The sequence below is a fragment of the Epinephelus fuscoguttatus genome, linkage group LG14, assembly GCF_011397635.1.
Source record: "Epinephelus fuscoguttatus linkage group LG14, E.fuscoguttatus.final_Chr_v1".
NCBI classification, from domain to species: domain Eukaryota; kingdom Metazoa; phylum Chordata; class Actinopteri; order Perciformes; family Serranidae; genus Epinephelus; species Epinephelus fuscoguttatus.
Window position 1 is genome coordinate 41,093,472 of NC_064765.1, and position 144,179 is coordinate 41,237,650.

Consider the following 144,179-nt stretch of genomic DNA (forward strand, 5'->3'; position numbering starts at 1 on the left):
ACTCCTAATTTCTCCATGCACTGTAGTTCCTCAACTACTCTGTCCCTGAGTGCTACAGGTATCCTCCTGGGAGCATGCACAACTGGTGTGATAGTGTGGTCAATCTGTATATGGTGCTGACCAGGTAAGCATCCTAGTCCGTTGAAGAGTTCATCATAGTTCTTAAGAATATCATTTTCCTTTCCAACATCATGCACTCTTTTCACTCAGCCAAGTTTTAAACAAGTGTCTCCTCCCAATACAGCTGGAACATCTTGTTGTGTGATTTCAAACTCAATTTTGTGCTTTTGGCCTTTGCACTCACATGTTAGCGCTCTTTAGCCCAGTTGTGTTACCTTTTGTCCAAAGAAAGCAACCAGTTTGCTTTTACTCGCCCTGAGGTTGCCTCTAACATCAAGTGCATTGAGTGTTTTAACAGACATTGCATTGCAGTCTGCGCCTGTGTCCAGTTTGAAAGTCACAATTTTCTGATTTATCCTGAAATTCTCAGTCCATTTTCCTTCCTCATTTTCTGCCTCTGCTGACTCCATCGTCCTGATGCGTTTTTCATGCTCCATACTGACTGTGCCGATAAACATGTCAGTTTCATTCTCACTTGCATGCACTTTCTTTCCATATTGGTACCGCTGACTCCGTGATCTACACATCTTGGCAAAGTGATTTTTCTTGTGGCATGTTTTACACGTTTGGCCAATTGCAGGACATTTATTTATCCATGTTTAAAGCCACATCTGCTGCAACTTGACTCCTTTTGTTCAAGTTTCCCTGTGCTGGCTTTGGCTTTGTTGTCTTTTGGTCTGACTGTTCTTATTCTGTTCAGTTCAACTTCCTCTGTCAGTGCTTTAACTTGACTAGTGGTGATTTCACTTGCACAAAAGATATCAATAGCCTTATCAAGTGTCAGATCTGCTTCTCTTAACAGTCTGCCTCTCACTTGGTCGTTAGTTATGCCACACACTATCCTGTCTCGTACCAGGGAATCATGTAATTCTCCAAATTCACAGTCCTTGGCTTTGTTCTTCAAATCCATGACATCAATCAATGAACTCTGACTGTTTCTGTGCTCATTTGAAAATCATGTGCTGTATATAAGGTAAGTTTTTCCTGGGCTCACAATAGTCCTGAAACTTCCTTTTCAGCACGTTTATTTTGTCTCTCTCGTTGTCCTCAAAGACGAAAGTATTACTCACTTTAATCGCCTCCTCTCCCGCGACATGAAGAAATGTTGCACACTGCACCTTCTTGGATTTTTCAGCGATGCCACTCGCAGTACAGAAGAGCTCGAAGCGCTGTATCCAGCTTCTCCAATTTTTGGCAAGATTGCCTTGCAGACTCAGTTGCAGTGGAGGTTGAAACTACGCCATACTCTTCTTCCGCTTTACCTTCTGACACCATGTTATATTGATAAGGCTTGACACCCGAGCTTCATTGTGAGCATAACTTTTACTGGTTCAGTCATAAACTTAGAGCCGCACGGTGACATGCCAGAACAACAACCACACGTTTTTACTTCCGTATTACATATATCAGCAGCTACGGATACCTGTAAGGCACAAACACCTATTACATTACACCCTCCATCTCTTGAACACCTGACTGAGGTTTACTCTTGTTTTTCCTCTTCTTATACCACTCTCCTTTTTGCTCTTCTTTGCCTCCTCAGACAGAGGAGCTCGTTTTCTGTTGCAAGGCCGTTTTTCACTTGTTTCCAAACTTTGTCTGTCTGCCATTGTGCTCGTGACTCAACTATCTCATGCCCAACTCCTCATAAGGACCAGCTCCAGTCCCTGATTGGCTGACCAACCAACTTCGCAATACATGATGCGTTTCCTGCTGTAAAGCAGATTTTTTCTGCGAAATTTGGCCCCCGATGGCAGAAGCTTATTGCAAAGATTGCAGAGCTACTAAGTAACCTATGTAAATGCTGATAGTCTGATTTTACTGTGGCCACTACCCTGTGCAACCCACATTATTTTCATAATGATATGTTAAGGAAAATATGCTATATGTTGCCTCTTTAAATAAATGTTGTTGTAAGCTACTGTCATTACTGTCTGTCCTGCATCTCTCTCTGTCGCTGTCTCATTTTGTCTCATGGATAAATGTAAATTTATAATGTTGATCTGTTCTGTATGACTATTGCACATCTGTCCATCCTGGAAGAGGGATCCCTCCTCAGTTGCTCTTCCTGAGGTTTCTGCCATTTTTTCCCCCGTTAAATGGGGAAGAAGGACAGAGGGATGTTGTATGCTGTGAAGCCCTCGGAGGCAAATTGTGATTTGTGATATTGGGCTTTATAAATAAAACTGAATTGCGACAAATGCTGGTTGAAGAATGGGATGCCATCCCACAGCAGCATGTGACCAGTCTGGTTACCAGCATGACGAAGAGGTGCCAGGCTGTTGTGGCTGTGTATGGTTCTTCCACACGCTATTGAGGCTCATGTTTCTTAAATGAATAGATTGTTAAATTGCCAACATGTCTTGTTTCTTCAGACTTCAATCATCAAGTCCACCAAACAACTCCAAACAAGAGTCAACAGCAAAAAAAAGCTGTTTGGCATTGGCAGAGAATGTTTGCCAAATTTTTCATGGATGCAACCCATATACACAGCTCTGCTGCTCATCCCACAAATGCATGTTCTTTACAAATGTGGCACCATTTAAAAGGGAAATTAACAGGCTTTCCAATGGTATAAGATTTATTGCCAAGAAGCATTGTTACAACAAAGGAATAATCTACCAAACACAAATTTCCTTACATTTGTGCTTTGTTTATATATGGTCTTTTTCAGTTAGAATGAATCTGTGTGATATGATGTCATGAGCAAATACAGTGGGGTCAGAGGCGTAAGTATAAACAGTGCAGGCAGGGCAATTGCACTGGGGCCCACGGTGTGAGGGGGCCCATAGAGAGAGTGGACCCTCCAACTATATGTTAACCCTATGAGCGAACAACGCAAAGTGCGTCCAAATTCACACCTGTTCTCTATGAATTTTCTCCGCAACCATTCATCACAGTGAGAAGCCACTCATGTCCCGTGAAACAGCGGAACCGCAGCTTCTGACAAGACCGAGCACGAGCAAGACGCGAATAGACACGAATTTGTGTCAGCGGTGCGAATGACGCAAATGGCGCGACGCGAATGACGCGAATGGCACGACGCAAATGGAGCGAACACGCAAAATTCGCGTCATTCGCCTCTTCACGTAAGTTCAAAATATTGAACTCGAGCGAAATATTCGCTTGATGCTGTCTCGGGGCAGCCTATCAGCGTTGAGATTTTCCTGTCGTCACCGACGTCACTGACGTGATGCTGTCCCGCCTGCGCCTGCCCCTGCCCCGCGTTGTTCCGAAAATGGAGGACAAGCTAATAATAGCTGTTTGTGGCCACTCTGAGCTTTATGACGTTACCTCCCCAAAGTATAAGCTTCGGACCAAGAAAGACCTGGCATGGAGGAAAGTGAGTGAGGAGGTCAGTCTGCCTGGTAAGTTTTGAAAATTGATTCCAACTATCGGCTGTACTTTTCTATCAACAAAGTTAGCACTAGCATTAGCCCCAGTTAGCACAACCGATGTAACTTGCTTTCCAGCCGGCATACTTGTCTGATTTACTAGCACCTAAACAATTCATGTTTACGTGTGTTTCTTGTCAGAGGAGATATGCCGCCGCAAGTGGAAGGGGCTGAGAGATACTTATTTGAAAGAAAAGACAAAGGAAAGAGAAAGAAAGAGTGGATTGGCAGGGACAGGAGGAAAGCGGTGGAAGTACTCTGCGGTCCTTTCCTTCCTCGACCCCTTTGTCACCCCGAAAGAGACCAGTGGAAACATGCGGGTGGGGTTCGAGGAAGAAGACCGGACCGCGGAGTACACACAGGATGAGGGGCCAGTGAAGGAACAGGGCTCAAATGCTACAGCAGCAGAAGCAGCAGCAGAGCCATCCGATGTTGACATGGGAGGTTGGTTGACAAGACACACACACAGCAAGGGAAACTCATGCAGAGAATTGTTTTTGTATAGATGGATAACTACTTTTTTTTTATCTCACTGCATTAAAAAGTTGTGGGAAATTCAAAGGCTACATATTATAATGGCTGGAACTGTATGCTGTATTAATATGGTTGCATTTGGAAAATGGTTTGTGTGCTGTATATGTATATGACACTGAAAGCTAGACAGTTCATATCTCTGCTAAACAAAAAAAACAATGTGCCTTTGTTTTATTGTCACTACAGACATGCCTGATCATTCAGCTGACAGCAGTGAAGCAGAGTCAGCTCCTGCTGCTGCTGCTGTTGCTGCTCCTGCTGCTGCTGCTGATGCTGCATCCACAGCAATCCAACCACCCAGAGGTATGTACATGGCAAAAGTTGGATTGCATTTTTTGTGGTCTGAGTGTAATTTATGCATGCATGTTATTAAGTATTACAACTATTGTATTTATTGCCCTTCATGTTGGAGATTTGAGATTTATTTTTTTATTTTTTGTAAACTGGACAGTATATATTAATGTACATTTACAGGACTTGACTAACCCTATATTTCAATTTCCATTTTCATATAGCGAGGAAGAGGACCAACAGTGTAGAAAGGTTTCTTTTTTCACACAATGAGTTTTTTAGGAGATGTAGTTTACCTTGACATGTTTCGACTGTCACTGCAGTCTTCTTCAGAAGCGTCATCTGACGTGCGTCATGACGTGTCTTTATTAGCTGGTAGTATCCCAGAGGTGTGACCAGCCTGGCAAATCCAATTGCCAGGCTGATCACGCCCCCCGCCGCCCAGTGTTCTTTGTAGGAGAGTCCCAGGTGTGTGACAGCATGAAAGCCCCCTCATCCCGGTTGATGGTGTACCTGGCCTGCCTCCTGATCTCTATAGCCTCCTTGATCCCGCGTTTGAACTTGTTGCTTTCCGATCCGAGGATTTTTGCATTGTCCCAGTCCATGATGTGATTATTTCTTTTGCAGTGATCTGATATGGCTGATTTTAGGTTCACCTGCTCTGCTTTCTCTTTTTGTGATCTTGTAAGACGTCCTGTTGTTTCCTTTTCGCATTCTTTTTTATGTTCTGTTTTTCTGGTATTAAAGCTTCTTCCTGTTTCTCCTACATATGTTTTTTCACATGTTTTGCATGAGATTTCGTATATAATGTTGCATTTTTTGTCTGTGTTGATCCTGTCTTTTGGGTGAACTAAGAGCTGGCGGAGCTTTGTGTGAGGTTTTACTATTGCTTAAATTTTGTGATTTTTCATAGTCCTCTGTATGCGCTCGCTGATCCCCCAATGTACGGTATGGTCACCGGGCGGCGGGGGGCGTGACCAGCCTGGCAATCAGATTTGCCAGGCTGGTCACACCTCCGGGATACTACCAGCTAATAAAGACACATCATGATGCACATCAGATGACGCTTCTGAAGAAGACTGCAGTGACAGTCGGAACATGTCAAGGTAAACTACATCTCCTAAAAAACTCATTGTCTGAAAAAAGAAACCTTTCTACACTGAATCTAATTTGAGTAGACAAAATGAACCTATTTACACCAAGAGGACCAACAAGCGGAGTGACAGGACGGAAAGTGACAGGCGGCCAGAAATTGAGGTGCTTCTTGTTGCTGCTCTGAGGAGGCTGCAAGAACCTGCTTCACCTCCCCCTTCAGATGATGAGCTTTTCCTGAGAAGCCTGGTTCCTGCGCTGCAAAGATTGTCACCCCAGCAGAAGGAATTTGTAAAATTTCAAATACATAAACTTATTTATGAGTCAAGTACTCTTATCTTAAATTTGGAACCTGTTGAATAGGCTGCTGGGGTGACAATCTGACAATCTGTGACAATCAAAACCTATCACAGTGATGTCTGCTTTTATTGCAGTGTAGACATGCAAAATTAAAGCTGTATTACTACACATTAATAAAATATCATGGATAAAAACAAAAGCAGACACAATGTTCTCTATTATATAAATAGATGACACAGACACAGGTACATATTTATTTTGGTGCTAATATTCAATGCAGGAATTGTGCTCTTTAGTAATGTGTGGGTGGCTCTTAAAAGAGCTGTTTTATGTGCTTGTGCACTACACGGTGTCTTGCCATGGCACAGCTCCCTCTGCAGAGAAGAAGGATGTGAAGGTCTCCCTAACCCTGATGGCCTCTCTTGCTGAGTTGTTGGCAGCAATTCTGCCCAGACCTGGCAGTGGCTCCACTTCTCCGACAACTGGGATGCTTGCCCTCACTGCCGGTGTCTGGGTTGTCCTCCGCAGGAAGTTATGGAGAATGCAGGTAGCCTTCACACACTTCTCTGCCACATCTGGATGGACCTCAATGGGACGCCTGTATATGGAGTTTTATCCCTATCTTTATTCAAGAGAGTGGTCTATCAATTTGAGAGCATTATTTATTGATTTCATGTTCAAAAACCCTGCCCTCGCACTCAAATAGCCTCTGCTTGCGCTTGGATCTACTCTGTTTCTGCTCAAACTGTGTGCTCGCACTCAGATACCATGTTGCTTGCACTCAGATACCATGTTGCACGCCCACAGATACCATTTGCATGCACAGATTTCCTGCTCGAGCTTCAGCTTTTCTCTTCGCACTCAAACTGTTTCTGTGCGCTTGTGGAATTTCTGCTCTCAGATTTCTGCCCTGCACTTGGATTTTTTGTGGAACAACCCTGTCAAAATCCCCCAACCAATAGAATGCCAGATTTACTGTTGACCAATGAAATCCCTGCCTCCTTGTGGGCACGCTCGCCTTAGTTTTACAGCGTCCCGGCCGGGCGGGTACTCTTTAACCGGGTTCATCCACTCCCACCCTCCAGGGAAAGCCCTGTAAATTACATGTTCTTCTCTTGCTTTCTTTACCACTTTTGGAATAAAGGGACTGTTCATTTACACACGTGTGCCATATATACAGTATATGATATCTTTAAATAGGGCGGCACGGTGGTGTGGTGGTTAGCACTCTCGCCTCACAGCAAGAGGGTTGCAGGTTCGATCCCGGGCGTGGGAGCCCTTCTGTGCGGAGTTTGCATGTTCTCCCCGTGTCAGCGTGGGTTCTCTCCGGGCACTCCAGCTTCCTCCCACAGTCCAAAGACATGCAGATTTGGGGACTAGGTTAATTGGAGACTCTAAATTGTCCGTAGGTGTGAATGTGAGCGTGAATGGTTGTTTGTCTCTATGTGTCAGCCCTGCGATAGTCTGGCGACCTGTCCAGGGTGTACCCTGCCTCTCGCCCGATGTAGCTGGGATAGGCTCCAGCCCCCCCGCGACCCTCAAGAGGATGAAGAAGATGAAAGATATCTTTAAATTTAATACTCTTTAGTCCCAGCTCATCAAATGTCTCTGTTACATCGGCTTTGGGTCGGCCCAGTGCCGTAGAATATACCCGCCCACATACAGAAGTCGCCACAGAGGGCAGATTTTCATCTCCGCGGACCGCGGTGTTTGTTTGGAACTGAGCTCGCGGGACACAGCATCTCATTGCAGTTGGTTTCAGGTAAGCTAACTGGAATAAATTGGCAGAAAATAGCTTTGTTGTTTATTCTGTGACCGTTAAAAGAGGTTCCTGGTGAGTGGTGAGGCACGACTGGGTGTATATAGCACAGGTCCCCACCAGCTAATGATATCTTTGGTTAACTGTTAGCTAGTTTAGCTCATGTTAGCTAGCAGGCTACAACTATGGTGTTTTCATTTTATTTTCCCTAGCTGACATTATCCGCTCATCTGGTTATCGTGAGCACTCGTTTTGGGTTAAAGTGGAAGTGCCCGGAGCTGCCACCTGTGGTCCCAGGCAGGGCTCGAGACTTGGGATCCGACACTGTGTATCCTAGAACGGGTGCTCAATTGTGGGTGAGAGGAACGGAGAGGACCACGGAGGTCAAATAGTGAAATTTAAGGATGTCTTCGGTATGTTGTTAATGTGATTTTATGGGCAATTTATCAGTTGAGGTCTCCTCCTCTGCAAAGCAAACTGACCCGGTGGCTACAGGTAATAGTGCAGTTTTGAAACCACTGTTTTTTCGAGATGAAGGACTTTCAATAATGTTGTTGTAAGCTACTGTCATTGCCTGCATCTCTCTCTCTCTCTCTCTCTTTCTCTCTCTGTCTCATTGTGTCATACGGATTACTGTTAATTTATTATGCTGATCTGTTCTGTACGACATCTATTGCACGTCTGTCCATCCTGGAAGAGAGATCCCTCCTCAGTTGCTCTTCCTGAGGTTTCTACCGTTTTTTTTCCCCCGTTAAAGGGTTTTTTTGGGGGAGTTTTTCTTTATCCACTGCGAGGGTCATAAGGACAGAGGGATGTCGTATGCTGTAAAGCCCTGTGAGGCAAATTGTGATTTGTGATATTGGGCTTTATAAATAAAATTGATTGATTGATTGATTGATTGTTGAGCTGCTGTTAACAGTTAATGGAGTTAACGCCGGATCCCATTATTTAACCGTTTCAACAATAAATTAAGGAGAGTGACAGACCCAAAGCCTTCAATCTGGCTAAAATACAGCTGAAATGCTAACAAAAACAAATAAAAAATACAGTGGTGAAGTTGGGATTTGTTTCTTGAAGTTATGTGCTCATCATCTTTTCTGTGTCTTGCAGGCTGCCAGGAGAAGTGGACTGGCCACACGACTGACACGAGAAATATGGTAACAGTCAAGCTAGTTTTGAATGTTAGCATTAATTTCTCATATTGAATGGTGAAATAGCCTATTTGTAGTTTGAAAAGTCCGACCTAAATGAATAATGGTCATAGATAACGAAGCATATGAATACGTTTGAACGTCGTGTGGTGGTCATTTTCGATTAAAGGCTGATGTCTCAGCAACGTCTTGGCAATGAGCAAACGCTCTCCCTGCTATGTGTTAACGATCTAAACTTGATACATCGGGCCAACATCGGCCAGGTGTGCTATCTGGGGTGAGTGCTGATATAGAGTATAACATCACTGGGACTTGTAACAGTAAAATCACTCCGCTCACAGGTGTTATAAATATAAATACAACCGTTAATTAACCAACTGTAACACTCGCTACATTGACGCAAACTGACTGACGCAAACTGACACTAGCGTTACACCAAGAAGATGGATATTTTCCCCAAAATTACATTTGAATTAAATTATGAGTGGTCAGGAGAGGATGAGGAAAAGGAAAGCCAGGACTCTTCTGTGCAGACCTCCAGGTGTGTTTGAATCCGGCCGTCTGTCTGGCAACAGACTGGGGGAAACTGTTTTTTTTTTTTTCCGCGGAGCTACATAACATAATTAAATCATTTATCTCATCACCTTTTGTTAACATTTCCTTACTCAGCATTGCTGTTTAAGCTGTTGTTGAACTATTGTATAAAAGCAATATCACATGAGAGGTTGTGACGTTGTACTGTATATCGTCACACGGCTGTAATTGTCTGCGGCCTCGTGCCACAGTGCCCATGACCGAATCACAGCCGTGACAATATACAGTATCACTCCCTCTCATGAGATATTGCTTAATTAAATATATATGTATATATAGGATCTATATGTATATGTAAGGGATAATGGTGAGCCGGTGACTGTTGAAAAATAACTCCCGACAGGGGAAGACGGTGGGAATGGATGAACCCGGTTAAAGAGTACCCGCCCGGCCGGGACGCTGTAAAACTAAGGCGAGCGCGCCCACAAGAAGGCAGGGATCATTTCATTGGTCAACAGTAAATCTGACATTCTATTGGTTGGGGGATTTTGACAGGGTTGTTCCACAAAAAAATCCAAGCGCAGGGCAGAAATCTGAGAGCAGAAATTCCACAAGTGCACAGAAACAGTTTGAGCCCAAGGAGAAAATCGATCTCCACTCCTCTGTGGTGGGCACAGGCATGTATTCCTCCACGAGGCAGTCCCAAATGGCGGTGACCACATCTGGAACTATAGTGGAGACAGTGGAGACCCCGACCCTGAAGCTGTTGGCGATCATCCTGAAGGAATCACCAGTAGCTAGGTATATTTCATATAGCTGAGTTGTGGAGAAACATAGGTGGTTCTCTCCTCTCTCTCTCTCTCTCTCTCTCTCTCTCTCTCGTATCCTATTACTGCATCTAGCTAACCCAGCCATTTTGGATGTCACTAACTCGGCTTCTTCTCCGGAGCCTTTGTGCTCCACTGTCTCTCAGATTAACTCATACCGCAGCGGTGCCTGGACAGCGTGACGTGTGTGGTTGTGCTGCTGCCATGGTCCTGCCAGATGCCTCCTGCTGCTGCTGCCATCATTAGTCATTAGTCATACTTCTTCTGTATTTATCAGGTATTAATACATACTTTCAACATATTGTACCGCAGTAACCAGAACTATAACTATAATATTATTACTTTCATTAATGTTGTTGTAAGATACTGTCATTACCTGCATCTCTCTCTCTCTCTCTCTCTCTCTCTCTCTCTCTGTCATATGGATTACTGTTAATTTATCATGTTGATCTGTTCTGTACGACATCTATTGCACGTCTGTCCGTCCTGGAAGAGGGATCCCTCCTCAGTTGCTCTTCCTGAGGTTTCTACCGTTTTTTTTCCCCGTTAAAGGGGTTTTTTTGGGGGGAGTTTTTCCTTATCCGCTGTGAGGGTCTTAAGGACAGAGGGATGTCGTATGCTGTAAAGCCCTGTGAGGCAAATTGTCATTTGTGATATTGGGCTTTATAAATAAAATTGATTGATTGATTGATTGATATTTTTTGTTAGTAGTAGTTTATTGATATGGCCAGTGAATCTGTGTGTGTGTAGGTGCGGACGTAATTTGAGGGTGGGACACAGGGGACATGTCCCCCGCACTTCCCGTATCTGTGCCCTCTGTCTCCTGCACTTTTTACAGATGTTACAACCGTTCAATTCGTTTTTATCATGTGTTAACATGTTTTTCCGAGCCGTCTTTAAACGCACCATTAGTAGAGTGCGCCAGACGCATACACACGCTGTCATGTTGTGATCAGAATCACTCGCACACAGACGTGAGGTGGGCTGCTGGCTGAGCAGTGCTGCTGTATGTTCAGCAAACCAGCCAGCAAGAAGCAAAAAACCTTGCACAGTTCCTTCCAAACAAACTGTGTAAGTTGAGTAATGCTGTTGCATGTAGATAATGTTAGCTAAATGATGACTAATTAATAAATGCCAATGTATGTAGTTAACAAGAATACTAATGTTATTGTTACCTATTTTAAATACCTTGTTAGCTAGTTTCATGCTAGGAATAAATCCACTCCTCCTTAATAAGAACTTGTGCTCACTATTGCTTTGCACATAATTTTTTTAATCTTTATTGCCACAATATAAAGAGCAGGGTCAGGGAGGAGACAGTGGACCAGAGGCCAGCAAGGATGATCATGCAGGGTCTTCACAGGTGAGGAGAGATTATAACTGACTGAGAGAAAAAATCTATAGCATAAAAGTGACTTTGAGGTTAATTTCCACAGCTATGTCACCACTACTATTCCTAATTCTATTTATGAATTTTGCTTTGCACATTTATTATCTATGTTATTGCAATAGATAGAAGAGGGACAGAGAGAAACCAGGCAGGTATCAGGACAGGGACCTGACAGCAGCACCAATTATCAGCCCAAGGCTTCACAGGTAAGGAGAAATTATAACTGGCTAAAGAAATGTCTATAGGATAAGAGTGACTCTAAGATTAATTTTCACAGCTATTTCAGAACTACTCTTATTTATACTCTAAAATGTTTTTTGTCTGTATTGCAATAGTAATACTACTGCATTATTTGTGTTTTAAAGGCAGCAGGTATAGGTCATGCCATTTTTCTTTATTCTTCTTTCTTTATTTATTTTGTGTCTGCAATCCACCAGCAGCCGTCATATTTGACCACCCTTTTGCATGTTATTATTACTTCATTGCGGTGAATAAAAGAAGAGCTCATTTTGCTTTGATAGGCTACTTTTATTTTATTCATTAATTTCAAACCAAACCAAATAATACCAACAAGCAGATGATTGTGAATCAGCCAACTATAACTGAATCAATAACTTAATTTGGGATTCATGCCATTGTAGTAAACAACATTCATTCAGGTGACATGTGACTTGCCGGATACAGTGAATATTTATTGAAGCAAAAAACTCACTGGAGACAGATGGACAGGCGCTCCGCAGCTGAGACGAACCACCTGTAGTTGGTGTCCTGGCGGGAGATCCTGGCACCGATCCTATCCAACAGGTCATCGAACTGGGCCGTGGTCAGCCTGAAAAAGGCTGGGAGCGGCCGTCGTCCAGGCGCAGCTCCTGGAGAAGATGATGATATTCTCCCAGCTGTGTGCGTCTCCGGAGGATGCCATGGACCCAGACACGTCGGCGCTTGGATTTCCGACAAATCTCGGACTGCCACAGCAGGTACAATGCAGAAATGGTAGTCACCTCAGTCATGGTCGATGAGAGAAAGAAATAGCAGGAATAATAATAATAATTTCATTTTATATATGGCGGTAGCCCCTCCTACGGAAGCCCAAAGGGCCATCTTCCATACCCTCCTCTTCTCTTTGGGCGAATATTCGCAAGTTGTGTACTCTATTACTCGCGCGAATGACTCACGTGAATGTCACGAGTAAAAACAAATATTCCAGTGGTCAAGCATGCATATCATATGAAAGGGCAGGACCAGAGCTTTCGAGTGATATCAAGCACATCATTGTGCTGTCATCCCATCATGCTATGAATACAGATCAATTGTCTACAAAATAAAAACCTGACAAATTTCTTTACAATCCATTATACAGATCTTCACTCCAACTCCAACTCACTTCATGTAGTGAGGAATATCGTATCTTACCACGTCTTAGGCTTACGTGTGTTTCTCCCTGTCTATCCACATTTGTAGTCCAGCTTTCAAGATGCAAATATCTCCACATTGTCCAATCTATGGTTGACACTCCATCAAACTTTGTATGACAAAGTATTTCTGCAATTTGCCTTTTGTTCCAATGATTGAAGCATTCATAAGAAGACCAGCGGACTTCACCTTTGCGCACCCAGACAACTGTAGCCTAATTATGCATGCGTGAAGTAACCTCAGGTCACATTCGGGACAGGTCAGTTCAGTTCAGGTCAGGTCAGGTCAAAGAGCAGCACAGAGCACAGAGAAGTCAAGATCATGTTGAAAAGAAAACATCCAGAATTTTTTTTTACTGCAAACGAAGTGGCAAATATTATCTTGGAGGACATCGTTGCACTTGCTTAACTATTTTTCTATTATCTTAGATGTAAATACTGTATGTTTCAAATAAAACTCATTTTTGACTTGTGAATGAGTCAATGGAATTTCTTGCAATAATGAAAAAATACTGGCAATTATGTCCACCTGGCACAAACCACATGTTTTGGACTACTGTGAAGTGACAGAATGTCCCACCATCATGGTTCTTATATTGCCAGATTCCAGAGAGTGTCCCTCTTCATATGTGGCAGAATATACTTCCAGCTTGCTATGGTGAGATACATGTAAAAATGTAAGAATTTTGTAACACAGATTTTTTTTCCATTGATATAAAAATTACGGTAATATAAAATGCAGGCACATATAGGACATGTAATGATGGCAAATCTGGATAGCTCAGATTTTCCTGAAAAACAAAACAAAACAAGATATAGCCTTTATAATGACTGTGATATGAGCTTAAAAGTAAAGGCAGTAAAAATACCCTAAAAAAGGCCTAGGGTCCAAAGGGTTAAGCAGAAAACAGGCCCTTGTTTTAGGTTGCTACCTTAGAAATATGCCTGTGCTTAAAGAAAAATATTTTCTATTTTCTAAAAAGTGTGATTAAACAAATAAAGTTTGTTATTATTATTATTAATTTTACGCACTTGGTGTTGTCCAACACTTTTCACCACTCATCTACCACAGAAGTAGATTTATCATTTTTAAATTCAGTGGTTCATAGGATCAAATGTAAGGACTTGTAACATCAGGGTTTCATGGTCTTTCCTGGAAGGCTTCACCTCCAGAATAACAGCCAGTGTGTGAAATGCAGGCTGTGAAATAAGGCTAGGGCAGAGTGATACTGGTACTGATAGTGTCATCTCATGTGTTACTTCCTCCTTACTATCTTATTTGGCCTATAATTTATGTTTTCCCCCCCAGTAACCTCCTGTCTGTGTCAAAGCAAAAAAAAGAAATGCTGTCAGTGGTCAGTTCTATCTGATCCTTTTTTTTCTCATTGGCTTTAATGTAAACAGATTCTCAATCAGCCAGGATGAATCCAATCAAGGCAAAGGGGGAGGCGCAACAATCTAGTGTACTTTTCAGGGGAGGTTTATAAAGCCAGAGTTTCTACCATGAAGAGGATATATAGACATAGGAAAGCAAATGTCCCTCCTCCTCCCCTATTTACTTCTTTTTTATTTTTTTTATTATTATTATTATTATTGTTATTATTATTATTATTATTATTATTTCTAGCTTATGGACACCAATGTAGATGGGTGGGAGTACAGTGATTCTTCAAATCAGCACTACTGGTTGATTTATGCTCAAACTTTTCTTCATCCCTTCCTCTCTCCCTTCCATCTCTTCATCCCTCCACCACCAACGCCTGGTGACGGCTCTCCTTCCTCTCTTCTTTCTCCTGTTTCCAAAGCTTAACTTCATTGTCTCAAGCCCCACTCCGCTTTCATCTTAAGACAAAGATTTATGTAAATCTTTGGGCCAGGCATTAATGCGGAGCGCCGTGTGAGAAATAGCATCCCTAAATCGTGGCATTGTTGTTGAAAATGACAAGGCAGGCCCGTTAATCCTACAATGCGATCATCCAAATGTGTCATAATGCCGTGTGTAGGCAGGCAAATCTGAATATCAAAAAGACACCACGCACCTCTTATACGGTGCCTTCAGTACTTCCACAGCTAGCACACTACTTCTCTCTATCTCCCTCTCTCTTTCTCTCTCTCTTTTTAAAGGACTCACCCTGCTTGTCACTTTGCTCTCCTTAAAAAAGGGAACAGAACACATAAGATGCCACAATCTCAAGTTTGTTGCAGAGCAGAAATCACTGTCGCATTTAACTTTCTCTTTATTCTTTTGCTTGTTTTCTCCCACATATGAAAGCTTTGATTCAATCAGATAATAACAAACCACATCTGTGTAATTGTCTAAGAGGCTGCGATTGTGAGTTGAAATAAATCGATGGCTTTGCTTTGTCACCAAGATGTATTTATTTCAGAAACAGCAATACAAGGCTTTGTGGTGGAACAGTCTGCAGATTCAAAGGTAAACAAAGGCTTGAGTGACATCACTACATGTATGGAGCATTCAACTAACAATAAGTTACCTTGTATTCCTTTATTTATGATCTGAAGAGGAGGCAGTGTTGGTTCTTCCTCTTATTTGTGTACAACGCTGCACTCTGGGATCAAACAGCCTAGTAAAAGTCGGATGATGATTCATTTGCAGGGGGGAATTGACAGTGGAAGTGAGGCAGAGACCAAGGAGCATGATAGCTACTTTTTTGGAGGGAACCATGAAACAGGCCTGTCAATCAGTTGGACAGGGACAAGGCTGGTGAATGATACTGTTAATAACCAGCCACGCGGTGGGACTCCTTCCTGATTGGCCATGAAACCGCTGCATTAATGAAACACGCTGGCACTAGGCTTTCTATCCCGTTCCTCCCAGCTATACCTCCTGACATTGTGACACCTCCTCTTCTGACCCCTTCTCTCTTACTCTTCCAAACCCCCTTCAACTCCCTACCTCATTCCTCTGCCATCCAGTCAGGGAGGAGCCCCGGTGGGGGATTTTGTCAGGGAGAATAGCGGCGTTGATCTTGAAGGCTTAAGACCCTACTGTACCTGTCAACAGTGTGGCTTTGGCGCTGACGACCAGCGGCTTAAGTCATTTGAAGTTGCTTCTTTTTATAATGAGGAGGGGAGGAGGCGCAGTGAGTGGTGACAACCAGTCAGAGTCTTGAAATAATTCCATACGTCTGAGTAACCAGAGGTGTCTGTCTGACTTAATCCACCCTCCCCGTCTCTCACACACACACACACACACACACACACACACACACACACACACACACACACACACACGCACACACACACACACACACACACACACTTTTAAGGTAGTGGAAATAAAAGCAGGTTGCAGGGCTAATACTGTAATGAGAAAGTGGTGGCAGAGAGGGGGATGTGCTCATCCCATCACAATGCAGACGTCAGTTGTGCTGTAGCAGTGTGGAGTGAATCTTTGAGTCAAACAAACAAAAATGCATCCTTAAATACAAATAAAAATGATTGCTACTCTGTCATTAAAAATTGTCATCTTTTATGGTAACATAATACTGAACATGACTGGGATCCAAAAGGACATACACAAGGATTGATACTAACAATTATTTTATTTATTAATCTATGGATTAATTATTATCTTGATTAATCCGTCCATTCCAATGGACGTAACTTTTTTTTTTTAGGATATCTAGAGCTTTGATTTCTGTCACCTGACTACACACAAGTGCACAGAATTATTTGATGGGATGTCTGTAAACCAATCAGTGTTCCACATCACCTGAAGTGACCTGCAGAGCCACACCCACTTTTTTTAACAAGCATGGCTGACCGTGACGCAAAGACAAAGCACAAGGCACATTTCAGTCTATTAATCATATTGTTAAAGAACATGATTTTGTTTAAACTGTGTTTGAAGTAATCATGAGATGTTATATTACTTACACATGTCAAAATATCATTTGAAAGATTAATAGCTTTTACTCAGGATCTTTTCAAAAATATCTGTCCATTGGAATGGATGGGGGATCTGAGTGTCACCGGAAAATGAATAGGGGAAATACTGTTTAAACAGGGAAATATTGTTCTGATTTGATTTTCCAATGACACAGTTAGCTAATGCATTTCATTGATTATGTCCACAAAATATTCATCTTCGGAGGTTTTCAACATACTGATTTCTGGAGATACTTGAGAAGTTTAAGAAATATTGAGAGGTGATGATAAATGTAATGCATATATATATATATATATATATATATATATGTATATATATATATATATTCAAAGTGTTTTAAAGCATCACTGTATTCATTGATATGAGTTGACAATTCATGAAAAATAAATAAATAAATAAATAAACTGGTTTTTTGTTGTTTATTGTCATTTTTCCTATTAGGTGTTTTCTGCATTAAGAATCTTCATCCCAAAATATCAAAAAATCAAGATAAAGTATCTTAATCACTTTTTTGCAAATTATATCTGCATTTAGAGTAGAAATTTACCATTGCAGTATTTCTGTGTGTGTGTGTGTGTGTGTGTGTGTGTGTGTGTGTGTGTGTACTGGACCGAAAGCGTGGGTCTGTTGCTTAGGGCTCTGAATTTATACATTGACAGCATCCAAATCTGATCTGATTTCAAAAGAAAAAAAGTGCCACTCTAAAGGTGGATAGGTCCTAATGACAACAGGGATTACGATATTAAGAGGGTTCCCGCATATTTTCAATTGACAAACTGTCCAGACTTTTCCATGACGTTTCAAGGACCAATAATTTTTTTTTTTTTTACTTGCCGCACTTGTCTGGTGTTTGTCAAACATCTCAGATTCGAACCTTATTCAAACATAATGTTAGCAAATTGGCATAAGTAGAGGGAGAGAGGAACCCAGGGCAAAGATGATGAAATGTAGCCTACAAGATGGTAAACAAAACAAACTACGTTAAGTCGACAGCTAGAGAAAATTAATTTGCCTTAATGTTACATTGTGTGGAGGTAGTATGTCCACAGAAGATTATTGTAACATTTTCATTATACACAATGAAATTCCATAACTTTTCTAATGACGACATTAATGCCTTTTTTGATGGCTGGAAAACATAACTGTGAAATTCCATGACTTTTCTAGGTTTTCCATGACCGTGGGAACCCTGGATTTAAAAGAAAGAAGGTGCATGGAGCAAACTGATGCTGCTTTTCTAACTATTAGTCGTACTACTTCATCACACACTGATATATATATCTATTTCCTCTTCCACATAAAACTGTTCCACAACTGATGGTGAGACTTTGTGGGATCCCTATTTCTGTTGAGGTGACTTCAGGAATCAGATGATACAATTACAGAATCACTATAACAATACAGTTTAAATTTACTGTATCACTTCTGAACAAACTGTAAGATATTTTAGTCTGAAAAATACATAGGGATGTTGATTATTATAAATCTCAACAATAAAATCTGAGAATTATAAATTTTCTTCCGAAATCTAGTTAAAGTAGGGGCATCTCCTATGTACGCATATTGTCACAATCCCTGTCTCTCAGTCCTCTCCTGCCACTCTGCTGCAGTGTTTTTCCACTCCCCCTCCCTCTGCTTCACTCCACCTGCCAGCCACGCCCACCTCATCAGCCCAACTCTGCTCACCTGCCTACACAGCTGCAGCTCATCTACCAGCCCTGCATATAAGCCTCTCCAGCACCTTCACTCACTGCCAGATTGTTCTTTAGCATTATGCGAGACTCTCCAGCGTTCTTCTCCTGCCTGATCTCCCGGTGCCAACTCTGCCTGTCCCCGACCTGCTCTCCTCGTCTGCCTCCCGGTAAACTCACCTGCCTTCTGTCCCCGACCTCGTGCTTTGCTTCAGCGTCTCTGGTTTCTGCCTGCTCGTCTGGTCTCGACTCCTCCGCCCGGCCTCGTCTACCCTCCTGCCTGCTCCTCAACGGTGCTTCTGCCTTCGCTTACGGCTCTTCTGGCTACGACCCCCCCACCGGCTCCCGACCTCGCCTCAGCTCACTCCTCGTCGGCTTCTCAGCACGATCAGCCGGCGCTTCAGCCTACAGAGCGTCTGCCTCGCCACCTTTAGCTGCCGTAAGCTTCATCTCTTCCCCTCTCTCCGAAAGAGTTTTGAACTGTGTGGAACCGGGGGCTCTGGAGCTTCCCCTCGGTTCCGTGGCTGATCACGGCCGCTTCTCTTTCCCTCATCTGAGCCTCAGAGACTGTGTGAGGGCAACTTGCCCGAAGAACGAACTTTATTCTGTGTTTATTCTGCCTGCTGCATTCCCTGTTTGCTGTGGTGCTAATAAAAGTCATTACCAACTGTTCCTGCAAGCCTGGTACTGCATTTGGGTCCACAAACACACTCGTTTCAGTACAATCTGGCCAGAAATGGACCCAGCAGACCCTGCTTCACCTCAGTCTCGCCTAGCCCGGGTGGAGGGCATGCTCCAGCAGCATGAGGCTCTGTTAGCCTCCAACGCGGCGGAGGCTCGTCAGTCGGCGTCTGCTCTGGAACGAGCGCTAACCTCGCTAGCCGCCCAGGTGCAACAGATGGCGGCCGCCATGACACAACACGCCGTTCCTGCTGCGGCTCCAGCCCCTCCTGCTCCGACCCCGGGGCCGTCCTCTAGCACTGCACCCGAGCCCCAGGTGGGGGCGCCAGAACGCTACGCAGGGGACCCTGAGGGCTGCAACCCTTTCCTGACAAACTGTTCCATTCTGTTTGCCCTGCAACCTCATACCTTCGCCACAGAGGGGGCTAGAGTCGCCTTCACCATCAACCACCTCACTGGAAGGGCACGTCTGTGGGGAACGGCAGAGTGGGAGAGAGGCACACCAGCCTGCGCCTCTTTCCAGGCCTTCTCAGAGGAGCTTCGTAAGGTTTTTGGTCCTGTTTCCCTGGGTCCTGATGCTACAGGGGGTCTCATGAGTCAGAGGCAGGGGGATCGGACAGTTGCTGACTACGCCATTGACTTCAGGACCCGGGCTCGTCTCAGTGATTGGAACGCTGCCGCCCAATGTGACGCTTTCCTCAACGGGCTGGCTCCGTACATGAAGGATGAGCTGGTTTCGTTCGACCTCCCCAGTTCCCTGGACGGACTCATCGAGTTGACCACGAGGCTGGACAGGCGGATTCAGACAAGGAGGAGGGAACAACGCCATGAGGGAGGGGATCACCGGCCATTTTTCCGTCAACGTCGACTCCCAGCCCCTCCTGTCCCACCTCCTGAACCCATACATGGAGGGGCGGAGCCCATGCAGGTGGGGTGGACCAGCCTAACGCCGGAGGAGCGAGAGCGACGACGCCGGGGAAATCTCTGCCTCTACTGTGGCCAGGCCGGCCATTTTGTTTCCCGGTGTCCAGCAAAAGGGCTCAGCAGTAAAGAGGGCATTCTGCTGAGCCCAGAACTCTGCCCCGACCCAAGACCTCTGTTCCACGTCCAGCTTTTGCTGCCAGGGGTCCCACACCTCGCCACATTCATCGACTCGGGGCGGACGTCAGCCTGATCGACGAGGAGCTCGCCCGCCAGCTGGACCTCATTAGGGTCCCTCCTCATCCCGTGCCAGCCAGCGCCCTGGACGGTCATCTCCTGGGAACTGTCACTCATCAAACCACTCCCATCTCGATGTTTCTGTCCGGCACACATCAAGAGACTATTCAGTTTCACATTCTGAGATCTCCCAACCTTCTCCTGATTCTTGGCTACCCCTGGCTTCGCCGTCATAACCCCCACATAGACTGGTCCACGGGGTCCATCCTGGGATGGAGCCCCTCCTGTCAACAGATCTGCCTCAGACCAGCAGTGGCATCCACGCCACCGGCCAGCTCCCGTTCCACCTCAGACCTCTCCATGGTGCCCCCTGACTACCACGACTTCCGGGAGGTGTTTAGCAAGGCTAGGGCCACCTCTCTGCCCCCTCATCGGCCCTACGACTGTGCCATCTCCTTCCCGGCTCCGTCCCTCCCAAGGGCCGCCTCTACTCCTGTCCGCACCTGAAAGGGAAGCCATGGAGACCTACATAAACGACGCCCTGGCCGGGATCATCCGACCCTCCTCTTCACCTGCCGGAGCGGGGTTCTTCTTCGTCGACAAGAAGGACGGGACATTAAGGCCCTGCATCGACTACAGAGGGCTCAACAACATCACGGTGAAGAAACGCTACCCTCTCCCCCTCATCGCCTCAGCCTTCGAGCTGCTCCAAGGGGCCACCATCTTCACTAAGTTGGACCTCCGCAACGCATACCATCTGGTCCGGATCCGTGAGGGAGACGAGTGGAAGACGGCCTTCAACACCCCTACTGGACATTACGAGTACCTGGTGATGCCTTTCGGCCTCACCAATGCCCCTGCTGTGTTCCAAGCCCTCATCAATGACGTGCTCCGAGACATGCTCAATAAGTTCGTGTTCGTCTACCTAGACGATATTCTCATCTTCTCCCGCTCCAAGCAAGAACACATTCATCACGTCCAGACAGTGTTGCAGCGACTGCTGGAGAACTCCCTGTTCGTCAAGGCGGAGAAGTGCGAGTTCCACGCCCCCTCTGTCTCCTTCCTGGGGTACATCATAGGCCGGGACCGCATGGAGATGGACCCCGTCAAGGTATCAGCTGTCACCTCCTGGCCCATCCCTGATTCACGCAAACAGCTGCAATGATTCCTGGGGTTCGCCAACTTCTATAGGAGGTTCATCCGGGGCTACAGCACGGTGGCAGCACCTCTCACCGCCCTCACCTCCTCCAAGGTCCCTTTCAGGTGGACCTCGGCCGCTGAGGAGGCGTTCCTGCACCTGAAGGGGCGGTTCACCTCAGCCCCCATTCTCCTGATCCCTGACCCCGAGAGACAGTTCGTCGTAGAAGTCGACGCCTCGGATGTGGGGGTGGGGGCCGTCCTCTCCCAACGTGCTGCCAGGGACCAGAAGCTTCACCCCTGCGCCTTTTTCTCCCGGCGTCTGTCCCCAGCTGAAAGAAATTACGACATCGGGAATCGAGAACTGTTGGCGGTGAAGCTGGCACTGGAGGAGTGGCGCCATTGGTTGGAGGGAACCAAGATCCACTTTCTCGTCTGGACTGACCACAAGAATCTGGAGTACATCCGCCGGCCAAGAGGCTGAACTCTCAAGCCCGGTGGGCCCTCTTCTTTGCCAGATTCAACTTCACTCTCCTACCGTCCAGGCTCCGCAACGTCAAACCTGACGCCCTGTCCCGTCAGTTCATGGTCGGGAAGAGGACTCCCAGCCCTGACAACATCCTCCCCACTTCGCCTGATGGCCGCTCTCACCTGGGGTGGAGGAGCGAGTTAGAGCTGCTTTGGAGGACCAGCCCGGGCCCAGCTCCGGCCCCCAAGACCGCCTATTCGTCCCGCAGGAGTTTAGGACGGAGGTTCTGCAGTGGGCCCACGACTCCCGGCTCACCTGCCATCCGGGGATCCTCCGTACCAAGGAGGTCCTACAACGGCGGTTCTGGTGGGCTACTTTGGATGAGGACACCAGAGACTTTGTTAACGCTTGCCCAATCTGCAACCAGAACAAGGCCCCTCGGCAGGCCCCTGCCGGCCACCTGCAACCCCTGCCTGTGCCTCACCGCCCCTGGTCCCACATCTCTTTGGACTTTGTCACTGGACTGCCGCTGTCAGGGGGCCACACTGCCATTTTGACTATTGTGGACCGCTTCAGTAAAATGGCTCATTTCGTGCCCCTGCCCAAGCTTCCATCGGCCAAAGAGACTGCTGAACTGATTCTGCAACACGTGTTCCGGATTCACGGCCTCCCGTCTGATGTGGTCTCCGATCGAGGCCCCAGTTCACCTCTACCTTCTGGAGGGAATTCTGCCGTCTCCTGGGGGCCTCCACCAGCCTGACGTCTGGATTTCATCCCCAGTCTAATGGTCAGTCAGAAAGGATGAATCAAGAAATGGAAACGGCGCTCCGCTGCATGGTCTCCAGGCACCCTGCCTCCTGGTCCTCGCAACTGCTGTGGGTGGAGTACGCCCACAACACCCTCATCAGCTCCGCTACTGGACTCTCCCCTTTCCAGTGCGCTTACGGCTTTCAGCCTCCCCTGTTTTCTGCTCAAGAGAAAGAGACCGTCTGTCCCTCAGTGGAGGCCTTCATCCGCCGCTGCCGCCGGACCTGGACACAGGCCAGGGCTGCACTTCTACGGGCCGCCGACAGATACTCGACAGCCGCCAACCGTCACCGCTCCCAGGCCCCCCCTTATCAGGTGGGACAGAAGGTGTGGCTTTCTACCCGGGACCTGCCTCTGAGGGTGGAGTCGAGGAAGTTGGGCCCCAAATTCATCGGTCCATTCCCCATCGTGAGGGTGATAAACCCAGTGGCTGTTCGACTCAAGTTGCCCCGTTCCATGCGGATTCATCCCACCTTCCATGTCTCCAAGCTAAAGCCGTGTCGGGAGAGCCACCTGCAGCCCGCCTCCCGGCCACCCCCACCGCCTCGCATCATCGATGGGGACCCTGCTTACACGGTGCACCGCTTGCTCCGCTCTCGTCGCCGGGGAAGGGGCCTGCAGTACCTCGTCGACTGGGAGGGGTACGGTCCGGAGGAGCGGTCATGGGTTCCGGCCCGTCAGATCCTGGACGCACGGCTCATCAGGGAGTTCCATCGCCAACACCCTGACCAGCCCTCCAGCATCACCTCGGCACAAGGGGGCCCCAACACTGACCTTCGGTCTCCTCCTGCATCTGAGGCATCTGGGTCTGAGGAGGAGGATGCGGGACCGGCCTCGGAGCATGAAGAGACTGGGACAGAGGCCTCTGAGGAATTTTAGCCCTCCTCCAGGCCCCCGCCACCCACCCGGCTCCTCTGGAACTGTTTGGGACGTCAGGAGCCGTCCCTTGAGGGGGGGGTTCTGTCACAATCCCTGTCTCTCAGTCCTCTCCTGCCACTCTGCTGCAGTGTTTTTCCACTCCCCCTCCCTCTGCTTCACTCTACCTGCCAGCCACGCCCACCTCATCAGCCCAACTCTGCTCACCTGCCTACACAGCTGCAGCTCATCTACCAGCCCTGCATATAAGCCTCTCCAGCACCTTCACTCACTGCCAGATTGTTCTTTAGCATTATGCGAGACTCTCCAGCGTTCTTCTCCTGCCTGATCTCCCGGTGCCAACTCTGCCTGTCCCCGACCTGCTCTCCTCGTCTGCCTCCCGGTAAACTCACCTGCCTTCTGTCCCCGACCTCGTGCTTTGCTTCAGCGTCTCTGGTTTCTGCCTGCTCGTCTGGTCTCGACTCCTCCGCCCAGCCTCGTCTACCCTCCTGCCTGCTCCTCAACGGTGCTTCTGCCTTCGCTGACGGCTCTTCTGGCTACGACCCCCCCCACCGGCTCCCGACCTCGCCTCAGCTCACTCCTCGTCGGCTTCTCAGCACGATCAGCCGGCGCTTCAGCCTACAGAGCGTCTGCCTCGCCACCTTTGGCTGCCGTAAGCTTCATCTCTTCCCCTCTCTCCGAAAGAGTTTTGAACTGTGTGGAACCGGGGGCTCTGGAGCTTCCCCTCGGTTCCGTGGCTGATCACGGCCGCTTCTCTTTCCCTCATCTGAGCCTCAGAGACTGTGTGAGGGCAACTTGCCCGAAGAACGAACTTTATTCTGTGTTTATTCTGCCTGCTGCATTCCCTGTTTGCTGTGGTGCTAATAAAAGTCATTACCAACTGTTCCTGCGAGCCTGGTACTGCATTTGGGTCCACAAACACTCGTTTCACATATACATTTAACCCTCTCTAAACTAACTGATGTTATCATTTTAATTCACGTGTGTGTGTGTGTGTGTGTGTGTGTGCACGCGCATGTGTGTGTGTTTGGAACATAATGGGGTTTTGAACAGGTTAATCATTTGGTCTGAAAAAGAATAATAAACTTTATTTATAATAATAAACTTTATTTATAAAGCACCTTTTATGCAAGAATGCAGCCCAAAATGCTTGAACAAAGCAAGTTAAAACAACATCAATTTGGGGGCGTTGTTGGCTCAGTGGTAGAACAGGCGCCCCATGTACAAGGCTGTTGCAGCAGCGGCCCGGGTTCGACTCCAGCCTGTGGGCCTTTGCTGCATATCATTCCCTCTCTCTCTCCCCCCTCACACTTGTCTGTCCTATCCATTAAAGGCTGAAAATGCCCCAAAAAACAGTGGTATAAATAAATTCAACCTGTATTAACAGCCAAATTAAAAAGATAGGTCTTTAATTTATTTTTAAAAATAGCTAGGGAGTCTGCCATTCTCAAAATGTCCAAGATGATGTCTTCAAATATCTCCTTTTGTCTAACCAACAATCTGAACCCCAGAGGGATTAACTTTCATTACTATGAACATTTAATTTGGAACCAAACCTGAAGATGTGACCACAGAAGTTTTGCCATTGTTGGTTTAAAAAAAAAATTCAAAATTATCAATCATTATCAATCTGATTAATTTCCTTTTAGTAAACTAATCAATTGATTCACCAGTAATAACATCAATGCTTTACTGTGTGTTTCAAATCTCTGAGATTTGTGTTGGGATGTTGTTTTACCTGCAACATAGATCTGTCCATAATTTATCATTTGAGCTATTTTAAAACAAATTATTTGTGTATTCTTTTTATTTTTTTTATTTTTTATTTTTTTTAGCAAGGCTTCACTGCTTGCTTTCTCAGTTTCTCCTCCTCTTATTGATTCTCATTACTTCAGTCTCAGTTTCTTTCTCTTGTCTGGGATAATCCCTCCTGTAGGGGACTTCAAAGTGCAGGCCAGCCAGGGAAAAGCCTTAATTACCCACTTGCCTTGAAACTCAAGCCAAAACACAACTCACCCTAGTCCGTCCGATTCCACACTCCTGCCTGCCTGAGACCAAGTCTGGGTGTCTTTTTCTTTTTTCGTCCGCTGCGAAAATGTAACGATGAAATTAAATCAACATAAGAGAGAAAAATCTTAAATGTTAAAGAAGGTGATGAGAGAGATATTGACCTTATCTTAGGGCGCTAATTTGACTCCAAGTGTATTTTGTTTTACAGCATGCAACACCTACACATGTGATACTAACTTCACTTTTCTGAACTTTTTCTAAAAATATTTTCTCACTCAAACTCAACCATACACCAAAGCTCTGTGTATTCACACTCCATTCTGCATGTTTTCATACTATTATAAAGAACAGTTCAATATAAATCCAAAACCAAAGAAAACATAACACAACATCATTGATAATTAGAATGAAATTAGTTACATTATGCTACATTTACATCTACAATGTAATATTAATAATAATAAATGCATAAACTGCAGCCCATCCCAGGATGGTGTCAGTTTTACTTCCACCTTACTCTATATTCCTTCACAATCACCAACTTTCACCTGAGAGGCCGGTGTGTTGGCAAAATATAACCATGTGCATTGGTTATTGAAGGAAAAAAAAAGTCAATTTGCAGTGTTTTACTGACGTAGTGTGTGTGTGTGTGTGTGTGTGTGTGTGTGTGTGTGTGTGTGTGTGTGTGTGTGTGTGTGTGTTTTAAGAGACTGCATGCAAACTGTACATTTCAGAAGTGTATTTTAAAAATGGACTATGCATGTAACAGGCTGAAGTTGACACACCGTCCCACAACGTCAACAACCAACACACCCAGGGTACCTTGCACATCATATCCTACAATGTGGAAAGTCCACGACCAAATGTCCATAAGTGACGAGGTGGGAGTGAGAATGTGTTGGACATCACAGTCAGCCCTTTACACTCAACATTCACACATGTGGGTAGTTTAAAGTCACCAGAGAACCTAACCTGCATGTCTTTGGACTGTGGGAGTCAGCTGGAGAACCTGGAGAAAACCCATGCTGACATAATAAGAACATGCGAACTCCACACAGAAAGTCGATAAGGCATTCATGCTTTTGTATTTCCTCTCTTAGATTCTAGTTGTTTTCAAGGAAAAGCATCTTGCACCTTCAGCTGGAAGAAAAGGCAGCTGTAGGCAAATACTAGAAGATAAGATTACATTACTCCAGTTTCAGATTGTCTTGACTGGTCACCAATAATTTTAGAGTGATTTAAACATTTTACTGGTTGAAGCACTTCGTGGTTTAGCTCCCAGTTATGTTGCTGATAGTCTGCGACCCCATGACCCAATACGCAGGCATTAGATCCTCAGGCAGACCTCTGCTGGCTGTTCCCACATCCTGGCTCAAGACTAAAGCTGAAGTATAAGATGTAAGGGGAAGTGACACCATCCTGGGATGGGCTGTAAAACACTCTGACTGGAAGATGAATGGTGAAATGCCACATTGCCCCTTCCATTTACAGAATATTCTGGATTTTAGCTCACCTGCCTTCTTTCCTCACCTGGTTCAAGACTTTCATTGAAGTTATCAAGTTGTACATGTCGCAGAATTAACAAGTCCTCCAACCCATACAATCACTTCAAATGTACCTATTGACGACAACCCACAGCAGTGTGTCCTTAATTAGCACCCCTACCAGTGAACACCAGAATAGCTCATAAATGATCATTAAAAGTTGGAGATTTAAACATGTGCGTAATGTTGTGAAATTGTGGCAGTTGCTCCAAAACAGTATGGTTACAGTAGGTTTAGGCAACAAACTCCTTGATTAGGTATAGAAAAAACATCATGTTTTGGTTCACAATAAGTGTTTGTTACTAATGTAATATAATGTGATATATCTCACTTAACATATATCACCTACATCGCATTACTTACTATTTCATACTATTAAAATAACTCATCATTGACACTGATAATTTTTGCTTGGGGCTGGCTGTGGTTGAGGGTGGCTGAGGCTCAGGAGGTGCAGCAGGTTGTTCGATCCCTGGCTCCTCCAGCCCACCTGCTGAAGCATCCCTTGGCAAGATACTGAGCCCCAAATTGCTAACAATGGCTGTTCCATCGGAGTGTGAGTGCATTTAAACTGAGTAGCAGGTGGCAGCAGTGTGTGAATGTGACATGTAGCCTTATGTTAAAGTGCTTTGAGTGGTCAGAAGACTATAGAAAGATGCTGTCCAGGTCCATCCCTTTAAAAAAGAGCTATATGGACATATTTTGCAGGACAGCCTCAGCAGAATGTAACAAACTTCAGTTAACAGTTTTGGTCTGGATGAGTTTGAGTGAGAAATCAGTTTAGTAATTTTGAAAAGTGGTCATTAAATGGATTCTGTGTCAAAGCAATGAAAAGTTAAGTCCACACTTACCTCTGTTGTGCTGACTGTTTGAGGATATTGAGAAAAGTGTGCTATGCTGTAAAAAAAAAAACTGCAATAAAAAAGCCCCACTTCAGCTGACTGAGGACTGATTCTATTTCTTCTGAACCACACTTAATGTTCATAACTTGTCATTTAATAATTGTGGCCACTGAAAAATATTAAGTCACGCTGATTGATAGCAAGGTTCAACATTTTAATAAGTAGCAGCCCCACTTCTCAATCAGTGCAACCAACAAGAGAAAAGACAGCCATTATACTTGTTACGTGTGTTTGCAGTGATTTATATTAGCTGAATAACCGAAGGGTTAGAAATGTTTTCAATGAAGGCATCAGAAGTAGTTCTACACAACCCAGAAAAATATACTTACAGTGGGCCTATACTTAGTACCCACATATATGTTACCTATGTATCTCCATGTATATTCACTCAGCGTACCCATTAACAAGATAACAATAAACTGTGATTTGTTGACGGTCACTGGTCCTAACAATGAAATAAATAAGCTGTGTTGTTGCAGAATTTTTCAGGTATTGTTAATCCAAAATAAGATAGATATACTTACAATGTATGTTAGTATCCTGATAGTGGTGTCATGTCATAAATTATCAGATAAACTAGAAGATGATTATGATGTCTTCAGTGAGGGTTTTGGATTAAATTGTAATGGAAATTGAAATATACTGATACTTGAGATGTGTTGAGTAAACTTTGCCTGGTTTAAACAGGGCAAACCACAGGTGGACTGGCCATCTAGCACATCAGGCAGTTTTCCTTTTGTGCTGACACACCTGTCTGTTTTTTCATTTTTGTCTTACCAGCCACTAATACAGATAGTCTGACCCATTGGTATATTTTCTTAATTGACACTGGACTGGCCCAATCATGTCTTTAAACCTCTCCCCCTTTGGGCTTAGTGCCATCATTAAACAGCATCTACAACAAAAAGTGTGCCGAAAAGGAATAATATTAAATTGCAGGTCAGAAAAATACTTGTAATCCGAACTTTTTACACCCTTTTAGCACCTTGCTGGCTGCTCAGAGTAACTCAGTCTTGTCTCTCCCTCTCCTCTCTTGCTGTGAGCAGGCAGGCAGGAGAGAGTTACTATGGTTACGCAAATCGGCATTGCCAGGTCATTTTATCATGAGCCTATGAAAATGTAAGCCTATGTGAATTTCAGTACAAACATCTTTGTAACACGGATGTTGTCATGCCTTTTGAAATAAATGCAGATCTCTCTATGTGTGTGTATGTATATACCCCCTCAAATGTTTGAAGAAAGCTACACCTGTTATTGATTGTGGTGTGCTGGTCTGGGCTAAAATGCCAGGGCCAACTTTTTGCTGCAGTCCACCCCTGGGGCAAACATATCCAATGAATAAACTGAAGAGTTGGGATTTGGGATTTTTTTCACTGAAGGTTTCATTGTTATATAAGATAAATCGTATGTTTAAAAGGAATTATATCATACTTACAATAAAAATAAATTACCGTTTTAATTGTTAATAAAAGGATAACAATAATCTCTAGTATGCAGTAGAGTCAGTAAAGGAATAACAGTGCATTATGTTGTGTCTAAGTGTACTATCTGATCAATAAAGTGGAGGTTTTAGATTTAATTATAGAAACACCCAAGGAAGTAAAATGTACTGACAGTATTGTGTTAGTATGTACCCTGCCAAGTGAATGTGATGTGCTGATTTGTACTATAAACACTGTAAATGGTCAAAACCATTTTCAAATAAATATTTCTGATTGAATTTTAGAGAGAGCTACATATACGTACAGTGCATGTATATAGGTTTTCTGGTAATCACTGTACCATTCAGAAAATACAGTGTAGTCAAACAGGGTAACAATAAACTGGGATGTATAAAGTGACTTAGACTGGTCAAAACTATCTGAAATATTCAATGGACTCTTTTGCTGTGGATTTAAGTGTTTATTTCAATGCATTTATGTGCTTTCCATGTGCTGCTAAAGCACCAACATGTCATGGTGCGTTGCAATTAAAAAAAAAAAGAAGTAGACAGTGGGAGGCTCAATGTCATGTTTACTATAACCAGCCAATGGTGTCCACTGGCTGCATCTCAGTGACATCATAGAGAACAAGAGTCAGTTCATGTATTTAAATAAAGTGACATCACAAACAGCATTACATCTCTACTCCAAAAGCCCCTCCCTTCAGCATGACTGAACAGTTCATATAAAAAATGACATTTTCTCAACTTTAACTAAATGTGGAATTTATTATTATTATTATTATTATTATTATTATTATTATTATTGTTGTTGCTGTTTTTTTTTTTTGTTTTTTTTTTATACAAACATGAAAATCTAAAGTTAGTTGATAATATGGAAAGTAGACTCAATTTGATTTTGACTGGAGGACCTCATGGGAAAGCCAATAAAATCAGGTTAAAATTAACTATCAGGAAGTGGCTGACAGTAGAGATGCAAACCTGCTTCTTTTAGAGAGGTGCTGCTGGTGGGAACTTCAGTAGCTTTCAGGGTTTTGTTGAAGCACCACCCATCCTCTATACATTTTTTTTTAAAGCACTAAAAGAATGGAATATGGTCAGTTTGTTTTCTTCTTTGATTTGCAGTTGTTCATATGATAGTGGGGTTTGTGGTCAGTGTCAGCAGGAGTAAATGTGTTTGGAGTTAATATGTTTTCAGGATTCTACTAAAATATGCATAAAGCAGAAATTCAAAGTTTGTGAACAATATTTCACATTAATGTCCATCAGTGTGTTTCCACGGTCCCTCTCTGTTCAGTTGTAACAGCTTGTATTTGTGCTCTGTTCTCATGCCGAGAATTATCAAGGGAGGAGGCATGCGCTTGAAAACTGACATGGAGGTCTGCCCCCCCCCCCCCCCAGGACACAGAAGGTTGCCACCAGTGCCAGATAAAAATCACAAACAAACAAAAAGAAAAAAAAGAAACTGTCAACAAAATGAAAACAGTGTATTCATAGAAAACTATGTACAACCAATGGAGTGGCAAAAAAAAAACACTGACTTGTGTTTTTGTCATTGAAAGGTCATCACACAACCTTTTGATCCCCTTCTGTACAATGTGACTCATTACAACAGTACAAATTCATCAGGTTATGTCTCCTGCCCAGTGAGAGGGCAAATAGCTTGTGACATCCTGTGAGTTGTATCTTGTCACTGACATGATGTCACCCTCCCCCCTGCACCTGATATAAGAGCAAGATGTCCCGAGGTACTCAGAGTACTCTATTCACAAAAGGATGCACATAGCCCAGAAGTTAAAAAAGACAAGCTCCTTAGAAAAGACAGTAAGTGCCTACAGATGTATTTCAAAACATCCATAAAGAATAATCGATTCCAGAAGAAGAAAAATAGATAAAAGTCAGGATTCTCAGTGTGTTTTTCTTGAAAAGCAGAACTAATGTCCTGTCATTTCTACGGGAGAAAACTCATCCACCCAACCCTACCCCAACCCCAACAGCCATCCCACCACCAAATCCAAGTTTGTTACAGCTCAGTCATTTTTTAATTTGTTTATTTTTTATTTCATTACACCCAAGGCAGAATAAAAGTTACTAAAACTCAAGACTTTTACAGTTACAGTGACAAAAACAGTTTAAGAGACCCACAATTTAAATTGGACTGCAAAATAAAAAATAAAAAACAATCTTTTTTCTATTTTTGTAAAATGCCCAGGCATTTTCCAATATTACAAATACTGGTATACTTTTACAGTAAACAAGAAAAATGTAATATATATTCATGTATATTTATATATTTACTAAAACCCCGTCACCAAAAAAACAGAAGAAGAAAAAAAACAAAAAAAAAAACCAATATACACATTGCCACTACGGCATTCAGAGAAACTTTAGAAGCAAACCTGGAAAAAAAAATACTCGTTTGTTTAAAACACACATACACACAAATATTATTTTACCCTTGTACTTGTTTCAATACTGTAAACTTATTTTAAGACAGAGTGCACTAAATTCTTTTTTAGTTTCTGCATTTCCTGATTTTTGTTGAGTCTCTTCCTTGACTATTTGTGTGGCTTTGTCCACTCCTGAAATTTTCTGTTGTGGGACAGACTCTTGTCCTCATGAATGGAATTTGATATATATCTATATATAGGTTTGTGCCTTTATATGTACATATGCATACATATATACACACACAGACACACTGATATTGTGCTGGGTACTCCTAAACCTAAACTCAGCATTGTTTCATTTGTACTGATTTATATAGTTCTGTTGAAATGTCAAATTTCAAGTTTAAGATAACACAATTTTACATTTTTCGTCGTCGTCGTCCTCCGCTTATCCAGGTCCGGGTCGCGGGGGCAGCAGCCTCAGCAAGGAATTTTACATTTTTTTCTTGTTCAATTTGATCCTTCATAAAAAGAGTTGCATTTGTCTGAGACATTAAATAGGAAGATCATTATTCAAGGCACACTCATGTCAAATTGAATGGCAGTACAAAAACTGTCACAAATAAATATAATTTTTCAATATTTTTCAGTTTATAGTGCCAGCATTGGGAAAGCCTAGCCTAATAACCCTGGGCACTTCAGCGTCAGGAGATCCCAAGCTCTAGACCCTATAGTACCTTTTTTGTCCAGCTCTGTGTGTGTGTGTGTGTGTGTGTGTGTGTGTGTGTGTGTGTGTGTGTGTGTGTATGTGTGTGTGTGTGTGTGTGTGCGGGTCTGTTGTTCAGAGCTCTGAATTTATACATTGACAGCATCCAAATCTGATCTGATTTCAAAAGAAAAAAGTGCCACTCTAAAGGTGGGTGGGGCCTAATGAAAACAGGGATTATGATATTTACAGGGTTCCCACATATTTTCAATTGACAAACTTTCCAGACTTTTCCATGACGTTTCAAGAACCCATAATAAAGTTGTTGTTTTTTTACTTGCCTCACTTGTCTGGTGTTTTTCAAACATATCGATTTGAACCTTATTCAAACATAATGTTAGCAAACTGGCATAAGTGGAGGGAGAGAGGAACCCAAGGCAAAGATGATGAAACGTACAAGATGGTAAACAAAACAAACTATGTTAAGTTAATGTTACATTGTATGGAGGTAGTATATCCACAAAAGATTATTGTAACATTTTCATTATACACAATGAAATTCCATAACTTTTCCAATGACGACTTTAATGCCTTTTTCAATGACTGGAAAACATAATTGTGAAATTCCATGACTTTTCTAGGTTTTCCATGACCGTGGGAACCCTGGATTTAAAAGAAGGAAGGGGCATGGAGTGAACTGATGCTGCTTTTGTAACTATTAGTCGTACTACTTCAGCACACACTGATATATATATATTTCCTCTTCCACATAAAACTGTCCCACAACTGATGGTGAAACTTTGAGGGATCTCTATTCCTGTTGAGGTGACTTCAGGAATCAGATGATACAATTATAGAATCATTATAACAATACAATTTAAATTTACTGTATCACTTTTGAACAAATTGTAAGATATTTTAGCCTGAAAAATGCATAGGGATGTTGATTATTATAAATCTCAACAATAAAATCTGAGAATTATAAATTTTCCTCCGAAATCTAGTTCTGCTATGTATGCATATACATTTAACCCTCTCTAAACTAAATGATGTGATCATTTTAATTCAAATATAAACAAGTCTAATCACTTTGAAATGAAGATAAAGTTTGGGCATGAGCTTGGTAGGGGGGACCAACACATTCTCATTCCAACCTCGTCACATATCAACGTATGGCCACGGACTTTCCACATCGACATATGACGTGCAAGGTACCATAGGTGCATTGGTTGTTGACTTTCTGGGATGTCAGGTCAAAATCTTGCATGTTACATGCGTTGTCTGTTTTTAAAATACACTTCCATTTTCACAGGAAATGAACAGTTTGCATACAGTCTCTTTCAAAATGAACGCACTACGTTGGTACAACACCTGAAATTAATGTTGTTGTTGTTTTTTAAACAAATGCACATGATTACATTAAGCCAACACACACTTGGTTGGGTTTAGGAAAAAGGAACATGGTTTGACTTTTCAGTCTTACGGGAAGCGAACACCGGCCTCCCGGGTGAAAGTCAGTGGTTGTTGGACCCATCTACCACACCTACCACCCGCCCTACTTGGACTTCTGCTGCCTTAACTTTCATTGCTGTCCTGCCACATTTTCCCCGACTCCGCCAGGCACCATTTAACAATAACAGCGACCAGCCGCATATCATGCCAATGTGAAATGATGGCTTTTTTTAGTCCATGTCTGACACCAGAAGTCACTGACCAAGCACCGGTATTTGACAACTTCAGAGTGAGACTGGGTTGGGGGGGACAGAGGGCAGCACAGGATGCTGTAGAGGACACAACTGTCCCTAATTATTTAAACCTGATAAAATGGAAAAGCTTCTGGAGGCAAATGAATTAATGGGTAAATCAAAAAAGCAGTACAGTTTACCCTGAGATGCCCCTGTGCTAACTCTTTCTCATTCTTCTATTTATCTTTACGTATACTCATATTGCATGGCTTCATGCTCAGTTGACTCCAAATAAATAATATAGCCTAGATCATATGGCTGCATGCAAAAATATAATACATGGAAGTATGAATGTAGGTAAGATGGGGATGGGGGATAGTAAATGAGGGATGGTTGTCGTAGCGTAGTCAGGGCTTGGTACAAACCAGTCAGCAGCTGCCTTATCTAAAATCTGTTTCTTCTGACTGGAATGATGGATTCAGGAGGAGACAGGGTTTTTGAACCTTGGGATCCTCCTAGATTTTGGATTTACTGTCAAATATGACGCTCAGTGCTACATATTCAATTATATTGACATGTTTTAAACTTAGTTCATGCTACAATGCCAAAGGATTGTTGTCCGCGTATCATCATCACACAAAATAGACTAATTCTAGCATTCTCAGTTTCAAATTGAAGATTGAATTCAGCTTCTCTTCAAGAAATCACACATTTAGCTTAATATACAATTTCCTACAAGCAGCGGCCAAAAAAGATTTCTTAAAATGGACTTTTGCCTTCTAAAAAAACTCTCAGGATATCATGTGGGTTTTTCAAAAAAAAAAAAAAAAAACAGCTTAAAACGCAAATTTAAAGTAAAACAATTTTTTAAAAAAAGCCTAAATAATAATGTACCTGCACATGCCAAAATACAAAATACAATAAATAGAGAAATTATTGCACAGTTAAAGGCTCCACATATGTCATAACTCAACTGGCTGATTGTTTAAAAAGGAACCCCAAATGAGGCAGTTTAGACAGCTTCAATTGGTGTTAGGATCAATGTTTTCACTTTTTTTCCTCAGTTGGCAGTTTCTTAAAAACACTAATATAACCCAAAATTAACATTTCAGAAAAAGAGTATCCAGCTACCCCATTTTGTTTATTTTTTAAGTCAAAGTGTGTTGCAGAGTTTGGGAACAGAGAACCTGGTTTAGCTTCTCTCTGCTTGTTCAATTTTGACCTCATTGGTCATCAAATGTTCTCCATGCCACTTTTTCATGTGTTTCTCCAGAGTGCTGTACACGCTGAAGGGCATTTGGCAAATGTCACAGCGGTAGACCTCCTTACCAAGCTGGCCATGTGTCTTCATGTGGCGCGTGAGCTTGGAGCTCTGGGCGCAGGCATAGTTGCACAGCTCACACTTGTAGGGCCTCTCACCAGTGTGACTGCGCCGGTGCACTGTCAGGTTGCTACAGTTCTTGAATACCTTGCCGCAGTATTCACAGGTGTCACACCTTCTGCCATCCTTGGAGCTAGGCCGACCTGGGCCTCCACCCAGATGAGGCGTGCTGCCTCCACTTGCGGTGCCGCTGCGGCCTGACAGGCCTCCATCCAGCAGGTCACCCGGAGGTGTTGAGAACCTTAGGCTGCCATTCTCGGATGAGTGCTCAGAGGAGGTTGCGAAGGGAGATTGTCTGGAGTCAGTGAAGCCTAGGAAAGGGTCTTTGATGAAGTGGCGGGACGCAGCATAGCCCACCAACCACTGAGAGTAGACATTCTCAGAGGGAATGTGGGGTGCTGGAATGTCCAAGTCCTTTTCAATCTTGATGCGTTTATTTGAGGAGTTGGACAGGCTGGGGCTGGTGATAGGGGTTGGCTTACGGGGAAACAGGCCTGAGAAAGAGTCGCCCGAGCCACAGTTCCGGCCGTTAATGGTTGTCCTCTCTTCCTGCTGGTGGTGGTCCATCTCCCCAGCCACTGAATCCTCATCACCAGTGTCCCGCTGGCCTTCCGAGCCCCTCTTGGAGAAGGGCATCCTTTTACGATTGTCAACTATCAAATTATTGTACTGCTGTATAGAGTTGAGCCCCCCACCTTCAACCATCTTCTCAAGAGTTATTGACGACTTCTCCTCTGAGGGTGGTTTAGAACCATTTTCCCTGTTACGGTAGAACTCAGACTCCATGCTGAAGTTGGATTCTGGTCGACTCTCATTCTCCAGTTCCTCTTCTTCCTCCTCTTCATCTTCCTCCTCATTGCCTTCCCCCTGGAAGTCCCCATCACGATTCTTCATGCCTTCACCTGTGCCATCACTGGTGCCTGGCTCTGGGGAGCTTGTGGTGGACAGTCCGTCATCTGAGCGCCCTGTCAGGGATCCAGCCTTGTGCATGTGGGTCTTCATGTGGCGCTTCAGCTTACTTGCCTGAGAGCAAGCATGGTCACACAGCTGGCACTTGTATGGTTTTTCTCCAGTATGGCTGCGCCGATGCACCACCAAGTTGCTCTGGAATTTAAAGGTTTTACCACAGAACTCACAGGATTTGACCTTATTCTGTGTCTGAGGAGGGGTGGTGCTGTTTGGTGGCATCGGCGGTAAGGGGGGGGTACTCAGAAAGGGTGATTTTGGACCGGGCTGGAAGGGGTTGGGGTTAAGCAGTCGGTGCATAGGATTGGCCCTGCTGGGTGACAGTGGTGGTGTGGTGCTGTTGTTGTTCCCTGCCAACTCACGTAACCGCCTGGAGAAGTCCATTGACTGGGACTCCATGGCCATGGGCGTTAGCCGCATCACTCTCTCAAAGGCACTGGGGTGCTGTGAGATGAGGCCCATTTCCTCTGCGCTAAGACGTTCCAGCCGATGGGGGTCGAGGTGGTGACGGGGAGGCGGGCTGACAAATGGAGGTGTGTTGGGGAGGCGGTTCTCTATAAAGCCTGGGGGAGGCTCCCGGAGCAGGGGGCCCGCCATCCTCAGCAGGTGGAAGGGGTTGTTGTCCCCAAGAAAGTTGGTGAGGGGGGACTGCGGGATGGAGTCATTGCCCATAGGTGGAGGCATAGTGATGCGTGGGGTGAGGGCTGTGCTGGAGGGGTTGGACTCCAGGTATATGCGAATGCCATGGGTGTTCTGGGCATGCTGCAGCAGGAACCAGGCGCTGGGGAAGGGCTGCTTACATGAGGTACATATATAACTGGAAGGCTCATCCCTGCCACCTGCAACACACAAAGAGGGAAATACATGATATATTTCAGCTGACAACTGACTCATTTTACTACTCTCTTAAAACTTTAGTCGGCAATGAAAAAGCTCATCTAAAAATGACAAGCATTCTCAAGTCCGAACTGACACATGAATTCCTTTTTAAAGATTATTAGGTCAAAGTAAAATCTACTAATTCCTGAATCAAATGAATCATCAACAATGCTACTTTTAAAATAACAGCTTATTTGCAGTGTGTTAACTTTTCTTGGCCAAAAAGCAGTGAGATTCGCATGTATGCTTTACAGTTGGATATTCTGTCTAATACTCCTCATAGCTGGAAAGGCCTTGGCCTATCATGTTGTCACATAAATACTACATACTTATCACACTTTTGACAAGTGCAAAAGCTGGGAACCCCTCCAAGTAAAAAGTCTGTAATGTTTGCAGAGTTAGAGATGCCAAACACATATTGGTGAAGACCAGGGCCGGACTGGTTTTCCTGGTGGACTGGCCTGGCCTGGCCTGCTAAATGGCCTGCAGGCTGTAGAGCAGGACTGGACTGCACATAGGGAAAACCGGGACTATTCCCGAAGCACTGGCCTGTGATTGGCCTGCTTGTCATTTTTTTCCCAACAGGCAGGCCAGATCAGAGCAATCACAGTGGCACAGTGATGCGAGGAGAGGGGTGAGGTGTGTGAGGTTGAGCGACTTGTCAGTTGTGAAACGACAAGACGTGATTGGTTTGTTTCGGTTTACACCCGCCCCAACAGTCCTACGTTGTAAACAAAGCCAGCCAGATGCTTCTGCAAGTAAGTTACCTAAAAAACACTAGTTCTTCTCAGCATGAGATCAGGGGACCCCCAGGGGTCCTTGAGGCCAGATAAATGATTGATAAATGGACCCGATAGTACATTTGGTAAGGCTCCATTTGTACGTTCTCAGAGAGAGTTAAATTGACACTGAGGATTGGACTTTTACAATTACAGTATAGAAATGTAGGCCCTTGAAATTCAAAAGTTTGAAAATCACTGACCTACGAGCCACATTTTCACTACTTTTGAGATGATTTATTTGTGCAACAAATGGGATATGATCATTTCATTATCCTATATGAATACAAGGGCAAATCAAATAAGAAATTCACTGTTATACTGTATAAACTATAGTGTATGCAAAACAACTATAATTCTATGTTTGCTATGTAAAGGTGGAGGTGATGTTGGTACCAGTCCTGTTGATGCTTCAGAAGGAGAGGCCAGTGCAGGGCAATTGGCAGAAGGTACAGAAAAATGTCTACAGTAGGGCATGTCATTGGTGGTACATAAGATTGAGTTATTTGCATATTCCTTGGGATTACATTACAAGAATGCTATTTATTCATTTTTATCATTAGTTACCAGCCTGAAACAAGTTGCAGACACATGAACACCAGGCACTGGCAGTTAAAATAAATGGCTCTCTCATGTAGTTGTAATAATAGCCTTATTGGCACCACAGCTTTATTCTATAAAGTGTAAGTGAATTCTGCTGTCTGTTGCCTTACTGTTATGTATCCCAGCCCAAACATGAAAGCTATTGTATATTCCAACCTTGGATTTAGGTTGGGTTCATTAGGGTTCCCTGTTATGATAATGTATGAAGACTTAAAAAAAGGAATATACTGTATTGACCATTTGCCAATATACATAGAGGGGTGTTAATTATTTACCTCTTTTACATGGTAATGACAATCTATTTCATATTTTACTTCAAAATATTTGGTGGGTCAATACCTCCACAGATGGGTCATGACCTGAAAAATGTTGGAAGCCCTGTTAAGGTAGGATACGTCTCTATATCTGTCTAAGTTGGCTTGACTTTGTCAATGACTGACGTTACTGAAATAAGTTCACATAAGTTGAAGTTGCTGTTCGCCTATATTTTTACTATTCACTGTTGCATTCAATGTGGTATTGGCATATTATATTGACTTGCAATATAAGCTGGCATCTAAATGGTTTGCTGACAAAATAATACAATCATGTTTTTCACTTGAGCATAATACCATAGCATTATTTCAGGTGTCATGTTGTGACTGTTGTATTGAGGGGTATATTTTGGTGAGAAGTTTCAGTGGTATGTAGGAGAGAAAAGCACTGGACTGGACTGCTGGTGATTAGTTACATGGTGAATACCCATATGTGAAATGGAATAATGCTGTGACTATTGGATTCATACGGAGTGTCCCTGTGACATTGAAGTGAGTGTTGTAGTGACTGTTTTGCTTATATTGGGGTGCATATTTGTTTTGCCTCAGCCAACATGTGCTACTGTGTGTGTGCGTGTGCATGTATGCGTGTGCATGAACGTGCGTGTGTGGGCTGGGTGGCCTGGTTAAATGTGTGACTCCGGCCTGAAAATTTCTCCCAGTCCGGCCCTGTTGAAGACAGATGATGCACAACTTAAAACATTATTGAAGGATGACTAGTCACACACCAGCAAATAAAGGTAGCAGCTCTTCTAGGGAGGAATATTTTTAAAAATCAGGCAAGAGCAAAATCCACCAGTGCATGTGTGTGTGTGTATTTTTGCTTATTGTTTTGCTTATCAAGAGATGTTTTTTCATTGAATTTGAAAAATGAACACACAAACTGTGTACATGTTTTAGTTTTTGAGATATGCTCATTTTTATGAGCAGAGTACAAAGGTGTTTTGATAGTTTCATCTGCAGTAGCAATCTTTCCCCATTGTTATTTTTTTGTATTTCATATCCCTAAAATCTGTACAGCCTAAAAGCTAAAAGGTTATGTGAGTTGATAAACCATAATAATTGATAAAAGTATTGAATATGTATCATAAATTAAAAAACAAAAATACAACAGACATTCCTATCGACCTGCTTCTCTGCTCCTCTGCTGCCAATGCACATTTTGACCATCTTTTGGACTGCTGGACTGCATAACATAATGATGTCATTGCACGCAGACAACATGATGGCACAAAAGACAGAAGTTTTAGTTTTCTGATGCAAAAAAAGCTCTAGCTGTTATAGATTTTAATTTAGATCGATTTCACGAAACAACAATCACCTGCAGCCATGACAGGACAATACTGTGATGTCACCACATGTTTTCACCGTCTTTTAGATTGCTTGTGGCATAAAGTAATGATGTCATCGCATGCAAACAATGTAATGGTTGGAAAGATGGAAGTCTTAGCTTTCTGTTGCAAAAAGAATGAATGCTCTAGCTCTTGTTGTTTTTTATTTTAGAACAATTTTAAAAAGGATCATGAAAACAATAACCCCAAGCAGCAGCCCGCAGGAGCTCTGTTTTCAGAGGGTTAACGACCGCAAATGCATTTTCACTCAATAATGAGGTGGAATTACAGAGAAAGACAGGTAACCCAATACTTAAAGTTGCTTTTGATAAGATACTGGGAGACCAAGCCTCACTCTTTTTTTTTTGTACCTTTATTAACTAATAAATGAAATTCCTTTTATGTATTACACACAGGTTTTCACTATTCAGAAGGGACTTGTTACCACCACAGCACAACCAAACAGGCTGAGGAGCTCTCCTAGAGGAATTATATGCAGACACCCCCTCCACACACACACTCACGCCCACAGATAACGGTAATTGTGCTCTCGTATTTATTAAATGAAAGCTTGTTGTCTTGACCTAGTACACTAATTTCAGATACTCAGTGAAACATATGCTAATTGTTTTACTTATTTGTGTGTGTATATGTGTACATGGTTGTAGCTATTTCTGGCAGCCACACACACACACACACACACACACACACACACACACACACAGACAAACGCATGCATGCACACATAAATACAGAAATGTATGCTGTAAACAAACAAACACTGTTTTCAATGTGTTTGTAGATCTGGTTCTGACAGAATGCACTACTGTGGGAAAAAAAATGTAATTCTGTTGAAGCACACATCTAAGTTGCCACTTTTCTTTCCTTAGGTGCCTGCCTGGAAATGCATGCTTGAAAAAATACACTGATATTTATTGCATAATACAAAATACAAATCAAATCAATTAATCATGCAGTTTTTCAGGGTGTATGCACTATAATTAAATCCCACATGTTTGAATTTTTAAACACCTTCCAACCATGTTTAACAAGATCATTTTGTTTAAATATACATGAAAAGCCCAATAAATGATCTATTAAACAATAATAACCAATCAGTAATATTTCATCTATTTTTCAAAAATCTGCAGAAAAAAAAACAACCATTAACAATTCAAAGCGCAGTAATTCGTTTTTTTTCTGACTCTCTGACTCTGTGTGTGTGTGTGTGTGTGTGTTTGTTAAGAAGGACAGGCGAGAGGCAGAACAGCTGTTCACCTCCAAAGTCCTTTTGAGCCTTTTGACTTAATTATAGTGGACAACACATTCACACACACACACATACACACAAATACACACAGACGATGTAAATAATAGCTCCCCATGCCTCAGCTTTTGTCTGCACCTTCCTCCCTCCATGCTTTCACACACACACACACACACACACACACACACACACACACACACACACACACACAAGCTGTTTTAATGCTGAATCTTGAGTCCCTGAACACATCCACCCTCATTCCCTCTCTGTTTGCTCCACCCATTGATCCATAAGTAAAAACGGGGGGGGGGCATCCTCTGTCTTTCAACTGAACTTCTTGTCTGCTGACAGAAGTCACTGGGGTCCAACAAATAAGCGCGGAGGGGTCTGTGTGAGTATGAGAGTAAGATTTAGATAATGTGTGTTTCTGCACTGAAAAGCCATTTCTCTCCAGCCACAGTGGAAGGAGCAGGTCGTGGTTTTGGTTTGGAGGTGTGTGTGTGTGTGTGTGTGTGTGTGTGTGTGTGTGTAGGCCTCTATGGCTGTGTATGTTTGTGTGTGCGTGCACCCTCCCAGGGGAAGGGAGTCCAACGCAGATGGCAAATAAAGTATGCAGCCCGAGGCGAGAGCACATTATGCTAATTCTAATGTCAGCTGTACTTTAATATACGACTCTATTTAATCACCCCATTATTTCCTATTTCCATATGAAAAAACGAAGGGGGGGGGGGGGTGTCTGCTCATCACTTGATTTGGTAGAATGAACAGACCCATGTTTTATGGAGTGCTGCGTGTGTGTGTGTGTGTGTGTGTGTGTGTGTGTGTTGGGGGTAGAAAATGAGAAAACACACTCCCTCCTTAGCATCCACATTCTGCATAGTTATTTTCTTCCTTTCTCTCCTCTCTCTGTTTCTGTTTTACAAGCACACACGCACAGTTTGAATCATGACCTATTGTATGTGTATTTATAGTAAGTCTGTACATTTGTGTGAGTGTGTGTCTGTGTGTGAGAGGGTTGAGGCCCTTCCTGTAAAGGTTATACCAGTTTGTTATGTGTTCCTCACGTCTAGCTCTCTGTTTTCAGAGATATCAGTGATTTCCCTTACAGACATACAGTAATTCAGTAATTTGTGGGCGGCTGTGGCTCAGAGGTAGAGCGTGTCTTCCACCAATCGAAAGATCAGTGGTTCGATCTCGGGCTCCTCCAGGCTGCATGTCGAAGTATCCTTGAGCAAGATACTGAACTCCAAATTGCTCCCGATGGCTGTTCCATCGGTGTGTGAGTGTGTTAAAACTGAGTAGCAGGTGACACCTTGTATGGTAGCCTCTGCCACCAGTGTATGAATGTGTGTGTGAATGGGTGAACGTGACTCGTAGTGTAAAAAGCGCTTTGAGTGGTCACTAGATGACTAGAAAGGCGCTATACAAATGCAGGTCCATTTACCATTTAATTCCAATGAGTGGAAACAAATTACTACAAATTACTAGTAAACATTTTTACCTGCTAACAGGTAATGTGTTTTGTGTGTAAAAATCCTGTCCTCACTATACTCTGCCAATCAAAGTCGACTTGTCTGAAACTAATTTGTCAAATAAATTAAGTTTAGCGTGATGTGATGTACACTGTAAACCCCAATTCACTCACTTAACTAATAATGTTTTTGGAAACTGCTTGCACTCACAGTCAGCACAATGCTGTAACATAAAAGTTTTGAGTACACCAGGCACAAAATAAATGTGTCACATGACCCTTGTTTGACAGAATTTTATGTCAGTTTACAGAATGTTTTGCTGTTGTTAACCTTTTAATTCATTGTCATATGAACAGAAAAACAATGAGTACACATTTTATTTTTATATAATTGTACTTTGAATAGAACTACATGCGTGTCCACATGACCATAGCTGTCCATGAACATTTGATGCTGAAAGTACAGTACAGGCCAAAAGTTTGGACACACCTTCTCATTCAATGCGTTTTCTTTATTTTCATGACTATTTACATTGTAGATTCTCACTGAAGGCATCAAAACTATGAATGAACACATGTGGAGTTATGTACTTAACAAAAAAAGGTGAAATAACTGAAAACATGTTTTATATTCTAGTTTCTTCAAAATAGCCACCCTTTGCTCTGATTACTGCTTTGCACACTCTTGGCATTCTCTCCATGAGCTTCAAGAGGTAGTCACCTGAAATGGTTTTCCAACAGTCTTGAAGGAGTTCCCAGAGGTGTTTAGCACTTGTTGGCCCCTTTGCCTTCACTCTGCGGTCCAGCTCACCCAAAACCATCTCGATTGGGTTCAGGTCCGGTGACTGTGTCATTGAATGAGAAGGTGTGTCCAAACTTTTGGCCTGTACTGTATGTCAGAGCTTGACTAGTTTAATCTGACACATAATAGCAATGATGGCTTAATGAAAGAGGGAAAAACATAAAAAAGAGAACCTGGAGCTGCACCCAAAAAGAAGGGAGGAAAAGGGAAACACCTCAGCATCCAGACCTCTGACACTGACACCGGTAAGGAATATACCTAAACTAGTAAAGCCTAGTAAAATTAATGTTTTATTCAAATCAGTTCTTCAGCATTGGTGAATGTTACATTTTCATGTTCAGACTGTAATTGGTCATCATTAGCTGTTACTTAAGCAGACTGATTATCTAACTTATAAATAATGACACACTACTCTCCCCTACCTACAAAACTTTACACTTTTAATAATTCAAAGTATTCTATCGGTATCGATATTGGTGATTCTGGCCCTGCATTACTTGGTATCATATTGATGACCAAATTTTGTGGTGTTGCCCAACCCAACTTGTCATAGCAGATAAAGCACAGGTGAAAATCATAACATTAGTGATGGCTTGTTGCCCCAGAACACCATGCTGCTAAGACATCACAATAAAGGTTATGACTAAGGTTGCAACGGTATGAGATTTCCAAGGTACAATAACCGTCTCAGAAAATATTGTGGTTTCACGGTATCACAGTATCACAGTATTACAAAATTATTACGTATTATCAGTCTGAATAACCCAGAAGGGTTATATTTGGCTGAACAAACATTTTATTACTATAATTGGAACTTGAAATCATTATTTTAAATGGATGTATGTGTAAAAAGTTTCCCTTTTGAAAATGACTAAAATATAGTTGAAATTCTCCTTCAAATTGTTGTTTTTTGTTTTTTTTATGCTGTAGATAAGCAAATGGACATGGTATGATGATCGTCAATTTTCATATCACAGCATACCTTAAAACTGGTACACCGCTGCAACTCTATTCACGACTCCTAAGTTCTAGTAATAATATGAATAGACAGCAAGACGGATACAAAATGAAAATAAATAGATCAGACAAAGAAGAAGTAGAACACAACAATGCTAACACAACACACAGCAGCCTGCAGCAAGCTAGCTAGCCAGCACAGCTAACATTACAGTTATGAGAAGCTATTACTGCTTAAATATTTCAAAACATTTTGCTAAAGTATAGATTATACACGTCATGTTAAATAAAGTTGGTTGTAAGCTTTTCTCTTTGAAGATGTTAAAATCAGCAACTATTTTACTAACAAGTCTCGGTGGTTGATTTCTATACAATCCCTTTTTTTCCTTCTTTTGCAGTAACATATAGTATGTGTTCTGTGCCAGTATAGTGAAATTGTATCTTATCATCTACTGAGTATGAGATTACAAGGAAATCTGTTCCTGATCTGATCCAATCCTAATTTAGCCTATGGATTTGGGGATTAGGGTGAAAGCACTAAATACACCTCTACTCATGGTAATTTCTACACTATTTGTTGTGTACAATTTGTGAAATGTGTTAATTTCAAACACAATATTGTATGCTCTGTCTAACTCTTTCCACCTAATATGAATAAAAGTACTGGAAATACAAGAACTTTTACTGTTCTAAAATTGGTTAATTGCACAAATCCATTATAAAAGCTTTTAGCAAGCTATTAGTTTTAAATTGCCAAATCAATTATTTGACATGAGTGGTACAGTCAGCCCACACACATTAATGCTCACACAAGTTTGAATTTTCAGTGAGGTAAGCAATGTCACAAAAATCAAACTCATCTCAACCCTCAAATTAAAAAAAAAAGAAGAAAAATATACAGGAGCTGACGAAATTAAGTAGCAAACATCAGTGTGTCAGTGTGAGACTCCATTCTCACTGACTCTGGTGCTTCAAGCCTGGCCCTTTGCCTGTGTTTTGTTTGGCTCATGTTCTTACACACACACACACACATACACACTTGGCAGCACAACCTGTATGAGAGAAGAAGAAAATGTGTGCTGTCTTGGATATTAAAAGTTGTTCTCCTTTATTGCAATTTTAAAAAACAGTTGATAATTTTATGGACACACACACGTGCGCGCGCGCACACACACGCACGCACGCACGCACGCACGCACACACACACACACACACACACACACACACACACACACACACACACACTTTGCCAGCTGAAGTCATGCAACTGCTGGGAAGGAAATGTGACAACATGTAGTCAGGGTTTAGGGATCTGACATACTACACAATACTACTGTAGCATTCGGATTTGTGTGTGTGTGTGTGTGTGTCCTTCAGCAGCAGCCATATGGAGAATAAACATCCAAACAGAAACAATTACACTGCCTTCTTTCCCTCAGTCACACTTGTTTCTTGCTATTCTGTCCTCTGTGTTGCTCCTTCCTGGGTTTGGTTTCACACTGCATAAAACTCTCATTACTGACTGATTCCAATTTTCACTATGATTCAATTTGCCATAATTACTGTGGCTGCGGCTAATAAAAAAGGGAAGAGAGGGAATGGCTAGAAATCGGTGCGAAGGTCAACTGGCAGTTAGCGGCGTTCATTTTCATCTCAGTGTATTCATCTGGGGCGGCTAATGGCCTAATTCCCCTCCCCCCTCTCCTCAATAAATATTGCTGGAATTACAGGTTAAATAGCTAAATTAAATCAGAGCTATTACAGATGAGGGAGGGAGGAAGAGAGAGACAGAGAGAGAGGATTAGATAGGGAGTCTAATCTGTGCAATTACAGAGGAAGCGCAGATCGCCACAAAGTGTGCATGATGTAGCAAGTGTCAGAGGAGCACCGTCAATTTATTGTGTCAAATTATTACGTACATCATTTTTCTCAGTGCCGTCAGCCAACATGAAGAAAAACAGAGTGCGGACTGTGAAAAGCCAGAGCAGAGTTAAACACTCATCTTTAATTTTTGACTCTGCTTTAACATTCAATTTACAGTTTACTCTTCCCTTCTTTCCAGTCTTCTTTTTGTATCCTCTTAAACTGGAGTTGTTTTTACGTTTAATTCAAGGTCTATTGTTTTTTAATCATAACGACAAACTGCACACTGAATTTCATCACATGCATAATAATAACAATAAAACATCTGACTTTGAGTCACTCATCAGGATTGGGAAATTAATTCACCACTCTTCTCCTGCTGACTCTGTGGCCTGGCTAGTCAAAGTTTTCAAATATAAACAGCGGAGGAAGAATTAAGAATCTGTCGGTAGCCCTGTGTGAAAGACGACTACAGAGGGGGGCAAGGGCGGGGCTTTGAGTTTGAACGATGCTGCGCTTTAGCCAATCACAATGGAGGGGGCAGGGCTGAGACATGCAGGTGTCCCCAGGAAATGTGTACCTACAGAAACAGCAAGTTCCGTGTCCATGGCAACAGCTCCACCCAAAACACTGTCTCGTCAACGTAAAAAAATATTTTTTCCAGCGGATGTCTTAGTTACAACATGATCGAGCTAACTGGAGTAATTTCATGTTGTATCCGACAACAGGAGGCTTTTGACAAATGACGTCCTGATGTTAGCTTGCTGCTGCTGTTAGCTGTCCCTGTCAGCTGCAGCCACTGATGCTTTTTTAGACATCGATTTGATTTCCCAAAACTGAATAAATACCACACATAGCAACACAAAACTGCTATGTGTGGTATTTATTCAGTTTTGGGAAATACCACACATAGCAACACAAAACTGCTTTGCTAGCTCAATTATGTTGTAACTAAGATATCCGCTGGAAAAAGTATTTTTTTCACGGACCATTTATTGAGTTACTGAGTTACTACAGACACCGCTAACGGGACTAACAGCTAACGGTTAGCCCAGCTAATCTACGATAACCATGTTACTAATTACAAAACATGCACACAGAAATAGTAGCGTTTGTTCAATCATTGTGTTTATAGACTTTACAAACATCAGATTAGTCTAAACGGTGATATAGTGATGTGAAAAATGTGATATATATATATATATACATATATATATATATATCCCCGAGGCCCCTGCACTTCCATTAGTCGAAAAACTACAGGCAGTGCCTCCAGAGGTAAAGGAAGAAAAAAAAAAATCTTTTTTTTTTTTTTTGTTAACCGTTGGATTTCCAGATTGGTTTCCAACAGGATATCAGTGACCATACTATACTTTGTTTTACCAAAACTTTATCCTGGAATAGCAGACAGCACCATTCAACCGGGTGACTCTCTATATACCGATCTGACAGAATAAGGAGGAGGTGTGCGCGTTATGGTGAATCAACACATCCTCGCTTCAACCTCGTCACCTATCGACATTTGGTCATGGACTTTCCATGTTGAGATGTTACATGCAAGGTACCCTGGGCACATTGGTTGTTGACATTCTGGGACACCGTGTCAACTTCAGCCTATTACATGCATTGGCTGCGTTTCCCAGATCCAGTTAAGAAGATCTTAGCGCAAGAGCTTCTTAAGAACACACTTAAGTCTTCTGTGAAAGAAAAACACATTTCCCAGATTCACACTTAGCTTAAGAAGATCTTTCACTAAGAGGCAGTTGTAAGATTTAGCTGATCCACTCTTAAGTCTTCTTAGCGACCAAACGCTCACAGATCCAGCTGCATCAGGCAAATTAATATTACACTAAGCAAGGAGATATTAAAACAGTGCGCACCGTATTTTGATCTATTTTATACTTCAGATTTATATTGTTTAGCATTAATTGGTGCAGGGGCAGCTGGCCAATAGAGGGCGATAGAGCCACAAAAGAAAAGAAAGATGATGATAATAAATGTATGATTATCATCAATTCAATCAATCAATTTTATTGATAAAGCCCAATATCACAAATCACAATTTGCCTCACAGGGCTTTACAGCATACGACATCCCTCTGTCCTTAAGACCCTCACAGCGGATAAGGAAAAACTCCCCAAAAAAACCCCTTTAACGGGGAAAAAAAACCCGGTAGAAACCTCAGGAAGAGCAACTGAGGAGGGATCCCTCTGGCAGTATACATACATTCATCATCATTATTGTCATATATACATACAATATATTAATTATTCTGATCATTTTCACTTGAAACAGCTCATCCTGCCTCTGAATATCCAATTAGATGCAGTGTGAAGTTGTGTTCCGACCCTTTGGGGCGATATCAGCCTGGCTGGAAATTGCCCCGAGTCACTCTCATAGACTTTCATGTGAAAGGCTTTTTTTCTAAATGCAGGCACTCCAGTGCAATCTCTATGGGTTCCGGGAGGGCTTGCCCCAACGCGTTTTCGTCATACGTAAACCACCAAGTATCATTCATGTGCTCCTCGGATGGTCTGATTTCCCATGTTGGGAAGTCGTTCTTACTTCATTGTGTGTTCATGAGTGTTTAAGTCGTAATGTGGAGACATCATGGACATTACAAAGAAGGTGTGTTCTATTTTATCACTCAAAAAGTCGTCAGCCGTTTCCACTGAAATATTGCTTTACGGTCGGAAACTCATTTTTCCAATTATTCCGACATCACCTGAGGCAGCGCCACTGCGCTGCAGTCACATTCAAGATCAACATGGCTAACGTTTCCAGCTAACCCAAGAGGCTTTTTAACCATATATAGAAAGGAACGACGCATAGTGCATCCAAATTCACACCCGTTCTTCTCTATGGATTTTCTCCGGGACTGTGTGCCATAGCAAGAAGCCACGCATATCACGTGAAACAGCGGAACCACAGCTTTCCAACAAGACCAAGCACTTGTCGGTAGTCCAGTGTTTTCACAAGGAAAAAAATGATAAAGTTACACTAAAATTATGTATAACAAAGCTTTCATACAGCTTTGCACACACATTACTGTTGGATGGATTACTCGCGAATGCAGGCTCGCACAGAAATGCCACACATATCACATGAAAGCGCAGGATCAGAACTTTCCAGTGATACCACACACATCATTGTGCTGTCATCCCATCACGCTATAAATACAGATCAATTGTCTACAAAATGAAAACCTGACAAATTTCTTTACAATCCATTATACAGATAGGCTTGCGTGTGTTTCTCTCTGTCTATCCACATTTGTAGTCCAGCTTTCAAGATGCAAATATCTCCATTGTCCAGTTGACACTCCATCAAACTTTGTATGACAAGTTTAAGTTTATTTACTTTATTAATCCCCCTGAGGAGAAATTCAATGTTTTCACTCTTGCTTGTCAATTACACACAGGTCCGAAAGACACACACATGCACAAACAGGACCTATACATGCACAAAGTGGAGAGATGTCAGAGTGAGGGGGCTGCCCTTGGTGAGGCGCCCCGAGCAGTTGGGGAGTTCGGTGCCTTGCTCACCCAGGAGGTGAACTGGCCCCTCTCCAGCCACCAGTCCACACTCCATATTTTGGTCCGGACGGGGACTCGAACAGGTGACCCTCCGGTTCCCAACCCAAGTCCCTATGGACTGAGCTACTGCCGTCCCCAAGACCAGCACACTGCACCTTTGCACCCCCCCCCCGTGCCCAAAATATCCCCCAAATATATCACTGAAACTGAAAATCAACAACAAAAAAACATTCAGGTCAGGTCAAAGAGCAGTGATACTATGTGATGTGCAGTGTATTAAGCTGTAGGGTATGCCTGCATTTATTTCTTTCAGAACACAAAAAGAATTTCCACTTAGCTATAATAAAATGTTTTCTGATTAATACTGACAATGACTCAGTGAATACCTTACTCAATTTTATTTGATTAATCGTAAAACAGGTCTCTGTTTACACTCAGAGGTATTTGTGTGACAATTAGTCTGTTGATGACCACAGTGGATTGTTCAGTCATTGTAGAGCCAAATTAATTCAAATTTACCCGTTGAACGGGTCACCTCAGCCACCTCAGTAACAAGTTACGCACTGAAATCAAACTGTAGCCTATATGTAAATGCATTTGTGCATCAGCACTTCAGCCCATTCGACGTGCTGTCAGACCGGGCTGTCCAAAAGTACCAGCTGCCCCGTGCTGAGATACAACGCCTCATCAACTTAGTGTCTCCACACATCCGCACATACATGTCACATTAACTCTTTTTCAACTGTCAACGTGCTGCCTGTGTGTTTTCACAGTTTATACCTGGCGTTTTGTCTGATTCTCAGTGTAGATTTATGTAGTCCAAAAATCTGTCAATTTTGTCCTTCGTGAACTGGTCACGTTAAGATGACCATTAGCAGAGACACAACGGTGATGAATTCAAGTAGGAAACATTGTTGTCAGGATACAATACAGGTCTTTAAGTTCATTTGTACTTTCGTCCGTCTTTCATATTTTTGTTTAAATATAATACATTTCCTCATGATTCTCTTAGCAAGACTACTTCTTATTTAGTTGTAGTCTTGTTTTCACCATGAAAATAGGTCATTAACAAATATTTATCGTCTTAGTTTTTCATTAGAATTATTAGAACACACATACACATGAGCAGCAAGGAATCAGTGCATTATGTAGCAGCGCTGTGTATGACTTATGCGCTGATTAAGTGGTGGGTGATCGATGTGCCTGACATTGATTGATTTAGTTTCAGCAACGCGTGGGCAGCTTCTGTTAAGAGCTTCTTAAAGAGTGATCTTTAGAGCGATCCTAAGAAGGGTATTAAGATCTCATCTGGGAAACACTCTTATCTTAGTGACCCTTCTTAGCTAAGACGTTCTTAACTGTGCTCTTAAGTCTTAAGATCGATCTTAACTGGGAAACACGGCCATTGTCTCTTTTTAAAATACACTTCTGTTTTCACAGGAAATATACAATTTACATACAGTCTTTTTCAAAATAACTGTCAATACAACACCACAACACAGGCATATGGTTCGGTTTAAGAAAAAAGAACAGGGTTGGGCTGTACACTTTCATGGGAAGTGAACAACAGCCTCCTGGGTGAAAGTCGCTGGTTGCTCGACCTATCCAACCCCCCTCCTGCCCTCTCTACTCAGACTTCTGCCACCTTAAGTTTTGTTGTTGACGCGGCCGAGCACCAGTAAACAATAGCCCCTTTTCCACCAACATTTCCAGAACTTTTTGCAACATTTTAAAAGTTTGCTTAAAATTTGTTTTACAGTTGAAGGGAAATACAACTTATGTGTATGATTTAATTATCCCAGCTGTCACATATTAAACAGGGTCAGTTAACACACAAGCTTTAGACAACTGTGGCCCCACATAGAACTGATTACTGGAAACCGCTCCTCTATAAAGGCTCCAGTTTAACATGTGTATGATCTGCAGGTGCTCCACACCCCCTCCAGATACACACACATATACACATGCACCAAGGAATAAATTCTCATCTTGCTTGGCTAATGTCTTGTTCATCATCATAGCATGGCAACAAACACATGCAAATCACATGTGTGCATGTTTCTATTTCTGCAGACACAGTACACAGTCTTACATGTGCATACACTGTACATTCACCCATGCTGCAGCAAGAACTAGAGGAATAGTATTCTTTTATGCTTGTGGACTTAAAGAGTAACTAAACCCTAAAACCATTTTTTTCAGCTGATAATCATTGTTTCTGGTAGTATAGTAGTGTTACTGACTGATCCTGCTCAAAATCTTGACAGTTTAGAGGGACTGTTGAAAATCTACATTTTATTTAAAAAATGCACTATTGAGTGCCCTCTACTGCTTGAAACCTGGTTACTACATTTGAATTTACATTATATTACATTGGAGGCGAATGAGTCTTTTTCGGGGCAAATGACGTCACTAACCGTCCACGCTAAAGCCTGCCCTCCTCCCTTTACTCCTTCTCCCCTTACTATAAAACCATTCTGTCTGCAGTTATCAAACTGATAGCAAGTAGGTTGGATCAGAGCAGAGAGAGTAGTAGAGCAGAGAGAATAGCTAGTAATTTGTCAAACTGTATTGTTAGTATAGTGTATTTTAGTGTAGGTTTACTGTTAGTAGTGTGTTTATAGTATTTAGGTTAGTTGGTCAAGGAGAGACGCCGAGGCTCGGGAGTATATGTGCGGGGCGGCAAGGGAGGGATGTGGAGGGCCGCTGCATAGTGAGAGAGAGCCCAGCCTTGGGGGTATATGTGCGGGGCCGCGAGGGAGGGAAGGGTGGATGGATGCGGTGGGCTGCTGCGCAGTAAGCCCAGGCTCCCAGAGAGGGAGAAATAGAACCAAGTGGGATAAAATAAGTCGAAGTGTGGAGAAGGAGACCGGCTGAGCTCCGGCCACCTTCCTGTGACACAGTTAGAGGGGGATTTTCCAAGCCACCATCGGCACAATGAAAATAAGTCTAAGTCTGGAGGAGAGGGACTGGGTAAAGAGGCCTGACCTCCGGGGAAGCCCTCTCTCCTCTCCCCGCAGCGAGAGAAAATCTTCACTCCGCCCCCTTCCTCAGCCGCTCGCCTGTCTTTTCTGAATTTTTTTAAATCAAGCTGTGGGCGGAGTAATGCCCAGAGAGGGGGGTTTAGTTCCCCTTTAAGAAGTGTTTATTACGTGCATGTGTCTCCTCCTAATGAGATCATTTCAAAAGCAGAGCTCATTTGGCATTGGGTTCCCAGTATTCTTTAAGCAGTCTGTTAGTTTTGAATGAAGTGGTTTGAGAGCAGGATTTAACGTCATCCAACAGGCATTTTAAATTGGCTTTAATAGCTTGCGACTAAAATCACTACAGGACCACACAGCGGCAGCTTTAATTAAATCACCCTAACAGTACGACAATAAAAATCTTGCACTTTTCCTCCAACAGTTAGTATAGGTTTTATCTGCTTCTGAGTCACTGATTCACTACCACTACTTCACAGATCCCGTAGCCTTGGTCAGCCAGACTAAAATTCCTTTTGGGGAAACTGACTCATCTCTGAGCCCAGCTCGCCACAGATGCTGTTGGCTTTACACCAAGAGGCAAACCCCAAACTCTTGCTGCTCTACAGGCTGTTACCGTAAGCATTCATGCCCAAGCTGGGTTCCCATCCAAGTTTTTTTATTTAGATATTTCTTGTGAATTAACGATGTGCTGAAAGTGAAAAGCTGAATGGAAAATTCAGAACTTAAAAAATATTATGCTCATTCAAAATATATATATTTATTTCAATTAAGGAATCTGGGAGAAATTGATTTTTTTTTTTCAGTACAAATCTCCCTGACATTAACACTAAACAGACAGCCAAAATGAACCTAGAACGTCTCTGTTCTAGAGGGAAGACACTTAATTTATACCCTAATCACATTTAGATTTGTAACAATATAAAGCACAAAAGTGCAATGACTGCTTCACAGTTGTATGCCTCCTCACACTAGTGATGTTTCTCTTACAGTTTACATTCCTGTCTGTGAAAACATGAATGCTTTACACACATCTTTCTCCTGGCTGCACAGAAGATCTATACAATTAGTACAGTTTCAAGATTAGTGTCACCAATTCAGTGTGTGACAGTTGTCTCCCCCTCTGTTCCTGAGATATGATGGTGAGTAATAGACAGAAGTGTTTGACCTTTATGATATAAAATGTCATCACCTCATCATTATATCATATTAGATATTTTGTCATTATTAGTGTATGACTTTTTAAGTGATGGCCAAAAACATGTTTTGTGACCTTGACCTTTGACCTTCAACCACCAAATTCTTATCATTTCATTCTTCAGTTCAAATGGACATTTGTGTCAAATTTGAAGAAATTCCCTCAGCGTTCTTGAGATATCATGTTCACAAGAAAGAGATGGATGCAAGGTCACAATGACCTTGACCTTTGACCACTCAAATCTAATCAGTTTATCAGTGAGTCCATGAGGACATTTTGTGCCAAACTTCCCTCAAGGCATTCTAGAGAGATATTAGCCTCTAGTTTCCCGGCGCGGCGCAGGGTGGGACAGGGTGGCGAACTCCATGCAGAGCTAGTTTCAAGCAGTGCAATCCTTATGTACGAAAGTTTGTTTTGGAGTTCCGCAAGGTTCTGTGCTCGGACCAATCCTATTCACTCCATATATGCTTCCTTTAGGTAACATCATTAGAAATCACTCTGTAAATTTCCATTGTTATGCGGATGATACACAGTTGTATTTATCTATGAAGCCAGAAGAAAGTAATCAATTAACTAAACTTCATAATTGCCTTAAAGACATAAAAACCTGGATGAGCACCAATTTCCTGATGTTAAATTCAGACAAAACTGAAGTTATTGTTCTTGGCCCCAAACAACTTAGAGGCTCTTTATATGATGACATAGTTTCTCTAGATGGCATTGCTCTGGCCTCTAGCACTACCGTAAGAAACCTCAGAGTAACATTTGATCAAGATTTGTCTTTTAATTCTCATTTAAAACAAACCTCACGGACTGCATTTTTTCATCTGCATAATATTGCGAAAATTAGGCCTATCCTGACCCGAAAAGATGCAGAAAAATTGGTCCACGCTTTTGTTACCTCAAGGCTGGATTACTGTAACTCTGTATTATCAGGTAGCTCTAGTAAGTCCTTAAAAACTCTCCAGCTGGGCGGTGGCTTGGTGGTAGAGCAGGCGCCCCATGTACAAGGCTGTTGCCGCAGCGACCCGGGTTCGAATCCAGCCTGTGGCCCTTTGCTGCATGTCACTCCCTCTCTCTCCCCCTTTCACACTTGTCTGTCCTATCAATTCAAGGCTTAAAAATGCCCCAGCATCTCAAAAGTTGCTGCTAAAATTGACTCAACGGGTAGAAACAAAGCAAGTGTTGGTATCCAGCAGAGGGGATTGATCTCACCAGGACTAACTCAGATATAAAGGTTAACAGGTAGCATCTAAAGCATGCATTTATTTTTATTTTCCCCTCACTCTGTCCTTTACTCATTCTTTTTTTGTAGTCTACGCTACCTTCTTTCATCCCAGCATGCTTTGAACTTTAGTATTACCACATCTTCTCCACATGTTGCCAAGTCAACAAAGGATTATCATTGTGCAAGGTGTGTGTGTGTTTGTATGTGTGTGTGTGTGTGTGTGTGTGTGTGTGTGTGTGTGTGTGTGTACATATACAAGCCCTGAGAGACAAGGCAAGAAAAGAAAAAGAGGAAGGTAGGAAGAGAAGGTTGGGGTTTGACGTTCTTATGTTATGAATTTTAAAGGAAGGTTTAGCTGATCGCAGCCAAATTAGAATGCTCATCAGAGGAATGGAAGAGCAGCACGAAGAAGAAGAGGTACTCCATCTCACACAACTCGACAAACGAGAAGTCCTTAGTGCTGCAGTCAAAATTAGCGATTGAGATGCAATCCAAAACAAACTGCACACTACAGCGTGTGTGTGTGTGTGCGTGCATTCGTGTGTGTCTATGTCTGTGCCCTGTTCACAAATTAGAGGGATTACGAGAAGAGAGTGCCAGAGCATACCAGCTAATCCCACACGCTGGCCTGCACCACTGCACCTCGGGAGTCTGTGTGTGGAACTGTGTGTGTTCATGTATGTGTGTATGTGAGGGGTGTGGTGGCAGGAAGGACACTGTAGGGGCTTCGTCCTCCCCCAAACACACCCCCTAATCCTGGACACACAGACACACACACACACTAGGCAGGATGCACCTGATACATGTCAGTGTGTGTGTTTTGAAGGGGGTGACAATATTACCAGGCTGTTTGTATGTTTTCCTAAGAAAACGAAAGCACCCAAAATTCATGAAAGGCTGCGATCACGTGATCAATAACAGGAGTAAACAAGGCAGCAGCCCTAAGCACTCCTGTAAGGAGGCAGATTGGAGTGGTGGATGGATCACAAACACAAGATCTTCCTCCAAACTTTCCCTGGAGTCTCATGTTCTTAACCATGTGAACTTTGAGTGAGTCATTTTAAGGCAGGTTTCTCTTTCTAAACCTAGCCTCAGTAACTTTACTTGCCTAAACCTAACCTCTGTAACTTCACCTTAATTACATAACTGTATGTTAAGTATGTAACGTCATCCGTAGGGCATTAATTTGTAGCCTATCATGCAAACTGTTGTGTCTGCATTTTCGTAGGATATCTTGCAACCTGTTCTATGAGGATACGTCAATGTTACAGCTACAGGGGCCTTTGATTCATCTTGATGCATCTTGCCAAATAAGAAATCCTTTCTTTTTTTTCAGCAAATGTGATTCAAATTAACAGCTTACAAGGTGTAACCACAAGTAACAGATGTCAGAGGCTGAGGTCTATTCTGAATGGACCGCAAGTGACTTGCAAACATGTCAAGTTTTTGAAAAAAAACCCACACACTTTCTTTTGAAGCACAGCGAATTTACGGCACAGAGCTTTTGTTTTTAAGTACTATTTCCTGCTTTAGAATGAGTGACCTAAGCCCCATTTCCACTAAGCAGTCCGGTACGATTCAGTTCAGTTTGGTCCACATTTTTCTGTTATCACAGTGAAAAGTTGTGGATGGTACCAATGGAACTGTTCCTTACCAGAGTTGGGTATAACGTGTTACAAAGTAACACGTTAGAGTACTTTGATTAGTTTTTGCAGTAACGAGTAACCTAACGTGTTAGTTTGCTGTTCTAGTAATCAAATACTTAAGTACATTTTCAAACAAGACATCAGTTACTTCTGTTACTTTTACAACGCTGGTCCTTCAGCTCCGAAACAGCAACGGCTGTCGTTTGGTTCTAATAATGGAGATAACGTTAAACCTATCAGTCTGAAAGAAGCCACGGAGCTTGTGGCTCACTACGTGGTCAGAGAAATGCTGCCGTTGTCTACGGTGGAGTCTAAATAGGTGGAGTAGGACTCGCTGATAGACATATTTCAGACTCAGGACTTGCATTATGCCTGGTACACGCCACACACTGGTACTCACCAATTATGTGCGGTCATCTTTCACGGCGTATGTGATGTTATCGGGTTATTCTTGTCCTGTTTTCATTACTTTGACTATTATTTGAGTCACTGCCAGAACTGTGTCTGTTCCATAGACTGTATAAAAATATGTGCCAGCCGACATGTTGTTGTAGTCACCTAAAAGCGTCAGCAGATGGCAGGAGCTAAATTTGAAGCTCCATATGTAAACTATCAAGCTACTGTATCTTCCACAGGAAGTTCTGACAAATATTGAGTTTGAAATGACGGTGCGATATGTTAACTTTACAAAGACAACGAAGCGGATAAAAAGTAAATATATAAACACATAGAGGGATTAATAAATAACGGACCGTCTATAATGTAGTCTGTTTGAAATGAAGCTGGGAGCCTCTGCAGTTGTGGTGAGTAAAAGCCCCACCGCTATTTGTTAATGTTATTACTTTATGTCTGACCGTGAGGATGTACCATTGTTTGCTAGCTTGATGCTAATGACAGTAACGTTAACTCAGCGGGTTGACAAAGTGCCTCTGCTGTTTCACACCATCATTTGCCCTTTTATTCTGTGTGGGAACATCCCTAGAGGAAATATTAAAAATGCTGGGGTGTTGTTGTCATACAGTTGTCTACAGCAGCAGATGGTTCTGTGTTTCTACTGGTCAAAGTGACGGCTGTGATGAGAGAATTGGATCTCAGTGAAGGGCAAGTGGTCCATAACTTTGGAGACAAAAAAAATGTAGCCTTAGCGCCCTGTGGTCCATTGCCCAGTAAGAAATGTAGAGTACTCAAAAGTACTTTAAAAGTGCTTGAGTTACTTTTCTCAGGGAGTGATGTTGGAAGTACTTTTAAAGTAACTGAGTTACTTTACTCAGGGGGTAACGCAGTAAAGTAACTGGTTACTTTTTTAAAAAGTAACACAGTAACGTACTTTGATTACTTTTAAAGTAACCCTTACCCAACACTGTTCCTTACCATCCCCATTTTTGGTCACCCTGCTGTTGGGGTGCCTAGCACACAGATCTGTACTAAAAGGTGGAGCTGTGAACACTTTTGAAGCCTATGTAACCACTGTGGCGAGTTCTACATACCTTAGTAAATTATAACTATAAAATCAAAGGATGTTTTGCTGCCTCTCGCAGCAGCTGTAGACTAAGAAAAATTTACTTTGTATTGTTAATCAATGCATGAGTTGATGACGTGAATCCAACAGCACACCTTAAATTTCAATATGACAACTTTGACCATTCCATGAGTTTTTATTGTCTCTCTTGGATCACAGACACTTTTAGTAATGAGTCGATCTTCAAGCGTTTAAAAATAAATAAATATTAATTCTGACCGAATTATGTGAATTGCATATATTTTAATCCTCACTTAAGAAAAAAGTGCTGTAAAGCATTGTTCCTTTGGGCTACAGCAACATTTAAACCCTGTGCTTGCCTGAGCTACTAAATGCACAAACCCGCTATCCCATGGAGAGAGACACGCACTACAGCCTGTTCTAATTTGTGCTGAAAATATTGGTGTGCAACCTCGTTCTTTGGACAACAAATGAGGTGCAGATATCCCTCTGTGTCACCAGTGATGAGGAAATACAGCGCTGGATGTGCAAGTGCTGGATGGAGCAGTGAGTGACAACAACCCCGCCCACATTTAGGAGTACTGTTTGCGGTGGAAACTCTAAATGGACCTAGGGTCTAGGTACCATGTCTGAAGGGTTACTTTTGGTTCCAAAGGTACCATACTGAAAGTGTTTGGTGGAAACAGGGCTTAATGGACAGCTATTTGACAGAGACAATAAACTAGCTCAATGACATGGCCAAACACTAGTATGATGCTGAATGTATTAAACTGTGTAGACCTTGAACTAATGACTAAGGAGAAATCTGAACCCTGTGGCTGGACCACTTGGGAACCACTGGTCTCAATAAATGCAATAGTGAGAAGTCATATTTTTATTTAAAGAAAACAAAAAAAACAAAACTAAACACACAGCCCGTGTTGATGAAGTCAGCATGGATGAAAACATGTAATTTCTGTTAATGGCAGAATTTATAAGAAGATCCATCCCGTATTGGGCGTCCTGAGGCAGATCTCCAGTGTTCAGTATCCTGCAAGGACAGCTCCTCTGTGGAGACTCAAAGTGTTTTTGTCTTTTGAGGTTTAGTCATTGACATCTTGTCAGGTTGAGAGTTGGCTTGGTCTCTGTAGCCACAATAGAGAAACTCTGCCATGAGCCTGATTTGAGCAGGACAGCGCTCCAACACATTTTTGGATCCCCTTCTCTCTCCTCTACATCGCCCTGTCGCCTGTCCCATCCAAATCCTCTCCCTCCTTCCCTCCCCTTATATAAAGCTTGTCCAAATTGCACACTGCCAAGTAGGAGTCTTCTGGAACACACCACACACTCACATACATGCCAGAGCCCCATCCCAGACTATGATGTAGCAGTGCCCCTTCTGTCTGAAAAAGACATACAGTATCACAACGCTGCCTGACACCAATATTGAGGAGTAAAGATGTCTCTCTTTTTTATTCTCCCTCGCTGTTCCTGCACCTGTCTCACTCCACCATTGAGGCAGACAGGGTTGAGTGTAATTCCGAGTTTGTTAATACAACATTATGCCTTCTAACCAGCTTCACCTTTATAACTTTAAGAGCAAAGTAGAGATCTTTACTTGTAAACGTAACCTTTAGCAGCTATTTAAATACCTTCCTGCCTATAAGAACACAAAATAAAAGAAGACATGTCGGAGTTGACTAACTTCACCTGTGGAGACAGAAGTAGAAAGAAACAGTTTGCTTCGATGAAAAAAGAGGTGAAGCAGAGAGGGGAGAGTGGGGAGATAATGAAGGAGTGTATTCTGGGGTCTGAGTGTTATGGTCAGACTCCACTTGTTTATACAGAAATGGCAGCGAGAAGTAAGAGCAGGGAGGGAGTGTGGGGTGGAGGGGGGCAGGTCGGTGAAGAGATCCAGACCAGATGGAGGTTAGAGGAGGGCATGGATGGAGGGATGATTGGAGGGAGAGATGAGGGAACAGGTCTGTGCTGGAGGTCCTTATAAGGCCTGGATGAGTAGAGCTCTGGAAAGGCAGCAGAGCCAAAGCAAAAATATCTACCTGCAGGGACAGAGGAAGGCCACCCTAGGTTAGTTCAATTTACATTTAAATTTGAGTTTACCACATTTTTTAAAATCATATAATTGTGCATAATACTGTTGGGCCTTTGATAATAATGCATTCTTGACAACTGGGACAAAACCATATTTTGGGGTTTCTGATATTTACTCTTCAATTAGGCTGTGAAAATATAAAAGACTTGTACTCCTGACCATAAAACAATGGCCAACCTCCCGGTGATTTTTTTTTTTTTAAAGTTTATATAGCATGCATAATGGGTGTAAAAGGTGAGATCTGATGGAGTTGATGTCTTACGGAGTTGTTAAAAGATATATATTTATTAATATCACAGCAGTCGCGGTGATTAGCCATTTTATTTTTCAAAGTTGCTAAGAATTTTGCTAATGCTAATTAAAATACTTGTTTTTAAACCATAATTCTCATTTAGTTTTAATTTACAGGGGCTACAGAGATGACCTGTTATGGTTGATACACACCCGATAGCAATATTTTTTAATGCATTCATTAAAAAATAGAAATCTTACCAGTACCTGACCAGCATTCCTGCCTTTTTGGAAACCAGGAAGTGGGACAGGAGATCTTGTGATATAGCTAACCCCCTTTCTGCCTGATTCAATCCTGATTTTGTAGAAATCTGACCGAGTTGACATCTGTGACAAATCTCGGACACAGCTTTAAAAGCTTTATTAAAAAAATGAAATAAAATAAATTAAAGCAAAGATGATTATAACAGTACCTTTTTGCACCGATGTTATCAGTATGTACTGTTAGTTTTAGATTTTGAAGGCTTTTAACATAATTTGTAATTGTTTGATTTTATGAATTCTTGTCTGGGACAAAGATCTTTTCTGGCAGAGAAAATTTATAAGTTAACAAAAATGAAAGAAACAAAAAATGTTTTATAAATCATGTCTTTATAAATCAAATCATATGTATAAATTCTTTAAAAATAATGTTTCACCCCAAAAACAGAATAAGTGTTTTTAAGTTATAATTTCAGCGTTTCTTTGTAGGACATGATTTGTTCCACTTCTCAAGAATAGGTGTGATATTATTATAAATCAACTTATTTGATGGTAAAGTGCACCAAAAAGGGCATAGGCATTAATGTCTCACTGTACAAGAAAACTGTGTGTGCACAACTACAGTAAGCTCAGTGTAGGGTTTCAATGGTGATTTTTTGAGATTTGAGATTTTTTACGGCACAATAACCAAAAGAAATTAAAGCTGCAAGCAGCGTTGGGCAGGACCTTGGACTCCCGCCATTTCCGGCCTCCAGCTCACGTAGACAGTTAAAAACTAACGTTTTAGACGATTTTAGACCCCTCTCCACTCTCCGCTCACAGCTGACAATTTCTCTGCATTTGCTCATGTTACTTTCAGAGGCACTAGCTCACTTCCTGTTGGATTTAGATCAGGGGTGTCAGCTCATGATTTGTAGGTCTTGATGAGATGCCAAGCCAGTTATGGTTTGAACTTTCTACGACATTCCTACGGGCCGCAGTGGCCATTTTAGTGTGCCTAGGTGACGCTAGAGAGCCCATTTTGCCACTTTAGGGGTTTTGTGAAATTGAAGAACGGAGGAGGAGAGAGAGAGAGAGAGAGAGAGAGAGAGAGAAAGAGAGAGAGAGAGAGAGAGAGGCGCAACAGGTAGAGGACAAGACAGGAGGAATGGCTGCTGCAAGGCTGCGTAGCTCTGGAGATTGGTGGTGTACCTGTGAATGCTGTGCCCCAGTGCCCACAGAAGAGGAATGCCTCTGTTGAAAGGAATGGGACTGGTTGCAGCCTTATTTTCAAGGTCTGGATGTGACCGAGGACGAGACACCTCCACCTGGAGTAGTATCCAGCTGGGCTTTATCTAGAGCTGGCGAGATATATTTCGGCCGCGCTTTGGAAAGCAGAGCTAAAGGGTTAAACAAACATGGAACCACACCGGTAAGGTAAGACAACACGTTTACATGTCGTTTTCTATATGTTCTCTGACATTTATCCTAACGATATGAGGTGGTCTTTGTGGAAAAAAAGCTTGTTTAGTGGACTAACTTTGCACTTGAAGATTGCCCGTTGACTTACGTTTTAACAGGTCTGACGTTACTATGCGCCCCGGCTGTATCTAGGCTAACGGTTAACATGCTAACTATTATTTTTATGTCACTACTCACTTGAAAAAAAATTAGGACGATAGGAGACAGGTTGAAATAAACCGAAATTTCCCTTTAAGCCAAAGCATCATTCTATGTATTTGTGTTTGTATTAGTGGTCATTCCCAAAGTTACAGTCACTGATTGTAGCCATATACACTGCCTGTAAAAACCAACATGAGTGACCTGTTTCAGTCTATAGTTTTGAGTACAGTGCAGGGAGTAGTATTGTTGTGAAAGGTCTTCAGACACTTTCACAACAATACTACTACAGGTCTTCTAGCATGTTAATCAGGTGTTCTCACACATGCAACTTCTTATAGTCAGTCCGACAGTCTGGACAGTCTGCACAGTCAGTTATCTGTCCACTGTCAACAAATCTGAACAGTAGAGGAACTGACATTATGTGCAGAGTTAAAAGTGGTCAGCAGCTGTATGTTCACATTAACAGATTCAAAGCACAGTAGCTTATTGGTTATAATGTTTTGGAGCAGGGAAATGCATCTACCACAATAAGTTTGATTACTAGAATGACTTACAGCCAAACCACATTCATTTTTTCAGGTTTCTGTTTTTATAGTCTATAGTTATGCAGTTATATTCTGTATTTATATTCATCTGGGTACAGTTTATTTTCCTAATTATCCTGAGGCATTGTTGGTAGATGGAATATTCTGGACAAAACATAAAAGCCTTTACTTTTTTTCTCCTTAGAGGAGAAGAGAGGTAAGTAGAGGTGCTCCTTAGTCCTCTTGCTGTCTCCACACTAACTGGAAGCAGGCCTGCTCCCATAACCACTACAATCTGTTTTCATTTGCCGAGCCTCATGCCATCACACACACATGTACACACACACGTACACGCACACACACACACACACACACACACACACACACACACACACACACACACACACACACACACACACACAGTGTGAAGCATAGTCTAGCAAGGTTGCCCCATCTCTTAAAGGAGAAATGCACTGGTTTTATTTGTTTGAAACAACATCTCCATTGTCAAGTAAATCAGACAGTAAAGCATGCAGTATATCACCCATACCAAAGTCTGAGGAAGATTACAGATACAGATTACAGGTTATACAGAGTACCAGGATACAGTGCTCATAGTAACACATCCTGCAGCTGTGTTACATGGCAACATGCAGTCATATCCTGCTAAATGCTCAAGTGGCCACAATCTCTGACATTCTGGGACACGCTACACCTAGATGTGACAAGGGCCAATGCTGCACCACATGCTAAGATAAGTCAGAGCATGCTGCAGCTTCCTACAGTATGACTGTAGGACTGCAACACACTACAGTGGCTCCTGTTCTACAAATGTAGATTGTACTAGTACAAGAGCCATTGTTCTATTCATATACTTCCAACATATTGTATCACAATAGCCGTAATTACTATTATAATATTATCACTTAAATTAATGTTGTTTTAAGCTACCCTCATTACTGTCTGTCCTGCATCTCTCTCTGCCTCTCTCTGTCTCTGTCTCTATTTATGTATCATTTTGTCACATGGATTACTGTCAGTTGCTCTTCCTGAGGTTTCTACCGGTTTTTTTTCCCCTGTTAAAAGAGTTTTTTTGGGGAGTTTTTCCTTATCCGTTGTGAGGGTCCTAAGGACAGAGGGATGTTGTATGCTGTAAAGCCCTGTGAGGCAAATTGTAATTTGTGATATTGGGCTTTATAAATAAAATTGATTGAAATTGATTGATTGTAAATTTATTATATTGATATGTTCTGTACAGCATCTTTTGCAAGTCTGTTTGTCCTGGAAGAGGGATCCCTCCTCACTTCCTCTTCCTGAGGTTTCTACCATTTTTTTCCCCATCAAAGGGTTTTTTTGGGCAGTTTTTCCTTATCCGCTATGAGGGTCCAAAGGACAAAGGGATGTCGTATGCTGTAAAGCCCTCTGAGGCAAATTGTGATTTGTGATATTGAGCTTTATAAATAAAACTGATTGACTGATGATTGATTGATAACACGGTGTGTCACACGAGCCATTACGGTTGCAAAAGGGGAGGAGTAAAGTGTTGGACAAAGAGGAACTGTAAAAATTGGAAAAACCTCTTCGTCATTTGAGGACATGCCTCCCCAAGAGGCCGCGTCAGTCTCAGTCAGCTCAGCGGTCAAACAGCAGCCAAACACAACAAAAATGTGAACAGAAAGACCGGAAAGACAGATGATGACTAAGTGTGGGGAAAGAATGCTTTTAACTCATCTCTTAGACATAAGTTGACAACAGAGTATTTTGGCACAAAGAAATGAAGCCTGACTGGTCTGTGGGTTCCTCTCTAACAGCCAGCTTTCACTACAAGAACTTTTTTAGGAGCTGAGGAACTTTGTCTGTATTTCAGCTACGTGTTACACAGTGTTCAGGCATACAGTGATTACATTTCTTTGCCACCACCCCCACCATCATTGCTTTTTTAATCAATTAGTCAGACGATGGACATTTAAGTGTCTGCTCAGTACAGCAGCAGCAGAGTCACTGCACTTATCACATGACAAGAATTAGTAGAGTTGACAGACAAGACAATGGCAAAGGATTTGGTGTCTATTTGTCAATATTTCTGATTTGAACATAATGCTGGAAAGCAACCTGGTAACATTAGTGAGGGAAAGGAGTTGGTTATATGGCTAAGAAGTTGGAGGTGTGCAGCCTGTCGCCTGAAGCTCAGTTCACTGTGGCTGCTCCTGACTGTTCCATGGCTCCCTCCAATATTTCAAACTGATTCGCTATCAACAAAAGCTGAAAATTACCGTTGTCTTCTTTCGTCAAAATATTCTCACTTCCAACTCTCACTTCCTATTGGTGCTTGGTCAGTGGACTTTAACGGCTACACATGACATGTTAGGTAACCTGAGTGCGACTGTTGTTGATGTTCCAGGATGGCGTGTCAAATTGAGGCAAATTAACCTTGCTGCCAGGGGCCTTGCCAGGTATGGGCTTTCGGGGCTTTAGCCCCAAACGTTTTTTCCCTAGCCCCAAACATCAAAAAGCCCCTCTTTTTCTTTTTTTTTCCTTCATTGTGCCCAGAGGCTGTGCCTACACAGCAGCCTCTCAGTGACTAGTGGAGCATACCATTCACAGCTGGTCCCCCCTTTTCCTCTTTGCGTTCGTATCTTCCTAGAGCTTGTTTACATCCATGCTTCATGCATGCTGCATCGCTCGGACAGAGTGTGTAACGGTACCCGTGCAGGGCTCAACAATAAGGATTGCCCGATTGCCCGGGGTAAGTAAAACTCACGGTCAGGCATATAAACTAACAACTCACTTGCCCGATCGGGCAAGTTGCTAAAAATAGTAAAAGTTAATAACTAATTGGTAAAATAAATGTATTTTAAAACGTGCTCTTCTGCTCTGATGCAGCGGTCTCTCTGCCTGAAATCACAGGCACAGCTGTGTAACAATGTCCTGCCCACAGCCCCCATTGATATTATTTTGCGCGACGGATGCTTCATATAATAACATAACAATATACTATTTATGGTGTTACGTCATTGTGTCATTTCTGTCTCTACATGGTCACATGTTAACAATTCTCCTCTGCTCTCTGTATCACGCACGGTGGAGTTTCACCACACACACAGGTGAGCACACTAGAGCAGCTCGGGCCGCATTTTCCCGACCAAACCTGAACCCGAGCCTGGTGCAGTTTGTCAGCTGACAAAGTTATTGTTATGGACAGTGTGCAGTCTAAATAACCATCAACAGACTGCTGTTACGCACAGACAAACACGATGCTCGCACAGCAGCTCAGCACGGCACTCATGCTGAGCTTGTGTTGTGTTCAGGCATTGTCACGTAAATAACAACTTCCAACACTTAAATAGATCATAGCACAAAACAGCAGCATGTCATGTGACCTTTTACTTTTATTATATTCAATAAAATTGTATGTTCCTAAAGCTTGAGACACCTCATATGTAAGCTAGACAGACATTTCACCTGCTCATACTGTGCACACATGTACTGTATGTACTTAGACCTAAAGAGCCCTTCTGGTGCCAGTAGATACATAGAAACATCCCAGCAGGCTGTGCTTTGCAAGCATACAAAAAAGTTTCACGCATGTGAAAATTATTTTCCTGCGTGTGCTTCACCTCCGCTGCTACAACTCCATCCTAGGGGAAACACTGCTGTGTGCCTTTTGTGCAACAGGTGGATGTGGTAGTCTACTAGTAGAGTAGAGAGAGAGCTAAGTAGCGTTGAAGTAGAGTAGAGCAGGGCAGAGAGATGGGAGCAAAATATATTAAAGCCGGTGTTAATACAGCAGAACTGGAGAGAGGGGTGAAAAATAAATAGAGGTGGGCATGGCTCAAGTAGGGCGCAAAATTATAGACAGAGAACGACTGACAAATTTTTCACTTTAAGCCCTGACACTGTCATTTTTGTGTAGGAATGAAGCTACAATACATGACGTATGTTGTTTTAATTAATAAATACAGTGTGAATAAAGATTACATAACATAAAAATAACTGCAGTCTTTGTTATTTGATAGGCGCTTAAATTAAACAATTTTTATAGGGCAAGTAAAAACTGACTTCGGGCAAGTAGATCTCTGACCAGCTTGCCCGACCGGGCAAGTGAAAAAAAACCTTAGCGTTGAACCCTGCTGTGTTGTGTTTACTGGCCACTGGAGTAACATTATAAAAGAAAATGTGTTGATTGCAACGATATAAACCCTTAACATTAGATTTAGTTTTAGTTTATTTATTTAGTTGCAGGTTGCTAACTTTGTTTTGTAAGGTAAGGTAACATTAGCTATCTTGGTAATTACAGTATGCTAGCTATCTCTATCACTGGCTGGATAGACAATGTTAGCTAGTCATTCATCACAATATTAGGAGAGCTGTTTGAGTCTTATGGCATCATGCATAGCAGCTTAAAGGTTTTTTTTGTCATTTTTTCTCCCTCAAAGTATTGCTCATTAACTGTAGTACTGTTGAATCTGATCGTTTTACCACCACTGTTATAATGTTAGTTAGCAAAACACTGGATTTTATTTGTTTTCTGCAGGCAACAATCATGCAGAGGAGCATACATTATTTTTTTAAGCCCAAAGTCCCACAACCTGCCCCTTTTCCTGACTCCAGCCAGGAGGGAAGTGATGGAAGAGGTACAGTATAGTTGGTATAACATCCATCCTTATATGGATGACAGGCTATTTGTTAATGGAAATCAATATTTTAATTGTGTCAGCGTCATCATATCTATGTAGTTCATACAAAGAATTTGAGATTATTTTCTGAGATTGATGGGCCATGATGCTGCAACTATAGTCATAAGATCATTTTAGCTTCTGTGATGGTATTGGATTGATGAACATGGATGCATGTTAGCACATGTAACATATGTTCCTAGTGAAAGCTTAAAGTTTGTTTCATTTTATTTTTCCTCATCAGCATAGCCTAAACAAGACCAAAACCTACACTGCAGCATTAACTCAGCAAATACAGCTCACATTTTTTTCTAGTTCTAAGTTATATCACAACAAAGATTGCATTGTTATTACAAAATTTACCTTAAAATAATGATAAAAAGTAAGCTAGATCAATGTACACTAGAAAACAGAGCAGCGCAGTTTTTGAGCATGAACATTGCACTTAAGTCAAGGGAAAATCAGAAAGGACGAGTTCACTGCAATAATGTAATTTTACTTATCCAAAAATATGTGACTTGTTTTAAGAAGAAAGAAGAAAGCAGAGAAAGATGGGTGGCTATGTAGTTATGTCATCTTGTGTAAAAAGATCAGACCTCAGCTCAAGAGTTCATCTCAAGCAGAGATTATTCTTTCCAGTCCTCGACCTGAATGCTGGAAGAGCTTGGGAGCAGGTTCTCAGGAGTTGGAGAACAACTCATGAGGGCTATATGGGCATGTCACCCCGTCTCAGACTAGTTCCTCTCGGTGGAATTGCTGCAACCCCTAGCCACACATTACAACATCCAACTATCACCGGAGGAGCTCAAGTGTCAAATGTTTCCTTGCCAGGAAAGACAAAAAAGAAATACCCAGTATCACAATTGTCTTCTCCGTCCTGAACAAAGATATGTTCCCCACAATCAAGGCTGTCTTTCAGGTGGCACTGACAATCCCTGTCAGCTGCTGCAGCTGTGAAAGATCTTTCAGTGCCTTATGACGCCTGCATACTTGGCTCAAACATACAATGGGTCAGGAACGGCTCAGTAACTTGGCTGTAATGTCCATTGAAATGGCGCTACTAAATGGTCTGGACCATGGATCAATCACTGATCAATTTGCTCAACAGAAATCAAGATGTTACACTCTGATGCTACCCCATTCACACAAAGTTAAGCAGAAAGAGAGAGAGGAGGAGGTGAGGAGAGAAGCAGAAACATAAACGCGCACAACCCAGCCCCTGATATTCTGTCCTTAGCCCCTGATCTTTCCAAATCCTAAAAACATCCCTGCTTGCTACAGTGCTACACTGTAGTGAACAAACATGAGACCAAATGTAGCAATATTCCACTTTATAATTGATAGTTCATGAGGACGTGTTCACTTAATAAGTTAATAAGTGGCCTTGTGTAATATCTTGGCCAAGAGACTACAGATGATAATAGCCTTTGGCTAATTCTGTCATTTTTATATTATGTGTATATGTATGTATTCATTATTTGGTACCTACCGCAGCAGTAAGCTGAAAACCATTTCCCTCAGTGGAAACAAAGCTCCTATTTATTTTCATTTCGCAGATAAGAAACCATAAATTGTGAAGACAATAAAGCCCCACCACAAAATAGCATTTTAAGTCTTGTGTATAATTTATCCTAGCTTCATATGAGTAGAGGAAATCCCCGCTAGTTGCAAGCAGTGTTGGGTAAGGGTTACTTTAAAAGTAATCAAAGTATGTTACTGCATTACTTTCTAAAAAACTAACCAGTTACTTTACTGCGTTACTCCCTGAGTAAAGTAACTCAGTTACTTTAAAAGTACTTCCAACATCACTCCCTGAGAAAAGTAACTCAAGCACTTTTAAAGTACTTTTGAGTATTCTACATTTCTTATTGGGCAATGGACCACAGGGCGCTAAGCCTACATTTTTTTGTCTCCAAAATTAAACTTATGGACCACTTGCCCTTCACTGAGATCCAATTCTCCCATCACAGCCGTCACTTTGACCAGTAGAAACACAGAACCATCTGCTGCCGTAGACAACTGTATGACAACAACACCCCAGCATTTTTAATATTTCCTCTAGGGATGTTACCACACAGAGTAAAAGGGGAAATGATGGTGTGAAACAGCAGAGGCACTTTGTCAACCCGCTGAGTTAACGTTACTGTCATTAGTATTAAGCTAGCAAACAATGGTACATCCTCACGGTCAGACATAAAGTAATAACATTAACAAATAGCAGCGGGACTTTTACTCACCACAACTGCAGAGGCTCCCAGCTTCATTTGAAACAAACTAAATTATAGACAATCCGTTATTTATTAATCCCTCTGTGTGTTTATATATTTACTTTTTATCCGATCCGTTGTCTTTGTACAGATAACATATCGCACCGTCATTTCAAACTCAACACTTGTTTCAAAAGCCCCTTATAACCTCGGCTGAGAGAATCCCTTCATTTTCTAAATAGACTTTTATTCTGAAACATTTGTCAGAACTTCCTGTGGAAGATACAGTAGCTTGACAGTTTACATGGCGCTTCAAATTTAGCTCCTGCCATCTGCTGACGCTTTTAGGTGACTACAACAACATGTGAGCTGGCACATATTTTTATACAGTCTATGGAACAGACACAGTTCTGGCAGTGACTCAAATAATAGTCAAAGTAATGAAAACAGGACAAGAATAACCCGATAACATCACACACGCTGTGAAAGAGGACCGGGGATAATTGGTGAGTACCAGCGTGTAGAGTGTACCAGGCATAATGCAAGTCCTGAGTCTGAAATATGTCTGTTAGTAAGTCCTACTCCACCTATGTAGACAACGGCAGCATTTCTCCAACCACGTAGCGAGCCACAAGCTCTGTGGCTTCTTTCAGACTGATAGGTTTAACGTTATCTCCGTTATTAGAACCAAACGACAGCCGTTGCTGTTTCGGAGCTGAAGGACCAGCGTTCTAAAAGTAACAGAAGTAACTGATGTCTTGTTTGAAAATGTACTTAAATATTTGATTACTCAACAGCAAACTAACGCGTTAGGTTACTCGTTACTGCAAAAAGTAATCAAAGTACTCTAACGTGTTATACCCAACTCTGGTTGCAAGGCTAATTTATACAATGCAAAATGCCACAGGCTTGTGCTAATAACATTAAGAAGATGTAATTGTGGGAAAATGTGTCCAGCAAGGAGAAGTGTTATGTCTTTGAACCTTGCAAGTTATAATGAAACCGATTTGTGAACTCTCAACTAAACTTTACAGCACTTCAAAGAAACCCCACATGCTGACAAGTGTTTTGGAGGTGTAACTGCAAAGTGACACAGACACACAACGCACAGGTATAAATACCCACACCGACGTAGGCCACATGTGTAGGCGACAGCATAGGCTCTGCATATAGCTGACGCACAAGTATAAATCCACCGTAATACTTAACCCCTAGCTAACTGCTAACTTAGCATTAGCATAAGTAATTAAATGTAGCCCCTCCCTTAGCCTAACCTTAACTGCCCTCTTAGATAGCTAATCACTAACTTAGCAATTTTGTCACAACTTCTGGTTCTGGGCCAAGGGGGCTGATGGTGGACTGACGAGTAGGTAGTGTTATGGTGGTGAGTCATGTGGCCAGAGGGCAGATCACATCGCTGCTCCAGCTGCTGGAATTGGAATCAGAGCTCCTTTAAATTTTTATAAACATTGACTTGTGGTCTTGTCCAAACCCAAGAACAGCTCTTTAATGGGTGAGTACTTTGCTAAATGATTAAAGGGATAGTGCACCCAAAAATGAAAATTCAGCCATTATCTACTCACCCATATGCCGACAGAGGCCATGATGAAGTTTTAGCGTCCTCACATCCCTTCCAAGAACACAAAATTGAAAACACAAAATATCTCCAACATGCTCATCCGTAGTGATCCAAGTGTCCTGAAGCCCCGACACAAAACGCTGAAAAAACGTCACACGAACTCTGTTTTTAGCCTCATTGTAGCCTGTAGCTCTGACTGCTTCTGTGTGCTCCGCGCTCACGTGTGCACACTCAGGGTGATCGGTGATGCACGGTCTCTGAAGAGCAGCAGTCTCGTCAGTACTGATGTCCAGATTCTCAAGTGCAGGCATCTTCAATTCCCAGTCTGAGCAGCAAAGACTTTCCTCCTCCGTTGGCACTGTTTTGCATTTGAAACAACTACACCACCAGGTTTCCAGTGCCCGACTCCGGTATTCTGCGGCTGGCTGAGGCTCATGAGCTGCAATGGCTGCTTCGTCCAGTAGCCTGAGTTCTGCGTCCATATATTCGGGCTAAACAAATACAGCTCAACAAAGAAGTGCTGTTCCTCCTCAATTTCAAAGTCTTCAGACATGTTGGGCTGTCCTTTGCTAAAAGACCGCAGTGCAAATTATCTTTTAGCTCTGTGGTTACTGTTGTCTCTCCCTGCGGTGCACATGTCACGTGATGTAACCACGGGTAACCAAAGTTCATGCTTTCACTGGTCTCGCACAAGCGCGCACACGTGAGCGTGGAGCACAGAGAAGCAGTCAGAGCTACAGGCTACAATGAGGCTAAAAACAGAGTTCAAATGACGTATGACAAAGCCCGAGTATACGGACACGGAACTCAGGCTACTGGACGAAGCAGCTGTCGCAGAATACCAGAGTCGGGCACTGGAAACCTGGTGGTGTAGTTGTTTCAAATGCAAAGCAATGCCAACGGATGAGGAAAGTCTGGGAATTGGCGATGCCTGCACTTGAGAATCTGGACATCAGTACTGACGAGACTGCTGCTCTTCAGAGACCGTGCATCACCGATCACCCTGAGCGCGCACCCTTGAGCGCAGAGCACACAGAAGCAGTCAGAGCTACAGGCTACAGTGAGGCTAAAAACAGAGTTCAAATGACGTTTTTCGAAACAACTTTTTATGTCGGGGCTTCAGGACACTTGGATCACTACGGATGAGCAGTATGGAGATATTTTGTGTTTTCAATTTTGTGTTCTTGGACGTTAGTCTGGGGCGCCGTCAGCCATTAGGTATGCTAGCCGCTGCCCCCGCCGATCTCCACGAGGGATGTGAGGACTCTAAAACTTCACCAGGGCCTCCGTCGGCATATGGGTGAGAAGATAATGGCTGAATTTTCATTTTTGGGTGCACTATCCCTTTAACATTTAAATCACCTAGTCTAAAAATACATACAGTAACAGGAGAAAAACTACAAAAGAACCCAACCTGAAACCTAGACTTAACTGCTTATTGATTTAATGAGCCTATGTAGGCTGCCAAAGAAGGGGGTAAAAAATAACAGACACGATTCAGCAGATCATCACTACTTTGGAAACAAGCTTCAAGACTTGCATATTGCATTTCTGCTGTTGTCACATTACTTTCCACCTCTGCGCATCATTTTTATTGAAACACCACAACAGAAACGTACAAAGAAAACAACACAACATTTCTGTTGTTAAGTGAAGTAGCTTTAAATCCCTATTCAATCTACATTACCTTCAAATTGTGATTCATTAGGAATAAAAGCAACTTGTAGCACATGAGTTTGTTTTCTGGGGCTCCTTGGTGCTTTGGACTATTTGTTTGAGGTGTGTGTTTGTATTGTGGGTAATGGAGGGAGAGGGATAGACTGTAAAAGCAGCATTTCAAACCCCTATATGTCACACATACACACACATACACACACGCAGTGTGGCTAGTGCTAGTGTTGGTCAGAGTTCAGATCCCAGCCTGCTCCACTGCTCAATAGACTCAAGTACTGACCATTTGGGTCAAGGCATTCACTACTGGCTCTGCTCTACTTGTCTGAGTGTTTCTGTGTGTGAGTCCTTTGTCTAGCTGTTGCAGTCAGGCTCACATCAAGCTACCCTGGATGCACTGATCTGATTTCCCTTGCTAGCAAGACTTTTCACTAGACAGGCAGATGGCGTTGCTGTGCTGGCAGCCATGACGGGAGGCCTGCCGAGGGCCGAGGCCTGCTGGCTACTGGTCACATTTTATCCACTGACCAATCGCAGGCAGAGGGAGAAAACATTTCAGATCCCACAGTTGTTGTGAATGCCTTCATGGGTGGCCACGTACTGCAGTTTACCTAAGCATCTTGATGACATAATAATGTGCTGCTGGGCAGGGGGAGCAAAAACAATGGAGAAACCCTCTGGTGATTAAGCAGCCTTAGACAGGGAGAGAGAAAACATGCGTGCCCGCCAACCTGCAATTTCCTCCCAGGTACGCTTTTTATCTACAAGCCTTCAAATGGTGCCAAAGGGGCAGTTAAGGGATCTTGTGGTTGGCCAGGAGTGTAGCTACATGGGCCAAAAATTTAGCTGTGTCAAGCACAAGCAAAAATGTGTGTGCAGACAAGCATTCCCAGTCATAGATAAGGCAATGCATGTGAAGATGTTTGTAGAATTAACAATCACTGTAAGCCTATACTCAGTGTTCACCAATGCAACACGGGTTAAGCTCGTGCTTCATCTTTCCCAGTGCATTAAGTAGAGCAAAAGGAAGAGAGAGGATCTGCCTGTTTCTAATCACAGGGGTTGTACTGCCAGTTGTTGGCCCTCAGCCAGCAACATTTACCCCCAACCTCGCTCTGAATGGCAAATTATCCCAGCAATGGGCAATTGTAGCCTAACCAACAGGTAGAAAATACTGTTCCCACATGGCAAGGCCCCTGATCTACAGACACATGCTGTAACTACCTAAATAACAAAGTAGATATAATTTAAATGCATTATTTGCTTTCCTGGGAAACAGGAAACAGGTTGCTTTCTCAGGAGAAAAAGTGCGCATGTTATTGATTTATTTACAGATGGAAAAAAAAGAGATGGCAGCAGCCCAGCTCCTCCCCAACGGCCCTCTTTTTGTTATCTGTGATGTTGCACAGAGAAATCAATAGAACAACTGTAGCTAGCAAGCTTTGTTTATCTTTTCCTCTAAGTGAATAATTCAGGGGTGTCAGCGGGGGTGAGGCAAAGCTTTGATACAAACAAAAGGGTTTGGTGTTCAGGGGGGAAATCTAACCCCCTCCTTGTCCTGCTCTTCTTCCCTCAAAAGTCTTGAGGAGATGAGAGATGTTAAAAACAGCTACAAATCGGGTTCTGGGTGAAAAGCGGAGACACTGCTGCTCTGGTTTTACTGCACGACCACCAAGAATGTCCCTCATACCAAATAAATAGATGAATATGAACACTGAAGATAGCAACATCTGCTAAATATTGGGTTAAGGGAAAAACCAGTAAAAGTTGGTCAGGCTGCAGTGGTGAAAGGGGTGGTGTTTAATGGTTAAAGAGGTGGTAAAGGGCTTTGAGCAGTGCGATGAGATGCTACAGGATTTCAAGGGGCAGCAAAGGCATCTACTGTGTGCTACAGCTTTGTTTTGAGGACGCTAAGGGGTATGCTAGAAACAGACTAGTATGTGTTAAGTGTCTTCTGAACATGTCTAGGCTAGAGGTGTCTATAGTTGTCTCCATTAATCACACTCAGAGGATGCAAAAACCCTGCCATCACTGAGGGGAGTGTGACTCAATAACCATTCAGTTTGTACAGAAAACACATACAGTGATGACAGTAGTTAGGTAAAGAATGAAATAAGTGGGTGCACTTGTTTTGAAAAGTTGCAAAAGGTCCCCTAGCTGCCATGTATGAAATGTGTCAGTGGAGGGGGTATTTCAAAAGTATTAGCCAATACAAAATACACCGCACTTAAGGCATACTGACTTCTGAGTCTGGGGGGTTTGCAAAGGCTGCTACAGTTGTCTAAGGGGGTTAAATTGGGTGTCCTATGGGCTTTTTAAGGTTAAAGAGAAAGTTCACCCCCCAAATCAAAATTGCATATTTTTCCTCTTACCTGTAATGCTAATTACCAATCTAGATTGTTTTGGTGTGAGTTGCAGAGTGTTGGAGATGTTGGCCATAGAGGTGTCTGCCTTCTCCCCAGTGTAATGGAACTAGATGGCAGCTTGTGGTGCTCAAAGTGTCAAAAAAATACATTTGAAGAACTCAACAGCAATGTCTCTTTCCAGAAATCCACTTACCTTGTTGGAGGCAGTATCATGTAGGAACTATTTTCTTTCTACCAAACTACACCAAACAGCCATGCCACCATGCTGAAGGAAGCATGCTTCTACTCAGGGATGAGAGACTCGTGCTTGTGACAGTGTGGGATGTAAACATTAATGGCATCCTCCTCAGATGAGCTGTGATTTCAGCTTGCTCAGTGGTTAGTAGATGCACGCTTCCTCCTGTGCTGTGATACGGTTGGCAGGTTTAGTCTGGTGGAAAGAAAACAGTCCCTACATGAAACTGCTCACCGCAAGATTATCTTGTGGATTACCTTGACGAACAGGGTCATGATTTCTGCAGAGACATTGCTGTTGAGTTTTTCAAATGTATTTTTTGGTGCTTTGAGCACCACAAGCTGAGTGCCATCTAATTCCATTATATTGGTAGACACCTCTACGACTGATATCTCCAACATTTGATTACTCACACTAAAACAATATACTGAAAAATAAGAAAGGTAAGAGGATTTTGATTTGAGGATGTTTTGTTTTGCTCGTTTTTTTGTTTTGTTTTGTTTTTTTCTCAACAGAAGCCATAGTTGTTTTTTTTTTAAAATATAGCCCTCTACTAAATGGTTGAGATGTTACTTCATGGTAATTGTAAAACAGAAAGAAAAAATCTAAATTACAAACCAGATACTGTTATAATGCTTGTAATATGTTACTATACCAACATATATCAATTTGTGAATTAGTAGTATTGCCAGGACTTGTATTGTTTCCATGTATTTATTTTAGATATTTACCATGACAGTGCTTTAAGAACATCTCAGAAATTGTGAAAAAAAAATCATCAAATATATAATGGAATAACATTAAATACATGGTATTAATATCAGTGAACATTCATCCTTTTTATTTGATGAAAATTGTAAATTTACCATCTTAGCATCACTACCTTTACCATAAAAGGATAATTCAACTGTTTGGCTGAGCATGACTTCAGACAGTAAAAAATCATGGTCATGAAATTATTTCAGCATATGTAAAATGGACTATATTAAATGTATCATTTAACGGTAATGAATGATCAGAGGATTTTTTTAATTTTATTTCTTAGCAAACAGTCAGTTTTAATGATATTAGCTCAGCTTCACTACCTTTTCCTTAAAGGGACAAATTAAGCATTTGTTAGAGCATGTGTTTCTTCAATTATTTGGCCTTTTTTAGACACCTTTGGTGACTTTATATTAAGTCACCAAAAATCTGTTCAGTAAGACCTCTGGAATTTTAACATGTTAAAAAATATGCCTACCTTTGAAAATCCCACCACAGTAGACCTTCATGTCTGTGACTACTGTGTTACTAACTTCCTGTTAAGGCAGACTATTTAAAGACAGAGCAGCATCTAGTGGATTGTTTTAGCACAACATACCTTAACTGAATGGTAGCAATAGCTCAGTCAGGTTGACTCAAAATGTGCTCTACCCTGGTTACAGGATTTTTTAAAGTGTTTTAAGAGATGAGAGCTAAAGCATCCAGACAATGAATTACCAAACCATCTGCTGTTTCCATGACATGACACAAACAGGACAGGTTTAAATTGCTGTTGTGTCATAAGCTTTGACTGTGAGCCGTCCCTCTTGGTGTGCAGCCTGAGTGGTGTTAGTATGTGAAACTGGGGAGACTTAAACCCACCTAAACAAGGGGATCAACATGTATTTGTCAGGCTATGCCACCCTCGGCTGCACGCACATACATACACACATACCCCCAAATGTCAATGACAGGGCAGCAAACGTTTCCAGCAAAGTCGCTAAACCTCGGTGTCCCACCTTCGCCACGGACATACAAAAGCCCTGAGTCCCTTGTAATTGAGGTTTAAATCCTTTCCTAACATCTCTCCATTCCTTGCTCTTCACCAAACATGGATTGCACCGTCACAGGGCCCCTAATCCTTCCCAGTTTAACCAAGTGAGAAATTAGCTTTTGTTAAGTGGTGATTTGGCCGGTGCTAAATGCCAACAGCCCATTGTAGAGGAGAGGGGCAGTAATGAGTCCCCCCTACACAGCAAAAGACCGTGGTTATCCCATCCTGTCCGTGAGGCTGGGCTGGAGCTGATGCTGCCTGCTGTTGTGCAGTGACAATATTGTCAAGTTATTTTTGGTCAAGAGCTCTGTTTAGAGGCATCAACATGTCAGCTTTGCAACAGAGGCCTACTGTATGTACGACTTTTTTGCAGTGTTGTGTGTGTTTTGCAGCATCTAATAGGCAGCCCCCACCCGCCATCTCCAATTCTACAAAATCAAATCTTCTAAGCAGAGTTGAAGTGTAGGCCTTCAGTGTCAGGTTGATAGATGACAAAAGGAACGGCTGCGGATTCAGATCCTGAAAGACGGTGAGAAAGAGCAGGCTGCTCTGGCAGGAGGAGCAAGACAAAGCACAGCGTCTCTGAGACTCAGTGGAGAGAACTCTGTCATAGAAAATCCCTGCGACTCAGTCTCAGTCCGAGCACAATTCAGGAGTTAATTCAGAGAAGTCTGCAATAGCAGGATGTGACTCTGGCGGGCAGGAGATATTTTCAGTCGATAGCATAAAGCAGAAGAAAACCAAAATGCTGTGAGACAGAGAGCTGGCGATTACCAGCATACCAAACATTTTTTATAACCAAACCCGCGCCAGATGACTGTCACGTTTATTCCCCCACTTTGGGGGATACCACAGTTGTACTGAGCATAGAGTTAGACACAGGGAGTTTGATGTCTTTATGTGGAGCACTGTAACTCTTTGCAGCCTAATTCATACAGGACACAGTGTGTAGTCAAGTTCACATTTGTACAAATAGAAGAGCAATGCAATTCAAGATTAAGATTTTTTGTCTCCATTTTTGCTGCACCACTTGATCAATGGACATTGGATATACTGTATCCCATGCTAACCACCCAGTTCTCCTGTTATTTATTCCATTATAAGTGGAACTAATAATAAAATACGCATTCACATAGGTGGGCATGTGTCATAAGTATTAGAGATAAAAAGCAGTAAAACATAGATTTATTCACTGTATATGTAAATATTGTGAAATATTACTTTAACTGCACATGGTATATTTTCTAGATATGTTAGGATATGACACCCACCTTTGTTCTGTTGCTAAATATAAAATACAGAGTATGTTGGAGAAGGCAAGTTGTCGCTTCACAAATATGTGGGGTTACTATAAGAACTGATCGAATGGAGTTCAGACAAGGTGTCTTAGCCTGGTAAGACCAGTCTCTATATCAGTCTGGACTTAGTGCACTTTCAATGTGTGGGAGTACTTACCCTGACAGACAAACTCTTTCAGCCAATTAGCGTAACAAAACACTGGGCAACATCTTCTTTATCACCAATGAAGCCAGTTGATACATTGAGCTTTGCCACATCCTTATTATTAATATTTCTGCAGTAACTTCACTTATTGCTGTGTTTACTCTACTAACGTTAGAGTTAGTGCTTGTTGCTTCAGGAGCCACCATTACTTAATTTTTTAAGATATTTTTGGGGGAATTTTTGTCTTTAATTGATAGGAAAGCTAAGCATGAAGGCGGAGAGAGAGAGGGAATGACATGCAGCAAAGGGCCACACGCTGTAGTCGAACCCAGGCCACTGCGGCAACAGCCTTCTACATGGGGGCGCCTGCTCTATCCACTAAGCCACCAACACCCCGAGGAACCACCATTACTGTTCTGCAAGCTGCGGCCTGCATTTTACATCATCTACTATAATGCAGTCCCTGATTGGCTGCTTACCTTAACAACTACAGTGCAGATCCCTGATTGTCCTCAATTTTTATTTTGATTTCTGAAAAGTCCAGACTGATACAAAGAGCAAAACAGAATGTTGAGCTCATGTCATCAGGATGGTCTTTTACCAGGCTAGAGGTGTCTGTAATTATTCAAAGTACTGCATTAGTCTGCAAACACAAAGCTAGATATGCCTCTGAAGATATTTTAACAAATGACCCCCTTCTTTAATTTAAAGATTATTTTTTGGGGCTTTTGTTGATGGGACAGTAGTAGCGTCGAGAGTAGAGAGGAGATTACATGCAGCATAGGGCTGAACGCTGGAATTGAACAGGTGAGCTACTCAGTGCCCCAATGACCCCACTTCTTACATAAAAACACTGCATCTTTACAAACACAAATTGCAATGTAAACACACATATGCCTGGAAACAATACAACATAAACACATATTTTACAAATTTGCTTAGAGAAAACTTGCACTGTAAACACATACATGCACATTTTCCAAACTGACACAAAAATACAGTTAACACACAGAACTCATGCACACACACGCACGCGCGCGCACACACACACACACACACACACAGGACACTGGAATGCAGCAGACACATTTTCTCTGCAAACACACGCTCCATTCAGAATGTGGGGTGCAGCCTCTCCTGGAGGGCCTGCATCCTGAAATAGCATCAGTGGTGAATCCATATGAATGGAATTTACAATTGCTGGATGCAAAGCTTTGCATCCAGCCATTGTCACTTCCACAAAGCTTACCAGTGAGCGTCCTTTAGCCTTTCTCCTCTGTCTATGCACTTTTACATACTACCTGCTACTACAGCTCCAGGAACACAATAGGAAACAAAGTACACCTAGCACTTTATCACTGATCTGATCTATCTGATGACAGTCTCTCCCATCCACAAGGGGATTATTCACCAGGGAGCCTATAGTTCATTCAGAGATTACACTTCCCTCAGTATCACCATTAAGGCTCTGACGACACTTGAAGTTAATGTTGTTGATATTCTCCTGTGAGGACATGGCAGTTTTGCTAAGTTCTTTAACTAGACTGATTTAATTTTATTCAGTAACGTTTTAAGTGTTTCCTTCTCTTATAAGTCTTTTTAATAGAAGGTCTGTAGATTTATTTCTGCTTTTAAAAATGACACAACAAAGTGATTTTTTATTTTAGGTGTTCACTGTTCCTAAAAACTGCAATACAAGCAAAAGCAATATTCTGACATATAGTATGTAACAATACATTACTGAAAATCTAGCTTTGAAACACACTTGTTCAACAGCATGTCACTCATATGCATTGATAAGGTCATATGTAAATATGTGTATATGTACATAAGATACACCACCCCCATTGGGGCAGTGGTAACTAAAAAATGTGCTGTTTTATGAAGCACTGAGATGGAGCACTCACCAACACCTTGCAGAAAAACACTATGTGCACACCAGCCTTTAATTAACATCTTTTACAACAAGCCCCCTTCACAGGTTAAACATTTGCGGGGCAGAATAGGCCGCTTGAGTTCTAAAATGACAATAATAGCAGAATTTATTGTGGAAAAAGTTGGGACAATGACATTAGCAGCGAGTGTGGGTGTATATTATGAATATTTGGAAAGTAAACAGTTACAATAACATATTTTATGCCAACACACTGGTAAATCTATGGAGGCTTAGTTTGTGTGTATGCTAACAAATTGGTTATCAAAAACAGAAGAACAACAAACAAATTCTGTGTGGGATGTGAATAATTAACCCCAAGAAAATGTTTAATTTCTTCAGAAAACCTGATGGAGACAGCGGCTAGCTTGTGGGTGACGCCAGGACATTGCTCTATACTTCCAGATCAAAATAGTGCATGACAGCTCACAAACTGTCAAAACTCAAAAAATCTTATTTTGCATACATTTTACCAACTCTGTACCACAGTAAGCACAGACAGAGATGTTTTACATTTTTTAAGTTGAAAGAGGAGAAAGAACAAGGTGGTTAGCATGAACAGTGAGGACTACCATTGCTGACCTGGTGAAAAACAAGTGCCACCTACAGAGCCTTCAGGGGAAACACTTCACTCACAGCTGATCAATGGGACATGAAGAACAGAACAGAAACCTCTCATGAGCTCTCACCACTAAAAATGGAGAGAAAACAAACCAAAAAGAGGAATTTTCAGTATTACCACTTTAAAACCTTTAGCCATGACTGTGATTCATGTCCGTCCTGTTGGAAATGTCTTTGCCTTGGCCGGCACCCCGGACTCTCCATGCTGCTAATAGCTTTTGGCTTCTGTTGCTGTGTTCAAATGAATTTGAGACCACCAAGAGAAATACACATATTTTCTCTCCTTTTCACCAGAGCTCTCCACTTTGGATTTTTGTGAATCTAAGAGAAACATATGACACATACATTCAAAAGCCCTGTGCCAAAACCTCAAGCAAAAGGCCAAACAATTATATTAATAAATGCCTGAACTCCAGAGGGACCATGAAGAAAATTTCTAACTGGGATTAGCAGGAGGTTTGTTAAACCTGATCATTCCTAAGGGGAATTCAAATGAGCTAGTCCTTGAGGGAAAAGCTTTAAGTAAACGGAAAGCTTCTACAATCAACCTTCAATCACTTAGATGCCATTTTTATCAAACAAAAAAGCTGATTTTCCAAAGCTATTAAAAATGAACAGAAAAGTAGTCATCATATCTCAGTAGCTGCTAAACCAAGTGGTTTTTAAAAAAGGGTCCAGGAAACCAATTTTTATTTTTTTATTTTTTTACCATGATAAAGGGATGACCTGCCCTACTCTGCTTCTGATTGGCTAATATCCATTTCTTTGTTGGTTGGGTTGGTTTGGTTCAGCATGAGAAGTGAGATTGGTTAGGGCTAGGACATGGATCCTCAACTTGCTTGCCTGGGTGCCACTTTTGCAAAGTGACAGGAGGCCAGGGGCCAGTGAATGAACAAATGTTAGTAATATTTATCAGATAAACTCAATAGGCCTAAACAAGGCAGATCCAGTTGCAGCAGCCCCATACATGTCAGGTGTGCAATGGGTGTTTCTAGGATTTGACTACATTTGGGGCTCAGCCCAGACCCCGGATTCACTGCTTCAAAGTTTTGAAGCTTGAATTGTTGCATCTGTAATCAATGTCCAAATCAGTATTTAAATGCACCATTGTTCTAAACCATTACATCGAAAATCCCATAAATAGTCCATAAATTAAGAAATACAAATTCAACATAATTCATTTTGCATCAACATGAATTATTATTAGTTATTCTGGGACAAGGACATTTAAAGTGTCATAGGCCTAGTTTTGTGACTCAAACTCACATTCATCTAACATTTGTCAGCAGCAGTCAAGCAATACTGAAACTGGGACAGTTTGACCACATGTGACAGGCTTACAGATACGCTGGCAAGATGTGGAAAAAGTCAAACATCTGAAATAGTTTCAAAATCTGCAAAGATGACCCTTTTTTCTAACTAATGTTTCAAAAAATGTACACTCTCATTACCCTCCATTAAACCTCCCAGTATGAATCAATTTATTTTCATTCTTCAAAGAAGAAAACATATTTTTATCAAAAAACACAATTAATTTATAAAATGCTGTGAATGTTATACAGTCTCGATCAAACCCGGCACAGTTTAAGGGAGCTAAGAGCAAACTAAAGTCTCTACTGTTTGAAATGAATAATGAGGGTAAACAATAGATTCACAAATGGCTGGCAGCCAGCCTCTGTGAGTGTGTGTGTGTGTGTGTGTGTGTGTGTGTGTTGTATAACAAAATTAGGAAGGAATTTTACTAAAAAGCCTTTCCTTTTACTTTCAACAAGAGGTTTTATAAAAGTTATGGACAGACACAGTAATTGCCTGTGATTTGAAAAACAATCCACCGCAATCTGCGCCCCCCACCACCCTGTCTTCATCATCTCCACCCTGTCTTCATCCTCATTCACACACATACATAGGGTCTCTTCCACCAATCTCATCCCTGACGCCAGGACATCAATTTTCGCAAGTCGTTGAAAATTACCATGCATGAATGCAAAAAAGGCTGATCAGGAGTAATTAACACGGCTTCATATGCAAATTTTATTAATGCAGAACTACAAAGTCATTATGCAAATGAGGGTTTCATCGAGCCTCTTGACAAATACTCCCAGCTCCAGCCATCTAGCAGCCGGGATGGATGACAAGTCTGTTCTCTCAGTTTAGACTGGAGGGATGCCTGTGTGTTTTAGTCTAGTTAGCGGATTAGCACTGGTTAGCGCTGGTGGCTAGCTGTGTGTGTGTGTGTGTGTGTGTGTGTGTGTGTGTGTGTGTGTGTGTGTGTGTGCGTGCATACATGGGCTAGTCTGTGTGTGTAAACTGTGTGATTAGGGATGTGGCTAATGGCAGCGCGGCAGAGTAATGAACCTGAGATCCAGAGGATGGAGGGATGGGGGGGGCAAGATGATATGAATATGCATGATGCTCACTGGCTTTGATGATTAAAGACAATTTTAATATTTAAATGAGTGCACGCAAAGTGATTAACGCAGCAGAGAAGCGACGAGGCGAAAATCGCAAAAAGGGATTTTGAAAATACTCAGAAGCACATCAGATGCCGATTTGCCTTTGTATGTGCTATTACTGGCAAAAACTCTCTCTCTCTCTCTCTCTCTCTCTCTCTCTCTCTCTCTCTCTATCTCTCTCTCCTTGTGTCTCTGTATGTCTCTTCCCCGCTCTTTCTGGTGTCGTTTTCCAACCTTTATGTCTCGGTTGTCTTGCTCCAAATGTCTGGTTTATGTCCAGGATGCTGGATTTACAGAGGAGAGATAGAGGTTTATTTTAGAAAAAGTGTATGAAGGGAGGAGAGGAAGGACAAAATGAGGTACAAACATATTCACACATGTGTATTCAGCACACAAAGTGCAGGTCTGACTGTGCATTCCCACCAAAAGCTTCATGGTCGCCTGTGGGCGCTATGGTCGCTGACATCGCTCACACTGCCAGCTCCAGCAGGCACTTGTAGCAGCCAAAGGGGCGGGGCCGGACACTGCAGATGTGCCCATCTAGGCTTGAGAATCTCAGTCTGCAGTTGGCTGCTGCTTCAGTGGAGGCGCTGCTCATTTGCATAAAGTTCAGCTTCTCTCAACTTCAACTTGACACTCTGGTCGCTGGCATCGCACCGCTTGCTGCAGCCGACACCCCTGACGCCCTTCGTCGCCAGAGTGCATTGACAATGAATGGCTGCCAGCTGCTGATGATGCTCATGAAGCTTTTGGTGGGAATGCACAGTGAGTTTCACAAGGGATGATTGGAAACGTGGGATGACTATGATCAGTAGTGTAATCTTTAACAACGTATGGGATGGGGGCGGTTACAGGTTTTGTCTCAGTGTGCTCAGTGGCCAGACTGGTTTCAGATCGACATTAGTTTGACACAGTTGTTGGAGGTGTAAGGAAGCAGCAAGCCTTTACCAAAAGAAGGAATATATCTTCCGAAACTCCAAACGTGTCTAATTTACACATTAGCTAGCTACTGGTAAGCATGCATTTCGGAAGTGGAAGATTGTGTGAGCTCAACATGTTAGCTGGGGTGGGACTATGAATGTATTAGGATAAATGCCTTTACATACTCCGCAAGAGCAGAGAAATTTGTTCTCTCTCACAGGGCTGCAAGAAAAGTCATTCTTTTCTTGCAGCCCTGGTTTGGGAATTCTTGCAGCTTGCTGTCGACACATCATCTGGGCAGAACTTTTTTCTTGTGTGGTGTCTAAGAACTATTGTGTGATTGGTCAGAAATTCAAAGTGGGCATGGTTAATGCGGAAAAGTACATGTCAAGTATGCTGCAGTGGAAGGGGCCTATGAGGACTTCCCAGGAGTTCTGCACTTGAGTTTCCCATGAAGTATGAAATGTTCTGGCTAGAAAGAACTTTGTTTTTGTTCTTGCCACCTCGAGAAAAAGAACAAATTTCTCTGTTCTTGCGGAGTATGTACAGGGCTTAATTGGATACAGCACGGATCGTGGGGCCCCGTTCATTCCTATGAAAGTTGCTTAGTGGTGCATGAAGCCAAAATGGTTCAGCTGCTGCATATAAAAATTGTGCAGCCGCTATGAAAATTGGCTTCATTGGCTTTCCTGATAAAATTGATTTAAATTAGTTATTTGATGCCATAAAAAGGGGGTTTGAAGTCATGACTGACAGCTATGTGTGCCAATTGGTGTGCTCGTTATCAAAAGGGCTGCTCCCTATTGGTAGAACAAGAGTAGATGCTGAAACGAAATACTGTGGAGACCGGTGCTGCACACACTCTGGCTCCAAATGGCGTCACCAGCGCAATATGGCAGCAGTTGTATTCATAATATCTGGCTTCATTTTTCCAGTGGAAGTAAATGGCGACACGCTGGAACTGACATGAACAATACTTTTTTTTGCTTAATATGAACTATACAAATCCTTTTTCTGATTTACTGATTCTGTAACTTTCACAAAATCTGGAGTTCACTCAATGCCCTGAGGCCATTAAGTGAATTTCAATACCAGTAGCTTGACATTTGCAAATTACTTTAGCAGCTGACGCTACAAAGCATTACAGATCCATTCAGAGAAGCACCTAAATGGCTATCCTTAGCTCAGGTTACAGTTGGCTCACTGACCACCCCTGCATGGCTCTTGACTAGTAGAAAGCGCTTTACAGACATATCCATCAGATAGTATTTCGCTAGCGCTAGTGTCTGTTCAGCCCTGAGGAGCACTGAAATTATGGTATGGGGCACTAAATTTGATGGATTACTGAGAAGCTTTAATGAGCTAGCACAGCCCGCCAGCACTCCACCTCACCACCCAGCAGCTCGGACCTTAGCCGCTATACCAACTCAATTTCAGCCGGTGCAAAGCCCAGCCCTGGGGTTCACAGTGGGCTGGTGGCCAGCACAGCACAGGGTGTAATCTTTCTACAGGGACCAAAGTTTGCTGATCTGGAATGGATTCAGGGAGATTGAGAGGGCAGTCTGGGATCCGAGCCCCATCGCCTGGGTGCTTGGTCTTGCGCTGTCTAAATCTGACTCAGTGCTAAGTGAAGGTCTGATCAATCTATCTGATCAAAGAATAAGGAAATGAGGCTATGAATCTGAAAAGATGCTGTAGAGCAATGAATAAAATAATCCAATTTCTTTTTTACTTATTAGTGAGTAAAAAATTAACACTGTTCAAGACTAGTACAGCAGGTAGTCTATAGTTTCCTCACTGCCTAATGTATCTGTGTGTCCGTGTGTCCGTCCACATCCATTCAGGCCTATTAAAAAAGCATCAACTGTACTGTGTGAAAATAGACACACACAAATACCCATACCAAAACTAGCCAAAAGCACACAGGATACAGAGGGTGGGCGAGGTACAGAGAAACAGGGAGAGAGAGCAAGCAGCAATACAAACCAGAGTAATTACCACTTCAAAAAGGCCGCCGCTCCATCCGAGAGGCCTCCCAGCTTTATTGAAACAACGCAAAAAAACAAGTGCAGCAGGCACCGTAATGCCTGTAAAGTACAGGCTGTTATATCAAACACACACACATTCACACACAATTCCACAGACAGTGTGCCGCGGCTCTTTGTTAAGTCTTTGTGCAGTTTCATTTAGAAGATAAATAAGCATATGCTAAATATTTTAGGGACATGCCACTGTGCTCAGTCATTATTTATTGAAGATGTGTGCATGTGTGTGTGTGTGTGTGTGTGTGTGTGTGTGTGTGTGTGTGTGTGTCCATGTGCATAATGTTTACATAAGACTCAAGTATGCCCTCTTGAAAATGTTTTATTTTTCATTAGTTGTTTAATTATTCTGCATATCGCATATTTTTAAAAATATTTTTAATTATTCTCTTTTTCTGTCTGATAATCACCTTAAAGCTGTGTGTGTGTGTGTGTGTGTGTGTGTGTGTTAGAGAGAGAGACAGAGAGAGAGAGAGAGAGAGAGAGAGAGAGAGGGACAGAGAGAGAGACAGAGAGAGGGTGAGATAGAGAGACAGAGAGAGGGTGAGATAGGAAAAGGGGAGAGCTCCTTGTCTGTGTGTACAAGCTACCATCTGTGTGTGAAAGACAGAGAGTGAGACAGAGAATGAACTGGAAAACAAAAAAAGTCAGTTGGAGAAAAAAAAAGCAGTTGTGAAAGCAGAGGTAGAGCTAGACAGCTGGCACACACACACACACACACACTCAGCCTGTCAAATGACTCTGTCAGATTAAGAAGGTGTCATCATATTTGAGTTTGTCAAAACTTCACACCCCTTTGTACATGTGTGTGTGCAATCACGTGTGTGTGTGTGTGTGTGTGTGTGTGTGTGTGTGTGTGTGTGTGTGTGTACATGCACATGTGTGTTTGTTCCTCTCCACTCCAACTACACTTAGTTAAATGTCTGAATTAAACCCTAGTTGACAAGGCTTTAAGGGCTGCACAGCACTGTGTCAGGTGGTGTTAGACACTCCTATGTGAATATGAATACACTACGTGGCTCTGTGTGTGTGTGTGTGTGTGTGTGTGTGTGTGTGTGTGTGTGTGTGTGTGTGTGGCTTAAAGGGACATTGTATAACATTTTCAGTTGTTTATTGGCAAAAATCGATGTCTGCATTCATAAATATGTCAGCATTGGTGTATTATTACCTCCACCAATAAGTTATCTGGGGGGTTCCATAACGTTTTGTCATCTTGAGAATACATCCGCCAGCATGGGACATACAGCCCCGCCTTCAGCGTTTTCGTTGTCTGGAGACAGGAGAGGAGCAAGAAGTGCTTTGCTGCTACCCCGGGAAATTTGAAAAAAAATCCCACTCTTTGAGCATAATGCAGGATCATGCATATGCAGCATCATGGGAGACGGAATCCTTGTTGCCAAGAAAGCTCAAAAAGGAATCAAAGAGGCAATGAGACCGGCGAATTCAAAAAACGAGGGTCAACATCGGTGTAGCCAGCTGGAAAGAGCTGCTGAAGGAGAAAGATAATGTAATCATGGCTAACAGCTAACAGCGGCGCTAACAGCGGCTAAAAGTGGCGCTGGCTGATAGCAGCTGTTAGCCACTGTTAGCTGTTAGCGCTGTTAGCAGCACTGGTCGCTAACAGCTGTTAGCCGCACAGTGGTGTGAGGAGTGGGATGAGGTGTGTGAGGTTGAGCCACTTGTCAGTTGTCAAAAGACAAGACGTGATTTGTTTGTTTTGATTTACACCTGCCCCAACAGTCCTACGTTGTAAACATAGCCAGCATGGTAAGGAGGGAGTTCATCAACTCGTGTTGCATGTGTCTGTGTAGGAGCCTAAATGAATACTCCATGAAGTATCGGATGACATGGTTTCATCAGTGTGTAGCTTTTTGGTACACAGCAGCTATCGTTGTTGCAATATGCGTTTGAAACAGTGAGGCGCTACAGTGTGCTATACATTTGAATGCAATATATGCATTCAGCGTTAGATGGGAGAAATTCCTATACACTGTGGCTTTAAAGTAAAAATGATATGTTTCCTTCTCTCTTCTCTAATCCAAGTTGTCAGAATTTCACCTCTGTGGAGTTCTATCTAACCTGAGTGACAGTCACCTGGGTGTTGTGACGGGGGTGTGAGACCAGAGGGTTGCCTATGGAAATCCCCAGAGCTGAAGACAAGGTGCACTTGAGCACGGGAAACTTGACCCTACTGACTTGTAGAAAACGGTGGTTGGAGCCTACTGGGTCATGTGTGGATCTGTGTGAATGTAAAGTGTTGATAGAAAAGAACACAAAGCTCTGGTAGCTTACATTAAGGGAAGTGTTACTATGACTTTCTAGTACTGACTAAGATATACTGTCCTTCCACTAAACACCAGTTTACATGTTGTCTGTTTCACGTAATGCTGAATTTGGAGTTGAAAGCTTTGACTATAGGGTCGCTTCTTAAAAATGAGTCCCCATGCGACAGATTATTTTCTCAAAGCTGGCTTACCAGTCTTTCTGAAGCATGATATTTCTGTTCATGCTAAGGTAAATCTACATTTGTCTCTGCTAAAATGAGTGGAACTCTCTGTCAATACATAAAAGATTCCCAATATTTTCTTATCATTTGACAACTTCAGCTCCTATGAGTGTGTGTAGTATCAAAACAGGTGGAAGACCTTATTTAAGTTAATATTTGAGCAAATGAACTGAAACCAAAAGACATGGATGGTTTTTGTTATGTTTTTGGCAAGAAACAGATTCCACCAGTGGTACAGGGTAGGCATGCATGATCTTGGATTTTTGCCAATATCCAGTATGCCAATACATTCCAACTCATTTTGACTGATTGCCGATGCTGATACTAATATATGCATGTGTGTTTTTCCAGCCAATTGCACAGAATATTAAGTGTCTCCTGGGAGGAGCTAAGTTCCAAAAAGGGGCTGACTTGTGTGGTGTTGTTAGGCCTGAGTGTCCCTGATGTTTTATGAACATCCCTGGACTTTTCAGACCCTTTTAGTGACTTGCTGCTCAAAGTACAGTCAATCGGCAGCTCTTCTGGCAGCAGCACAGTGTCTTTCTCCCTCCTCTCCTCTCTCGCCGAAGCCTACGGACGCAGGAATCAGCGTTGCCAGGTCATTCTGTCATAAGTCTGTTGTATTGTAAGCCTATGTGAAGCTCAGCAAAAAATGGAATATGTGTAAATCCTGTCGAAAGTGTGTGTGTGTGTGTGTGTGTGTGTGTGTGCGTGCGTGCATGCGTGTGTCTGTAGCTACATTACCGCAGGAGGGGATGCAACATGAAGAAAAACACCAAAGCACCAAGGGCGGGTGATATGTCACTAAAATAATATCACCATATTTCAGGATAAATACAGAATAAATGTTATATGTTAGTGTTATTTGTCAGCATTAATGTGATGTTCAAATATTTAATAAAAGCTACAGAAAAATGATCTCTCAGATCTTAAGTTTGTAAACAATATCAGCAATTTAAAGTCAGATTCTGTGTGAAATGTAAAAAGTACGACAAAATAAAATCAACCATAAATAAGTGCACATCTAAACAGTTGCCTGTATATAAAAAAATTATTTTTTCTCCACCTGGACCTGTACACTGCCATTTCTCCTCTGCTCCTGTAAATTGTGTCACTCAGCACTGACAATCAGATTCCCCCCTGCACACGTGCACACACACACACACACACACACACACACACACACACACACAGTGGCCTACTGATGAAAGTGATGGCTATCCTTTATGTCCAGGAGACAGGATCACAAGTGAAGGATGAGGAGGAGAGTGCTGACCATTGTTAGAACAAAATCACACATTTGTAGCACTTCAACTTAATAATATGAGATGAAATAGTACAACATCATGAAAGAAAATAAAAAAAAAAGGTCTTGGACCAGCATTTACAAAGTGAGTTCAGAATACATTGCTTCAAGTCCAGGCTAAATCCAAATAATAATAATAATAATAATAATAATAACAATAATAACAATAATAATAATAAATAAAATAATAATAATATCTACATTTGTAAAATATTACAACCTAAACAGTGACAAGGTTTTGGTAAATGGCACTATTCTATATTTCTATTATTATTCTATTTGGCCATATATTTCCTAACTGTATCATCATGCAAAGAACGTTTAATCGCTGTATCAAAAACATAAACTGGTTTATTAAAGATGTATAGGCCTTGCCTACAGATGTAATGATGCTTTTGAATTTGTCTAAATCAGAATAACTCCTTCCTTAAACTGTCCCTGTGTGTAAAAAATCTGTGCTCCATTTCACATGGAGAACAAATGGAAGTGAAGGGTTGAAAAGAAGAAGTCTGACTCGCTGGGAGCAAGTTATGAACCAGTTGTATTCCAAGCTGACAGTCCAACTCCCTCATCTCTTTTTCCCTCGCTCTCGCTCATCATGCTTTCTTGCTCCCTCCACTATGTCTCTCTCCCTTTTCCTCACCAGCCAGTGAGAGGTGTAGAAATCTATTGAAGGAAGAGCTTGGTCTGACTTACAAAGAGAAAATTCCACCTGCTATATTTCAATCTCCCATCGATTTTGAGCAGGGCTGAGCATGTTCTCTTCAAATTAAACTGTGGCTGGATTAATAAACCCTTCTGTCCTTCCATCGTGTTAATAAGGTGCAAGTTGGCCATATTTCATGTGGAAATTGTGAAAAACGGAGGGTAATTTTGAAACATAAAATGTTATTGCAGCAATATAGTTAACAGTTGCCGCAGTACACGTCCAATTGAGCCGCTAATATGTTTTTGCTTTAATGTGAAAATTATTGCACGTTCCGTTATGAAGAAATATTGTGCAATTACAATTTCAAGCCTTCCAACACTGCACATGTGGAGTTGATTTCACAGGAGGACTACAGTTAGATGCATTGCAAGCATTTAAACACCAGGAAAAAATATACTTATGCACATAAATATAAATAATGACAACCTAATAATGTGACCAATGCAATCAATTAGTGCACACGCTTGAGTGCACTCTGCACACATGCTGGGCTGTTATGTATTAAATGTAAAGCCATAGCGCAGTTACAGACCTAAGTGCCATGCTTACAGAGGTTCAGGTGGCTATGCTGTCTACAGCAGCCTGTGCAGATGCCTAGCAGAGTTGTAACTGCCTGGTAAAATATTGATGAAGTTCAAGCCAAAACACATTGTTTTACAGCGCAGGCCAAACCGCAGGCTGACATGTTCAGAGGAGCTCTGTCCCACTCCGACGCGCTAAATGGAGAAACAGAGTCAAGAGTGTTACCTGTGAGTGCTCTGGGCCAACATTTCCCTTTAAGTTCAGTCTACTGCTGATGATGAATTGATTCATGTTTTTGTCCAAAAGGCAGATTTTACACAAATGTTTGAAATGGAACTGTAACTGGAGCAAACCAGGAGTGCTGCTGAGAAAAGAAATAAATGGACTTCCAGAATTACACAAAAACACCAGCATACAAATAGTCTTAATTATGATAATGATGAGTACTGGCCGAGCTAGAGTGCTAAAAGATATTTAATGCATATATTTGCGTATTTATGGAACAAAAAGTTGTGCATTTGGAGACAGATTTTGGTGAAAATTTTAGAATATTCAAAGCCTTGAAATATCTACAGCTTTTATTAAGGCAGTCATATCACAACATTTACATCATGACTTCTTTATCATAAGTGTCTTAATTCATCTTTAAATGAAAACAAAAAAAAAACAAAATACCAAATTCCCACTCTCACAAAAATACTCATGACAACTCATTACCATTATTCTGTCTTAGATAGTCACAGTTCCTTTACAGGGCTGCTGTTTCAATGCAGTTCTCACATGATGAAAATGACCTGTCACAGATTTTAAAACATTAATAATTGTTCATGAAACATGGTGTTTTATGGATGAAATACACTGGTCTGCTTATTGGTTCAGAGAGTTCAAATAAAACATGGTAAAGCAGCCTTTGGTTTTCCACATGGCTGAAATGAAACTGCTGTATGAGGCCTACACCAAAGCAAACCATCGTCAAGCCAACCGATCATCATTTTTCTTAAATTTGTGGCCATTTACTCTGAAGACAGTGTAACTGCACTGAAATTTGTATTTTTTTGTGTATTAGTGTTTTGTACACTATATTGCTACAACTATTCTCTATACCTGGAAGTAGTGAGTCAAAGGCAATTGGATTTGAAGCTATGAGTATTAGTCAATATAGGCTGGTGATTTAAAAAATTGGGGAGGACAGGAAGACAACCAACCCACGGTATCATTCTCCTTTACCCTAGTTTGCTACTCAGCTATACTTTCTTATGTTCAGCGAAAATATGAAGCAGTAAAATAGGCTTAAAAGAGTTCTTTAAAATGATCAACACTGGATATGGATGGGAATGAGCTTCATATGTGTGTAATGTGTTACCGCAGCCCGTGCAGTAAACCGCCACCCTTACCCCAGTCCCAGGTAAATGGATTGTAGTAGCATGCTGAGCCACTGCACAGTCCCGCTGTGGGATGCCAGCAGAGCTAAGCTTTCCACCCACTCCCCAGCAGCGTCCCGCCCCTGCCCAACCCTGGTCCAAATCCCATGTCGCCATTAGCTTAACAATCTTTCAAGTAACTATTATCACTGCTGGGGCCAGTGTGACGTCTATATTGTATTTCCGGTCCTGGACGTCCTCCTATGAAGCATCATTTTACATGTTTTGGCCAATCACAGATTAGCATGAAAAAAACCACAATACATTAAACTGATATGAGATCAAGCTCTACAGAGGACAGCAGGAGCACCTCCTCCTCTGCCCCCCTCACTCCAATGTCCCCATCACCTCTTCACACAGACTGCCCTTTGCCCGCCTGCCCTGCAGGAGTCACTGTGCAAAGATTTTAATCAGAATTAATCAGAAGAGAGAAAAAAATGATTTCATAAATAATACTGAGATTTTGTTGTGGTTTATTCAATCTCCTATGCCTCAATGAACCATCCTCCTCCAGTATGATTTGCTAACCATCAAGATTTACTGTGTGCCATCATATCCAGACAGCTGTATTAGCTTACAATGTGTTAACAGTTTTTATTTCAGTTGCATCACGTGTCAGCCCAGAGTGATGCTCTTTTTCTATATGCTTTCATCTTTGAGAAGTTTGTATCTAGCTGTTGACTCATGGGTCATTTTAGCACCTGCTGGTTGTTGGTGTGGAGTACTGAGCTGTACATTTCTGGTTCTACAAACAGTGACCTCTAAGATGGCAGGGCAGCTGAGAGGAGTTCTTGTCACAGACTGGGATATTCTGCTCTTCCCCTCTGGCTCTTTCAGCATCTTGACTGGTTTGAGAGATAACTGCTGGTGCTCTTCCCCCCACAGCTGCTCTCCTGCTAAACGTCTTCTTTACCCTTCTGAATGGGGGAGAAACTAGCCTCTTTTTAATCCCTCTTTCTGTTTTTTTCCTTCTCCTTCTCCCCTCGTCATGTTTTTTTCCTCCTTTGCTTATTTGAATTTTAATGAGCTTTTCACCTTTTTAAGCAGATGGCTTAGGCTGGATTTCTCCATGAAAGTCGGGGTGAGTCTCTCTGTCACGTTTTGCACAATTTGTTTCAACTAGCTCAGTCCTTGAGGGGCTTTAGGGCTTTAAGTAGGTAATGTGCCTGTCTCTTCCCTCTTTCTCTTCACTCCCTCTCTCTGTTGTTCTCTCATTTTAATGAAATGAACCTCTCTCTCTCTCTCTCTCTCTTGCTGGAGAGGATGGGGTAAGTCTTAAAGGGATGCCTCAACAAAAGCTAAAAAGGTAAATTTATGTGTGTGTATGTGCAATTGGATATTTGGTCAGGAAAAGTCGTGTGTATTTAAAGGTGAATTATTTCTTTAAAGGGTGTGTGTTCGTCATGCCTACCTGCTGGTGTGTTCTCCTGCTTGGGGCAAATTCCTTTGATGGGTGTCCTCTCTCCCCTCTCACCTCTTCCTGCCTCCTCTTCCTCCTCCGGTGTCACCTGGATGCCGATTTCCACAGGCTCAACCACTTTCCTCAGTTCCCCACGCTGTGTGTGCTGATGAAGGCTCTGTGGAGTTGGCCCCCCCCCCCCTCCTCCTCCTCCTCCTCCCCTATCAGTCATCTTATCGTAGCAGCCATTGGCCAGCAACGGTGTTTGGCACTGCTTCTTTTTGTGCTCAATGAAGAGGAGGATGTCGCCCAGCGGGAAGGTCATCTGGCACTGGCCACAGGTCAGCAGGTCGTGGTCTGCGTGGAGGCCGGGTGGTAGGGCATGGGCCAGACTAGGGTCCAACGAGTGGGGAGGTAGGCCAAGTGGGTGAGAGGGCAGGCGGAGTGGGTGTAGGGATAGAGAGTCGGAGAGCAGACTGCCATCTGGATGCTCAACCTCCGCTGTCCAACAAGAAAAATAGAAAAAGCAGATGTCAGATTATGTAACACCTGGACATTTACAAATTGGACTTATGTTTCACTTTTACATTGTTTTGTGGGATCTCTAGAAATGCGACAGGGAAAAAAACAGGTTTGTATTCCTTGAACAGACCAAAGTATGAGTAGGAAATGACACAGATATCGGCTTTTGAGCAACTCAGTGAAGGAGAAGCAGGATCCATTGCTATACTTTCTTGCTGGCAAGTGTCCTAAGTACCAGGAGCATCTATCAAAAAGCCTCAGTATGCTTGAAATTGGTTGTCTAAAAACATCTGGAAACCCCTCTTCTGTCATCAGAATCTGAGGAGGAATGCATCCATCAATTTTCAGAACTTTTGTAAGTTTTATTTAAATTAATTGTCAGTATATTTTTCCAAGGGAAAAGAGAAGAATTCCAGAAAAGATTATGTGAAGGAAATTCATTTTTTCATGTCAGTGTTCCCCCACCATCTTAGCTTAAAACTAAGAACCCAGCTGACCACCAACATCTTTTGACGTTGATATTTGGTTGAATTTAGGTTGTGATGTCAGGTGACCAAAATCTAATGCCAATGTCAATTTGACGCAGAATACTGACAACAGATGGTGGTTTGGGTGGTTTGGGTGATGGTTTTAGGTTGTTAAATAACCAAATGTCTCATGTCCACGTCATCTTGACACAGAATAACATTACAACCAAAGTTTAACATCCGTCCGACGCAAGAGTCCACCGTCTTTCTGATGTCACATTGATGTCTGATGTCAGCTGGGAAATATCTGCTTGGAATCCCTCACCATAGATCCATATTCAAATGTTTTTTACGTGTCCTGAGCAACATTTTGGGAACCACTAATCCATGTGTTCCAGGAAAATTGTTGATAGAGCTACAGTAGTCCATGTTTATTATTTAGCAAAAACTAGTTAAGTTGATCTGAATACTGATGAAACACTGAGACAGTGATGACAAAAATTCAAGCAACTTTTTTTTATTGAGCAGGTTTGGGTTAGGGTGCCACATGCAAATTAATAGGGGGCAGCATTTCACCTCCAAGCCAACTATTAACAGTAGGGCAAGGGTATGCAAAATTTGGCCAAACTGCTGCAACTCATGCAATATCATGAGATATCAGGAAAATCACAGGATCACGAGATCAAAGGAAATACCATCTTGTCAGGCTTCAAGTAATACGTTTGTGTCTGGACCAGTCAGCATCCTGTGAGGGGCTACGGCAGCTACCACCATGTTTTACATGTGTGTGACTACTTGGTGAGGCAACTGTTCATTCAAAACATCACTAGCCGTTAAAGGGTTTTTTTGGGGGAGTTTTTCCTTATCCACTGTGAGGGTCCTAAGGACGGTGGGATGTCATATGCTGTAAAGCCGTGTGAGGCAAATTGTGATTTGTGATACTGTGATACTTTATAAATAAAACTGATCGACTGATTGACTAGCGGCTCTTTAAACGGTGAGCATGGATGCTGCAGTCGCATCAGCTATATCAGAACAAGAGCTTATGTCTTCACTGAAAGATGAGCAAAGAATGGTACGTAAGGTTTTTCTTGACTGAAAAGATGTTTTTGCTCTGCAGTGATGGTAACGGTGATAGACAGATGGTTCATCCTATTGCCTGCCAAGTACTTTTGAAAATGCCCTTTTTCAAACAGTTTCCAATGACGGCTTCTCAGATGGTTCTGTGTGACAAACCATCTGGCGCATCAGGTTATAAACTCTGAGAGAGTTTAAAATAACACTACAATCTTAAAATCTTCATGTGTGGCAGGTTAAGCAAGACTAGGGCTGGGCAATATATCAATATTATATTGTATTATATTATATATACTATATTATTGTGATATGAGACTACATATCATCTTCATTCATCTTCCTCTTGAGGGTTGCGGGGGGGCTGGAGCCTATCCCAGCTGACATCGGGCGAGAGGCAGGGTACACCCTGGACAGGTCGCCACACTATGACAGGGCTGACACATAGAGACAAACAACCATTCATGCTCACATTCACACCTACGGACTACTTAGAGTTATCAATTAACCTAGTCCCCAATCTGCATGTCTTTGGACTGTGGGAGGAAGCCGGGCTCTCCGGGCCGGAGTACCCGGAGAGAACCCACGCTGACACGGGGAGATCATGCAAACTCCGCACAGAAGGGCTCCCATTCCCGGGATCGAACCGGCAACCCTCTTGCTGTGAGGCGAGAGTGCTAACCACCACACCACCGTGCCACCCTACATATCATCTTAAATTTCAAATATCCTGTCATAAGTGTTGTCTTTTTCTGGTTTAAAATGCTGCATTACAGTAAAGAGGTGAGCTTATCTGATTGTTCTATCAGTTTTATTATTTGCCTTTACCCACTTTGTCATCATATCCACATTACTGATAATTATTTTTCAGGAATCATTGTGTAACTCTTTTGAATGTTGATATCGTATTTGGTAAAAAATATCATATTTGATTTTCTCCATATCCCCCAGCCCTAAGCAAGACCATAGTAGCTAGAAGACAGCTACAATAAAACCATATATCAACACCATTTGGAATGCTGTTCAGTATAATTTGTGTTGGCATTAGTTGCACTGTCTCTCAGCATTTCAACAGTCTGCCTAAAACAATAGATTTTGGACTTCAGGTTTTGGAACTTGGATTATCTGGCTCTGCACAAATTTTGGTAGTTAAGTAGTTAAGGTATATTAGTTGGGCTGTATCCTGGCCTAAAGTGGCTGACCTAACCAGACCTATATCATGGATTTTGGACCTGGAATTGTCTGGTTGTTGGATTGTCAATTACAGAAGTGGAAGTTGAGGGCATAAAAAGTTTGAGGAAAGGAAAAAAATTACTGAACTTTATGTCGCAGGTATCTCAAAACAACAAAAACTCATACTAGACTTGATTTCTTTGTTCTCTCATGTTAGACACTGAACAGACTGGACTCTACAGTGACTGGTATAACAAGACAGGATGAGCCGGGGCTAGCTGGTTAGCATGCACATTTCAGTAGATATCTTTGCAACACAATATGTCAGTGTCTTCTACATAACATCAAAACCGTTACTGCTCCACAGTCTGTTAACAATGTTGATTTTTTTTTTAGGGCTGTGGCGTCGACGTCATCAACTACGGTTCAAACAAAAAAATGGTGGCGTGCAGCAGCAGCAGCAGTGCTATTGCCTATTCAAGTGCTGGAATTTGTTATTTACATGACAACGCAGCAACACAGGCTCCACTCCAATAGTGCCACGCTGCGGATTTGGGCCGGGCTCGGTTATAATTGTCTCACTCAAGTCGGGTTCAGTCAGGAAAATGCAGCCTGAACCACGTTCTAGTGTACTCTCCTGTGTGTGTGTGTGTGTGTGTGTGTGTGTGCGCACACACGTGTTTGTGTGTGTTTGTACGTGCATCGGGGCCAAACGCTGTTTGTGTTACAGAGAGCAGAGGAGAACTGTAAACGTGCGACCATGTGGAGACAGAAATGACATAAGATAAATAACATGAGGCTATTTACTTTGTTTAATAAAAGGGCAAGGTATATACTTGTGCTATAGGAAAGGTAACCTTAAATGACTTTTGTTGTGATCTGAAATTTGGAATAATTTGGGACAGCAAACACAGCTCCAAACAGAGCAGCCCAACTCACAACAGACCTGTTCTAGGTCTGCTTTGAAAACACACATGTGAACCATTCTATACAATCCAATACAGTGGCATTTGTAGGTGGAAAAAAATCATAGGACAACAATTACAGTTTGACGTTATGCAATTTTTCACATTTCGCATCTTGTCTGATGAGCTAGCAGTTAGCCATGTTTCCCTTGAGAACCACTGCACATTAAATCTTAAATGATTTTTAACACAGGTTTGGCTTATAACAATGTCTTGTGGGCACAGAGGAATATAATGTCAAGTTTTTCTTCAAAAGGCAGACGTTCAGATTTTACTGTAGAAAATAATCCACTTCATTCATGGTGACAGCGGTTACTATCTTCGTTAAAAGAAATATTAACTTCTGCCAGCTATGAGGTAATGACCACAGTTGTACTTGGCAAATAGCCAATAAAATTGCAGAGGAGCAACATACATTCTGCCCACACTGCATGAAATTTGTGCCATTAGCTTTCACTGCCAAAGGTTTCAGGCATACATGTTGCTGTTTTCCCACATTTGGACTACTCTTGAGCCAAGCACAATTATTTTAAAATTATTCTATCATCCACCGACCTTAAATTGTAGAATCATGATAATAACCAGCAACAACCAAGGATTTTTTATGACATGTATTAATCCAGCTGCTGCCAGCAGGTAGACCTCTACAAATATATATGCATGTCAGTGGTTCCTGACCTTTTTGGCGGGTGACCCCTTGAAATAAAGCAATGCCCTTAGCACTTAGACCAAAGTTATTTTCTGAGAAAAAAACAAAGAAAAGGTTGAGAAAATGTAATATCAATTTAAAAAGCACACAACTTGCAATAAGTGTGACTCTGCTAGAGGTACCAAACTTATATATTGATTTAAAAAGAGATAGGGCACACACACACACACACACACACACACACACACACATACATATATATATATATATATATATACATATATACATATGTATATATTTGTTTGTTAGGCGAGCTTAAGAGTGAAAGGTGGAGAGATGACATGGGTGCAGCAAAGGGTCAGGGATTATGCACAGTGCACAGGGTGCACACTCTACTGGGTGCCAGTTATAGGAATTTTTTTAAAGAAATTTAAGTCTAATATACAATAAATTGTATCATTCTTGCGCACATTATTTTCAGCATTATCACAAATAGATAGATAGATAGATAGATAGATAGATGAGTAGTATGGAGTAGCAGTATAAAAGTAGGCTCTTACTTTGGTTAAAGCTTACTATTCCATTACTATCATTTTTTTTTTCTGCTACGACTACAGGAAGCAGGTGTGTGTGTGTGTGTGTGTATGTGTGTGTGCGCGCGCGCGCGTGCGCACGCGAGCAGGTGTACAGTGGCTGAGCGTTGTCAGCCCACATCTCCACACACCAACTGCATTGCTCCTTCTGCATTTGTGTATGTGTTACATGTTTTTACTACATTCATCGTCTGTTATATCATGTTTGTACGTGCATGTATACATCCAGGGCACACACACATTGTGTGTGTGTGTGTGCTTGTGTGTGTGTGTGTGTGTGTGTGTGTGTGTGTGTGTGCATGTGCGTGTGCGTGTGTGTATGTGGCTGGCCCGCAGGCTGTAGCCATCTGTCCTACGCTACTGCACTGAACAGCCATTTACAGCAGTGTGTATTTCTCTAGTAATAAACATAAGGGGAAATAAAGCCAGTTAGCTGACCTGGAACAAACACACTCGACAGTTACACTGACCCATGCAAACTTGACTTCATCACAGAGATAAATGGATATCAAAATATGATAAAAGAAATGATAGCCAAACCTCAAATACAAAGCTGACTTCCTGTGTGTGTAAAGACGCACTGATCAACTCAAACAGGGTCTGATTCTTTTGAAACTACAGACATATAATTAGATTGACACTCAAATGCAGAGATGTATATGTGATTATTTCTTATAAATATACTGTAAATACCTACAATATACTTTCACAGCCAGAGCCAGTTTCAGGAGATGTTCAAAGACTGCGTCAAAAAACTAAATGTGCATTTGGTTGTGGTTTCTTCATGCCAATGACACTGTCGACACTGTGTATGCAAATGACAAATGCAAAGGAAGAAGCCTCACTTTGGCCTGATTTACCTAATAAGGCACAGGCGAGGCAGGCAAGAGCGCTAATAGGATTTCAGAACAGAAAAATCAAAGGAAATGGAATATCTAAAAATGAACAGCTCAAAAATAACACAAACCATCTACAGTATCAGAAACCATCTACAGTATCTGCAGTAAGGGGAGTTCAACAGGTATTTGGAGAGCTAAAATATGATGTTTGACTCATGCTGAGGCTATAAAGGTGCTGCTTTGAATTGCTGTCGTCAAGGATAAGTTTTCTGTGCGCAGGCTACCGTCTCTTGGGTTTGGCTTCCTCTAGTCACCACTTATCACTGTAAATGTGTTGTTAATCCATCTAGACCCTTAACACTCTCCACACAACCATCAGATAATATTCACACACACAAATGGGATAGCATATTAGCGGCAAGCTGCTTCTCAAGTATTTGTTTTTCCCTCTCCTCACCAGATTTTTTTAATGATCTTACTTGTTTTTTTTACTAGCATGACTTTCCACATTTCATGTGATGAAAGCCTGTAGATTTCTCCCAGAATGAAAAAGGTTCCGCCAGCAAGGACCAATGACAGCGGTGTGTGTGTGTTTGTGTGTGTGAGAGAGTGAACGGAGTCTGGACTAAAATAAAAGATTTGATAGAAACTATAAAAACTACACTTTACTGCTACTTTTTTTTAATGCTTTTTCCTCAAAGTTTTGTTTGTGGCTGAGACTGCACGGCACATTCACACAAACATCAGAATTGTTGCAAGCTCTCAGCACACACACACAGACGTAACACCAGTCATTCATCACCCTCCAAGCCACAACCACTCCTCAACATTTCCTCAACTGATGGCTACTACATATGCACACAGACATACAAATATACTTACAGTAAGTATGTAAGTCATATAAAAATTATTTTGATTTAAAGGTAAGCACAGCAATAATTACAGTACACAAATCCAAAGTTTGGTGGCAGAGGTGAATTGGCCATCTGGCAGTCTCCCGGTGGGCTGACACAGCTGTCTGTTATTTATCTTATTTATCTTATTTATCTGATAAGCCAGTAATTCAGGTAGTCCAGCCTATTGGTATATTTTCTTAATTGACGGTGGGCTGGCCCAATCACGTTTTTAAGTCCCTCCTCCTTTGGGCTCAGTGCCATCATTAAACATCATCTGCAACAAAAAATGTGCCAAAATGAACAATACAAAATACAATAGAGGCGCAGAGAAATTGCAGGTCAGAAAAATACTTTTAACCTGGATTTTTCACACCCTTTTAGCAAGTTGCCGGTCAGAGTAATTCTCTCTCTCTCTCTCTCTCTCTCTCTCTCTCTCTCTCTCTCACCGTGAGCAGGTGGAGCAGGCAAGAGAGAGTTACTATGGTCGCAAATCGGCATCAATATGTGAGCCTATGTGAAGTTCAACAAAAAAAGATGATAGTCTTTGTAACATGGATGTTGTCATGCCTGTTAATAAATGCAGGTCTGTGTGTGTATGTGTGTTAGGAGGCTGAGTGACACATGTTACAGCAGGAAGAGAACAGAGTATACATAGTTTTTGTTTTTTTCATAAGAAAATTAAGTGAAAATTAAGTGTAAACCTACACCTTGGTATCAAATAATATACATATAGGACTTATGCTTGTGTGATTGAAAGTGGTGGGCCGGTCTGATGCAGGGCCATCTTTTTGTCCCAGTCCGCCCCTGTTTGGCATTACATCTGCATTTACTGCTGTTGCCAGGCAGCCTACTTTTCCGTTAGCGTTGTTCTGGTAACACTTTTTGACTTTGTGCTTCCCCACAGGATATTTTGTTTGTACACCACCTGGCGTTTCAGAGTATGTTGCAACGAACAAGCATAAAGCATAAATGCCTCTCTGCATGCTTGAAGCTCGCACACCATCTATGTTGGCCCACACAACAGTGTCGTGCACTAGTATATACAGAGCTTTACCACCTGAGATTTGCAGGTGGAAATTGTTCTCTGTTTTTGGCAAATATAACTTTTATATTTAGAATTTGAATGCTTTATCATAGTAATTTCTTGGTTTCCAATGGTCTACTGAAATCCCCCAAATGCTTCAAAATAAAACTGCTCACATACAGTATGATGCCGTGCATACATAAGGATAATATTAGAAGAACAGCAAAAACTCTAAACTCAAGCTGATCTGCCACCACAGAGACTGTTAAAGATATGACTTCAGAACACTTTCAGTATAACTGTTCACTGTCAACATGAAGTAGCTTTTTTATCCAAAGTCAGTTTTGATAATCTCACAGTTAAGACTGAGAAATTACAAATGCTCTGGTCACTGTACTGAGTGGTGTTTTGGTGATATTGATTGAGATTATTTGAAAATTTTTAATTTTGCTTTTGGAGCCATTAGTCAGTGTTCCCTTTTATAAAAAATATAGGGACATTGTGTTGGTGTCAGTACTTCCCCTCCACTACCCTGTAATGGCAGCATCGCCATTTTGAGTCTTTGTTTTACATTGTCTCTTCACTTTCTCTTATTTCCTGTCACCTCACTATTGTCAATTTAAAAATAAAGGAAAAAAACACCTGAAAGAGTACTCAGTACATTATTAAACAGAAATTTTACTACTTCTATAGTATCATTCATTGTACTAGAACAGAAGATTTTTGGTGTTCTAGCAACTAAAAAGCCCTAACATTCAAGCAGAAATAGTTGTTACGTTTGAGAATAAATGCTCCATCGTTGTGACAGCCTCCTACTTTCAGATTTGACCTCATTTCAAATGAGAATCTGTTTACCTCAAAGCTAATTCAAGTTCATCACGAGGTAAATCCCCCACTCTTATTGAAGTCAGGATTACTGTGTCAAGCCAATAAGATGTGGGTCAGAGACAAATATGGATATGTTTTTTTTGTCTAAACATTTGTTTCAGTATTTTGTTTCAGTATTAGTTGGAATCACATGAGGTGATACAGGTCAGACCAGTGAAGGGCAATATTATCAAAGCAGTTTACAAAATGTAATTAAACTATAAGAAAAAATCTGATATCTTCAAACCAAACTGATACATGTAAAAAGCAAAATATACACACAATATCTGACAAAAAATAATATATGATATATACAGGAAAAAAATGCAGTTCAGTGTTAAAGCTAGAACTCCACTATGTCAATACACTACAGTGTACACACACACATTTATACTAAATGCTGTAGATGTCAGCCACTGTGATGAAATTAAAGTCCATGGTGTAAATAAAAAGTGTAACAGAGACAGTGAAGTGCAGAGTGTGCAGGTGTTGACAGTTAAGAGGTGAATGTGGTCTTTCAGTGCTGATGTCATCTGATTAACCCACACACACACACACATACGCTGATACTCTGCTACCCTTCTCATTGGCAGAACCAGCACAGCACTGACAGCCTGAGAGCTCCCCCTAGCAGGAAGAGAGAGAGAGAGACATAGAGACAGACTGAAGGGGAAAGAGCGTGAAGATGAAATAGAGAGGCATAGGAAAATGCAGAAGGGTGTGTGTGTGGGGGGGGGGGGGGCAAGCGTGAACAGACAGACAGCAAACCAACACTCTGGTATGCAGGCTATAGCAGTGTGTGTGTGTGTGTGTGTGTGTGTGTGTGTGTGTGTGTGTGTGTGTGTGTGTGTTTACAGCCTGCTGATCACAAAATGGGTTTAGGCATGCTCTTTGGGAACTGGAAGCCATTGTCCTGTGCACACTCATTTACTACCATCTTTTCTTAAAAAACTTATAAAATCAATCAGTGCTTTGTCTTCTTTGTGCAGCACTTTGCATCAAGCACTTTGACTGGCTGTTAAATAGCACAGGAAACAGTAATGTCACAGATAAAATAAGACAACAAATTAGTTTCCCTGATGCAGCCATACATATAAATAAAACTGACACAGTAAAATTGGAATCAGGCGTCTTCTAAAAATCTGATTTTTACAGTTGAGCCCTCAGGCATTTGAAATGATTTAGATTCTTCATCGCTGGTTAAGAAAAACAAACAAACAAACCCTGAAGAGTTCAGTGGAGGTAATTACAAATTAAATCTGTAGTGCCCACAGCATTTAAAAATGATACTGAACATTTTTACAACAGTGTGTCTTTGCAGAAACAGTGTCCTGGTTACACTGTATAATACACAGATCTCTACGACAAAAGTTTGAATAAGGTCTATTTGTTTAGTTTGAATGAAAACTGTCCACAACAAAAAGTGTATTTTTTTTATTTGGGTGAGCCGATCCTTTAAAGCGTTACCAGTGCGGTCTCTAAAACCATAGAGGGCATATATTGAAGATAATAAATAATATGACTATTAGGAATATCATTATGTCTTCATTACAATCAGCTGTGACACTTCATAAGACTCATTTATGACTTTTTTAAAGCACCTAATTTACAGAATGCTTCAGTTCATATAAAAGACAGAGTTACTAGGTTCTCTTTCTCTTTGTGTTTCTCCCTGTAACAAAGACTTAGCCCCAGCAGGGTGCATGGCTATTTGACAAGCCAAAGGGAAACATGCATCTCAAGTGGGCGACTGCAATTTACACGCAGCTCTCTCTCTTCTTGTGTGTGTGTGTGTGTGTGTGTGTGTGTGCGTGTGCGTGTGTGTGTGTGTGTGTGTGTGTGTGTGTGTGCAAATTTGTGAGTGTGTTTGCAGCTACAATGGGAGCTCTCGTCCTGTTTGCGTCTCTTCACACTAAATCAGCCTCTCAGAGGAAAGCTGGGGTTATTTGCAGTGAATGAGAAGCAGAAGGCACGTCTGCACTTTCGGGTGTAAACTGTCTCAGTGTGGTGACACCAAAACACACAACAAATCTGCCTGACAAACAAAAAATATATACATTTTCCCCAATTAATCTTTCCCACATGTGTCTCCGAGGACAGGTGGTTTCATTACATTTATTGAGTACACTGAACAGTTGATTCCAGGTCAGAACCATGAACCTTTTTTATTTCTCTTTTCACATCTGTTCTAATGAAAACAAAGTGAAGCAGATGCATTAGAGAATAATCTGGTAATTGTGCAAAATGGGGATTCAATAGTCCTAATATTTTATTTTTATTTTATTTATTTATTTATTTATTTTAAATACTTTATTAATCCCCCTGAGGGGAAATTCAATTTTTTCACTCTTCCTGTCAATTACACACAGGTCCGAAAGACACACACATGCACAAACAGGACCTATACATGCACAAAGTACACTAAGCACTAAGTGTAAGAATGTTGCATTATGACGGAGGCCTTGCCAAACTGCATTTTAAAAAATAAGCGATTTAACCTCCAGAAAATCTGTCTCACCTTTCCTAATGCTTCTTGTCTGGAAGATATTGAACGACAAAAGAGGTGGAGCAACTCTTGTTCTTCTTCCTCTGAAAACTATAATTCATGCACAGTGTAATATTTTGGACTGTGTGATCTATCGTGTTGTGAAATTCAAATTAAAAAATACTCCAATTAAAACACAGGTCAGATGGATTTTATCACCTGACAGCTTGAGAAGAATTATGTGTATTTTGGTGAGGGGGATTCACATCTGCATTTGCATATGTGTGTGTGTGTGTGTGTGTGTGTGTGTGTGTGTGTGTGTGTGTGTCTGTGTGTTTGTGTGTGTGTGTGTGTGTACTTAAGCATGTTAAATTAGCAAGCATTTCTTACACATAAATTATGGAATGTACAGCACCATGCTGTAGCCTGAATAGTAATAAATCAGTCAGTCAGACAGATAGACAGACAGGTCAGACCTGCTCTGTGGACACAACTACCAAACTACATTTTACACTTCAGACACACACATGAGCACACACAAAGTAAGTTTAAAGCAGCTTGATTACAATACAGACATGAAGCTCTTTTATTAGCCTTCAATGTGGAAAGATGAGAGCACAACGCTCTCATCTTTCCACATTGCTAGACTATCCATCTGTCTGTCTATTAGAATATATATACTGGGCTCTATGCTGCAGAAGCTGATATCACAGCAAAGCATGCAGCGTGCACAATATGACCCATTTCTAAAGGAACCAAATACACATTGCAGGCCTATGTACGAGCTGCCACACACAAGTTGTAGTTGTGTTAAGCAATCAAATCTCTACTTGTCAGGAGATGATTTGACATCTAAGCCACATACATTGTCTTTAGGTGTGTGTGTGCCTCTGTTTATGGCTGTGTGGGTTGGCGGTGCGATGCTGGAAGGCCAGGCCTCACAGCAGAGGAGGGAACCAGGCAGCATGGCCCAGAACCTGAGTAAGGACGCTCAGCGTGCTAAGTCTCTACTGTAAATATGGGTGTTATACGCAACAAGCACCGAAGTGCACAGCGATACACTGTAGTGTAAGAGATCTGATGGAAGGCTTCATACAACTCTCCCCAAATAATCTCAAGCTAGAGGAAAGAAACTAGTAATATTCACCAATGTAACATTGTGATACTGAGCAGCATCTTAAAAGAACTTTATCTCCACTTCCTCCTTGTCCTTTAACTCCACTTCCTCTTTAGACTCATTCATGCAAATCTGTCGATCAGTAACAGTTGCTTTTAGTTGGATTTAGCTCACTAAGTGTCCCTCTCTGATATTTTGTGCTAACAGCAGATAAAGTAGTGCATTAAAGTCTGTTGCTCCTGTCAGGACACATCAGCCTGCACGCTGCAGCCACATCAGCTGAATAACTGATACGAGGCCAGAAAAACATTTCGCTGCCTATAAGTTTAGCGGCCAAAGTGACAGCGTCAAAAAAAAATCTTTGCGTAAAGTAAAGAGGAAGAGCGATGCGTTTCCTCTTCGAGCCATTTGTGTAATTTAAGTTGGACAAAAAAGTGGATCTTATGTTTCTGAAACATCACATTTCCTCACTTCACCTTCCTACAAATAAACGCATTTAAGATCGTATTCATCGTCCACATAAATAGAACGACTTCGTTTTAACGTGTTTTGCCCTTAAACACCGTCACTTAGGCTGCTGTATTCTGCATAAAAGTGCAGTGGGGGAAACTCTGGAATTTTTCGCTGCCAAGGCGTGCAGGGTATTAAATAATCCAAACCGAGCATTAATATTACAAAGTATAAGCTTTGCATCCGTGCAGCAGAAAAACATCATGAGCGAGACTAACTAATTAAAGTGAACACAGAGAGACTGGCACGATGCAGTAATGTGTCTATCAAAGATTCAATAACCTGCAGAGAAAGAAAATAAAGTGGACGTGTTAAAGCGGAGGCACTCTGTGGCGTCGGTACGGTGCAACAAGAGAGAACAATATCATCTGCTTGATTTCTTTGATTTCAACATTTTCTTGTTCGACAGCTGTCTACAATAATTCACTTTAATAGATGTCTGTTAGGTTAAAATTAAGGCATCGACGATTTTCTCAAAGAAAAAAGATGAAAAGAATTTGTTAGAATGAAACACTCCAAATCATAACTGACTTATTTGTGTGTGTTCATCTAATATGAATGTAAGAGAGTTGGTGGTTATGTTATGCGGAAACGATATCCGCTTATGAAAGTACCTAAAGAAAGTATTCACTGATTTAAATTGCTTAAGTTACAAGTGTGTTTTTATTGCCAATTAAAAATTAAGTGTAATTTTGTCCTTAATGACAGCGCTGCTTATAATCTAATTAAAACAAAAAGCGGAAAAATAAAGAAGTCGTGTCTCAATTAACTATAGGACGGATCTCTGACTTCTCCGTGAGGAAAAGTCAAACACGCAGCCAAAGACTTTTCTACTCTCTCTGCTCGATGTGTAAATTTGCTCTTATAATAACTTGCTATTTATAGACCGTAATAATAAATTAAGTAAACTAGGGCCTTTATCTAGCCTATTTTAGTCAGTAAACCAGTAGAGGAAAGAACTGGCTTTTGGGACGCACTTCGAAAAACTTTAAGCTCAAAGTCTGAAAATGTTCATTTTTACGCACCGATCATCCATGTGGAAAAAAATCCACTCAACTTCTTAGAATGACAACGGAGAGGAAAAAGGGTGAAGCTAACTCTATGCTGTGAAATTTTGCAGGTACACTTACATGTTATTTCTCTCTGGGACAGGTGCTGTGGGTTCCCTTGCTTGCGTCGGGACATCGCCGTGGCATTTACACTGGCATTGCCCGGAGAGCGGTGTTGGAAGGGTCGGCTCTCCTGCTGCTCCTGTATACCGGCCGCAAACTGCCCCCAAAACCGACCGCACGCCTGCCACCCCAAACTGACCGCTCTGCACCGGCCCCAGGTGTGGCCCTCGAACTGACCCCTGTGCAATGGATCTCCCTCCAGCGAACAGCGGCTCCTGTGCTCTGCGGTGACCGACCAGGCGCAGCGCTGGGCGGCCGGGCGGTCGGTCGGTCGGTCGGAGTTCGGTGCCAAAGCGGTTGCGCGCCTCCCTTCTGGTGATGAGGGAGGAGGTTAGTCCGGCTCTGCCTTTCACACCATCTGTCAGAGGACAGCGGAGAACGGAGTGGAGTGCAGTGGAGTGGAGGAGCGACGCGGCAAGATGCGAGAGGTCGGCGTTCACCTCCTGATGGACAGTCACTACCTGTGTCCACTCTCCAGCCACCCTGGACACCGCACGTCCCTGTCCGGAGAACGCAGGTGAAATGACGCCAATTAACGTCTGAAAGTGTGTGAAATAGGAATCCAATTTCCTTCTCGGTACTTCTCGGTGTGTCGCTAAGTGGTGGGCACTTCTTGTGTTGCACTGGCAGTGCCAGTTAGGCGGGCAGGTTAGACTTTAACTGTTTAAGTCAAAGCCCAGTGCTGGTTTGAGGACAGACTGCCACCCTCCTTTCTGTTTGTGCTGTCTGCAGAGTCCCGCATCCCCGGACTGTGTGCGGCTCTGTGCGGCTCTGTGCGGCTCTCTGGCTTCTACAATGGGAGAAAACTCAAGTTCAAGTGCGGACGTGACGTTCAATCTGCGGTGAGAAGGGAGAGTGGAGACTGAAGAGCACTGGGGGCGACTAGTGGTGGCTTTCACACACACTGACACACGCGCGCGCGCACACACACACACACACACACACACACACACACACACACACACGGGCATGTGGCGCTCACGGCGGCAGTGGTCAGAGTCGCTCAAGTCATCTCCCGGTGTCCCATGAGTATTGGAACGGGATTAATTTCTGTTCAGTTCTGACCCGAAGGACCTCCGTACCTCGTCCACAGGATGCTGGACATTTTGCATATTTAAAATGCACGCAGGCTTGTGGTGTGAAATTACCGTTCCTTACACACTTTTCCCATTTACTGGATAGCGTGCTAAATTTCTATTGTTTTAACCCCAAATTTGATGAACATTTGACCCTTTTTAAACCACTGTGGTATATGTGCGTTTGCAGACACCTTTTAAACAATAAAGACCTGTCATATCATGCACTACCTTTATAATTCATTTCGTATTTTTGTCATTTAAGTGCGCACAGCATAAATAATCCTAAATTATTTTATGATTTTGATTGACCAACTGATTAAATCCACATCTATGAATATAGATGCTCCATCATCCTTGTAGCTGGCTATATTTTTGTCGGACAGATTCTCACTACTACGTGTTGGTGGCCTGGATTTGCGAACAAATTTATCGATCACATACACATTTCACCCATATTCACTCACATTCAAATATATTAATAATAACCTGTATGTGTGGAGATAGTTTATGAATACACACATAATCCTATCTGAATTATCATATTAGTTAGTAATTGTCATGGCTGTCAGAGAATTATTAATGGATTTAGGTGGTTGTTGAAAGACTGCTGAGTTTTTCATAGGGCAGGTTTATGACCTTATGGTGACCTTAAGGGTAAGTGAAAGATGAAAATGGGAATTAAGGCTTAACAGTGATTTCCAGTTCCAAACATGTGACATCCTACTGACCAAGGGAGTTTCAAAATGAAATTAAAACAGAGCAGGAGAGGAAACTGTGCTACACATGAACACCATCGCACAGCGCATCCTGGTTGGCACAGAGTGTGTGTGTGTGTGTGTGTGTGTGTGTGTGTGTGTGTGTGTGTGTGTGTGTGTGTGTGTGTGTGTGTGTGTGTGTGTGTGTGTGTGCACGCGCACACACATGCTTTTACAGTAAGTGTGTGTTAGTTTGATGATGGATAACGGGTTTGGTGGCAGAAAGCAGAGTTTGTGCTTGCTGCTGCTGACTGCCTCCCCAGTAGCACCTACTCTTTAAAAGAAAGGCAAGTACAGTGGGCTACGTCTGATTTTCATCCTCATACATCCCTTTGGGAGAGGAGAAGGAGACTCAACAGCAAAAGTAAAATTTTGAGACTTAGAGAAACATGTAGGTGTGTGTGTGTGTGTGTGTGTGTGTGTGTGTGTGTGTGCGGGCGGGCAGGCATGAACAGGAAGTGAGTGAGAGTGAATGTCTATGTTGCGGTAGCTGAACAGTGGCATCTCTGTGATGAAACCCCACCAAGCTCAGATTTAGATTAGAGGAACATCAGTGTTTTTTAAAACAGAGGTGTAAACTAGTGGCCAGTCAGCCTTGACTTGAAACTACAGCTGCCAACCCCTTCATCCCTACAGCGCTGCATCTGAGCTTGATTAGCTGCTATCACATTCCAAAACCACTCTTTATTTTTTTTATTCATCATCTGCATTTCTCTGTCTCAGCTTTGTCATTCCATCTCTGTCTTCAACCCTTTGGTTTACAAAAACGGTTTGTGTGTGTGTGTGTGTGTGTGTTGGGGGGTAGTAGGCCTCAGGGTTTTTTTATCCCTCCCTACCTTGCATCTAGACAAGTCTAGTTTGTACCTGAGCCAGGTGTTGTCAGAGCAGCAGATCATCTGGCGAGAACGCCTTTTCCCCATCCCTCATTTGCCCAGCTTTGTGTTTGGACTTTTCGCTACTTTCCATGCATTGCCTAGAGGGCTGCCGCTTCTCTCCTCCGTCCTTCTTTTTTTCCATTTCTTTCGTTCTATATATCTTCACAGGGGCTCATCTCAGCTGCTCGGGCTGTCTCCCAGTAAGCCAAAAGCCTCCCCTTATTTCAGCAGTATACTGTGGGAGGACATAAATAGATTTCCCATGCTCATTTACAAGAAAAAGGAGAGGATGGCAGGTTCGTCCAAATGTCTTTGTCGCACGCATAACAGAACACCCACTTTCATTTGGGAGGCATACATGCAGCACTTTGTCACAATAACAGCCGACAGAGAGCATTATGTTGAAATGTAAATCATTGTCATTTTTAAGGCACGACTCAGTGCCAGTGTTTTTTTTGTTTTGTTTTGTTTTGTTTTTCATGAAGATATGAGATTAAAGCTGCTTTCAGCGACTCCGACAGACGGAGGAAGAGAAGAAGAACTCATATTCAGTCCACACACATAAATCAGGGATGCCTGGAAACACACAATTTCAGGTTCTCACCGTTATCAGTTTGAACCCTGTTAATGTTGCAGCAAGTTGTAAATCATTTCTTATTGATGCCTTTATGTTTTTTAAGATGTACTGTTGCCTTTTCGGAGCATTTTTATATCATCGCAGGCTCCTTAATCCTAACTGTGGTGGAACCATGAGTGTACTCTGTGCCAAGTGACACTCCAGGCCAACATTACTACCCGGATGTGCTCCTTGTCCTTGCAAGCTGATTGGCTCATTAGTCAGATGGACGACAGGTGCATCTTTCCTACTTTCTTATTGGACATTTTTCGAAGGCGATTTCTCACTTAAAGGCCATCAGTGTGAGTTATGGCGGATGGCTCCCGGCATCCTGCCTTTGCCCTTCCTTCATTTGCATATATATATGTGGCTGTTTGTTTTTATGTTAATGCTGAACAACCCCCCACCCCCCATCGCAAATCGTCTGGCTGGGCGGCAAAGTTTTAATTAGTGGGATATGGAGGTGTCCTCCAGAGTTTTAAGATCACTTTCCCAACAACTGTTCACCACTAAACTGCTAATATTGATGTTTACGAGTTCAGACGCATGCTGGGAAATAAAGCAGGATGTGAGGAAAAAATACATCTGCACAATAAGTTCGCTACTTTAAAGAGAAGCATTCCGTAGCTTCTCTTTAAAGTAGCAAACTTATTTTGCAGCCAGGCTGTCAGCCAAAAACAAAATGGTGTTCTGATGCATCTGATAAATACTCCTTTAATTAATTTAGCTACTTTTTTTTCAGAATTGAGCAAATCTCATATGCCGATGAAGTGAAATGCAGCTAAAATCTCTGGAAAATAAAGCAAATAAGTAAAACTTATTTTGTCAAATCGGGAAGAATAGTAATTGAGGTTCAAAGATTATTCTACACTCTAAAAAATGATTCATGGGGTTTGTTGATCATTCTTAAAATAAAGACGTTTTCAGCATTAAAAAAATGTTACATTAAAATGTTTTAAGAAGTTGGCAAATTATTTTAAGAATTAGATCAAAATCAAAAACATTTTTTGACATTTTTGAGTAGAATGAAATTCAAATAAATTAGAATATCTTTAACAAAATAATTTGAGGACTAAACATCGCCACAACTTATGGATAAATATTAAGTTGGTTCAACTTCATTTTCAAGGTCAAAGTAAATCATGTTGGTTGTACTAAACTAATCGAGTTTGACAGATTATAAAAGACTCATAGGATTTACTCAATAATGCCAGATTTGGAACTACAAATTGTTACCCTAATTTTTTTTTTTAATTGAACCAGTGGATATATATATATATATATATATATATATATATATATATATATATATTTTTTTTTTTTTTTATTTATTTTTTTTTTTTTTTACAGTAGACCTTCTAAACAGCACTCCAAGGTTGCTGTTCCAGAGCTTTTGTTCATATCACAGGATCCTCATCAGCAGATAGAGCTTGCCCTGTTGTCATGGAATTGGGGTTCAGATGTATTTTTTTATGGGAACTTTAAGGACTTCTCCTCTCAGAGTTCATTCTTGACCTTGAAAACAGCATTTAGTATCTAATTGAACTCGTGATATGGTGGAACGCTCCAGAGCAACTATAAAGTGGACCTTGTGGTGAGATTATTCTCTCTAAACATAGAACTGAGTTTTTGCCTTCAGTAAAAGTATGCTTAAAACAGAACAACATGCAAAACATTCTTTAGCTGGAACATTATATTTGAAAGTTGTATTGTTGTTTCAAGATGGATCAAAGCTAAAGATATTTGTTCAAGCTTTACCAGCTCCCTTACATTTAAAACACCCTTATTTATTAATAAGCATCTGACAAGTCCTCTTTAATAGCAACCATCAAGTCTGAAGGTCAGCATGATCCATCAAAGGGCTGATTTTATTTTGTATTCACTCATCTGTTATGAAAACCAGAAAACCAGGAGAAGGCAGGTGTTGATGTGATGGGCTCTGCGCTAATTCCCAGCTCAAGTGGTGACCCTCTGTACTCAGACCTGCAATGCAACACCACCCTCTATTGGTTAGCCACTGCCACATGCAAATAACAAGCCCCTCTGTGTCACTGAGTATGTTCCACTGTGTGTGTATGCATGCACCCCTGCATAATTCTATGTGCATGTAGATAAGTGGATTAGCAGACTTTTCTATTCATGGATTCTGAGTCTGTTTGAATGTGTGTGTTACATATGATTGATCACTCCCAGTGTCTTCTCTGCTGCTGTGTGTATCTGTACACACTGCTCCATGCTGTACAGGCTGATTTCAACACTTTACATACCTGTAATACACTTCTCTTTGGGTGTTGTAATGGTTTATGAAAAATAGTATTCAGTGAGGCTTATTATTACAGGTTCTGAATGAAGTGTTAAGTGAATAAAACGCTGCTGTGATAGTCTCTGCATGGGTTGAAGAGCAAGCGTTTGAGGGCTAGAGAAGCGCAGAAGCCCTTAAGCACAATTATGGATATCAAAGTTGAAATTATTCCTTTTAAAGGGAAAATGCTAATCATGGATTTATTTAGAGCAAGTTAGCAGCAGCGCTGAGCTCTCATTACCAACACACACACACACACACACACACACACACACACACACACACACACACAAACATGTGTGCACTCTCACTTCAAGACCTTTTACTCTCTCACACTCTCTTTTTTCTTCCTCTTCTCTTTTCAAAGAGATTTATTTTCAGAATAATTAATTCCTCCACAACTATAGCGGTGGTTAATGTATATGTTGGTCATTATTCAGAGTTTCATATAATGAGGCAGAGAGGGGAAACAAGAAAGGAGGATGTGTTCTCAACTCAAAGTGTAGTGTCCTAATTAGCTTTGCCTTCAGTTAGAGACTATATAAGCAGACCAGCCCTGATACCTTCATGATAGTTTTTATACACTGAGTGAAACCTGGAACCACATTTACAAAATGGAACTGCTAAAAAAAAGGTATTTTGAGACTTAAATTTTAAGGGACAAAGGCCAGTGGAAAAGTTCATGAGTTTGTTCTAAAGCCATCAAATCTAATTACATTTGTAAGAGCAAAGTAAGCAAACTTGAGCTTTGAATCTTTTGTAAGACAGCCCAATGTGTGTTAATGTCTGGTAAGGGTGGTAAAATAATTTGCATTTACTTGACAGTTTAAACTTTTTAAAGAGAATGTGAAGTAGATGTCACGCCATTTCAAATGTTTTGGATGGAGGCAGTATCTTGTGAGGTACAGCTGTGTTACGTGTGCCTGCTGCAGTGGTCGGGTGGTCAAACAGTATTTTGGCACAACCTTTACTCACATACACTGACATTGTAAACTCTTGTCTTTGGACTGAGTGCATACACTTTGTAACAGAGATAACAGGGCGTGTACCTCACAAGATGGTGACCCCGGCCCACAAGGATTGATGTACCTTTACATTCTCTATGAAGGGTCTTATTTTCATTAAATGCAACACAAAACCAAAGACAATTTGAAAAAAAGCAAACAGAACATTAAGCTTAGAAAGATTTAAAGGGAGGGAGAGTAAAGACAAAAACATCACAGGTCAAAGCCATGCATACTACTACTATTACTACAAACTCAGAATGTCTGATTACAATATTTCAAATGTGGGGGAAAAGAGAATCAGAGCAAACGCCATCCCCAAGTCTAAAAAGACCAAATCACGACCTGCTGAAACTCTATGTCCATCCAACAATTAAAATAGCTTATTTTAATATGAACCCTTTGAACTCTGCAATTAAAATGGTCATGCAGTGCTTACACTGGTATTTTTTGCTTATTGCGATGTCAGTTTTTGGAGTATCTTGAAATACTACATAGCTCAAAAATATTTACATCCTAACCCATAAGGTTATGTAAGTCAATAAACCATTCATTCATTCATCTTCTAACCGCTTCATCCTCTTGAGGGTCGCGGGGGGGCTGGAGCCTATCCCAGCTGACATCGGGCGAGAGGCAGGGTACACCCTGGACAGGTCGCCAGACTATCGCAGGGCTGACACATAGAGACAAACAACCATTCACACTCACATTCACACCTACGGACAATTTAGAGTTATCAATTAACCTAGTCCCCAATCTGCATGTCTTTGGACCGTGGGAGGAAGCCGGAGTGCCCGGAGAGAACCCACGCTGACACGGGGAGAACATGCAAACTGCGCACAGAAGGCCTCCCACGCCCGGAATCAAACCGGCAACCCTCTTGCTGTGAGGCGAGAGTGCCAACCACCACACCACCGTGCCGCCCTCAATAAACCATAATAATTGATAAAATAATTGAAACCGTGAATTAAAAAATACAAAAATCTTTCTTTTCTTTAGATTTTACAAAATAAAAATGCAAAACATATTGATCCAAAAGATGTTTTAATGTAGAAACATTATGAAATGATTTATTAACAATCCAGTAAGTTATTTTAACTATTTACATGATTTAGTTTTTGAGTTATGCTCATTTTTATGAGCAGAGCAAAAAGGCTTTGTGACAGATTCATCATTCATTCCTCTGGCACCACCACATGTTTTTGCACCACACATAACATAGCAAAATGACATCATTATGTGCATACATCATGATGGTTATCGAAGCGAATCGTGACCAATATTTAAATTAAAATGCATTTGCAGAGATGCTTTTTCATTTTAAGAATGTGACAGCATTATTTGACTCATAAATAAAATGAATAATCAGTCAACCTATTTGCATTTTAATTTTCTTCTTCAAGACTGCTCATTTTATGCCATAATCAAAAAGAAAACACAGAGGACATTGCTATTTCATTTTTGTGGTCTGTCCCGCAAAATAATGCCCATAATTCGAAAATGAGTTGGCAATCTGAGCGGCGCAGGAGAGTGATGTCAGAAGCCACTCTTCTTCAGCTCCGTGCTGACCGTGCTACCCATCTAATACGGTAGGGGGCGGTGTGCACATTTAATATATGGATGCATCACAGATCATGGCGCTCCCTGAGATTGTGCTTTCTAAACATCGTAATTTCCCAAAACTGAATAAATACCACACATAGCAACACAAAACAGCTTTGCTAGCTCAATCATGTTGTAACTAAGATATCTGCTAGAAAAAATAAATTTTTAATGGACTGATCATTGAGTTACAGACTTAATACGTCTGCTGACTTGACAGTCATTTAAGCTAGTAGCAGGTGCCGTGTCTCTCAGTGTTGCAGCCAATTTAGATTTGTGTATGTTTGTGTGTGTGAATGTGGGTGTGTTTATGGTAGGCACTATGGTTACTAAGGATTACCTGCACAGCTGTGGGCGTAGGTGGTGATCAGTCACATGTAGGTTAGATAGGGGAGTCACAGCTGATCAGTGTCAGGGAATGAGAATCAGGGGAGGCCACACAGTTTTTCAACCATGTCTGCGTGTGTGTTGAGTGAATGGGTTTTCGTTATAATCGTAGTATTTTTGTCCTTTTGCACAAGCTCGTTTTAAGTCGTTTTTACACTCGGCATTTTGTACGTGTCATTAACGTTTTTGTAAGTGTTCAAAGCGTACCATGGGGGACCTCGTTTTTGCACACCAACATGAGTTAAAAAGGGCTTTGGATTCCCTCAACTGGCATTTTTTGTAGTTGGATTGCAGATACACTCAGCTTGAGCTTACACTATACAGTCCAGCAACTTTTCCGGGGGAAACCCTGTCACATTGACACATTAAATAATTTTCATACATACAAAGCTGCCTTGGTTTGATTCTAACCAATAAAATATGGTTGTCAGATATTGAATCTGCTGCATCGTGAAATTAATAAATTATGCACAGCTAAGATTAACTGATATGATATGGAGTACCTATTGCCATCAGTGTGTAATAAGCCTGGAGGCCATAGCTAACAAGCTGCAGTCAACAAAGACCCTTGTAAACTTGTATATGTTTCAATTTACACTACTATTAATTCAGCTTTCAGCATGATCTTGATCATGATAGAAATTAAATTGCATCATGCCATCTTGCTGTTCTGCATTAAATTTTTAAGCAAAAAAAATGATCAAAGGAATTGTTGGACTGTTTAATACTGGACAATTTAATATCAATAAATCATTGCATACATAAGTAATCATCTTAAATATTTAGGCTAATAGAATTTAGATCTGCCCTGTAAAAGTGTGTGTATAGCAAGTGTTTTTTGTGCGAAGATGTTATTACCGCTTGTCATTTTTATCTTTAGCATACTGTTGTTAGCTTACGTTATCTCTACTTTATTTTGTGTGTCAAACATGAAAATATCCAACTACTCTTGTAGTTAACAGATTCTTGGCCAAAACATTGTGATAGATGTCTGACCATAGTCTGCTTAAAGCTGCACTAATCAGTAGGCTACAAGACAAATGAGCAACCAGCTGGGAGCTAAAGAGAGATATTTCTGTCAGGAGTCAGAGGAGACCAAACCAGAACTTAAAAGAGAGTGAATATTGGACTTACATTAATCAGATGGACAGAAAAACGACTCTTAAGTGAATGCTAATGTTGCACTGTATGACTGGATTGGATGTTAACCACAGCAACTTTATAAGATTATAATATGTCAGTGTTGTTTTTTTGGGGGTTGTGTGATGAAAAAATTAATTTATGTATTTCAGAGTTATAACGCAGAAAAAGAAACCACAAGTCATGTGTCAAGTCAAGTCAAGCTTTTAACCCAAAAAGTCAGTGGGAGTAGATTTAAGTTCAAACAAAAAAGGCTGTAGAGAATAGACTGCAGCCCATTCTCATTTCAAACATTTCACGTACCGTCGCTTTGTCAGTGATTTTGACGCCAGACACAGCCCCAAAAGCCACCTTTCACGGTGTTATGATACGCCACTGGTCAGCCAGAAAGCACCTGTCGCCGCAGTATGATAAGCAGACAAGCAGCGTCAGTTCATAACGCAGCTGAACGGCACCTGTAGCAGCAGTGTGATACACCGCTGGACAGTGTTAGGTTGAAATGCTGCTGGTAACAGTGTAACTTTAAGGAGCTGAAAAGTCCCTACAGGGCGGGCAGGAGGGAAGATGGATGGGTCCCGCAAACACTGGACTTTCATGTGAGAGCCCACTGTTGACTTGCCATATTAATGTAGAGCCAGACCATAATATTTTTTTCTAAATCTAACCACATACTTTGTTGCACAAGGTAAATACATGCAATACATAAATACAAGGTGTTTTACGGATTTTGCAAGTTTATTTTGAAAAAGATTGCAGAACCAGTACATTTCCTGTGAAAACAGAAGTGTATTTTGAAAAGACACAGTGCATGTAACAGGCATAAGTTAACACGCCCTCCCAAAATGTCAACAACAAACACAGGAAGATATCTAGTGTGTCATATGTAGGGTCCATGTCATTGGTCCGACATCCCATTAGTCCGACGTCCCGTTGTTCCGATATGTGATTATATTAGGCTATGTTGTATTTGTGTACCATAGAGGATCAGCAAACGCAACAAAAGTAGGCTACTGGTCGAGATACAAGTGTCAGAGAGAGGAGAGAATGAAACACCATAACCTCCTGTTATTAACTCTGGGGTCCGGGTTGTGTGGGGTGCTGAACGGCTCCCAACGGGCGTATTTCTGCCTTGATGGTGTGCCGCGACTGGTTCTGGGTCAGCTGGGAAAGGCTTGAGGCGAAGCAGGCTCACAGTGTATGTGTTTGCCACTTTCTTTTTCATGGTAACCCACACCATGATCTTTTCCTAACCCTAACCAAGTGTTTTCTGTGCCTAAACCAAACCAGACCTTAACCACAAGGCATCATGATGATTTCGGAACAACGGGACTTCGGAACAATGGGTTTAATATGGTCGGAACAATGGGATGTCGGACTAATGGGTTGTCGGAATAATGGGCAGACCCCGCACGTGTAGACATAAACAGCACTGACCAAGCGGCAATCTGTGACGAGTTGGGATGTGTACAGGTTGAGTAAAATGTTCATAAACTCTACAGATCGAGTTTAACAGATTTTATATCCTCATAATCTGATTGCACATTAACTTCAGGGTATTTTTCTTGACATTAACAGCAGAAAAATCTGAACTTTGAATTGAAAGCTACATTAGACACACTTAAAAACATACACAGACAGCTAAAACACTGTTGAGCCCTACTGTGGGAAGCGCTGTGTCGCCTGCAAGCTAAATGAGATTGTCCACCTGGACCAGTTTATGACCCCTGAGCCCAGAGACCACCAGCCACCGACCACTGGGCCAAACACAATTGTTGTGTTGAAGAAAAATGGCAGCCGAGTATGGCTAAATCAGGTTAGCTTGGCAGCCGGATGGTAGGCCTATTTCCATCAGAATCCCTGGAGGAACAGGGAGAGCGAGCAACAAACGAGTGAGGGAATGCACGGCCCAGAACACACACACACACACACACACACACACACATGCAAATGCTGGCATCTGAAAGAGGAACCCAACCCTGCCAAAGCTCTGTATTCACCACAATTAGCTCCGTCCTCAGACGCTCATCCTAAACCCAGTAGTGGTGAGCCAAGTCCAAGCTTTTGTTTTAAAGAAGCTCTCATGTCCTTTTTCCTTTTCCAGTGCTGACATGACTTTTGGCTGTCTCATCCCACACTTTCTCCTTTTGTGGACAAAAAACAATACACTGAATATCTGGGGCCAAATCACACAAACAAGTCTAATCCTATTTTCTGGAAGAGGAGGCTTAATGAGGTTGATTGATGAAAGATGATAGCAGGATTTGATTTGGCTGTCAAAGTGTTATTCCAGGCTATGAGCAGGCCCAAACGCAATACATAACTCATAAAAGCTTTTTCTTTTGAGTCAGTAGATCATGGTGGAACAACAATGATGGTGGAACAACAATGATGCACAAACTCACAGGGATGACAGATTTTCAGGAAATACCCACAGATTTTATTTAGGCGAGGAAAGCCTTGCATATGCACTGCAAAGTTTTGGGATTCAATTAACAAAAATAGGCTTTCTGCATCACAACAATGTTTTATCAGCAAATAAGCAAAGCACACATTTTAACACAGTGGTGTGACAAAGTCAAGGTGAGAGACACAATAAGAGCTTAAGTGATCAATGCTGAATAAAGGAGTAATCAAAATGTTGGACAACACACACACGCACAGCTACTGGTGTTCAGGTGTTATAAGGCTGAACTGAAACTGACTCCTAAGCCGAACCCATCCATCACTCTCTCTCCCTCTCTCTCAGTGCATGCTGGGAGTGAGCGTGTTAAGTACTGCTGTGTGTGTCAGAGGATGCAAGTTTTCATGGACTTGGACAAACTGACATGGTGGCATGCAGTGAAGTTTGCCCTGGCAATCTGTTGTGCAGAGAGGAATGGCTGGTGAAATTGTTAGCTATGATAGAGAAATGTGCCTTTAGGATGAACATTGCTGTTGTAGTCTTTTTGTAATGTGTAGAAAAAGTAAATCAGCTGCTCAAAAACATAACAATGTAATGACTGAGGGCACTTTCACTCTCATGTTGTTGCCAGTGAATCTAGCAAAAAAAGAAGTTAGCATTTCTACTGTGCCCTGCTAATGTACCCTTTGAACTCTGCAATAGAAATGGTCCTCCAGGGCCCACATTGGTATTTTTGCTTATTGTGATGTCATTTTTTGGAGAATCTTCTAATGCTTCATATCCCTAAAATCTGTACAACCTAGGCTAAAAGATCATGTAAGTCAATAAATCATAGTAACTGATAAAAGTATTGAAACTGTCATTTAAATAAAAAAAATGCAAAACATAAAAATGCAAAACTTGTTTTGACATGCTTTTTCATCAGAGTTAAAAATAAAAACAAGAAACTGATCCTAAAGATTTTTAAATGTAGAAACATAAACAAAATATTTCTTCACAGTCCAAAAGTTATCTGAACTATGTACATTATTTAGTTTTTGAGATATGCACTTATGAGCAGTGTGAAAAGGCAGTGTGATAGATTAATCATTCATTCATCTAACACCAGAGAGTGTTTTCGCATGGTTTTGCCCCACGCATAGCGTAGCGTAATGACGTCAGCATAAGCATACAACATGATGACATAAAAGACAGAAGCCTTAGCTTTCAGCTGCAAAAACAATGGATGCTCTATCTATCATGATTTTTATTTTAGACCGATAGACATATACATGCATAGCTATATGCAATAGCAATAGCTATTGTGGTTCTAATTTTAGATCAATACATAAAGGATTATGCAGATGCTGTCCTATGGCCATCTGCAGGATGTCCATTTTTAAAAAACAGTTACAGTTCAAAAACAATATGGGTCCTACTAGAAAAAGAACAGGCCAAACATGCATGCCTCTTAGCTTTAACTCTCTTCACTTCAAAATAAGTCATGACCTTTAGAGGACAAGTTTCTCTGATCTAAAAAAAAAAAGAGCAAAGAGTGTTTTGGGTGTGGAGCGGCGGTGCATTTAGTTTATCTGTGCCTACAGGAGGCCAGATGAAGGCCAGTCAGCAGAGTTTACACTACATTAAAGCCACTGTCTGTCAGGGCTGACAGTGGGTCTTCATCCTTAACTGTTACACAAAATGACACAAAGCCAGATGAGATTACACAAAACTCACCTGAGGCAAACAGAGCAGAGAGCCAACAAGAACATGATCATGTGGGAAGTTTCAGATTAGCAGGATGAGCAGGAAGTAAACACAATAAGTTATTTAGCAGGCATCAGTTGAGAACTTGTTTCAAAGCTGAGACATGGACATGGAGGGAGGAGGTGTGTGCTTAATGATAAATAAGGACTGGTGTGACAATATGAATGTGAGGTGCTGTCCTGTTCCTGCTCACCCTGTGCCACAAGGAGAATATACACTCTGGATCACTGCCATACGCCATTCAGAGGTGGTTGTAGAACAGCACTCCCTGTGTATGGGAGAAGCGACCATGTGGCTGTCTTTTTGGGGTTGAGATATGAAAACATACTTCAACGCATCCCCTTGTGACGTGAGAGATAGAGCCAATCAGAGGATAGGGCATGTTCCAGGACACCTCTGTCAATGTTTTTTTCCCCCCGTTAAAGGGTTTTTTTGGGGGGAGTTTTTCCTTATTCGCTGCGAGGGTCCTAAGGACAGAGGGATGTCGTATGCTGTAAAGCCCTGTGAGGCAAATTGTGATTTGTGATATTGGGCTTTATAAATAAAATTGACTGAATTGAAAATTGAATGTCATCAATGAATTCAATGAGTCTGTGGTGGATTTCATTTGTAAAACAACAGCAGCCACTGTACCCAAAACTACAGTTAAATCATTCCACAACCAGAAGCCATGGATTAACAGAACCATCCCGGATGCCATAAACATACACACTGCAGCCAGTCATTAAACATGGACAATTTTAAAGCAGCAACTGAAGTGAAAGAATATGTAACTTAATGGACTCTGTGCACCAGCTCCGCTACTTCCTGAAAGTAAGTATGCATGAGTATTTCCTGTCCTATACTATTGGATTAAGTGATTAATCAGGTGTGTGCTGGGTGTGCCGCACAGCTGATTAATCACTTAATCCAATAGTATAGGACAATACGAATTAATTTCCAATAGTGACAAGCAATATTTATGTGCTTTACTAAATTTACACAAGCACTACGAGTGGTCAGGAGCAGGAATAGATTTTGTTAGTAGCTACGAAAAGATCGGAGCTACTAAAATATTGATGAATGCGGACATGCACGTAAATTTCACGTAAATTTCCATCTGCGAACAGTTTACACACAAATTCCTTCTGCTCACGTTTCATGAATGAGACCCACTGAGTGCACTCTCTGTTGTTGACAATACTGTCGGTTGCAAGAGTTGGTTTAAGCTCAGTTCACATTACACAACTTTCAAAGTACTTTCCACACTACACAACTTGTCTTGTAACCTGGAGTCTTGAAGTCATTGTAGTTTTCACACTACATGACTGACAAGCAACAAAGGGGTCACACACTATAAGATCCTACACCAGGAGGAATCTCCCATGAATAGGCCCATGTCTTGTGATGCGCGTGTCAACTAGTAGTGCTTACAAATATCATAGGTTATTAAACTTACAGAAACATTACAGATTATTATATATTGTATGCAATAGTCCACCTTCTCTGTCCCTCTCTCTGTCACTCTTTCCAAAGATACCCTATAACAAAAGATACCACATTACAAGCTCTGCCAACGGTATTAACTGGTATATACTTCCAGTCTTCTAAGTGTGTGTGGGTGTCTCTCCACCGCATACCCCCCGCTCATTATGAAGTGTAGTGATGTCGTCAGGATGGATAAAAGCAGATTCAAAAATTACAACCCAAAATACAGTAAAAAATTGTTCCTTAATTCGCTGCTCATTTTATCTGTTTACTTAATGTCTGATATTAACCCAGGAAGAGATCACGTCAGTTGCTGCCAGATCTCTGGAAAGTGTGTTGCTAAAGGAGAAACATGTCTCGATCAAAGTAAATTTTCTCCCTATCTATCAGTCTGAAAATGTCATTTTAGTGTCAGTATGCTTTGAACAGGTGGGGCTTGTGAAAAATGAGTCCAGTATTTACTTCAGTGACTATGAAATGAAAGAATTGGTCCTAATCTGTACTCATGTTTACTTTTCCCATTGGAATGAATAGACTCAGGACTGCCGCTAGTCTCCTAAAGGGGCGGAGCATTGGTGAAACCCACATGACACAGATATACTCATAGACTCAGCATGTTAGATATCTGGAGTGCGTAGCTGGCAACTTCTCGCGTCACATTTTTGAACAGTTAGCGTTCAAGCATCAGTTTTGTGAGTGTGGAGCCAACACTGATTTACGTCTTATCTGGGGCCTCTGGTGGGGAGATCCAAAAAATATTTTAAATTATTTTAAATTAGCGAAAAATCACGGCTTAAGTCATGTAGTGTTAACTAGGCATAACGCAACATGGTTCAAGATCTTCGTCAAAGCTGAGGATGACATTGTTGAAGCTTTGAGGATGCTTTCAGATAATTTTAGAGTAACAGAGAAACAAAAGAAATGCTTGACTAGGTTTGTTTGTGCTTCCTATTACTCAGAAGGAATTGCAATAAGAAACATTCCAGAGCTGAGATAGCACATTTTGACAAATATAAGGCTGAGAGTAACAAGCTACCACCTACAGAGGATGCGTTGAAACAGCTTAATGATAGGGGAACTACATGTGCAAGCTTGAGTTTGGGGTGTGACGGTCCCCTGGTCCATCTCCAGATTCTGTGTATTTCTGTCATTCATTCTTGTTGTCCAATCTGGTTGCAGGTAGCTGATGGGCAGAGATGTAACCCGGTGCTCCCTGCTACTATAAAGCCCTGACTTCCATCCCCGGACTCTCTTTCTTTTCCTTTTTCCCCAGCCTATTTTGTGATTTGACCAGTTTCTGGTTGCTTTCCCTCACTGCTGGTTTACAGTGCACAAATACCCGCCACCAGTACCTGCACAAAGACTAGGGTTGAGCTTAGTCAGGTAGACCTGGGTAGGTAGTGAGCTAGTGGGACACAATTGTTTGTTTGTACCAGTTGGTGCACCGGTTTAGTTTTCACTGCTTGCGTTGGTTTTACACACAGGGTAAGTATGGTGACTGTGGAGGATTTTTTGGCTTCTCCTTCAGAGGAGCTTTTGGATTTGTGCACGAGAGAGCAGTTGATTAAAATAGCGGAGTCATATGGTATTGATGTGGGTGATAAGCGCCAGAAAGAGAGGGTTAAGGTTGTTTTGAGATCGGCTTTGTTGGATGAGAAAGTTTTGACTGAGTGTCCGCCAGTTGTTGCTTCTCCTCCTGTTGCGTCTCCTCGAGTTAACCTGCCATCTCCGCCTGGAGTGACAGCAAGGTTAACTTTTCAGCAGCAGAAGGAGTTGCTCATGTTGCAACTAGACCATGGTAAGTTTAAGTTTAAGGTAGAGCTGGAGAAGGAGTTGGCTTTCTAAAGGTTGCACCAGCAGACAGAGCAGGCCTAGTTAGAAATGGAGCAGTCTAAACTTGCGCTAATTAAGGCAGGTAAGCTTCCAGCTGTCAGTGAGTTAAACAGATCAGCTTTTCTCTCCGAGCATGACTCAGGTAAGTGATGTTCTGGGGAATTTGCAGCTGCCTAAGTTTTTCGAGAGAGAGCCTGAGGTATTTTTTTCATTGTTTGAGCATGTTAGTACTCGGAAAAAAGGTGAAAAGCAGTCCCACCTTAAATTTGCTTGTGATTTGAACGCCCATTTCAATCGTTGGTGTTCTGCTGCAGAGGTGGAGATGGTTAGGTGGTGACTTTGAGGGTTTGTGTGACCTAATTGTGCAATTGGAGCAATTTAAAAATTCTGTTCCTATGCATTTGGTGACTTATATTAGTGAGCAGAAGGCAGAAACCGCTGCTGAGGCGGCAGCTTTGGCTGATGATTATGAGTTGATGCAGCGGGTCAGTTTTGGTGAGCCCTGGGCGGGTTATGGGAACAGGGACAGTGTTGCTGCCGGTGGTATGGAGTCATCTAGCCATAGTGGTAGGACTTTTTCTGGGGAAGGTAGAGGTGGCAGTAATTTGCGTGACCCAGGAATAGTTCTGCCAACAGTCAGTGTTATATGTTGCTCATGATGAGTCTGGTCATTCTGGTCTGAGTAAGACGTATGGTCAGCTGTTGAGACATTTTTTCTGGCCTCGTATGAAGAGGGATGTGTCGGCATTTATTAAAACTTGTCATACATAGGTCCCCTGGCTGCCTCCTGTAAATTTGATTGATTATGTCAATGGTTTTCGACACAGACTTTATGCCGCTGGAGAGTTGGCTAAAGACAATTTGGGTTCCGCGCAGGTTAAAATGAAGCAGTTGTATTACCGTCAGTGCTGAGCACTGTGTTTTTAGTCCTGGTGAAAAAGTGTTGGCTTTGCTCCCTGTTGTAACTTCACCTTTCCTGGCTAAATTCACTGTCCTGCATACAGTGCTCAAAAAGGTCTCAGAGAAGAATTACATCATTTCGACGCCTCAGTGTAGGAAGTCTGATCAGCTGTGCCATGTGAACTTGCTCAAACCGTATTATGCGCCTACTTCTAAGAGGCCAGGTAGTGCATGGCCAGATGTTGTCCAGGCCCATGCGTCCTACGTAGCTGGACCAGGGTTGGTTGAGCCTCCTAACTCACTGGGGTTGGAGGAGGACGGGTTAGAAACAGCCGAACAGGCGTTGCTGCACGGCTGCTTGAAAAACTCTTAAGCGCTTGGTAACTTGAATAAATTGTTGGAGCACTTGTCTGTGGCACAACGAGTGGAGTTGGCACCGCTGATTCAGGATTTTCCCTGTCTGTTTGGTGATATGCATAGCCAGACCCACTTGCTTGAACATGACATTGATGTTGGGGATGCTGATAAAGCAAGTTATTTATTAAGTAAATTTTATCGTGTTAATGCTGACAGACGCACGCATCTGGATGCAGAAGTGAAATACATGTTAGACAATGGCATTACAGAGCCTTGTGCTTCCAGTTGGTCTTCTCCGTGCTTGCTGGCTCCAAAATCAGACGGTACCCCACGTTTCTGTTCTGATTTTCGTAAACTGAATAATGTCACAAAACCCGATTCTTTTCCTCTCCCCAGGATGGATGACGGTATTGACCAGGTGGGCGCGGCGAAATTTGTGACCAAAATTCAACCTGTTGTAAGGGTATTGGCAGGCTCCTCTGTCCCTGCAAGCGTGTGAGCTAGCAGCCTTCATCACACCAACCGGTCTTCATATACAGTTATGCCGTTTGGCCTTTGAAACACACTGGCCACGTTCCAGCTCCTTATGAACTATGTTGTCCGTGGTATGCAGGGCTGCGCAGTGTATTTGGATGACGTGGTAATTTACTCTGACACTTGGGAGGATCACTTAATCCATATCCGGGAGCTGTTCTTCACCTTTAACTGCATTCCCTCATGCTTGATTGTCACGGCTATAAGAGCCAGGTCGTGACAGGGGCCAGACAAGCGTTCCTCTGCAAAAAGTGCACATGGATGATAAAGGCCAGTTGAGACCCACCGCCACTGATGTACTACCAGCTCTTCAGGCCATCACTGAAATGGTGACATGCCACTGCAAAGGAGATTGTTCAACACTATGTTCCTGTAGGTCAGTAAACAATGTAAGAACGATGAGGACTCAAGATTTAAAAACCATGATTAAGATCAAAGTGATACTGAAGATTAGGAATGACATTTTAAGTTGACAAGCAGTCACTAAAACTATAATTATTGCCCCATGGTTGTATGACTCCGCCCACCAGTCCAGTTTCTTTTACAGTTTCTAACTATGTCTGTTAAAACATGGATGCTTCACACACAGAAGATCTACACTATCAGCACAGTTTGAAGATTAGAGTCACTAATTCAGTATCTGACCAAATGTCTCCCCTTCTGTTCCTGAGATATGACACTGAATAATGGGCAGAAAAGTGTTTTATGCAGAACATTCATTTTATATACTTTATTAATCCCCCTGAGGGGAAATTCAGTTTTTTCACTCCATTGTAATTAACACACAGGTCCGAAATACACACACATGCACAAACAGGACCTACACATGCACAAAGTGGAGAGATGTCAGAGTGAGGGGGCTGCCATGGACAGGCGCTCCGAGAGGTTGGGGGGTTCAGTGCCTTGCTCATGGGCACCTCAGCAGTGCCCAGGAGGTGAACTGGCACTTCTCCAGCCACCAGTCCACGCTCCATATTTGATCCGGACGGGGACTTGAACAGGTGACCCTCCGGTTCCCAACCCAAGTCCCTATGGACTGCCGCCCCATTATGATGTCACAGTGAAGTTGACCTTTGACCTTTTGGATACAAAATGATCCTACTTCATCATTTTATCCTATTAGACATTTGTGTAAAATGTTAGCATATGGATTCTTGGGTTTGGCCAAAAACATGTTTTATGAGGTCAAAGTGACCTTGACCTTTGACCTTCGACCATCAAATTCAATTAGTGCATATCCAAGTGACTTTTCTTAGTTTATATGAATATCTCAGTAAACAAAATGTACATTTAGCCATGAAAGTAAACACCTGCAAGGCTTGGAACCTGACTTTTTTTTTTTTTTAAATCACCATTTTTAAAATCCAAAATGGCCGCCATAGAGAGTTTGAAAAAAAGGACACATAAGTTTCCATTTTCTTCATGTTCTAACGATTCCAAAAATGTATAGTTTGTCAGCTCCCCAAAAATGTTGTCAGGGTAGTCTCCAGTAAGTGTAATGTTAGCTAAGGCTAAATAGCTTCTTTTTTTTTGTCTTTACCTGAGGGTCTTCTGTTGCCTGTGACCATTATTTCCCTGTGATTATGGAGCAACTTTTTATCCACCACATATCCAGCCACAATCGTCATCAGTACTTTTCTTGTCTGTTGCTGTCCAGGATTAAAATCCAATTGTGGTTGTTTTACCAGTGTAGTGCTACAGTGCTACGATCTCTGAGGTTGAGGAGGGCTCTCCTTTGGTTGGGTGTATTTCACCCTGAATTTTGTCACGTGACACGCAGGGCTATGTAGTTTAAATAACTCACCGCTGACTTTTGATTTCACATGGGACATGCACAGCAGTCTCCTGAGTGAAAGTCCTGTATTTGATATAATTGCCTTAAAGACATAAAAACTTGGATGAGCACCAATTTCCTGATGTTAAATTCAGACAAAACTGAAGTTATTGTTCTTGGCCCCAAACAACTCAGAGACTCTTTATCTGATGACATAGTTTCTCTAGATGGCATTGCTCTGGCCCCTGCCACTACCGTAAGAAACCTCGGAGTAACATTTGATCAAGATTTGTCTTTTAATTCTCATTTAAAGCAAACCTCACGGACTGCATTTTTTCATCTGCGTAATATTGCGAAAATTAGGCCTATCCTGACCCGAAAAGATGCAGAAAAATTGGTCCACGCTTTTGTTACCTCAAGGCTGGATTATTGTAACTCTCTATTATCAGGTAGCTCTAGTAAGTCCTTAAAAACTCTCCAGCTAATTCAGAATGCAGCAGCACGTGTACTAACAGGAACTAATAAACGCGATCATATCTCTCCTGTTTTAGCTTCTCTGCACTGGCTCCCTGTAAAATCCAGAATTGAATTTAAAATCCTACTGTTAACTTATAAAGCTCTAAATGGTCAAGCTCCATCATATCTTAGAGAGCTCATAGTGCCATATTATCCCACCAGAACACTGCGCCTGAGAACGCAGGGTTACTCGTGGTCCCTAAAGTCTCCAAAGTAGATCAGGAGCCAGAGCCTTTAGCTATCAGGCTCCTCTCCTGTGGAATCATCTTCCTGTTACGGTCCGGGAGGCAGACACCGTCTCCACATTTAAGACTAGACTTAAGACTTTCCTCTTTGATAAAGCTTATAGTTAGGGCTGGCTCAGGCTTGTCCTGTACCAGCCCTTAGTTAGGCTGACTTAGGCCTAGTCTGCCGGAGGACCCTATAATACACCGGGCCCCTTCTCTCCTTCTCTCTCTCTCTCTCGTATCCTATTACTGCATCTAGCTAACCCGGCCATTCTGGATGTCACTAACTCGGCTTCTTCTCCGGAGCCTTTGTGCTCCACTGTCTCTCAGATTAACTCATATCACAGCGGTGCCTGGACAGCGTGACGTGTGTGGTTGTGCTGCTGCCGTGGTCCCGCCAGATGCCTCCTGCTGCTGCTGCCATCATTAGTCATTAGTCATACTTCTTCTGTTATTATACACATATGATTATTGTCACACATGTATACTGCCAGGTATTAATACATACTTTCAACATATTGTACCGCAGTAACCAGAACTATAACTATAATATTATTACTTCCATTAATGTTGTTGTAAGATACTGTCATTACCTGCATATCTCTCTCTCGCTCTCTCTCTCTCTCTCCCTCTCTCTCTCTCTCTCTCTCTCTCTCTCTCTCTCTCTCTCTCTCCCTGTGTCATATGGATTACTGTTAATTTATCATGTTGATCTGTTCTGTACGACATCTATTGCACGTCTGTCCGTCCTGGAAGAGGGATCCCTCCTCAGTTGCTCTTCCTGAGGTTTCCACCGTTTTTTTTCCCCCGTTAAAGGGTTTTTTTTGGGGAGTTTTTCCTTATCCGCTGTGAGGGTCTTAAGGACAGAGGGATGTCGTATGCTGTAAAGCCCTGTGAGGCAAATTGTGATTTGTGATATTGGGCTTTATAAATAAAATTGATTGATTGATTGATTGATTGACCCCCACTAGTCCACCTCGACTTCCTCCACATGGGGAATTTCTTGCTTTTCATACTATGTCAGTTACTCTGAACATCTATTAAATGAGCAGCCTGGTGTGTCTCATAGACACTAAGGTTGCCTCAGTGCGTGGGTCAGACGCCGAGGGCCACTGACCAAATTTCAGTATCTGTTGAGTGGAAGTAAGAGCAGGATGACTAAACAGCTCTAGAAAGTGTTTATTCCTTCACCAGAGATTTCTAAGCCACAAAAGTAGTCATGGGTGAGTTATGATTATGTTTTTTAGAGACTAGTGAATGCAGCAATAGAAACCACCAGGAAACCACAGGACACTTCCAAGAGTTGTTTAATCACATTATTGAAGGACACTTGATAGCATATTCATCTAACCTAGCTTCAGTACACCAAACTCCTGCTCACTCCAAAGAAAACTAATCTTTGGCCGGACACAATAAATGTACTGTTTCAAGCATCAGTTAAATTCAGTTAAAAATTGTTAAACACCCAGTTGGATCAGATCAAGTCTTTATTCTCAGAGAGGACATATTGAAGTCCTCCTCTGCTCAAGGTTCTCTGATTCATCCTCACTTTCAAAATGACGCTAAAATGGGTGCTCCCTCTTAGTTTTTTTGGGTTGTGAGTGCAATAATGGGCAGAGAAGGCTCATGCAGTCGCTGTGATTTGCCAGCGGACAACTGCTGCAAGAGCCTACAGAGATTTGTTAGTGTACAGTTGCTTTCTACGAGAAGCTGTTCAAGAATTCAAGAGTTTTGAGTGTCCCTGTGGAGGCAAATGCAGAGCTGGAGATGGCAGATTTCTGCTGAGGAGCTGCTGCCTGGAGGGGCAAGGCACCAGGGATATACAGCCTACCTGCAGACTTTTGGAAAGCTTTCTGGCCCATAATTGGTGAGGACATATTAACCAATCTCAGAGACAGTCTGAGTGAGGTGCAGCTGGTTCTGAGCTGCAGGAGGGCAGTCCCACTCTTTGTCACAGTGTGGCTTTATGAAGCAACTCTGCTTCGTTAACTGTCCTCCACTGCCCTCTTCTGGACACTGTCAGCTAATGGTACAGGATTTGGTACTTCAATGCGGCTGCTGCTTGGAGGCTATTTCCCATTATGTCCCATTACTGTGATTTATCATTATTATTTGTAATTATTACATTTAATATTAGTTTCGTACAATATTTTACATGAATTACTTCACATTACATGGAATATTGATAGTTTGTAGTGGTGCTGTTTTTATAGTTTTTTTCTTACACTACACTTATTTTACTTTTTTTTATATATTTGTATTTTTAATTGATTTTAGAGCTTTCAACAACAACAACAACAACAACAAAAAACAAAACATATACCCACAACAGAACAGTCTCACTCCAAATCAACAACAGATGCTTCAATACATAAAAAAGAAAGAAAGAAAGAAAGAAAGAAAGAAAGAAAGAAAGAGAAAAAAACAGGGATATGACATGAAATAAATAAATAGCATAGCACATACATATTGAACAAACAGCCTTTACCCATCAGGGACAAACCAGTCAATGTCTCTGTAAGAAGGGATGCAAGGGTTTCCAAAGTTTCCAGTATTGTCTGATTTATGATTGTGATTATCAGTCAGTTTCTCCAGAGGGACAACAGCTGATATCTTTGATATCCACATGCTGACTATAACCACCCTAACAGGATACACTTTTTCGTCAGAAATAATAGAATTATCAAGTCTAGAGATTTGGTATCCATGTCAAAAAGGTTTTTCGAAGTTTAGTTTAACCGGTAAAATGAGGAGAAAAATGTCAACTGTTTACCTGTAACCCCCTGAATCACAAGAACCTCTTTTCAAAATGTCTGGATGTGATCACTTGAACAAAACAAATGGATAAATGTACCTTTGTTCAATTCACATTTATAAAAGAGGTTTGAGGTGTTGGGGAACAATTTATGGAGGCATACTGATGTAAAATATGTCCAGTAGAAAAATAAAAAATTTTGTCCAAATCCAAAATCATTTCAGAAAGTTTACGCTGCACATCTTAAGGCCAGTTCACACCAAAGATTCCAGATGCAATGAAGTGGCTGTTGCACACACACAGTGGTAGTGGTTGTAGCTATCACAGTCAGACATTTCAAAGACAATGCAATACAACGCAAATAAAAGTTAATGTTAGGGCAGGCCTATTGAATTAGCTGCCCGCGGACGTTAGATAAAGTTACCTTTTTCACTCATTTTTGTGATGTCAGGAGGAATATCTATTTTATTGACATGTTAGATTTGTTTCCATTGAGTTGATATGGTGCATTTGTTGTTGAAAACATGACTGTTGCTGCCATGAACTGTATAAAACTATATCCTGTGTATCTGACCTTTGACGAAAACGTCAGCAGGTGAGGTGTATGCATGTGTGTGTGGAGAAGAGAGGGAGATGCAGGTAGAGAGACAGAGTGTGTTATTTGTTACTCTTTATGCCACTTACTATGTTTCTGTGCATTGATAGCTCTTTTTTATTCTGTTTCTACATTATATATATATATATATATATACACATACATATATATATATTTATATGTATGTATATGTACACATCCTGAAATGTGGCCCATCGACATTTTCTAAAATCCAGCCCAGTTGCATTTGTAATTGAGTGACCCTGTGTTAGGGTATCTAACCACAGACACTTGCGTACAAGAAGAATTGAGGGCTCTGCTGATGCATCCATATGCTCTCTGGGATTTGTTGTGCTGTTCAGCTTTACGTTACATTGTAACGTACCCATTGTTGTAGAAACGACAGTGGTTTACATGATGTCGCAAGAGCCAGTCACAGCTCAGTGCCTCGGTGTTGTTGCTGTTTCGCAAGGCCATTTAGTTGCAAATGGGTGCACGTAGTTGCAAGTTGCAAGTCATTTCAAGGGGAATCTTTGGTCTGAAGCAGCCTTTAGACCACGGCCAATGTAAGTTGGGCGGACCGGCTGGTTAGCAGTAGAGGTGCACTTGGCGTGCTCTACCCCCTACACTAGATCACATTTAGAGCAGACTCCAAATGGCATAAATGGTATAAATGGAAAAGGTAGTGAAGTAAAAGGTAGATTACTGGCTTGTTTTTACATGCTGATAGTCTGCAGTAGAACTGTCAGATAACCAATCACGCTCCATCTCCTGTATGCCTGCTTATTCTATCAAAGCAGCTATGATCAATATTTTTTAGAAAAACAATTTATCAAATGTTGATGTAAAAACAATATTTGTTGTGTCTCTGGTAGTGATGAACCCCAGAAAAACTATTAGCCAAATCTGTAGTAATCTCTGCTTTAAAGAGCCTAAAATTGTCATTCAGCATATTGTTTAGCTGTCCAGCTAACTACTTACCAGAGACATGTCTAGGATTTGAGAACATTGGAGGCTTAGCCCAGACCTCTGCAGAGGGGTCCTGGGGAATTTTTTTGAAGAACAAGCTCTATTTTGATTCTTTTTAATGCATCCTAGCACCTTATTTACCTTTAATAACTTTTGTAAACTTTCTAGTTTAATTATGAATTGTGACATAAAAAATATCAGTAGTTCATAGTAATTAGTGTTTAGTAGAAACAGAATACGTTACAACTGCTATCAATAAAATTTAATTGACAAGAGCTGGGAATATAGTTAATTATGGAGCTAAGTACATTTATTCAAGTACAAGTATTAAGGGAATGACAGATTATTGGATCCAGGGCTTTTTATTATTAATAGGCCTGTTCTTTTTAAACAGATATATAGTATAGCCTACAAAATTTAGATCAGGGGCTATTTGTGAATCATTCGGGGCTGAAGCGTCAGATGCCCCAGACTAACAATGCCACTGCTACTTACTCCTGGGCTACCTGCCTGAAGGTGTGTATAACTGATGTCAGCTTGTCTTGAGTAATGACATTTAAAAGCAGAGCGCTGAGCCACAGCTAAGTTCACCTTTTATTTTTGCTGTATATGTTTTTCCACAGCAGGGCAGGTAAAAGAAGTTTACCTGTTGGAGGTGAGCTGTTAGCAGAGGTGCAGTCAGAGCCTGGTGTCTGCAGCTCTTCATCTTACATTTCACTGTGGCTTTTTCTGCTTTTATTCTTCCCCTCTGTGGTATTATTAGACTTGTCTTTATTGAAGAGAAGCCACTAACAAAGTTTGGCTTATTCAGCGATAAACACATTTCATTTCCTATAATTCTTCACAATAAAAGTCCCCCATTATTTTGTTATGTAAAAACTTTTATTGTGAAACATAAAACAAAGGAAATGTTGAGTTTTCGAGCAGCAACTGCACACAACTTCTAATACGGCTAATAGCAAACATGAAACAGTAAAATAAAGCAGAAATCTAAAGTAAAAACAGGATGCAGGAGAGAAACGAAACTCCAAACCACAGAGATTCAGTTAGAAGCTACAAAAGTACTGAGAGCTGAACACACAGAGACTTTAAAAAATGCCTTTCTCTCTGGTCTCCTGCAAGCAGCGGTGAGTCTCGCAAAACACACGCAATTAATAGATTGCAATATATCGCAATATATTTTATCACAATACTCAGCATATTACAGTATCACAGTAATATTGTATCATGACCTAAGTATTGTGATGAACTGTGTTGTGGGTCCCCTGGCGATTCCCACCCCTACTTTCTACTATGGCAATCATTTGGAAGATAAAGCTTGCATGCTATGTCATTCATTTTTCCCCCAAATGCCTGTTTCACAGATGTGATGTTTTTTGTTCCAACTTGCATGTGTGTTTCATTATTGGTAGTATGTGAGGTGTGTCATGGCAGATATCCATTCACACTGATGTCAGATGTGGGTCACTTCAAACATGAATGTGAACAGTTTTGGCAGAAAGATTGGATGCAGGGGTAATAATCAGAACTGCGCATCAAGCCCTGTAATGTAAACGTATGATTAGAGGCACACTCTCGCCCTTTTTACAGATGCACAATACACGATAGGGCTGCTACAAAGTCCCTTCATAAGGCCAATTTTGGTTTTTATACAGAAAAAGAGAAAATTAATTAGCCAATGCCCAAAAAATACCAAAAATGCAAACGAGCAAAAACTTAACAGGAGGACTGTTAATCACAGATTTAAGCTGGGACACATGGAAAGTCGGGTGAATCCTCATTGAACTGGGGAGCCTCATCTTGACAACAGATGGATTGATAAGTTTTCAGTGGAAAATGGACCCGGGTCTCTTTCATGAAATGTCCTTGGATAATAACCAAACTGTCTGACCTTGTTTATATTCTGGAGATGATGTTCGGTGCTGGTCCGCCATACGCTTGTTGTTGCTGGAGGTCCGAAGAAGTGCTGCACCGGTGTCTTTCCAGACCTTACAGCACCGTTGCACTGACAGAACAGCCAACTCACACTCTTGGGAAGGGAACAGAGGAGGTTGACAACCAAAGAGGGGCTTCAAAGGGCGACATACATGTGACAGCACTGATCAATGAATTGTGTGCATACTCAGTCCAGGCTAAGTGGGTGCTCTAGTCAACGGGGTTACAGATGCAGCAACACAGTGTAGCATCGACTCCAGATCTTGGTTAGCCCTCTCATTTTGACCATTTGTTTGAGGGTGGAGGCCAAAGGAGAAGCTAACCTCTCTCTCCAAGGGCTTGACAGAAAGCTCTCAATACCTGAGAGATAGCCTCAATCAAACATGACCTCAACCGGGATAACATGGACACAGAAAACATGATTAACCATAAGTTCAGCAATTTCTTTGGCAGAATGAAGGTAAGGCAAGGCAACAAAATAAATGGGTTTGGAGAAACAGTCAAGTATCGTAAGTATAGTCGTATTACAGCTGGAGGGAGGTATCCTGGTGATGAAATCCAAGGCAATGTGTGACCAAGGGCAACTGAGAACAGGTAGAGGACAGAGCAGGCCAGCTGATGGGCGACGAGAACATTTCCCTTGAGCACAAACAATACAAACTGCAACGTAGGACCGGGTATCTGAGTCCATAGTGGGCCACGGGAAATATCGTTTGAGCAGCGTGAGAGTTTGATTCATCCTAGGATGGCAGGAGAACCGTGAAGCATGAATCGTTACAGGACCTATGAACGGACAGAGTCTGGCACAAACAGACAGTTAGGGGGACCATTTCCTGGATCAGGCTGATCTTTCTGAGCCTCTCTTACAACTGACTCAATCTCCAAAGTTATGGCCCAACAACACAAGTAGCAGGGAATATAGTGTCTGGACTGGGGTTGGTGTCTTCCACAATGTGTTGGTATGAGAGGGCATCTGGTTTCACATTATGGGTGCTAGGACAATAGGTAAGCTTGAAATTGAACCTACTGAAAAACAGGGCCCAGCAAGCTTGGCGGAAGTTCAGTCACTTAGCAGATTGATGGTAGGCAAGATTTTAATGGTAAACCTCCTGTAGAAATTTGTGAAGCCAAAGAATCTCTGAAGCTGTTCCCTGGTGGCGAGTTGTGGCCAATCTGCTACTGCTCTGACTTTTTCCAGGTCCATCTTCAACTGCCCGCTCAATAATGTACCCAAGAAAACTTGCGGTGCTGGAGTACAATTTGCACTTTTCTGCTTTGACAAACAGTTTATTCTCCAGAAGTCGCTACAGAACCTGACAGATATGGGAGACGTGTTCAGACTGGGTCCTGGAAAAAAATCAGAATGTCATCAAGATAGACAAAGACAAAATGATTGAGAAAATGTCAATGCAGGTGCATATGGTCTTGTCCTTCTTAACCACGCAGAAGAAACTGGCACCAAGAAGGGATGAGGATGGGTGGATTATGCCACCTGCCAGAGAATCCTTGATATACTTCTCCATGGACTCTCTTTTGGGCCGAGACAGGTTATACATCCAACTAGAAGGCAAAGGAGCACCAGAGAAGAGATCAGTGGCACAGTTGTAAGGTCTGTGAGGAGGCAGAGAAAGAGCACTCTCTTTACTGAAAACCTCAACGAGGTCATGATAATCAGCAGGAACTGAAGACAAATCTGGAGGCTCAGGACTGGGTAATCCAACAGCACTCTCTGCGGGAGACAAAGCAGACTGCAAACAAGAAGAATGGCAAAATGAGGTCCAACTCACAATCCTCCCAGCTGACCAATCAATGTGGGGGTAATGTCACTTTAACCATGGGTTTCCCAGCAGCAATGTTGTTTTTGGAGCAGAAATAATGTTGAACCTGACAGTTTCTCCGTGATTTCCAGAGAGTACAAAAGTGATGGGTTCAGTTTGTTGGGTGACATGAGCCAGCAATTTTCCATCCAGGGCATTGGCAGTGAGAGGTCTTTCCAAAGGTTCTAGGGCTATTCCGGATTGAGTAGCTACTTCATGGTACATGGTAGCTACTTCATGGCTACTTCATGGTCCAAAAAAGCACCAGAGTCCATAAGGCGAAAAGAGGCAAGGTGAGTTGGTGACAATAGACTGTGGCTTGTATTTGTAAGCGTAACTTGGATGGGGAGGAAGAATTTGTCTGGCCCACCAGTACCCCCACTTCTACCAATGAGCCCTGTCTTTTGGCTGAAGAGGGTAGGTTGCCAGAAAATGTCCAGTTTGGCCACAATAAATGCACTTGCGAGGCCTGATCCTACAAAGACACTCCTCAGGAGACCATAGCACATTGCAGAAGAAAACCTCAGGATTTGTCCATTTGTTCAACAAAAGGATCTGGGCCCCTTGGTGGAGGTGGAGGTGGTGCTCGAGCCGCCGCAGGGGAGTGGGCTGAGGAGGTTGAGCTGGAGAGACTGAGGAAGAGAGAAAATACATAAGTAGAGACACATGATGTGTAAGTTCAGATATTTGATTTACCCTGCTTTGGCTGCTTTCAGATAGTGCTCAGAGATGTTGTTTGTGTTGTCCTAATAATAGTCCATTACTGAAGACTGCTTTCCGTAGACTTGTGGTTTCAGGTTCCCCCTCTTATTTACTATTTTCATTGAACCTCTAGAGGACAATAACAATAACATTAATATCTCCTGCTCATCAGTATTAATATCTCCCCCATGCTGTCAGAGCTGCTCAATCTCAACTACACCACACTTCTCAAAACAATAACTGACAAACTTCTTCGCTGCATCAACCTCCCACTCTCCATATTAGTATACATATTACAATATGAATGTCAGTACTTCCTAAAGTTAATTATCTCCTCACAATGATTCCATCTCAATTCCAGAACAGATACTGTATATTTCCAAATAGTCGCACGATGGCAAATAGCCGCCGGGCACCTAATAGCCGCCAGGGGTTTGACCCCATTTTGCATATTAAACACTAGTCCGATTAAACACTCAAGCGATTATTTCCTCATTCCATTGCCTCATGGCTGTCCCTCCTTGAGGGACCGTTTGCGCTTTTACACACGGGTCGGTGGTGAAGTGGTGCACATGACTCGTGCAATGGACGGACGGATGGACGGACGGACAGACAGCCACGTATCTAAAACAGGTAATACATCTGGCTACATCTTTCCCACATCAAATATCCGTGATCGCCTTGACCCGCGTGCGTAAAAGCGCACACAATTCCGTGTCCTCTCACTGCGGATGCTGTGATTTGATGGCCCAGTACTCATTGTAGCCCACTCTTATAAGACCCAATACTAATAATAATAATAATAATAATAATAAGTTACTGTGGACCTATATGCCATGCCTTTTAATAAAATTACCAGAAGAGTTCACTGAAAAACAGGTAATGTCAGCCTGAATTACTCATGTGCATCCCCGGTGAAAATCGCTGACATGCATGGGGAATACAGCTTCTACAGGCTTGCTATAGCTTACTGTCAGGACCAGAATTCGGGATGGTGGACCGTTGGAATGGCGATATTTCGATGTGGCGGCCTGTAACTGTTGGTTAAATGGCCCATTTGGTTGGTATTCGGATAACTGGGGCTTTACTGCTATAATGCAATAGCACCACCCAGCGGTGAAACCCGTGTACACGAAAAAAATGACCCACTCTAAATGTTTAGAGATTTTTGTGCACGAACTTACCCCTACATTATACAGTATTTTTGCACTAAAAAAACATACTGGACAGGAACAGGAACCTGGTGCAGGTCGGTGCAAAAAAAAATAAAAGCCTTGAGCAAATAGCTGCCTGGTTCTTTGAAACGCCTGGGGTCAAAATCGATTTTGTGAAATAAACGCCCGGGCTACTATTTGGAAAAATACGGTATTTAGCAAAAACATCACCATCTCAGACTTACCATTTCTTAGTCATTCAATTAAACACCACTAATGTTTCAAAGTAATAACAATATCAGCGACTCTGACAGCCTGGTGGAAATTTCATAAAGTCACAATTCCATATTAGGCCCATCTAAGTTTACTCCAATCTGGAACAACCTTGACTTTCTCAGCAACAAGAAACCACACTGCACTTATGGTCAAATAAAGGGATCACCCACATACAGCACATCATTCAGAATAACACACTAGCTCCATTCGCTCACCTGGTGCAGGAGTTTGGCATCAGGAGCAATCAATATCTTGAATACTCACAACTCAAATCATCAATTCAAGCCGCATTTAACATAAAAACTACTAACTTGAATCTTCCACCATCATGTTCAGACTTAATTAATATTCAATCAACAAAAAAACTTCTCTCCAAAATATACAGAATTATCTCATATTCGGACAAAACACTCTCCATACCAACAATAAAATGGGAAAATGATCAGTCAGTTGCTCCTGATGCTCCTGGAATCAAATCTACCAAAACATCTATCTTATGACAAAAAATGCAAATCAACAGTTAATACAACACAAGATTCTTCACAGGACACACTACGCAGGACAGAAAATGTTTAAAATGGGATTCTCATCTGAAATCTGTACTAACTGCACCCAAAAGAAACCAGACACTTATATCCACACCATCTGGTACTGCACACCTGTTCAACAATTTTGGTATGAGGTCATAAAGTCACTCTCAGATTTCTTGGGCTGCCATATCCCCTTATCTCCCTCTCTCTGCTTACTTGGCAACACCTCAACAATGAATCTGACAAGTCCCAAAAATAAATTAATTCTCATAGCCCTAACTATCACCAAGAAAACTATCCTCATGAACTGGAAATCCAAAAACAACATCAGTATAGCACAGGGGACAAATGTACTCATCGACCACATCTCCATGGAATATTCCACCCAACACTCAGTAATGGAACCCCTCTTCATCTGGGCTCCACTCATCAACTTTTTACAGACCTGACCTGTCACTTGTCTACTGTATATTTCATTCACTGTATTTTAATTCCTGTTCTGCCTGAGGACCAATCCCCGCCTCTCCCACAAAAACACTCAACACATTGATTTTTGAATTATTATTTATGTCTGGTTTGAATTTTGTTTTGAAAAAACAAAAAGGATTATCATCATTATTATCGTTGTTGCTATGGTGGTATTTTTTTTATCATTATTACACTCTATGTTTGTTGCTTTTCAATTATAATACTGATAATATGGTTGTCATAATATAAAGTTATATATAATAATATGATATATTATTGGGCGGCACGGTGGTGTGGTGGTTAGCACTCTCGCCTCACAGCAAGAGGGTTGCCGGTTCGATCCCGGGCGTGGGAGCCCTTCTGTGCGGAGTTTGCATGTTCTCCCCGTGTCAGCGTGGGTTCTCTCCGGGCACTCCGGCTTCCTCCCACAGTCCAAAGACATGCAGATTGGGGACTAGGTTAATTGGTGACTCTAAATTGTCCGTAGGTGTGAATGTGAGTGTGAATGGTTGTTTGTCTCTGTGTGTCAGCCCTGCGATAGTCTGGCGACCTGTCCAGGGTGTACCCTGCCTCTCGCCCGATGTAGCTGGGATAGGCTCCAGCCCCCCCACGACCCTCAAGAGGATGAAGCGGTTAGAAGATGAATGAATGAATGAATGAATGATATATTATTGTTATTATTATTGTATTAATTGCAATAATACCTGGACTGGGTTGGCTTGGAGGGGGTGTGAATGGTGGCTCCGTGCTGGGCCCTCTGGTGGCATGGCGGGGCCTCTGGTGGGGGCAGGCCGGCATGGGGGTGGATGGGCCCTACCTCTCTCCCTCTCCCTCAAAATACAAAAACAAAAAGCACAGAATGCCACTCCTCAGCGTGTAAACTCCCTCCCAAGGGTCTGGGAGTTGTGCAATTCAGGACGAGGCATAGAGGCTAGATCTGCAACGGGCCAGCATCCTCCTCAGGGCCTGGATGTGGCTCAAGGCAGGATCGCCCCTTAAGAAAAAGAGAAAAAGAAGGGGGATGGGAGGATGGGAGGCCGGGGGACACCTTCGCTCCGCACTTCGCCTCTCTCCTCCTGGAGCTTCTGGCTGTCCTGCTTGGGGCCTGGTGGGGGGGCCTCTTGCTCACCTCCCCTACCCTGGTCTGGCCTCAACCCCTCTTTGCCATATTTTTATTATTATTTATTATTATTATTATTATTGTTGTTGTTGTTGTTGTTGTTATTCATTCATTCATTCATTCATCTTCTAACCGCTTCATCCTCTTGAGGGTCGCGGGGGGGCTGGAGCCTATCCCAGCTACATCGGGCGAGAGGCAGGGTACACCCTGGACAGGTCGCCAGACTATCGCAGGGCTGACACATAGAGACAAACAACCATTCACACTCACATTCACACCTATGGACAATTTAGAGTCACCAATTAACCTAGTCCCCAATCTGCATGTCTTTGGACTGTGGGAGGAAGCCGGAGTGCCCGGAGAGAACCCAGGCTGACACGGGGAGAACATGCAAACTCCACACAGAAGGGCTCCCACGCCCGGGATCGAACCGGCAACCCTCTTGCTGTGAGGCGAGAGTGCTAACCACCACACCACCGTGCCGCCCTTGTTGTTGTTATGTTATATTCTATTTTGTTGTCTTCTATTTCACGTTATATCATATTATCATATTAATATTGATGGCTGGAGACTTGGCT

General features: G+C 42.0%; 1 protein-coding gene across 1 annotated transcript; it reads right to left on the reverse strand.

Annotated features, from left to right (window-relative positions):
• Positions 1–30,247: 30,247 nt before the first annotated feature.
• Positions 30,248–110,967, reverse strand: bcl11ba (BAF chromatin remodeling complex subunit BCL11B a). Its single transcript, XM_049596248.1, has 3 exons — positions 109,724–110,967; positions 95,425–95,913; positions 30,248–37,401 (listed from the first exon to the last, which is right to left on the reverse strand). Exons 1-3 carry the CDS (start codon positions 109,776–109,778, stop codon positions 35,408–35,410), a joined length of 2,538 nt encoding a protein of 845 aa, XP_049452205.1. The 5' UTR covers positions 109,779–110,967; the 3' UTR covers positions 30,248–35,407.
• Positions 110,968–144,179: the final 33,212 nt, after the last annotated feature.

Coding starts and splice junctions, on each gene's coding strand:
- bcl11ba (XM_049596248.1), bottom strand. CDS start 109,778: ATGTCCCGACGCAAGCAAGGGAACCCACAGCACCTGTCCCAGAGAGAA. Junction 95,914..109,723: donor GTCCCAGAGAGAAATAACAT/GTAAGTGTACCT, acceptor CTTGTTGGACAG/CGGAGGTTGAGCATCCAGAT. Junction 37,402..95,424: donor GCAGGAGAACACACCAGCAG/GTAGGCATGACG, acceptor TGTGTGTTGCAG/GTGGCAGGGATGAGCCTTCC.